General features: G+C 44.1%; 8 protein-coding genes and 1 pseudogene across 17 annotated transcripts in view; 5 read left to right on the top strand and 4 right to left on the bottom strand.

The window, feature by feature from the left end:
• The window catches only part of FAM13A (family with sequence similarity 13 member A), a 132,244-nt gene extending 106,996 nt beyond the window's left edge, over nt 1–25,248 (top strand). For 4 of the 5 annotated variants that reach the window (XM_053939927.1, XM_053939928.1, XM_053939929.1 and 1 more), the window contains 8 exons: nt 1,098–1,179; nt 1,301–1,521; nt 2,718–2,801; nt 7,310–7,405; nt 8,955–9,038; nt 13,009–13,205; nt 13,880–13,981; nt 14,844–25,248. In XM_053939927.1, the coding sequence (XP_053795902.1) occupies nt 1,098–1,179; nt 1,301–1,521; nt 2,718–2,801; nt 7,310–7,405; nt 8,955–9,038; nt 13,009–13,205; nt 13,880–13,981; nt 14,844–14,970 (993 nt within the window). In that variant the 3' untranslated portion in view covers nt 14,971–25,248. The remainder of the gene's footprint in view (nt 1–1,097; nt 1,180–1,300; nt 1,522–2,717; nt 2,802–7,309; nt 7,406–8,954; nt 9,039–13,008; nt 13,206–13,879; nt 13,982–14,843) is intronic. The other variant, XM_053939930.1, reaches the window with a different exon arrangement.
• On the bottom strand, nt 19,384–22,185 carry LOC128786882 (pre-mRNA-processing factor 6-like; annotated as a pseudogene).
• A 579-nt stretch (nt 25,249–25,827) lies between the features above and the next one.
• On the bottom strand, nt 25,828–69,951 carry HERC3 (HECT and RLD domain containing E3 ubiquitin protein ligase 3). 4 transcript variants are annotated; one of them, XM_053939934.1, is made up of 26 exons: nt 69,911–69,935; nt 66,725–66,769; nt 65,129–65,386; nt 50,431–50,590; nt 49,346–49,422; nt 48,516–48,737; nt 46,455–46,546; nt 45,447–45,577; nt 44,608–44,768; nt 44,029–44,105; nt 43,132–43,256; nt 42,530–42,589; nt 40,779–40,890; nt 40,050–40,239; nt 38,784–38,947; nt 38,220–38,333; nt 36,947–36,970; nt 36,770–36,859; nt 35,737–35,907; nt 34,960–35,103; nt 33,520–33,686; nt 32,354–32,420; nt 31,180–31,262; nt 28,914–29,097; nt 28,113–28,215; nt 25,828–27,642 (listed from the first exon to the last, which is right to left on the bottom strand). In XM_053939934.1, the coding sequence occupies exons 3-26, from the start codon at nt 65,352–65,354 to the stop codon at nt 27,434–27,436; spliced, it is 3,153 nt and encodes a 1,050-aa protein (XP_053795909.1). In that variant the 5' UTR covers nt 65,355–65,386; nt 66,725–66,769; nt 69,911–69,935; the 3' UTR covers nt 25,828–27,433. The 4 variants fall into 4 exon arrangements, with proteins under 4 accessions (XP_053795909.1, XP_053795908.1, XP_053795910.1 ...); XM_053939933.1 differs by lacking the exon at nt 69,911–69,935 and adding an exon at nt 69,545–69,585; XM_053939935.1 differs by lacking the exon at nt 66,725–66,769 and having other exon boundaries at nt 69,911–69,951.
• Nucleotides 69,952–73,042: 3,091 nt separating this feature from the next.
• On the bottom strand, nt 73,043–93,472 carry LOC128786608 (probable E3 ubiquitin-protein ligase HERC4). Its single transcript, XM_053939937.1, has 23 exons — nt 93,315–93,472; nt 92,246–92,378; nt 91,497–91,573; nt 90,736–90,957; nt 89,903–89,994; nt 89,167–89,297; nt 88,216–88,364; nt 87,824–87,903; nt 87,423–87,511; nt 86,256–86,315; nt 85,603–85,705; nt 85,265–85,448; nt 84,767–84,948; nt 83,602–83,697; nt 82,323–82,424; nt 82,114–82,248; nt 78,718–78,858; nt 78,452–78,624; nt 77,445–77,499; nt 77,184–77,263; nt 75,369–75,552; nt 74,899–74,998; nt 73,043–74,243 (listed from the first exon to the last, which is right to left on the bottom strand). Exons 1-23 carry the CDS (start codon nt 93,361–93,363, stop codon nt 74,029–74,031), a joined length of 2,832 nt encoding a protein of 943 aa, XP_053795912.1. The 5' UTR covers nt 93,364–93,472; the 3' UTR covers nt 73,043–74,028.
• PYURF (PIGY upstream open reading frame) lies at nt 79,501–80,013 on the top strand. Its single transcript, XM_053939940.1, has 2 exons — nt 79,501–79,759; nt 79,872–80,013. Exons 1-2 carry the CDS (start codon nt 79,536–79,538, stop codon nt 80,011–80,013), a joined length of 366 nt encoding a protein of 121 aa, XP_053795915.1. The 5' UTR covers nt 79,501–79,535.
• On the top strand, nt 80,046–80,602 carry PIGY (phosphatidylinositol glycan anchor biosynthesis class Y). The gene has a single exon (XM_053939942.1). The coding sequence runs from the start codon at nt 80,046–80,048 to the stop codon at nt 80,274–80,276; it is 231 nt and encodes a 76-aa protein (XP_053795917.1). The 3' UTR covers nt 80,277–80,602.
• Nucleotides 93,473–96,778: 3,306 nt separating the features above from the next.
• IGFBP7 (insulin like growth factor binding protein 7) lies at nt 96,779–112,209 on the top strand. Of its 2 annotated transcripts, none has more exons than XM_053939938.1 (5): nt 96,779–97,266; nt 108,587–108,696; nt 109,953–110,069; nt 110,429–110,555; nt 111,974–112,209. In XM_053939938.1, exons 1-5 carry the CDS (start codon nt 96,789–96,791, stop codon nt 111,991–111,993), a joined length of 852 nt encoding a protein of 283 aa, XP_053795913.1. In that variant the 5' UTR covers nt 96,779–96,788; the 3' UTR covers nt 111,994–112,209. The 2 variants fall into 2 exon arrangements, with proteins under 2 accessions (XP_053795913.1, XP_053795914.1); XM_053939939.1 differs by having other exon boundaries at nt 110,429–110,559.
• POLR2B (RNA polymerase II subunit B) lies at nt 112,155–128,834 on the bottom strand. 2 transcript variants are annotated; one of them, XM_053939925.1, is made up of 25 exons: nt 128,732–128,834; nt 128,454–128,526; nt 127,471–127,621; nt 126,248–126,360; nt 125,756–125,975; nt 124,678–124,836; nt 123,537–123,701; nt 122,838–123,034; nt 121,999–122,118; nt 121,460–121,646; nt 120,619–120,762; nt 120,234–120,373; nt 119,996–120,107; nt 119,367–119,521; nt 118,919–119,117; nt 118,640–118,808; nt 118,062–118,158; nt 116,555–116,649; nt 116,046–116,296; nt 115,870–115,959; nt 115,495–115,602; nt 114,924–115,037; nt 114,678–114,838; nt 113,289–113,484; nt 112,155–112,407 (listed from the first exon to the last, which is right to left on the bottom strand). In XM_053939925.1, the coding sequence occupies exons 1-25, from the start codon at nt 128,748–128,750 to the stop codon at nt 112,318–112,320; spliced, it is 3,525 nt and encodes a 1,174-aa protein (XP_053795900.1). In that variant the 5' UTR covers nt 128,751–128,834; the 3' UTR covers nt 112,155–112,317. The 2 variants fall into 2 exon arrangements, with proteins under 2 accessions (XP_053795900.1, XP_053795901.1); XM_053939926.1 differs by lacking the exons at nt 127,471–127,621; nt 128,732–128,834 and having other exon boundaries at nt 128,454–128,531.
• Nucleotides 128,835–128,956: 122 nt separating this feature from the next.
• On the top strand, nt 128,957–139,772 carry NOA1 (nitric oxide associated 1). Its single transcript, XM_053941032.1, has 7 exons — nt 128,957–129,893; nt 130,576–130,740; nt 131,452–131,648; nt 132,845–132,976; nt 134,483–134,599; nt 135,194–135,311; nt 135,865–139,772. Exons 1-7 carry the CDS (start codon nt 128,957–128,959, stop codon nt 136,068–136,070), a joined length of 1,872 nt encoding a protein of 623 aa, XP_053797007.1. The 3' UTR covers nt 136,071–139,772.
• Nucleotides 139,773–140,615: the final 843 nt, after the last annotated feature.

The following is a 140,615-nucleotide window of genomic DNA, read 5'->3' as shown; positions in this document are numbered from 1 at the left end:
TCTAGGAGTTAAGCATTTATGTGGAGATGGATGAATTAGCAACAAAGGGAAGGGACACCAGGGAAGTGGATCAAGCATACAGAGGGAAACCGCGGAAATATGCCAAACATACAGAGGGGCTTGAAAGCTTTTATAATGAGGAAAGGAAAAAAAAAAAAGGCAGAAGACCTGCTGCCCCCCGCAGAAATCTGTGTGCAAACCGAGCAAATTACCTTTCCAGGTATTATGCAATATCCATGCAGCACAAGAGAGGAAGGCTAATGACTCATAAGATTTCGACCACTGCTTAAGACAGCGTGTAGGAATAGCTGTGTTCAACTTCTGTTGTTTGTTTATTTATTTAACTTCAGCAAATGGGAAGCACAGTTGCTGATCTCATTTGCATGATGGTAATCCCAGGACACCTGTGCATTGCAGAGGAGAGAGAGCAGCTGCCTTCACTCCTGAGCAAGGAACCACAGTCAAGTGCTGCTGAGCAGCAACAGTGTACTGGACTCTTAATTGTTCTGATACGCCCTTCTGATGCACAGAAAGCTTTGTAAGGAACTGTAAAGCTGTGCTTTGGCTATCTAAATGGCAAAGAATTGTACTGGAAAGATCTGGCCTGCAGTAGGAAAAGCTGAAAAAATACTCAGAGCTTGTTGTAGCCTAGAATTTGGGTCATTTGATATCTTTGGATGTAAGGCAGCCTTTGGTGTGGATACATGTGTCATAACACTTTTCCAACTGTTCATGCTAGGTTTCCTCTATTTTAGGGGTGCCCTCTTGTTCGGAAACAATAGACACAAGGAATCCAATGTGCATCCAGCCCTCTGAGTCACTCCTACAACTTAATCACTGGCATCAAACATTCTGTATTTTCTAAAAAGAAAACCATTTCATGATGCACCTAAGACAGAGTGTTGTGACAAGCAGGAGCAATTAAAGCAAGGTCTGAAATGGGCTGGTCAGAGATGTGCAGCTGCCAGTCAGAAGCCAGTGCCTGTGCTCTGTGCTGGGTCCAAATTCCATTGTACCCTTTTGTGCCACACACTTGTTTCAGTGAATCACTCCTGGTGGTTTAACACAGATTCACCATGGCTTTTCTTTCCTCCCAGCCTTCCCACAGTGACAAGGCAGCCAACCCTGAAGTGCTCAAATGGACAAATGATTTGGCCAAATTCCGAAAGCAACTTAAAGGTGAGCAGCACCACTGGTGCACCTTTGGGGAGTAGCTTCACTCTGCCTCATTTAGATTTGATGTGAGGCAGTGATCCTGACACTGTCACATTTTAAAAATTGCTCATCTTTGCCTGCTCAGAGTCAAAACTGAAGATTTCAGAGGAAGACCTTGGCCCTGTTGTGCGTCAACGCAGCAACACGCTCCCCAAGAGCTTTGGTTCTCAGCTGGAGAAGGAGGATGACAAGAAGCAAGACCTGTCAGATAAATCTGCCAAGCCTGCCGTGGAAGTGACCCTTGACTCCATCCAGAAGAAGCTTCAAGAGAAACGAGCAGAGACAAATCGACCTGAAGACATTAAGGTACAATGTAGCCAGGTCAGATTCAGGCCTTTAAGTGCAAATAGGTTACTTGTGACTGCACAGTCACTTGTGAAAATGTTGTAGTCTTCTACATTTTGTTAAAAAGTCTGCAGCCTTTAGACTTGGGTCACTTACTTTAGTTCCTTTCCCTCTGTCTTTAGTATCTTGTTTTTTTCCCCAGAGCTCAGTTTCTGTAGTATGTTATCTTGTTGTCTTTGTCTGACCCTTGCACATTCCTAGTAATGTTTCTGAATTATTGCAATTTTTTTCCTGCCCTGTGTTTGGCTATTTCTGTTGTTCTATCCAAAAGTTTTTGTCAAATTCTGAGTCTTCCAGTGCTTCTGGAGATTGTGTCATCTGTTTGCTTCTTGTTCACTCCAAAACTGAATATAATTCTCTCAGGGTGTGTTATTGCTAACCTTCAGAGTTTCACATTGAACTCTGTTAGCTGCTGTAATCTCTGAGGGTTATCAGCAGAGAGGTCTTCATGTCTGATGTGAGCTCCTGAGGTTTGGGCAGCCTTGTAAATGAAGTCCTTGAGTCTGCTGACATGTAAATTGTACACTGCTGTATAAGAGTGAGGCAGACAGCATTATCTTCGTTCACTGGATCTGCGGAAGAAAAACATACAACAGGTGTTTTGACTATTTTCTGACTGTAGCAAGAATCTGCAGCCTGGCTGCTTTCAGAGGGACTGTGATAGTATTTGGTGCTGTGATAGGGAGAAAAGGTTTGGTGTCAGGCAAATTCAGTGGGGGAATTTTGGCCACCTTGGTCAAAAGAGAGAAGTCTTCTCTGTCTCTAACTGTCTTCCCTTTTTTTTTTTTTTTTTTTTTGGCTTTGTCCCCTCTTGTCTGCTACAGCCTTTCACTCCATAGCAGAATTTGCAAAAGGACATTGTTTTTTTCAAAGCACACTTGAATCTGTAAATCCACTTTAGGTACATAAAATACCTTCATATGCAAAGTTTGTGTGTTTAATCTGCCTGCATTGAGCATAATATTCTACTCCCATTAACAGTCTCTTTGGCAATTTAGCTGGGAAAAGACAACTGGAAGGTAGAGATGAATCTTTAAAACGTAATGATCATATGATATGACTTAGGTTATGGCACAGATCAGTATTTCTTGAGTCCAGGAATCTGACTTTTTTTCTTTTCTTCCTCCCTTTCCCTCTCTCTGTGCCATTTTTCACAGGACATGACACGAGATCAGATAGCAGCTGAAAAAGTGGCTCTTCAGAAAGCTTTGCTGTATTATGAAGGCATTCATGGCAGACCGGTATGTACTGCAGCATTTTTTTTTAATTTCTTTTTTTTTTTTTTCTCAAAGTACATCTTTCTAGGTCTTTGTCTGCGGTAAATGATGCCCCTAATGCCCCTTTGATGTCAGGTCACTAGAACTTTTTGCTCTCCGAACCACACGTGCACCCTCTAATCCACCTTCCTGATCCTTCACTTCCACAGCTGCTGAGGAGTCTGTTCCAGGCAGGGTGATGTCCTCGCACAGCACTGGGCTAGACAGACACCTGCAGGACAGAGCCTACAGGCTGAGTGGACATTATTTTGGAATTGTGCTCATCAGGTTCCACAGACATCCAATTTGAAGCCCAGTGGACAGTCTGCATGAGAATAGTTGTGTGTGGTGCCCATCTGCCAGGAAGTTTGCAGTTTTCCAGTATCAATGGTATAAAAGCAAACTTATTTATGAATACAGATAATTAAGTTTTGTCTCCTGTTGATCCCTGCTGTGGCAGAAACACAGTGGCTTCCAGGCCATGAAGTTGGCTTTTTATGAGTTCTTCCTTCTCTTTCACTGATGCCATTATAATCTTTGTGACCAGCTGTATAGGTAAAGTAACTTAATTTCAGAGTGCTGCTAATCCCCTGAGCAGTGGCTTGGGACCAGTAAATTACTGCTTCTAAGGAGTACTTGATGCAGCTCACAAATCTGTCATTCTGTTGCTGCCTGAGATTCCTGATATTTTCCTTCTGAATTATATCTTCCTTTATCCATTGTTTTAAAAAGTCTCACTAATTTTTTTAAATGCCTTCATGGAGTGCTAATATTATACAGTCACAACTGTATTAGCAACTGAAAATGGCATAGTTACATGAGAGGACAGGCAGATTTGTTCTCTGTGAGACCAAGTCTTTTTTTGCTGCTTTTACAATTATATAAATCAAAAGTTGGCATCTTACTGAAGTGAACTCACTTCAATCTGTTCAAAAAGATAACAAGCCCAGGGCCTATCTTGTCAGCATACTTTTATTTCCACCTACCTTTTCCAATCTTCATTTATACAACTACTTTTAAATTTGTTTTGTTTTAAAGTAAGCTGTCTATACCTAGTAACATTGAACTGTATGGCAAGGAAAACTGATCAGCTTTTGCTGTTCTCAGCTCCTGGCAGTGCAGCAGTGGAAAAGTACTGAGAGCTTGAGGAGAATGCGGATAGTTCAGCCAAGGTTTTTTTTTTTTTTTCTTAAAGATATTTAACTAAACAAGAAAAACAATGGAGCTCAGATTTATTGTGCAGCTGGGTCTTTCTGCACCAGTGATAGATGAACCTGCAAAGGTGGAACTGAACTGTTTTAGTTAAGCCAAAAGTCTGTCTCTGCAGAAATTCTTGAGCTGCTCTAACAATGCAAGCAATGGTCTGTTCTCAGCTGCTGCTATTTTGCCACGTCGAGTGTGCCCCAGAGTTGTGTCAAAGGCTCCATTATTCTAACAGTCTCTTTGCATTTTGATGTTCTCCCAAAATATACTTTACTGGTCTTACTTATGTTTGCCTAATGAGACAGTGTGCCCATGTACTAAATATTTACTTTCAGAATATGCTTTCTGTAAAGTTTGCTGGTGTAAATGAGCTGCAGGACAGGCTCAGACTCCATACACTTAACTTCCAACACCTATATTAATTATCTGTGTTGCTCCTCCACACTGATACTCAGACATTGAAGGATGTTGTTTAACTTCCATTCTTCAACATACCTAAGGACTTTGTACCCATTCCAAGGCTTATGTTTATTTTTCTGTGCAGAACAGTGCTGTTAATCAGCTTTAAAATGTTGTTAATTGAAGGTTTGATTCTCAGCCCCAACATAAGCCTCATCATAGTCTTGGGGTTTTTTTAAGTAACAGACTGTCTGAGCCAACAGTAGTGTTGTACCTCCTGTTCCACAAACTGCTAATCTTGTAAAGCTAGGAATAATATTATATATATATTTAGGTTACCCGGTTTCTCTAGTTGTGTTCCAGATGGGTTACATGAAATGTCCAAAGTTGGAGGCAACTTGCTAGCCAGTGCAATTGAGTGCAGGCACAACAGCACAAAACTCAACACAAAGAGGACTGAGTGAATTATTTCATGCTGTTCACATCCCTCTAATCCATGAGAGCTGCTTACTCAATGAACAGGCAGCTTGAGGCTGTCAGGAATTGGAGCCCTGCTGTTCTTTGGGGGTGTAGGACATTCAGCCCCCAGAGCTCAAGACTGCTCATCTATATCCCCCTTATCAGGCCAAGGGATATTTACACTGAACCAGGAAAAGAATAAAGATCTTTCTCCTTTTCCTCCCTGTTCATTTGCCCCCAGCATAGGGGGTTAGGGTTAGGGTTAGGGTTAGGGAAGAGAGATAGTCCGGGACCTGAGATATTAAAAGAAGAAATATTTAGGTAAGAAGAGATGATGAAGTAGCTTTTTAGCTAGACTTTTCTTGTTAGCCATAGACTAAACCAAAATCTCCTGCAATAAAGACTGCATTTTAAGAGAATGCAGTGGTGACCCAGGGAGACCTGTTTCAGCTTCGAACAGCACAAGAATAACAAAAAACAAAGAGAGCTGAAGAGAGAATAGTGATACCCTCTGTCTTCAAGAAAAAGATGAGTCCTGTTTTTAGACCCCTCGGCCCCAGGGGAAAATAGGGGGGACTGTAGTCCCAGAATAAGAAACTGAACTGTTATATCTTTAAGTCCGTGGCAAAGCATCCTTAAAAGAGCCCTATAAGCAATCTGTCCATGCACGGTAGTGAGAGCACTGTGACATAGAAAAAAGAGTGTCACACTAACAGATTTTTCTTCCGGGCGGTTGCCATGTGTGACAAAGAAACACAGGGGGGCAGCTGTGTTTCCTAGGGGGCCTGTGGTGCAAGAGAAACTTCTCTCTCCCTTGATAGTTTAAACATAGATTACCTAAAAAGTAGTAATTTAATCAAGAATCCCGAGTAATATTTCATGACTAAGTGTGTTTAGAATTAAAAAGAAAAGGAGTAGTTTTAAAAAGTCTTCATCCTAGATTTAGTTTATGTGTTTTCTATATTAATAGTAGTTTAATAAAGTTTTTTTCCTCTGTTATTAAGCTTGTACCTGCTCTACTCTGTCCCTGATAACATCTCACAGCATTTATTTAGAGAAAGTACATTTTCATGAAAGTGCTAACATTGCGCCAGTATCAAACCATAACAATAGGGAACGTAGGCTTGGTTATCAGGAGGAAGATGGATGCTACCTCCAGATTCTTAGAGTTCATTCCTGCCATCCCACTCCTGGCAATACTTACAGCCTTTCTGCCCCTCACAAGCTAAAATCGTCTCTTTCTCTGGAGGGAGATGTAAAAGCTTTAGAAAGATTATGCCAGGGAAAGTCAACTGCAGACAAAATAAAAGGCAGTTTAAAATTGCCTCACTGTCTCAAGCTGTATTCCCTTTTCTCCTGTTTCTGTTGCACAAAGAGACACTGCACAAAGCCCCCTAGGGGTTACTCTGTTGATGCTGATTTTTAAATCGCAGTTGTTCAGGTGCTCTAGTGATTAGCAGCAAGTAGAAAGGCATGAGTTAAAGCTTCCTCATAAGAGCTTTATAATCTAAAGTTAGACAAAAGATCTAGTGGAAGAACACTTATAGGATGTGGGTCAGACAGTGCTGAATGATGATCAGGTATTGCTGAGGATTTTGTTTGTTTTCTAATGTGCTGTAAGAAAACACTGAAGAAATAAAACCCACCTTGAACCTGAAAGAAAACCAGAAATTAACACACTCAGGTTGTAATGCTCTCAAAACTGGGGAGGGAGCACAACAAGCAGTAAGGAGGAGTGGAGTTAAGGACAGAGCCATATAAGGAACACCTGAGGTGGACATCACAGCACTATTCTCTCTTCTCTGTGCCACACAGCCGTTGCACCTTCATCACTTCCAAGCAGTGAATCCTTCCCAGCAAAGTGGCTGTGAGGAGGGATGGAGGGCAAGGTTAGGAGGCTAAAAAGAGGAAAAACTGCTGGCTGTACAGGAAATTAGGAGGAATAACAAAGCCAGAAAGTCAGCTGTTGTGAAATCTGTAGTTTACCGTACTCAAGGGAAGTCTCCTCACATTGCAACAGCCAGTCAGTGCAGCTGCTTTCTCTTTTCATGGGTCATGAACCCGGCTATTGTGGGCCGGCCACAAGAACAAGGATGGAAAGCTCATCTTGTGCTTACCGTGGCAGACGTGACTGCAAGCATAGAGTGCTGCCTCGGCAGGTCATTTTGTGCTGTGGACATCTGACCCCTAATTGGTCATTTAAACTAGCTGTCTCTTACAGCCCCTTTACAAGACAGCCCACACAGCTTCAGCTGGCACCAGGCACAAGCGATGCAGTGATGGACAGCAGTTTCAGGGTTAATGCTGCTCTCCTGTCATCCCCATATAAGTTTCTTCAAGCTCCGCAGACTGAGGGTGATCACAGCCACATGAATTCTAGAGTGGAGCATTTGTTGCAGGATTCATGGATGTCTCCTCTTTTTCCTTTTCAGGTTACCAAAAATGAGCGGCAGGTGATGAAGCCATTGTATGACAGGTATCGCTTGGTCAAACAGATCCTCTCCAGAGCCAACACCATCCCTATTATTGTGAGTAGAGCACTCTTTTGTGGGGTATTTCTTTGGTTTCAAACTGAGGAAGCAGGAATCACCACACTTCGTGTACAACACAATCACTAAGGCTAAGTCCCAACCTCCCTTATCACTCAAAGATCAAGAAAATGAGTGAATCAATGACACACTTGATACTGAAGTTGGGCAAAGCTGGTCAAGGGACTTTAGTGCCCATCTGTGAGCCATGGGGCACATCTCACCTTGTATTGTTTCTTCTCTTTCCATTGGGCTGCTGCTGTTATTTCATCCATCCTCTGTTTGGCTACAGCCTCACTTCTTTTTGCATACCAACCCACGCTGAGCTGTAGGTCTTCCATGCTGCTTGTTCCACAGGGTTGTGTACAGGGTTCCTGTACACAGAACACAGACTTGAGTAGATCCCACAGGAGATGCCAGTTGTGTCCTTGGCTGAAAGAAAGAACCCTCAGTCTTCTAACACTTCATGTGTATTAAAGAGATCCTCTTAAGTGGTGGATATTCCCTCTTTCAAGGTGGTGCTTTGCCACCAGCAAGGAACCCTCTAGGGAGAAAATCCACTGTCTTTAATTTTGGACAATATGTGTAGTCCAGTTTTTTAAAATTAATTAATCAAAAAAACCCACACAGAATACTTCAAGCCTGTCTATGGAAAGAGAGTTCTTTTATCAAAGTTTTGTTTACTCTGTCATGTATGAACATTTTTTGCTTTTCTTGAGCAGTGCTCATGTCCTGCCCACTTTCTGTAGACAGCCATTGAAGTGAATGGGCTGGCACAGCATTACCCAATGCAGTGTCACAGAGGAGTGGGGCTTCTTTCTGCAAATGCTGGGAGGTGTTCCTGGTCCTGCATTTAAAATGAAATAAAAGGCTGTTCCTCATGGAATATGCAAAATAGTCCCCAAAATGTGTGCTGTGAAGACAGTGCTGCCAGTCGAGGAGGAAGCTGAGTAGGTGTGCATGGGCAGTTTAATGCAAAGCTGTCAAAGAGAGCCCAGGTCCTGTTAAGACACAAAACTGAAAATCCACAGAGGCTAGCAGAGCAGAGATGAGACTGATTTTTTTCCCAGTCTTCTGAGTGAGAACAGTGACAGTGAGAACAGAGAGACAGGATACATTTGAAAATCCATCTCTACATCGGTGGGTACTTCACTGGGAAATCAGGCTCCTGGAAAGCAAATCTGGAGAGCCTGGCTGAGTTTACACTGTAGCTCTGGAGAGCCAGCCAAATGCTCTGTGTGTGTATGGGCCTCGGGCTGGAGATTATTTTCTTGCAGCCTTTGCCTTGTAGTCACTACCCAGCTAATAATCATCCAAGTTTCTTTTTAAAAACAGATTGACAGTGGTGTCCTTTGCTAAGCAGCATCCTGAGAGAAAACAGCCCAAGATTTAGGGGGTTTTCTAGGCCTATTTTTCTTTCTTGAGAAAGATATTTCTCCTGGTGGTCCAGTGATGAGCTGAGAGTAAGTGTGTGGGTGAGAATGAGGAGAGCAGGTGGTGGAGGAGAAAGGGGTTCACAATGTAACATACTTGTTAACACCTGTCACAGGGTTCCCCCTCCAGCAAGCGGAGAAGCCCTTTGCTGCAGCCAATTATCGAGGGCGAAACTGCTTCCTTCTTCAAGGAGATAAAGGTGAAGACCTCCAGCTGCTAACTAATTGCTCAGTTTGCATCAACTTTCCCCTTATACCAATGAAACAGAATGGTTGATTGATTTTTTTTTATCAGTGTTGATTTTTTTTTTTGCAGTGTCCTCCTGAAAAATCAGTAGCTGCTTTAAGCCTCGCCAATTCTGATCAAATTCTTCCCTTGTTGTAGATAAGACTACAGTGTTTCCTTGGCTCTGCATTCTTTCCTGTCCTTCTCCTTTCCCCGCCATCTGCGCATAATATATTTTATTTTGCTTTAAAAAAAAAAAATTAAAAATCACAGTTAGCCCTGTACCTTGCTTTTTAATCTTGCTTTCCTCCTTCTTTTAAAAGACACTAACTTGTTTTGTAGTAGTTTCTCTCACTCCCAGGCTCTGTGGCTTGCTCACAGCACCGTGGCAGGAATGAGCTCTCACAAAACTAACCCTTGCCAGGGCACTTATGAGATCCTTACCTGCTCCCCTCCACTTATTTTATCCAGGCTCTTTTTCAAGGCACACCTTGTGCAGGGTGTTCTTAAATTAATGAGGATGAAGTAAGAACAACTTGGTTCTGCTGGTTGATACTTGGTCAGATTTGGATGGCAGGATTTTTTGTGTTTCTTCTTGTGCTGCTGTGGAATAATAACTCGGGGTGGGGAAGATTGCTATGATACTGGGCCTTGCCCTGAGGAATAAAATCCAACAGCAGACCAGGACACGCAGCGTGGAGCTGGGCCCTGGCTTGCTTTCTGTGCCTTTGCAGTGTAACAAGGGAGAGAAGTGCTTCAGCACATCTGGGTCATATTCCTGTTACCCAGCCAGAGCTTGGTTAAATGTAAGTACTGCAGACTTAGAGATCTTAGGTGATTGAGTCCAGTGGATTGTATATTAATGGACTATTCAAGGCACATATTCTTTAATACCAGATTGCAGATTGAAGATGTTAAGCTGCTGTTTGGAAGCTGGTTAATGATCACTGAGCTTCTTAGTATTTTCCAGATAACTGCTGGATCACATCTGCAGTACTGGTCTGGTGGAGAGTGGTTTTGTTTGCTTCTGTTTTTTACTTTTAGTGTGTCATTTTTTCTCCACTTCTGCTTGCACCCAGTGTGAGAACTTAGAGCTGTCAATTATGGTGATCCTTGATGGCCACCACAGGCTGGTGCTGTGCCGGGGCAGCACCAAACCAGTTCAGCAGTGTCCTGCAGGGAATACAAACCTGGCGAGTTTCTGGCAGAAGATCAGGATGACAGCCTTAAGCCTGTTAACATGATGTGCCTATTTACACTTAAATGGGGCTCTATGAAGCTGCATCTGGCAGCTTTATACTGAACTACTCTCAGAATTAAAGACAGGAAGTTAGCAAAAGGCCCCAGAACTTAGCTCCTGCATAGGTCCACTATGGGCAGGGAAATATTTGACAGGCCACTGACAATGTCAGTATTTGTGTGTTTCTGGGTGAGTTTTTCTAGAAGCATTTGGGAGACTTGACTAAAAACTTGAAAGGTGTTTTGAGGTGACCTTACCAAACATTTTGGTACAATATCTTGAATTTTGTGTTGGAAAAATCATTAGGATTCTTGCTTTTTGGGAGTGCCCATGATAGGATACTCTGGGGATTTGACATTTGTAACTCTGGAATGCCTCATAATTGCATAACAATCCAAGCAGGTGCATGCCAAATGAATCTTGTGTATGATCATTCTGGTTCAAGGTGTAAATGTTGCTGCATGTTTTAAGTGAGGTTCCTATGTGAGACTTGAAAGGGAAGGCCTTAGACGGCCTTTCTGTTGGAGTTCTGGCTAAGAATCCTTCTAATTTGCTCCTTTGTATTTAAGAGCAAAATTATTTCAGAGGTCTTGTGACAGCCAGATGCAGTGTGTTGGCTCTGAGGTCCAAATGAAATTTCTACACTTTCTTTTCCTCCCATGGCAGGAGGCTGGCTCCTGAGCTGCTTGCTGGCTTGGGCAGCATGCTGGTGTCTACAGCAAGGCAAGACAGGCTCATGGGTATCAGCGAGGAAAACACCTTGCATCAGTCCTCAGGAGCAACTTTGTCACACTGCTTATGGAAATTGTCCCTTTGCTTTCTTTCCAGGGGCTCTCCCAGAAAAGGGCATGGGAGCTCCTCCTTTGTTGCCAGAGAGATTCCTCTAAAGCAAAGTGTGCTGCTTTTACTGCTTAGACTGACTTAGCAAATCCTCCTCCATGGCACAGCAGGATCTGTGTTCTCCTGCTGCAGCCCTTCCCAGTCTGGGCAGGGTGGCATGCCTAGGGACAGGGAAATGGCAGTGAAAGATCGCCTCCCCTCCCCAGTTCAGTCTGGAGTTGTTGGTAGGGTTTAAGAACAGTATATGACTGCTGGTTTGTGCTTTCTGTTTAAACTGTACAGCTGAATGTCTCGAGAAATGGGTCTTGTCTAATCATGTGCTAAATATTGCTTCAACTTCCATAAATTCCATGCAGATTTTCCTAAGATGCATTCAAACTTCTTTTGTTTACATCTTATATATATATCTTTTAATATAAATAATATATTAATATAATATTATATATAAATATATCTTAAATATATCTTCTGTTATATTGCTACTCAAAACTTCTTCCCAGATAATGTTTTCTTCACCCTCCATCCTCAATCTTGGTTGTAATTTTCAGCCTGTGGCTTTGTGATGTATCATTGTGGCCTAGAGCTTTAAATTAAAAAGAAAACTCTGGGCAAACTGTAATTTAATTTAAATGTGTGCATTTATAAATCACTGAGGGTTTAATGGGACTAAGCCAGGCCTTGGTGTTACCTTCTCCCTTTTTGCTTGAAATACAGGACCAGTCTCTTAGGAATAGTTGAACTATTCACAAGGAATTACATGAAAAAACAAATTTTAAAAATGTCTACTTCTGATCCTGGTGCTACAATATGTTTTTGTCTTGAAGACTTCAGTGATATTAGCCCCCAAAAGCTTTTAAAGATATTCATGTGCTTAGATCCTTCCTGGCTAGAGTTACATGGCTGTAAAATAAATACATTTACACACACATACATACATATTTACTGTCCATGCTGGCATTTGCTGCTTTCTCTAAGTAGCTTCATTCCTTATATTAAGGTTGAAAACTACCTTCTAGAAATGTCTCCATACATAAGAGACTGGGCCTTGTTCCCTGATAATTAAAATTATTTCTGGACAGTGTCTCAGGACAAGCCCTACTTTTGAGAACACAGTGAACTGGTGAATACCAAGTGCAGCAGGGACTTCCAAATCTCATGCCTATAAATTTTGTAAAAAAATTGGAACATAACTAGTTCATCAGTGTGCATTGAGGAAATGGGAAATTGCACTGTGCCAAGTTTCTAGTCCAATTTTTAGCTTATTCCAGCAAAATGGTCAGAGCTAATGTTTGAACATGTTAGCAGCAGCAGTCCTTTTACACTCAGTCATGTCCCACATTTGGGTAATTGTAAAATTCATCTGAGCTCACTGGTATTACTGTATGAGCATTTGAGGTCTTGAATTCAGCCATTAGAGAGAGCTGTTGAGCTGCTTCTTTTGAGAGAAAATTCCACATTTTAACCTGGCAGTCTCTATGCTGGGAAATGCTTGCAGGGAAATGCAGAGGATGGCTGGTGTGCTTTGGACAATATGTGTAACAACTGTAAATGAGTTCATTTACATCAGAATACATAAACTAAAAAAAGAAACAGGTTGCTCTGAACCCCAAGTATTTTTTTCTCTCAGTTGTGTCACTCTGGGTTTCCCTAACCAATATGAGTTTGTGGTGGCAATTTCTCTGTCATGCATTGGTTCTAGGGTGTCTTACTGATGGTCTTCTGGTGTCCTGTGTATTGCTTGGCAATTGAAGTGTTTGCTCTGCTTTTCCACTTGTTCCCGAGTGCGTGTGGTGAGAGGGCAGCCTGTTCCTGAGAAGGGAAGCAATAACTGTCTTGTTGTGGGGGTGCTCTGTCCCTGTGTTAGGAAGAAGAGGAGGGGTCTGAGGAGGACAGCAATGTGAAGCCGGATCTCACAATTACCATAAGAACAGATTTCAGTGTGCGCAGCTTCTTGGATCAACTAGAAGATGATGCTGATGGCTTTGTTTCCCCGGTGGATGATAAGATGCCATCCAGGAGCAGTCAGGATAAGGGGCTTTCAAATCTCCATGAAGCATCCATGTATGTTGAATTCACAGGCAACTGCAAAAAGTTATTTCTTGCTAAGATAGTGTTCTGTCAGAAAAGTGTCTAGGGTTTTTTTTCTATTTACGATCTGAGCCATAAGTTTTCATGTTTCATTTTTAAATGCAATAGACCCTCATAGAAAGGTTTTGGAAAGAAAAAACCTTGTCCTCATACTGATTCTTAGCTTACACACCTTTGGATTCCATCTCTAAATAGTAACTCCACCAGAGGCAAGCCTTTATCATGAAAACCCTGTACTCCAGAAGGTTTTTCATGTTTTGGAAAGGTCAAGTGGAACTAGCTTTTCTAGTTTCAAGTCAGGTGCAAACGTATGTGGGTGGTAGCCCTAAGTTGTGACCATTGAATTTGATTCTATAAAAGTCACCAAACCCAGGCCCATCTGCAGGAGATAAGTTTCACAGAAGTTAGTGGTAAATTGTGAAGTGCACACTTGACCTCCTTAGAAGCTGCAGCTTAAGACTATGATCATTTTGCTGAACTAAATTCAGAGAACTTTTTGTTTTAAGTAATGTGAGGCTGCCAGAACTGCTTGCAGGAGCAGCTCCGTTGTTTGGCATACGTACAACTAAACATCTGTAGGTCTACTGTATGTTTCCTGTTTTTACTGCGTACATATGGATAATCTCATTTATCTTTAAACCCAACAGCCCTGAACTGTTAGAGCAGCTCCAAGAAGTCAGGGAAGAGAAAAAGCGAATCAGAAAAAAATTGAGAGACTTTGAAGATAACTTTTTCCGACAAAATGGAAGGTAACAATTTTTCAGCTGCCTCTCTGTTTTTCAGCTACTTTTAATCTGTTTTGCATCTACAAAGATTTCCAAATTTGGAAAGTTACCTGAATTCAATATTACGTATTTCTTCGTCACAATCATTGTCATTGCTTTACCCACATTCAGAATGGTGGAAGAGTTATTCAATGTTAAAATAACTTGGTTTTCCCCCTAGTGATTTCTGTGCTATTCTTGCTTATCTGTGAGCTATTCAGACACTAGTTTTATCAAGTATTTCTGCTTTAGTGTAACTGGTTTTATTGTTTTAAGAAAATGTCCCTCATTATCAAGCTGATAGAATGTTTTCATATATCTATATTCTTAAATTACCTTGTCTGTTTCTTGCCCCCAGCCATCATCCGTAGGGGCTTTTGTAAAATCACTGGACACTTAAATTTTTTCTGTAAGCCAAGAGCAAGCTGATCAAATACCGTCTTTCATTTTGCGAGTGTGCCTGTTTGTATAAGTGCTGTGATGCCAAAACAGGGGAGGCTGTATTTTATTTTGCCAGGCTCACAGGCAAACACTCAGCTCCTGAAGTGTTTTCCAGCTGTTTTGTAGAGCTGGTGATTTCAGAGAAGCAGGGCATGTTTTGAGTAGGATTTTGCATCTGGAACTGTGGGGTTGTGCTCAGTCTCAGCACACAAGCATCCCACACTTCATTGGAGCAGCTTGTTTGCCCCTTTTTTTGTTTGTTTGTTTTTTCTCTCAGAGGATAAATGTTTTGGTCTTGTTCCCTGATGAGGAGTGGGGGAGAGGAGCTGTTTTGTAGGTCTTGTTGGTGGACAGAGGGAGGCTTCCTGTTACAGAAATCTTCATGGTCTGCTTTCACTCCCACTAGGAATGTGCAGAAAGAAGACCGCACTCCCATGGCTGAAGAGTACAATGAATACAAGCAGGTTAAGGCCAAGCTGAGGCTGCTGGAAGTTCTGATCAGTAAGAGAGATATTAGCTCCAAGATCCTGTAAAGGAGGAGATTGTTTTTGCCAATAAACAAAGAGGAGAGAGCACCAGACAAATGCATGAAATGGATGCAGCGGGAGCCTGACTGGGAGAGCTGAGGAGCTCCCTGGGAACTGAAGGGTCATTCCCAGAGGTAGGAGAGGGAGGAATGGTGGATTTCTGTAACTCTCTACATTTGCTGTTGCCCACTGTTTCTCCAGGCCTGATGCCCAAAATGGAGTTTGCCAGTGTAGGAGACACAACACTGCGCTCAGTGACTGCACTGAAGGGATCCTTCTGTATTGATTTGCTTACAGATCCTGTAATATTTAGAATATCAAAGCCAGCCATGCTGTTCTTTTTTCCCAGGATATAGCAAGAAGCAGAATAGGATTAATAACAATGAAATCATCAAATAGCTTCTACTTGAGTTGAACAGACAAGTGCCCTGACCAATCTCATGTTAAGGCACAAGTCAGGCAGCACCAAGACTGTTCTCTTGTAGCTACAGTAAAGATTTGCTCAGATTTTTGACATGTTTGAAGTCCAGCATCTTCTGTTGCTCTACAGAAATGCTGTAATAATCTGGTCATCACCCAGAGCTGGTGTGAGTTGCAGTTTTGCCCAGGCTTGTGTTAGGTTTTCTTCCCACGTTTTTGATGCCCAATTCAACCAAAGTAGAAAGAAGCACCTGAATGTTTGGGATATTAAAGAAAATGAGCCATGCAGCCAGGTTCTTACCAGCTTGTTCTGCTTGGAGGGTGATACTGAGACCTTCTGACCACATTTGGGCAACAGGGAAGAGAAGAGGTTTCAAAAGCTTGGAAGGCAGAGTCCCTTGGGATTTTGGTGGTTGGTTAAATATCTAGGATCAAATATGTTGTAGACATCTGGAAGACCCACCCCATTAGTAGGAATGTTCATTGTGATACGGACACCTGTGCCCAAGCTGAACAGTCCACACAGGTGTCTCACAAACTCACTCACCTAAATTTTCTTCTTTTGTGCACATCACGCCTGTGTGGACTGCAGCAGCAACACTGATGGTGACAGCAAAGGATGGGTTTTTCTTCCCAGTGTAGGAAGTATGGCAGTACAGAGGATACCATAGGGAACTGAGAGCATGGAGCTGTGCTCTACCTGTGGAATGTGCACCTGTCTCAAGTGCAAGCTTTGACAATTTACTGTTTCCAAATTTGTTTATGACTTTCAGAAAAGAAAGTCCTGGGACACCTGATTCAGGTGTGTCTTGGTTTGAAAGACAGGTATCTGCCAAGAAAGGCAGAAGCCTCCCTTAGAATGTAAAATGTAAACCCCCTCCCTCCAAATTACTATAATTTTTGAAATTAAGGGGCTCTCAGGCAAAGATATGAGAACAAGAATGACAGTTCTTTACTAGTGTGTATACTAAAGCAATCAAACACCAACAACACAGCATTAACACCACACAGAACCAGGAACACAGTCCCAGCCCCCTCGGCTGCAGCACCCTCCCCTCTGGTGCAGTTCTGGGCACGGCCAGCAGGGGTGCTGCTGGCTCCCGGCCAGGTGGGGCAGGTGTGGTGATTACCCTGCACCTGCAGGGGGCGCTGTGGCGCAGGCTTGGGGATCACGTGGTGATAGCAGCTCGGCTGATTCGGGAAGGTAGGGAAGACAGACTTTGCTCCACAATCCCCAGGGGCAGCTGATCCCAGTGCCCCAGCAGGACTCTCAGAAAACAATGAGTAAAACAATCCCAGGGTGGTAGAGGAGATGTATCAGAAGCTATTCCAGAGCCATGGCTGGAACCGTGGGATGTCTCGGCAAGGCAGGGGATGCGGGGCTACAGTGCAGTGAAAGCTCGGAGCAGTGCCAAAGAGGCAGTGAGGGTGGGCCAGAGGAGCCCGGCTTCCAGCAGGGCAGAGAGGGGTGAGCTCAGCATCCTGGGCGCCTGAGCAGATGGGGACAGGTCCCTCTTTTAGTGAGGTAAGCATTAACAAAGTCTCAGTTCAGTGGCTGCTCTCACAAGGAGAAGGCTCACCCCAGAAAGGAAGAAGCAGTACAGGACAGAATCCTCCCAGCAGTAAGAACAGCTTGACCGTCCTCTGATGCTGAGAGGAAGAAAGTGAGACTAGCCACTGCCCCCACCCCTTTACTTGCCCAATTCTCACGGTATCTCTGCCCCTTGGAGAGAAATCCCCCCCCCCCCCCGCCCCAGATGAGAGAAGTACTACCAGATACCTGAGCTTGGCCACTTTGTTTTTCTTAAGTACCCATAAGTACCCAGTAGTTAATGGGGAAAATTATGGGAAAAATTCTATAGGTAAGAAGGAACAAAAGAAAATGAACCTAACCCCCAACAAGGTGCTCATGTCAAACAGCTGCTGCCTGAAGGAGAGAAAGGCCCCAAGTTCAGGGCTTGAAGTTCTGCCATCCTGGGACACCTGGGCTCACTCTCCCACTCCAGAGGCTTATGTACACCCCTGGTCTTCCCTGAGCCACACTCCACCTTGAATCCCAAGGGAGGGCACTTCTGTAATGCTTTCTTCAGCTCCCCAGGGGATCATTGCCAATGTACAGAAGCCAAATAACCAAGATGAACTCCAGTACTGGTGTGTCATGCATGTCACACCAGAGGAGCCAAAAGGACTCCCAGAACAACTTCTTCCCCTTCCTTCTTTATTAAGGGCAAGTGGGTTCACAAATACTTGTATTTAGTTTGTGGTACTTATGTAAGGGTACTTTATCCCCTTTCACTTGCTATGTGTGCTGTGTGTGTTCTTGCCAAAATTGCTTCTATTTTGGTCTCTTCAGGATCCCTTGAACTCTTACAAAGGTGGTCATGGGCTGTATGTGCACTTTGCTAATCAGGGTGGGTGTCCTAATTTAGGGCAAATTGCCCCAGCTGGTTCAGGAAAAGATGTCCTTGGAGAAAAGTGGAAAAAAAAATGTTTATTTAACAAGCAAAGCACTGACAAACATAAAAAATGAACAATACCAAATAATAAAACCTCTTGTTGTTCTGAAGTGATGGCAAATTCAGAAAGTTCTTTTTGTGGGGTGTAGCTCAGCTCGCTGCGTGTGTCTCAGTCCCTCTGGCACTGGAATGCAGTGTCCCAGCCCCGGTGGGCCACAGGTGTGAACTCCCAGTGTTCTTCTGAGATTTTGGTCCAAAGCAGTTTTGAACAGTTCCAAGAAAAGGAAAAGCCACAATCCAAGGAACTTCTCTGCCTCAGCTAGCTAAAAACTGACTAAAAGCAAAAGAGAGCTCTGTCCCCCTGTCCATTCTGCAGACAACACAATCCAGGAGCAGGATGCAGGGAGCCAGTGCATTTCTGATAACAAACTGCACGCTGCTTCTGCCACCCCCTTCGCTCTTGGAACCAGCCTTAAAGGTGTAGAACTTAATACCCAGCATAAACAGAACAGATGATTGGGGATACAAACATCATATAGTCATCCCAGGACACTCGGTAAGGCAGAGATGTGTTAGTGAAAGCACTTGGAATGGGGACTCATGGCTTGGTTTGGTTTTTTATTGATTGCAGAATTGCCTGTTCCATATAAAACCAGCAAAGACTGAATTTTATATTTCCAAACAGTCCAGAGAACTTGTGTGCTGACCTAGGGCTTGGCTTTTCAGAGGTGTTGAGTTCCCATCTCCTGAGATGGGATCTCCTCTGATCCTTGGTGTGTCTTAACTGGGCTGACAGATTGGATCAAAAAATGCTTTGAAGGGAAGCCTTCAGAAACCCCCAGGGCAGCTGATCTCAGTGTCCCAGCAGGACTCTCAAAAGCAGCAAGCAGGAATGAGCAAAAATCCTGGGGTGGTAGAGGAGAAGTATCAGAAGCTATTCCAGAGCCATGGCTGGAACCGCGGGATGTCTCGGCAAGGCAGGGGATGCGGGGCTACAGTGCAGTGAAAGCTCGGAGCAGTGCCAAAGAGGCAGTGAGGGTGGGCCAGAGGAGCCCGGCTTCCAGCAGGGCAGAGAGGGGTGAGCTCAGCATCCTGGGCACCTGAGCAGATGGGGACAGGTCCCTCTTTTAGTGAGGTAAGTGTTAATAAGGTCCCAGTTCAGTGGCTGCTCTCACAAGGAGAGGCTTACCCCACAGCAGAAGCAGCAGCTCTGGGTTGGGCTCCAGCAGCAGCAGCGAATTCCTTTCCTCAGGGAGCAGCTCTGACCATCCTCCTCCAAAGCCAAAAGAGAGAGGAGAGCTGCCCCAGCTCTATCCTTTATCTGCCCAATTCTCCGCTTGGAGAGAAACTCCCAGATAAGAGAAATGCAATCTGATGCCCTCCTCCCCTGATCTTGGCTACTTCTTTTGTTTTTCTTAAGTACCCAGTCGTTAATCTTTCCTAGCAATTTATGGGAAAAAAATCTGTAAGTAAAAAGGAACAAAAGGAAAGAAACCTAACCCCCAACACTGTCCTTCAAAATCTGTGTCACTGAAAGGGCAGGTTAAGTCCTACAGAGACCTCTGAGGCAGCTGAGGCCAGCACACTCTAGAATGTATTTTTTCAGCTTGGCTGCCACAAGCACAAGAATCTCTCCGATCTTTTTCTGACAGTTCTCTATGTCCTTGGAGACAACACACCAGAGCTCTCCATGGTGAGGTTCAGCATTCTCACAGCGTTTCCTCACCTCTTCTTGTTGTTCCTTTGTGCCATATTGGAGCTCAAATTTGTAAAAGAAGGTCCAGGCATCCCCCAGGTCAGAGTCTATCTTCACTGTGCAGTGGAACCACTCTCTGGCCTTGGTTATTTTATGCTTGCTCCAGAACAGCTTGGCCACAGCCAGCAGGACATATGGGTCATGTTCACATTTCTTGAGAGCATCCACACCCTTGGTCTTTCGTTGCAGCTGCGCTTCAAGGAAAATTGCGTCTGACCACAGCATTCCTGAATTGGGGCACTCTTGCAGTGCCTTGGCCATCAGACTGTTAGCAACATTCTTCAGCCCAGCTCGGTACTCCAAGTTTACAGACTCCAACCAGAGGTCTGGATTCTTTGGATTCTTCAGGCGAGACTTTTCCAAGATGGCTCTTGCTCTAGTCAGCTGCACGACTTTCTCCTCCAGCCTGGACAGCAAAAGCTACAGGGGTATGGAATGGGGGCACTTCTTCAACCCTTGATTATAAGCCTCCTGTACTTTCTCTACCAGCTCTTTTTGTTCTTCAATTTGTTCTTTAATCATCCACAGTTTGGGGAATCCCTCATAGTGCTTCAGGGCTTCCTCACAGAGCTCCTGGGCTGCAGCAATGTTCCCAAGTACCCATTCCAACTTCACAGACTTTATGAAGACCCTTGCTGTGGGAGCACTGCTGCGAGCTTTTGCCAGCAGCCTCCTCACTCTTTCAAACTCATTGTTCTCTGACTCGAGCTTCACAGGAGCCAGCCAGATCTCCTCGCTGTTGGGGTTGGCCTGGAAAGCCAGGGCCAAGATGCTCCTGGCTGCTGGCACATCTCCTGCCAGCCACTTGGATTTGACTCCCATGAGCAACAGCACCTCTGCTTTGGGACAGTGAGCAACAGCTCTCTGTAAAATAGCCTCGAAAGATTCTCTAGTTTCATGGTTCTTTTCAAAGTAGGCTGCTTGCAGCCACACACTGTTCTTGCTCAGGAAGACTTGCAAGGCATAGGCATGAATAGCTCAGGCACACTCCAGGGCATTATGAGCAACACAACTGTTGTATCTTCCATCCAGGTGTGTTTCTGATCTTCTTCCTCGATCCCAATCCCAATTACAGCTCTCATGATTGCCTGGCACGTGGCCACACTTCCAGCTTTATCACATTCCTCAGCATCCTGTATGCACTGCTCTCTGTTGATTTCCACACCATTAGCCCTAAGAGATGTGATGGCTCTGTCAATGATTTTCTCTACCATCTGATTATTTCCATTGGCTTCCTCCAGTTTGGCAGCAGTAATCCAGATGTGACAATCCATGGGGATATTCTGGGCTTTGTTAAGGACTTTATGAGCGCTCTCATATGTCTCCAGCCTTGTCAGCACCAGCCACAGTTCAACACTGGTTGGACAGCACTCCACAGCCCAGCTCAGCATGATCCTGGCATCCTCAGGTTCCTCCAGCTCCATGGCTGCTTTCCACAAACATACCGAGTTTGGAACATGCTCAAGGGCTTTCCTAAGGACACGTTTCTTGGCACGATGTCTGTCTACAGCTCTGCTGCTCTGATACAGATCTGCACAGAATGTGGCAGGTGCCGCACAGCCTGGGCCCTGGCTGTATCTCCTGGCTGAAGTCGAGCAGCTTCCAACCAAACATCTTCACTCTTAGGGCACCTCTCTGTTCCTTTCATGATGAGGTTTCGAGCCACCTGGAGTTTGCCAGTGACCTCCTCCAGTCAAGCTGATGCTATCCAGGCTGGTGGATGATGAGGATTGGTCTCTCAGACAGATTTCAGGGCTTTTTTGATATCATCGATAGCTCTTCCGTGTGTGGGAATCATGAAATTCAGGTCTGTCAAATACCCTTTTGGGTCCACTACAGTCTGGCCAGTCACAGAGTCTGACACCTGGCTTAGCCTCATATCCATCAAGGTGTACCTGGTTTGGCCAGTCTTCCTCATATCCAATTCACCTGTCCCAGGTGTCATCAAGCCTGGTGTCATTCTTCCTGGGTATGGAGTATTCAAACCCCCTGGATACGAAGTATTCAGTCCACCAAATTGTGTCTGGCGTGGGTCCACGGAAGTGTGAGTCTCCTCTGACTGCAAATGCTTTGCAAAGAAGCTGCTGGGGACGGAAGTCAGCGTCTCATAACGAGGATTCCTCTGCCACTTGTTCCTGGCATCCCCAGCCTCAGGAATACTCAGCCACTCCTCCTCAGTAACCTCTGCTAATTTCCATTTCAAGACTGAGAACCACTGTTGAATTTTGGGTTGTTCCATACAGTACTTTTTTTCTTTCCTCTTTTTCTTGTTGTTCCCTCCTTTCTTTCCTGCATTCATCCATCTGCTTCTTCATCATCTTTCTCATAGGGGCCACTTGAGAACAGGCTCCCAGCATAGCCATTGAACTCATCATAGTTGGTGTCATTCAAATCCCCATCATCATCTGCTGTCTGGTTCTTCTTCATCTGGTTCCCCACAGTTCTCTTGCCCAGCAGGGTGTGCCGGTCATCCACAGGGTCGTTGGCATCGCGGGCAGGGCCGATATCAGAGCGGGTGGTGAAACCCATGGCTCGACGGCCCAGCCCCGGCAGGTAGCCCAGGGGCGTGGGCACACCCATCTTTTTCATGATGGTGGCGGCAAGGTGAGACCGAAGCCAGACCAGAGCAGAGCCGGGAGAAGCAGCTGGGAAAGCGGTGGCAGAAGTGGTAGCGGAGCTAATTCCCTTCCCCAAACAGCAGCTCTGACTGTCCTCCAAAGCCAACAGAGAGCCTGCAGCTGCCTCAGGCCCATCTTTTTCCTGCCCAATTCTCGTGGTATCTCTGCCCCTCGGAGGGAAATTCCCAGATAAAAGACGTACAACCAGATGCCCTCCTCCCCTAAGCCTGGCCAAGTATTTTATTTTTCTTAAGTACCCTGTTTTTCTGAAGAATCCAGTTGTTAAATGTTTCCTAGCAACTTATGGGAAAAAAAATCTCTAAGTAAAAAGGAACAAAAGGAAAGAAACTGAACCCCCTATGATAGTTTGAAAGCAAACCAGTGAGAGACCCCAAGTCAGAACTACAATTTACTAGGAAAATTAAAATAAAATGCAGTAGCACAAAAACACTGACAAGAGTCAGAATACAACCTGACAGCCTGTCGGTCAGAGTGTTGGTAGCAGTCCTATTAAATGGTGGCTGCAGTCCTCCTGGAGTGACAGATGTGGTTCTGTTGAACCAGTGATCCTGTAGAAGAGTGTAGCTTTCCTGTGAAGCTTCAGTATAGGTGTAGATGGGCCTGGTCTTCCTCTGGGAATCCAGCAGAAAAAGGCTGCTTGTAGTGCTCCAAGTCTCAGATTATATCCAGGTAGGAATGCTTGGCTCCTCCCACTGGGCAGAGCATCTCACAATGGGATGATGTAATTCTATCAGTCATGCTGTAAGACTCAATGGCCCATTAAGAGAAGATATCCCCCTGGAGTCATGAGGGATGGGTCTTATAAGAGATAAAGAACACTGTGGCACGCGGTTTTAACAGTTGGTAATAGAATAGATACTTTTGGTTACATCTTGCATTGCAACCTAAGACACCCCCAACAGCTGAGCTTTTCCCCTGACATATCTTGATAAATGCTATTATAGGCAACAGTCCAATTTAATTTTAAACTGATGAGATTGTAGCATTTTCTGATGCTTAGTTACTGCTGTTTACATGGTATATTGCTAGAATTTCAGATAGTTTCTATGAAATATAAGTACAGTTATGAACTTTAGAGAGTTTATATTTTTGAACTTTGAAAACTAAAAGTAACAAAACCTATTAATGGAGATTGTACATTAAAAGAAAAAAAAAAAGCACACCTAGCCATCTCTCTTTTTGAACTGTTCAAGTCCTTTCCTATGTCCAAAAACAAAGCAAAACTTTAGCTGCCTCCTTGTGAAGGGAACTGCTAGAAAATATTATCAGAAAGAAGTTAATTTTAGAATTCCAGTCCTGGAAAGACACATGCCACTGCTGAACTTTATCCTGGGTTTGCAGATGCTGTGACTCCCTTCTCCCAAACCTGCGCAGGAGGAGGACTCCTGAGCACTGAAACGTTGTCTTTATCTCACAAATATGATTTAACTTCCCACTGACCACAAATAGCTAGAAATTATGTTTGCCCCACCACACCAAGTCAATCTAAACAAGAGCTGTGCATTTTGTTTGATGATTTGTCTGTGCCAACATCAATGATTATTAACTGGAGAACATTAAATACAAGACTGTGCTTTTTAAAAGGTGTGAAGTACTGTACAAAATTGTACTTTATGTGATATATATAAGCTGTTTTGTGTAAGACAACCTCTTTCCACGTCACTAGAAAGAACAAAGCTGTCTGCTGTAGGATGGCAGTAGGGTCTGTCAGGCTTCCCATCCATGGGGGCTGCCTCAGATGTGTCTGTGTTACCACATTGTGGTATAATAAATCATTAAAATGTAAATGCTGGCCATGAATGGGTTGTGCAAAAAATAAGATTGCATAAGTGAAAGAGGGAAAACCTGCCATTCCAACAAGTTGCATTTGGTTTTATTCTGTTTACTCCTGAGTAAACAGTTGAACAATGGATGTTTCTGTTAATGGCAGTGAAATTAAAGCATTTTTCTTTTAATCATTCTGCTGATACATTGGATGTTACTTTTGGTGTGTGCAAGTTTCAGAGCGTAAGTGCTGCCAGCTATCCTCCCACCAGAGGAGCCGTCTTTGGAGCTGTTTGCAAGTCCGTGATTGACTGCTGCTGCAGAGGTGAGAGCAGGGGAACCCGACCAAAATTGTTACAGATTGAGTAAAAACAAATGTCTGCAGGGATTCCAATACCTGGAGAAGTACAAAGTAACCCACAGGTGGTAGAAGGGGACTAAATGGGCCAGAGTGGGCCTGGTACACCATAATTAAATGTGCTGATGGCTGAGCAGGATTTCCTGGGCTCCTCCTGTTTCTCCCTCAGGTGTTCAACTAAGGTTTTGGTGCCTTTGACTGCCACAACATGTGGTGTCAGAGGCCCTTTGCTTGGGGTGGAAGACACAGGAATTGGCTCAGAGAGTCCAAACTGGACAGCCCACCCCACACGCCCACTGCATGTCTTGGTGCCCTACATTTAGAAGATTCATGCAAAAAGCTCTTGCCCTAGGAGATTGGAGTGGATTGACATCTCAAGTTCTTGGAGAGGACAGTGAAGTTTCACCAACTTGCATAATCACTCTCAGCACGGAGAGTTGGAACGCTTACTGGACCTTGTATGGTTAGCAAGTGCATGATCCTTGTGCTTCCCTTTGGACACCTGCATGCAGGGAACCATCTCCTAGAATAATGGATATGTACATACATCAAAGAACACATAATTTTGTAAAAAACTTGGTGTATAGCAAATATTTGGGTTGGCTGAATGCAGAAACCAGTACCAGGGTGGGTGTGGGTGCCTGACTGAAAAAAAATTGTTAACAATCCCTTTTCTTCAGACTGCATTTGGTGTACAAAAGCAACTTGGGAATGCATTCCTCAGCTAATGACACCTCAGTGACTCTAGACTTGGGTCTCTGTTTACATGATTTATGTAAAAGAAACTTCAAACTAATCAATGGTGTCCTTTTCAACACAAATGGATTGAAAAACATTATGTGTACGGTTTGTGTTTTGTATAAAACAAGAAAATACAACTATTTGACTGCAGGTGTTTGGTGACAGCTTCTGTTCTGTGTGGGATCCTGCCAAAGATGGCTCAGCTCAATAAAGTGGCTCATAAAGTCCTCAACAGCCCTGCCCCTCCTGTCTCCTCCTCCTCAGCTGAACTTGGCTGACACTTCCTACTGGAAAAGAGATATGTGATGTATAAATATAAATATACACACATTTTGCATTTATATAATATATAAAACATATACACACCTCTGTAGTGTAATATGTGCTATCTACACTAATGCAATCCACTATATACACTTGATACAACAGTAGCTAGACCTTACACAATAATACAGGTCACACAGTAATGTGCACACATTACATTGTATATAAGAGGATATGTGCATATCCCTGTGTCTACATATGATCCATCCATCTAAACAAATAAGTATGTGCAATATGTGTGTCTAACCACATATGCATTTATGGAATGACTGAAGGCTGGTCTCAAGTCCAAGCTCTTCCTTGGAGGACTTCCCTTTGTCTGAGAGAGGACTGGGGGAGAGGCAACACTGGTGCCTGGAGCAGCCTCTCTCCTTTGCTTCCTGACATGGAAAGGCAGCCACTCCATCAGAATTAAACATCAAATTTATTGCATAATACTGTACTATGTACACACACATCGAAAATAAACATTTGATATAATTGTATATTTGTCTTCAATGCTGCATTAGAAAGAGGCTGGGGGCTCTCGATGTAGCCCACAGCTCATCTTAAAAAAAATAATAATCCAGAAGCCTAAAACCTTTTGTTACGAGGTGCAAAGTTCAATACTGTAAATTGAACATGGTGCATAAATACTATGCCCTAATAACAAGTCAATGTCAAAACCACCCTAGGCTTAAAATGAGATTTACATCAAAGTCTGAAAAATGGCAGGGGAGAAGGGAGAAAAATCATTCAAACTTCACTTAATGGGGCAGTGAGACTCAGGAAAAGAGGACAAAAGCTCTCCAATTATAAACAATAGATTTAGGTAGAGATTTTTCTACATTTTCAGTCTAATTCATACAGATTGTCCTTCAGGTCCCCTGGCAAAACAGCTGCCAAGTGAGAGGGCTGTTCTCAAACAGCAAAGTAAAGTAAGCCTAACTGCAAAGATCAAACCAGTCTCCAGACGGGGCTCTCACTCAAATGGGGATCTTCTTTCTTTGACGTGATGAGACTGGAGAGATTGTACACACCTCCCACACTCACACACCCCTGCACTCGCACATCCATGCATACAGCTCCTCTGGACAAAGGTGGCAGCAGTAAAAGCAGCCACCTCACCTTGTACTGGAGTAACAGGCCTGTTGGGATGGAAAAAGAGGGTGGCTCACCCACCCAGACTGCAGACTTACCAGGAGAGAAACACAACACGTGGAAGGCATTTAGAGAAACCTGCTATCATAGGCAGGGTTTGTCCTTCCACAAGCCTGAACACAGGCCTCACTCCAGAGGGATTCTGAGACTTCTTTGAGAAGCCTGAAAACAAAATTCAAGACAAGTGCGGAAAAACAAGCCAACCTCTGTCAACTACAATATTTTCCGTAAGACATCCTGGTGCAAAAAGACAGAACATCAGTAATGCACCACTCTGGGGTCACAAATGACATCCCAGCCCAGTACCATCCACCAAGGACTGAAGGGCAGAGGAGATACTTCCATTCAAAGCAAGCAAGAACCAGCTTGCATTTAAAAAGGGAGGGGAAAAGGGTGGGGGGACATCACAGCTTTTCAAAGAGTATTTTCAAACAGTATTTCATTCTGTTTCCACCATACCCTAAATGCAAAGGACATCAAAATATTTCCACTGAACTAAAAGAAGAGGTAAGAGTGTATGTGTATGGGGGCAACAAAAGCAAACTACAAGGAATTGCCAGGAGGGCAGTGATGTCATGTTGGAGGGGAAGCAACAGAAATGCCCACTGAACTGGTTTTGTTCAGTAGATGAAAAAATTCAAAGCAAGAGCCTCTCCCTGCTGAAGCCCCACAAAATGCTGGCAGCATCAGGCTGGGACTGCATCATCTCTATTATTATCATTATTTATATTTAGACCCCCCCCCAAAAAAGAAAAAAGAAAAAAAAAAAAGAAAGAAAAAAAAAAGTTCAGATCTATTCCCTTACAAAAATAAAGCCCAAGCCCATTGTTCTGTTGCTCAGCACCCAGGAGTCTGTGCCGGCCCTGCAGGGTCAGGCCAAGCTGAAGCCCTCGTAGTGGTCGATAGCCTGCATGAGGCGGGCACTGAGGATCTCCTTGCTGCTGTACTTGGGCAGGTCCAGCAGGTTGTAGCAGGTGTGAGCCACGGGCAGGTACTGCTCCCCACTGGGCGTCGACTGGATGATGATGCGCAGGCTGGACATGCCATAGATGGGAATGCGGTCACTGCCCGTCAGGAACACTGCGAGAGGCACAAGGGGAGACTGGGCAGGTGGAACAGGTGAGGGACCTCCCACCAGGGCTGCACCCACAGGCAAAGTTCAGCCCCACTTGCCTGGAGGGGCTGAAACCCTGACTGGACTCCATGCAGGGACTGGCTGGTGCCCAGGGGAGCTGCAGCACAGTGAGGCCAGTGCCAGGCACGAACACTGGCCTTTATCCTTCCAGCAGTCACAGAATTTGAGTGGGTGAGGTTGAAGGGACCTCTGGAGGTCCTCAAGGCCAACCCCCTGCTCAAGCAGGGCCACCTAGAGCCAGCTAGGTGGCTAGGACAGAAGGGAAAAAAAAACACAATAGAGGGAAGCCCCAGCTCTGACTAGCAGATATTGTCACTCATGCTGGATCACCCAACTCAATGCAATGAAGCTTTGCAGCCACTCCCACCCAAGTCTTTTAATTCCAGGAGATGCTACACCACTGCAAGATACTTACAGAGAAATTTCTTCTTCTTTTCCAAGGGAAATTCATGGAAGGTCTCCCAGAACATTCTCACAGTTGGGTGTGTGGCAGTGTAATCTCCCTTATAGACAGCGCTCTATTAAAAACCAAAATACCACATTTTCAGCTGGCACTAGAAAGCAAAGACTAAGCAGAACCCAGACCTGATCTTTTCTAGTATCTGACATTAGATCTGTGCCTGATAGCTTTGAAAGGGAACACAGGATGGGTGATAGGCAATGGCATAGCTCAAAGACATGGCAAGGGCTCTCCTGACAATGTGAGGAAGGCAGACATTAGCCTAATCAGCTAATTACAACTGTGGAGAGCAATTCTGGAGTGCCTTTTCACAGGCTGAACTCATGAACAGGATCACACACTCTGCACTGTGAGTGATTTGCTCTACAGTGTTTGAGAGGATACAACCCTTTTTGGGTGTCCAGACTCCCCTTTGAACCCTTTTGTAGTTTTTGCCCTTGTGCAGTGGAGTTTTACTGCAAAGGTAAAACCCTTTGTGTCCTTCCTTCAGTCATCGATTTCATCCCTAAAAAAAGCAGATGGAAGTCCTTCTCCCTGTCCTTCCTCATCCTGAATTTCCTCCCTGAGCTTTATCTGTAGCAGGCTAGCACAGTGAGAAACTTTTCATGTGAGTGACAGCAAGGCGTACAAGGAGCATGATAAAAAAAAGCATTGTGGCTTATCCCATCTCCTAACACAGACTAATGCCCATCTCATGCAACTGCACAATCCTGGCACCTGTGCAAAACAAAAAATGGTACAAGAGGGAAGCTTTACCTCCTCCAGTTCCTCCCAGTTGTAGTTACTGTTTCCAACTATCATGGCCCTGAGCTCTGTGGGCTGGAAGAGTTCCAGGACCTTCCCACCACACACTTTCAGGAAGCCAGTAGAAAAGGCTGTGTACCACTCTTGGATGGAGAGGTTGAAGATGTAATTTACGTAGGCTTCGACAAATTCTTCCCTAATGCATTGAGAGAAAGCAGGCAAAGGAAAGCACTTTTAATTATATGTCTAGGCACCAGCACTGCCAGGTTTTCCTGCTTCTGGTTGTAAAGTGTTTTGCAAACACGAGTCTCCAGCAGGCTCAACCCACTGCCCTCCTCTCACCAAGTCACTGCAACATAGACAGAGTGCTCAGCAGCAAGTGTGTGTGCTTACTCCCTGGCAGTGGTGGCATGGGAGGTCCCCCAGGTTCTTGACCAGAGGAGTAAAGCTGAGGAGGTTTCAACTGGAAGAAACATTTTGGCCATTTGATGGAGTTCTCACCACATACACTATGCAAAAGCAGCAAGGGACAGGTGAGGAAGTAAAAAGGAAGTAAGGAAGCAGACTAACAAAACCGAAAACCTGGACTAAGAAATCATATGCCAATTATTTTCCAGTGCATTTGTTTTATTGTCATTTTCCCCATAGTCACCTGAGCATTAGGGCAATCAAGCTGATTAAGCACTTTACTGTTGCTTAATTCCTCTCCGGCTGTTATGATCATGAACTCTGCATCAAGAGCATTTTTTAAATTCCAAAGGAAAAAGGGAAAATGCAGGCATTTCCTACTCTGCATTTGTCAGTTACAGCAGTCCTGTCCATTCCTGGTTCCAAATGAACTTTCCTCACACAGGAAGGGCAGTGCCCACAGACATGCACACAACAAACTACTCAGGCCAAAGGGCAGCGAATTGGTCCCTGGCCTCTAAATGTAGAGGTGGAGGAAGTCATTAAGCACTGTAAGGTAAATTGATAGTCATGTCTAGACTTGGATTTAGAGGTTAGCTTGAGTTCAGAACTCCAGTCAGGATAAAGCAACTGAATTTTGGAATGTTAAGCTGGTGGAACTACACACTAGCCTTTCTCCTTAAGGATTTTCTTCCTTTGTTTCCTATCCTGACTTAATAAACAGTTCCAGTAGTTAACCCTGGTTCTCTTCCCAAGTGTTCTCAGCTACTATCTATGTTCCTTTGTACTGGATGGCATACAATAAAAAAAAGGCAGGTTTTCTTTTGAATGTATATGCTCAACCTAAAAACCTAAAGGGTTCTAACACTGGCATTTTTTATCTTTCCTTCACTGTTGCACAGTGGGTAGATTAAACGCTCCTCTGGTTTACCTGAAATCCATCTTCTCTTTGCAGGGAGACAGAAACCCATGTGAGTTTTGCATGGACGCAGTTCTTTAGCTGTGTAATTTCACCATTTTGGGGAGTAGTAAAATAGGTAAGAAGTAACACAGACAAAGCTTTTCCTATAGCAATGGCTTCAGACACATTCAAAACCCTTTTAAATAATCAGATTAATAGGAAATTACTTCATCTCCAGCCTTGCCAGCAAGGTCTCCAGCAATCCTAGTACAAGTCTCTAACCATGCTGCTGACTAGTCACTGGATCACAATGTTTTGCCAGCAGAGAAAGAATGTGAACATTGCTTCAAGTAATAAAGGCACTTGTAGAAATCCAATTACAAGATTATGGGAAGAAAATAGTTCAGCAGCTGGACAAAAAAAAAGTGTGGGGGGGAGGAATGGTAGCTGTGCTAGTAATAACTCTGGGGTGTTCAGTCAAATGGAAAGGGATCCAAGTAGAGCAGGTCCTTCTGGCGCCCTTCTGGCTGTGATCAGGGATAGGAGTCAGGCTGTGCTCAAAGGAAAGTTTCCGGCTCCAAAATCCAGAGTACAAACAAGTCTGCCAGGCTCAGTTTTGTTGGTTACATACAGTTTCTCTGTAAGCCATCAGGTGTATTAACCAGGGCCAAAATCATGTCTCAAATATCTACTTAAAATTAGAAAAACTACCAAGGGTCTAAATAGAGGCCTTTTATAGGAAAGATGTCAATCCAAGTGCATGGTACATTTTACAAACATTGGCGGAAATATGATGAAAACCTGATTTTTGTTCAAGTGACACTAGTGTCCAGTAACTTTTGAGCAACTGGTCTTAAAATTCATTTGCAGTGACTGCTAATTAGCCCCCACATTTCCCTTCAGCCAGGGTTTCTGTGGCACATGACTTCACCACAAGCACGAGTCCATCCCCACAGATGCCCCACTTGCCTATTGTCCTTCTGCACTAGAATTTTATCTCCATCTTCAATCAGGTTCTTCTGCTCTGTCACACCATAGCTTTCCCTGCAGATCTGTACAAAAACAGGCAATTAATTTTACCAGAAGTATTTTCCAGGGTATGTGCCTATAACAAAGACAGAGTCCTCTTAGCTGAAGACTGGCATGTAAAGGGTTGGCCAGAGACAACGGTACATGCAGAAACTTCTGTTCTCTGCTCCAAGTACCCTGCGTGCTTCACCACCCTCCATCACCTACATTTGCTGTTGGACTGCTATTAAGTTGAAATGTGAAATTAGAAAGGAATAAAAATTATTTTAGGTAAATTTCCTGGGGGAAAAAACCCAAGAGATTGGTAACTAAAACCTAACTGTTTTTAACTAAGCACATGAGTTCTGGCACTCCCTTTTTTAACAGAAACTCAGTGGGCTAATTCATCTTCTCTAACTGGAAGAATAAATGACACAGACATTTTCCTACTTCTACCAGCCTAGGATAGCACCAGTACAACCCTACACTCTGTACACTAACTGGTTACCTGAAAAAAATACAAAAGGGCCGATTTTCAAGTTACCATAGACAAAAAAGGCCCTTATATGTGAAAAAGAATTTGAAGAAGAGTCTCTTCTGTTACTTTAAAGGTATCCTTTTTTTTATACAGCCTGCATTATCACCACTATGGCTTCACTGCCTCATGAAACAGTTGGATGCAGGTCTGACTCACTCCAGAGGTAAATTTGATCTAAGAGAGTCTATTAATGCAAAAAGGAAATGGGAACCACTCTCCTTGCTCAGCAAGGTTCTTCACAGTGTGGAGCAGTTTTATGGTACCTTGTTTTTACCCCAGGACAGGCCTTGGACAGAGAGTCAAAAAATGATCCAGATCAAGATGAAGCCATCACTCACAACCTGTTAGAGCATCAGGTCTTTGAACAGTGACAACAAGGTTATTTTGAAAACCACTCAGCTTAATCTACTTACTAGCTTAGTTTTTAGGACTACATACATACAAAAGAAGAAGGGAATTGACAGCAAAGAACATTTTAACATTAGTACGGGCTAAGTGTTATAGGCATTTGGAATCAGACAGAATACACATGAAAATATAGATAGGCTTCAACTGTACCACTGTAATCAGAAAGCTGATATGTCAAACTTGTCTTACTGTAAAATTCAAACAGAATGTCTCCTCCACATCTTCCCCAGGGTAATCTAAAATTTGCTGGAGACTCCTAAATAACAAGCAGGGAAAGAAATGGAAAAAAAAAAGAATTATCAGATATTTTAAAAGCCATACCTCTAACAGTGAAAACAAATTCAGCAGAAGTAAACAGTGTCATACATCTGAGTAGTAGGATTGCAAGAGAAAGAATCTGAGTCACTTGAAGCAGTAAGAAACACACCTCAAATAAAGAGATGCTTTGTTAGAAGCAGGATAAATGTCAGTCCACAGAAACTATCAATGAAGTCTATGACTACCTAGTTCATGGATCATCTTTAATGATCCTGGCTTTGGAACAGAATTACATTCCTAGTTCTAAAGTTCTAATTCTATGTCATCACCACACAAAGGTCTGAGGGAGTGGAGGAAGAGACAGAGGTAGACTGTATCTGTATGCCCATCATACAGAAAATACTCTGCTACCCCCCAAAATCCTGATGCTGTCTTCCTAGCATTTTACCTCCTTATTGATAAATATAGCTGTCATTTTGTGTAGATGAATCAGATGGATACTCAGAAACAGAAATAAAACAGCACTCAGACAGTGGTATCTTAATTTCCCAGTGTCAGGGGGAACCAGCATCCCTATGCAATTAGGTAGAAAAGACTCAATACACCACTTGGAAAAAGTAATTCTTTCACTCCACTCAACTTCTTCCTGCTACAGGAGCAGGTCAGAGTTGCTCTGGCTCATGGAAGGGATGATTCACAGCCCTACACACAGTTCCCTGCTTGCTTGTCTGAGCCTGACTCGAGGGGAAAGGCTGAGGCTGGGATCCAGGATCATGTACACAACCACACAGGGCAGGGACAGGCTTCCACTCCTTCTCTCAAAGGAGATGTGGGAGGTCTCTTTTGGCTGTGTTGGTACCCAGTTTCTGGGGGTCAGGAGGGTGGGAGCATAAGCAGATTGATCCAATAGCTTAGGGAGGGAAGTTGTACACAAAATTCACCACCAGCTCATATGTTTTCACAGTCATCCAAATTAATCAGTTACTCAAAAGGATCAGGAGGTGCTTTATTCATCAGCTTTTATCTAGTTTGGCACTTCCTGTTCCTAGCTGGATGGTCTACCTTCCCAGAAAAGCTGCAAATTTTGATTTTCATACCTTCCTTCCGTAGGGGACAGCTCCTTCAAATCCTCTAGGCAGGGCTTCACATTCAAGAGTTTTTTGTACAGAGCCAAGGGAAAGTGAAGGTCTACCACTGTGAAATTGTAGATTGCAAGACCACATATGATGCCAATCAAGTGAAACCAGTTGTGCTCTACAAAACACTGCAAAACCACACAGAGAAATCCTGATGAGACACATTGTCACTGGTGCAATGCACCCTTTCCTCCATGCACTAAGAAGCCAGACCCTGCTTTTCTAACTGGGACAGAGTCAGAGAGCTCCCATCAGGTGCCACTTTGGTTGTAAATTTCTTACTGGTATGCGTCACAGAAATGAAGCGCCAAAACCCATGCTCTATTACTTTTGTAAGCCATGATCGCTGTAGAAACAGCAGCTTTTCACCTTACCTGCCTTTTAATTCCTTTTTAAATACCTCTGCATTTACATACTAACAGTGCTTCAACGTTTACTGTCTATGTACTGAAGAAAATGTGTTAGCAATCCTCTCCCCATTACCCATCCTATTTTCTACTAAAAGCTTTTGCACCAGCACAGTTCTAGCCAGGCAGACACACCAGCAGAGGTGCTAGCACAGGCCTCCCTCTCCTCACATACTGACTCTCACACTGCTGTGTCAGTCACAGACTGGCTGCCCATATTCATTAAATGTTCCCAATACACGACTCATTTCCAGTGCTTACACCATCATCACTCCTGGTGCCAAAAGACTTGCTTTATAGCACTGACATTAGGAGTGAATGCTCTGTAATACTGTTTACAAGTTTACAGAAGGTACCAGGCCACTTCCTTCCCTGTAACCCCCCTAGCAGGATAGCCACACCTTAAGCAAAGACTGGCTATGTCATTTCCCACCTTGCTGCCTATGGAGGTGAGGAAAAGAACATAAATCACCATCTCCAGTCATCTGACAGGTACAGATCTTGCATTCCACACTCTTCCAAAACCAACAACCTTCCACTACAAGCCATGTTCCTTGCTGCTTAAGAGCTTCCTCACACAAAGCATTAACAACTTTAGATCCCAAAGGCAATAGTGATGCATGGCTAAGTGGATTGGCTGCAATTATGTGAACAGCAAGGGAGGCTCTATGCCATTACCACCTAAACCTAAAACAGCACATGACCATCACATTCATGATAATAAGAGTTCTATTACCTGTCACCTGACCCTTAATACAAGTTTTATTATGGGATAAGAATAAAGAGAGAGAGCCAACTCTTTAACAGGCACAACCATCACCATTCTACTAAGGTTAAAGGACCTATTTACACTAACTGAAAATAGAGTTCACATTGTATCATGAGTAGAAAATGAGAGGAAGAACATTTATTTCCCATAGTTTACCACTAAATTCCTTGTCATTTAAATGCAGCATATTATTCCAACCTGCACGTACAGAGGGCAAGGACTTACCGTGTCTGAAAACCACAGCAGGTTTGACTCTGGGTAGTAAGTGAACATGCCATAGATAGGGTTGAGTAGTTCTTTTAACAACAGGAGGAAAAATTCCTTTGTCACTCCTCCAGCATCAACAGCTTCCTCACCATCAAAGATGACCTGTAGAAAAAGCAGGTCAGTGACAGGAATGCAGAGCTGAGACTGAGTAAATCAGACCTCTCTCTAACTGAGAGCTAGGCAAAGCAATTTGTCCAACATGCCCAAACCCACAGCAACCCACGAGCTGGTTTCAGTGCTCTGCTTGCAGGGACAGAAAGGGAACAGGGGTGGCAAATCAGGTATTTTGAGAATGTTTAAATCCTCGTGCAAATCACAAATAACCACCTGTTGGTTGTCCCAACTATCAAAGCAGCAGCATTACAGCAGCTACTGAAGATTGTGGCAATCTCTCAGAGATAAAACACATCCTATTGTAAACAGCCTGCTCCTGCAGAAGGGTAAAACAGAGACTGCATAACATCACAAAATGCTTCCTTTCCTGGCCCTTGTACACTCAACACACCAGGAGAAGAGAGCAAACCCTGTGCTTGCCTTCTTGTAAACTATCCACTGCCAAAGCACTCCAGGGGTCAGAAAAAAGACTGAATCCTTGCACTGACTAGATCAAATGTTCCTGTGTGCAACACCTATGGAGAAGTTACTGCACACTGGTGAAGAGGTAATGTGAATGGCTGAAAGGCTGCAGAAATGTTTGCTAAATGAGAGGGTGCTAAAGATACGGGGGAAACTTACTTTGAGAGGTTTTTTCAAGTCAATGTCCGAATGGATGCTCAACTCCCTTAAAGCATCACCAACTAAGTTACTCCTGCGAACATGAAGTACCAGGAAAGGGCTTCTGGCCAGCAGAGGCTCCAAGGTGAGAAGCATGAAAACATTCTGCAAATTTGCACCATTTATTGCAACCTGTAAATAAAAGAATTGAAAAGCAGCCTATGGCGAAGGCTTTTTTTTTCTTCCTATGAATAGAAAACAGTTAACAACTACATGCCTTTCTGCCTTTTTGGTTTCTCCAGGGTTCAAGAATCCCATGCTCCCCCTGTACTGTGTGTGTGCCTGTATGCCCTGCTTACACAGGTCCCAGTGCCCAACGCTGTGCCCGTCTCAGGAAGGACCTGTGCAAAAAGTGCCTGGCGCTGGGACTTTTCCACTGGCACAGAGGCCAGCTGCCCTTGTCACAGCCGGGCTGTGAGCTGGCTTGGCTGTCACCTACAGGGTGCTGGAGCTGGACACCTGCTGTCAGCACACTCCTAGAGGGCCCCAGGGCTGTGCCCCTCACTGCACCTGGGTGGGTGGGCTGCTGGCAACAGCTGCTGCCTGCAACCACAAACAGCATCAGCAGCTGGTCTACAACACTCACCTCATTATTAGAAGGAACAACCACTCCTGCAGAAATTTCAAAACAAGTGTCCACTTACCTGAATGTTTGTCTACTTATCCAGTCTTACAGCTCCTCACTTTACTACTTATCCTTGGATTATCAAAAATACATTAACTACTCCTTCCCTGTACCGTTTAAATTTCCACCACATGCACATCTGGCAGTCCTGACGTTGCCAGAGAAAAATTTTGAAGGGAAAGGCACCAAGAACTACCTCTGCAGTATCCAAGGCAAAGAGGCCCTCCAGCTGCACTGCTCTCCTGTATCATGGAAACAATAAATTGTTGCACATACCAGCTCCTAGTTAACATCCTTTCCATGCAGGCACCATTGCAAAAGGCAGAGAAAAAGAAATACGTCAGGAAAATTGGGAGAGAGAATGATTACCTGCATCTGTAATTCTGCATCTGTCTGTAACATCTTGGTCTTAGCTTGAGCATCAAAGATGAAAGGGTAAGAGCAGAGAGTCACAGCATCCTGCAAGAAAGACAGGCAAGATTTGTTCCTATCCACAGCTTACAAAGCACTTCTTTAAGTAAGTGTCTTGAGAAACAATTTTCTTACCTGCATGATGGACGGCCTTACTTTCTGTGAAAGAAAAAGAAAAGTATGAAAATCTTTTACTCTTTCAATTTTGTGTCTTGTGGGTTTTTTGGACGGACTAGTCCAAAAGTGACCCAAAGTAAATTTTCCTCCTTTGGGACCAACAACCCATTTTTCTTCCTATTAAAGAAAAGCATGGGACCTTCCTTCTCAAGAAAATGCACAAGTCTAATTCAAACCATGAACATCAAACATTACTGAGAGGACTGACTGGCATAGAATCCTCTGTTGGTCTGCCATGGGTGAAACTTGCTCTTATGAAGAGTAACAAATGGAGAAACCATATGAGACAACAGAAGAGACTATAAGGCCACTACATGATGATACAAGAACACCCCTGCAATGCAAACTACTTGTCATTAGCCATACTGACACATTTTTAATTATCCCTTACATAAATTTAAGTCAGTACTTTATTGTTCTGCTCACTAAAGGTAAGCACAGTAGCACTATTTAAATGATGGGAAGTAGAGGATGAGGGCACAGCACACACAACACTTACAAAGCCCATGAAAACACACACAAAAGTTATCACTACAGTCAGGTTTTACTCTTGCAGCATCCCTTGGCAGATGTTTTTTGGTGGTTGCTTTACACTTGAAATTCCTTTCCTTGCTATGACTAATCTCACTGGGTTCCCACACATCATATTCCAGCCCTCAGTTTAGTCATCTCCTTTCTTACAGATGGGAAAGTGAGACATAAAAGTGGTGAAGGGTCTTACCCAAGATCACCCAGCAGGTTACTGGAAGAGCCAGGAATAGAACCCACATCTCTTGAGGCTTGGATCAGTCCCCTAGCCAGAACGCCACACTGCCTCCTCTTACAGAGCAACATTTTAACATCACTGGCTACATTATTCACAATACCTGCCTAAACAGCAGAAGTAAAGGGCAAAAATTATAATTTTAGAATACAGGATTTGGCTCCTGAGGTCCTGATTACATTAAAAGGATCCAGTGACTGAATTAATCACCTTGTGCAAAGATTGAATGGAATTAACATGAACAATCACAGAGACTGTTGCAAGCTTTGGTTAAATATTGCTAGCTCCAGCTCTTTCGACAGCCTTTTTAAGTCAATTTTGTAAAGCACTCAGATCTGAGATATTTAACATCTAGAAGCTCCTATAATGAATACATTAAGCTCTGATTAAGGATATTGGAAATACAGATCTACAGCCAGAGACACAAACATGGACAGCTATTTCATGACTATACGTAAAACCTCTTACCATTCCAGCCTGTTGTAAAAACCACATGAGATAATCCTCTTGAATATCCACCAAGCTGGAAATCTCGGGGATATAAAACTTATCATATTCCACGTGTTTAACCTTCTGATTCACCTAGTGAACAGAAGAGATGGATATATTCAACATATTTTAACATATTTCAGCGTTTTTCATATGTTTGCTTTCATAAATTCAGTTAAGCAGCTTGCAACAAAAGGACCCAGAATGTTCTGCAAACAATACACAATCTCCTATATTTTGGTACAAACCAAGAAGAATCAAATAGAACTTTATAACTTATTTTAGTTCCCTCTCCTCCTCACCCTGACCACCCAGCAACAACCCAGCGAGAGCAGAGACCATCAAGGGACAGGTATTTGTGATGCCATTCTTTAGGGTTAACTTTATTTCTAGTCTTTGAGTCAGGACTAAACCATCTTCAAGAACCTTGGACTTAGAAAAGCATCTTTCCCACGTTGTGACTTGATGGACAGCTTACAACTGGCCAAGGGCAGACAGGACTGAATCATCTTGAGCCAACACATGCCCAGGCTTTCCTCTCACCTTGTGGAGTTTCTCCAGAAGCCTGAGAGCAGCTGTAATGTAGCTGCTGAACAGGACTGGGATCAGCAGTGTCTTCCTTCCACTGAGGAGGTAAACCACTGCACCTTTATAGAGGTCCACAAGCCTGAGGAAGTATCTTGGGCACACCTGAGACCACCAGTTATCTGGAAAGCAGAGGACATCAATATAAACTTCAATCAAAGCCCAGAGTATCCCCTAAATAAGGGGTTACTGAAAAAAGGGGAATATACCTAAGACTCTTTCAAAAAACTTCCCTATTCCTGCCCTAGCTGTAGCAACAGGAAAGTGAGGCAGAGTCATCGAAATACCAGAAACAGAAAAGCTGCTCCCTTTTCCACTCCCATCCAGCCACAGCAGTCATTACCCAGTCCAAACCGTGATCAGGGTGAGAGCCTGAATTTGAAGTTTTTCAGTCTTTAATTTGAGACACTGTTTCATGTATCTGGCATTCAAGATACTGTGATCTTGTGGGCAAACATCTGTCTCTCAGGAGTGACAAGCAAAGAGCTGCCTGGGCAATACTCTGTAGCACCACATACTTTTCTAGCAGGGGTCAGAGTTTGTCTCCTGGCACATCTGCACTAAAGGATTAACTCCCCCTCTTTAGAGAGGCTGATTTCTTTCTTGCCAAGGACAGGTAACCCTTACTTTCCCCTGAAGGGAGCCTGACTATTAGCTTCTCTCCTAGAACCTGCAAAGTAAAACCTGGAGCCTAGAATTCTTTTGGAGGTCTGAATGCATCACATGGCATTTTACAAGCCAGCCTTAAGAAACAGAGTAAGATAACAAGAACAGTAGTAGCTTAATAAATGTGAATAACAATCATTAAGCAGCATATATTCTGTCCAGTTTAAAATAAGCTCAGAGAAAATATATTAGAAATTAAAAGACTCAGAAGTGGGCAAAAAGCTGAAGTCACAGACTTAAACTTAGTCACAGACCAAGGTTTGTCTGCATCTTGTAGAGGACAAAATAATTTAATATTATACTTAGTATTCTTTTTCTACCTTATACAGAAAGATATCCTAAAGTGATCAATAGCTGATCAAATTTAAGAGAATAGGATAATTTAATCTTCATGATATACAAAAATCTATGCTTCTGTAGAGGAATGCAAATTCATCTGGAACTGAGTTTCTGAATGTGAGTAAAGTAGATAAGGTAAATTACATTAACCTCTCTACTAAGTGCTCTTTGAAATGATATTTTACTTCTAAATTAAAACAATTTTTAAATGACAGTTACCAAGCACTTTGCTGGGGTTGGTATCCAGGCGCAAAATAGCCATTGCTAGAGGAAGTGTCAGAGAGATGTAATACTTGGAGTCTTGGAACAGTGGGAATTCTGGGAGAATCAGATAGATCCTCATTGCCTCAACATCTGGTGGAGAGCTGGACAGCTGAGGAATCAAAAAGCTTTCAAAGCTCTTCAGTATCTAGAGAGAAAGCAAAACAAAAGAGACGACTTATCCTGGGTGACAGAGAGCCTACAATGTGGACAATGTTTAAGAGCTGATGAAATGGCCAAAGCCTGTTTCAGAAGTCAAACCCGGGGTAAAAAAAACCCAAAGCTATAAATATTATAGCTAAAAGTAGCAAGGGGAACATGTATGCTTTTATCCCACAGCTCTGCACTTGTGAAAGAAATTCTCTGAGTTAGAATAAGTTATACAGCCATGAAGTACTCAACTCCTAACAGACACACAATAATTACAAATATAATATACACAGAGTTTATTCCAGTAGACATTCAAGTATTAAATGCCATGAGATTAAACTTGTTTTTAAATAAAAGCCTTGGAGACACATTCAAGGAGGTCAAAAACAGCCCAGGTCAAAGGAGAAGTATAATTAAGTGTCTGGATTTCAGATCTGCAATACAACCTTTGCCCAACAATGCTGCTGGTATGCATGTTAGAGAGGGACAAAGCCTTAATTTTCCCTTCTGAGTATCCAAATCTCAGAAATGCAATACCTGCTCTAGGAGAATGGAGTGCTGGGAGTTCATCAGCTTCTCAAACAGCATTCTTGTGGAGTTCAGATCAATCCCTGGGATCTTTGGACTGGTTTTAAAATGTTCATCGATTCTTTAAAAAAGAAATCAGACAGGCATAAGGTTAAGGAAGAAACCCCGTTACCTGTGTATTGACATGGCCTGAGAGCAAGTAATAGAGAAATGACCACTAGAGAATTCGTAAGTCTAGAAAGAAAGATTCTTCCTTCCAAATTCCTCCAGGCCTCAGTTAGGGCTGAAATTCTTGCAGAGAAACACTTCAAAGTCTTTGGTGTCCCCAGGACTCCTTCACTGACTTAAGAGCACTGTATTAGACACCCTAAAGAAGAAGGCAGCTATTAAAGACAAGATGCATTTGTCAGTTTGATGGTGTGACTGTAAGAACATGAGGAGCTAAACATGGCCTGCTGCACTAGAATGGCTATTCCCATAACAGCACAGGCTCCAGGCTGGAAACAGCTCCCCAGAGACACACTGTAGTACAGAGCACACTTGGGGCTTTGCTCTGCAAAGGTAGTGCTGGCTGTGCTCAGGCACACAGCCAGGAAAAGCTGCTTCCCCACTAATCCTGCAAGGCAAACAGGCCTACATGGCCTTAGAGCACAGGAAGGATGCATTGGGGTATTTCTGTCAAGTGCACCTTGACATAAGACTTCATGTATAAAGATACATAGTTAAATATAGCCTCATTTAAGCCTTCAGAATTTAACGTTCATTTGGTTGAAGATTTTCTGTAGAAGTCCTGCACTAGCCAAGACACCACTGAAGTGGAAGAACAACTGTATTTGGCTGATGAAGCCATAAACTCCACTCATTTCCACATTCAAAGGAGACATGAGACTATTTAAAGTGACTCAACAACTTGCATACCTCAGCAAGGGTTTTAAACCAACATGACACAACTCTCCTGATGCAATAACATGTCACAACACTGGAAAAGAAGCCACTGGACAAACAGAAATACACCAGAATAATTAGCAAACTACCTTCAAGCTGCTCTTGGAATGTATTACGTAAAGATGATTCAGAGTTCAGTAAGTTTTTCTTCACCTAGTTACAGGTCATTTACTCATCACATCACGAGAAAAATTTCTCCTCCTCCTCATCTTATGCTGTTACCTCCTCAACATTTACAGACACAGCCAACACAAGCCTTCCCAACCCACAGCCTTTGACTCAGCTATGTGTCTTACAACCTTGTCACCACCTATTGTGGGTTACACCTGTTTGAAATTCCTTCTTTTGCAAGCAGGAGCACAAAACTTTCCACATGTGATGTCACCTAAAAGGAAAGGACTTCCTTGCTGCCCTTGATTTATTTTCAAGAGCAGCCTGTGTGGAAGTATACTTTCACACACACCAGCTAGCTCAGCTGGGTAAGAAGAGACTATCCAGATACCTGGCATCCCTAATTTCCCTTAATGTCCTATTCCTATCCCTTTCTTCAAAGACATTTATATCTGTTTCATAAGGAAGAATAAGTTGTGGCAACTCCAAGCAATCTGTGCCACTTACAGTACACTCACCATGCACTCTCTTAGACCATTTGCCTTCCTTACCCAGTTCTGACCACCTCACCCCTTTAGGGAACATCCTCTGCCCTCATCTCCTGCCTGACAAAAAAAATCAAATCCCACTGCAGAAGTGCGTGAAGCAAAGGGATTCCAGTCTGCATGAAGAGAAAGCCATACATCTGGAAATGGGGCACTTACTTCTTCTCCAAAAAGCTTCCATTCCAGCAGGCAGCTGAGGACAGTATCTGAACAACATTACTGATCGCAGCAGGAAGAAAAACAAAAACAGAGATACAGGTTATGAATGGATGCCGCAGTAAATCTCTTCATCTCTCTTCCCTTCCTTTTATGGAAAACAGTGTCAGGATAACCTCTTCAGAGGCACAGAGGGCAAGACTTCATTCAGGATCATGTAAGGTCCCTCTTTGAAAGGAGGAATTAGTGCCTCCCTTCCACCTAATTCTGCCCTTCTCATGGCAGGCACACTGGGGAAAGAACTTTATCAGTCTGTTCACAAGTTCTTGTTGCTTCTCATTAATTTTAAGCACACAAGGCAGGACAACTTTAAAATCAAGTCCCCACCCACCATCTGCAATGCTGAGGCAGCCTCAAATTCCTCTGGTTTTGCTCAGAAGCTCTCACCTGGCAGCCTTGTGACTGGCAATTCCTCCCCTTGGAAACGACCAAGAACCACACTTGAAAAAGTTGCTAAATTTCAAGTGAAAGCATGGCACGGAAGCCAACAAAATTATTTAAATAGAACTTTCAACAAAAGGCTTGTCCAGTGCCACAATACCTACTTGACAGAATTAGAACTGTTCTTTTCTAAAAGCTTTTGCCTCCAGACATCTATAGTTTCATCATTTATTAAACAGGTGTAACGTGTTTCATTTATGGTCCGGAAATCATCAGCAGGCAAGGAATTCTGTGAGAAGATACAGATTTCAGCAAAGACAAGGCTTGTAAAACAATTCCTTCCTATCCATAATCTCTGTTTTAATAAATAACTGATAGCTTCCTTAGTGTGGTCTCTGAAAAGGTTTGGTTAGAAATTTTGTGGCATTATTAAGAAGTCCAAAAGGGAAGGTATGAAAAAGTTTGAGGGAAAAAAAAGATCCTCAAATACATTTTAAAAAGAGGAAAATAAAAGAATCAAAGTATCACTTCCTAGAAGTACCAAAGCCCTTGTAAATACTGTCATATGTAACTACAGGCTTAGTACAGTTATTTTAGACCTATTTCCATGGCTCAAAAGTTTATCCCAAACATTTCTTGAAAGAAAAAAGAAGACAGAAGTGGGAAAACCAATTTAGCATTCAGCCCTCCATCCAGCACTGATTGACAAAATCCCATTGCATTTGGCTGATGGCTCTACACACCAACCTTGCAGAAGAGTCAGTACCACAGATGGAAAGCAGCCCCCTGCTTCCAGCCTGCAAAGATTGGATTCCCCTCCCTGCTGATTAAACTGGAATCAGTGTCTTCCCAATAGCTTTGATTTGCCTCTAAAGAAAGGCAACTTTCAGCCGCTGAAGTTGGAAATCCCTGTAACAACTGTCAGAGTTGGTAAGGTTTGTAAGGGAGAATGGAGCCCAAAGCAATACTTCCATTACAGAAGATTTTAGCAAAAACAAGAGCTGTATTGAGAATGCTGGGACAGGGGAGAAGACTTGAAAAGATACTTCCATTTGGTTTACCTCGTATTTGGAGCAAAGCACAAAAGTTTGGTCTCCTCCAGAGAAGATATGTTTAACAATGTGGTATTTACAGGCATCTGTTTGAGAAAGACAGAGTTATGTTAGAGGCTGATGAATGTAAAACCTTACATATACTTTCTCCCCTCCCATTTGCACTGCCAGTACAACTACAAGGAGCACCTGGGTCCTTTGAAGGCCCTGCTGAAATCAGCTGGAACTCAAGCACTGTAGCACTTGCCTAAGTGGTACGCAGGAGGGGAAAGCTGTCATTTTTAAACTGCAATAGGGGCTTTAAAGAGAGAACAAAGTGTTTGGAACAGTATTAGTAAAGTATCAGTACAATTTCATGAAGTCTCAGGATTGCCAGATGCTGAGCTCTGCCATAAAAAGAGAGACAGCACACATTAACAGAGAGAGCAAAAGGTCACCCAGAAATTACCACAGTGCATTTGGGACAATAGGATGGGTTTCCTTTGGCATTTCCAGAAATTTCACAGAACACTGTTAAGATGTCTTTAGACAGCCATGGGTGAAATTATTTATGTCCATCTGCCATTTTAAATTGAGCACAGTACATACCAGGTTTCCCTGAGAGTTGCCCATTGTGAGCTGCCCAGTGACCCTTGACAGGAGAGGGACACTTCACATTGCAAGTGTGCCCTGTTCCCAGCTGGCCTCTTGTTCCACAGCCAAATGCATAGATCATTCCTGAAGAAGGCACAAAGGCTAAAGTGTGATGTCTGTAAGAGATGAGTACAGAGTTTGGGCCTTGTTTAACAATAAATTAAAACAAAAACAAAAACAAACAAACAACCCCCCCCCCAAAAAAACCAAGACCAAAACCAAACAAAAAAGCCCCCCCAAACCAAACCAAATGCAGCCTAGAACTTACTCTCATTTCTCCTAGGCCAGAAGCTGGTGCCAAGCAGCACCTTTACATGGGCACCAATGCTCAGTTTTTGCCACCTGATGGCACCAGTTTATGGGATGGAGCCCTTTAGGTGGAAGGGACAAAGAGCAGCTTGTGCAGACACACAGCTGGTATCAGGCTCACAGGATCAGCTTTGTCTTTTGTTAAGCCTGTACATACTGAAAGGCAACCACACAGTACCAGTGCTGCTAAATCACTTTTCATTAAAGAGGCTGGAAACTTGTGACCAAAGGGGCTTCTGCTCTAAAGTCTTGCTGAATTATTAAGTTGGGAAGGTATCTTTTACAGGTTAGAGTGCAGGGTACAACCCAAATTAAAAAACCATGTCATTTAGAGTGCCTTAAAATTCTCATGGAAAGTAAGATTTAAATTCATTTAGCTTTGATACATAGAATGCAGAAGCAGGACTATTTCCCCCTATTTACATGATTCAGTATCAGCGTTAACCTCCACCAAAGAAAAGCTTCTGACTGCACACAGGACTCACCTGCCACAAGCAATCTGGGATACTTCACTGCCCATGAGCTCAAGAACTCTTCGGGGGTTCACCTCATCATTCATGGAGTCGTGGCCCAGCTGCCCGCAGGAACCTGCACCGAAGGTGAACACCCCTCCACTCTGTTAGCAAACCAAACAGCAGAGTCTCCATTTAGGGACCCATAACCCAGCAGGATCTCTCTGACTACAGTTTCAGTATGAGCCCAAAGCTTAGGTAGAGACTGATGGGGATTTTCAAAAGATTCAGAAAAGAAACTTGGGTTCTGCTAACGCAGCTTTCAAATAAGATACCGTGCCACCCATCAGAAACTAACAGAATTACCTTCAGGTTATCTCTACACTAGACAAGCTCCTACAGAACAAGTTTTCTACAATGCTATTTTTCCCCACAGGAATCCCATATTCAGTTAATTCATTTTACAGTGGAAAACACTGAGGCTCCAAAACAGGAAGCAACAACTACAAAGTAGCAGAGCCAAGGCAAGAACTGAGCTGCTCTCTTTCAAACCCTAGCCCTGTCCTCTGGCCACTAAATTATACACTGCTAGAAAGCAGCAGGTTTGGAACTGAAAACCTCTTGTAAATGTTGTAACTGCTAATGTTAAATTTAAACACTCATTCATTTTAGCTTCCATCTTATTCTGATGCACAGTATTACTCTATTTTCCAACAAAATTCTATTTTCACCCCTTTGGATGTGTGTTTGTTCATTTTTTTTTTTTCCTCCCAAAGCTATTATTTTTAAGCAATTCACCTGAGTTTTGCTATTTGTTGCTGTGGATTATTAACATTTTCATCTGCAAAACCAGCAAAGGATTGTGTTGTCAGTGAAACTCAGAATAAATAGTGAGGCTACGCTTTCCATTTAGTTTCTTTTACTGGGGTCAGAAGGAACACAGTAAGTCGATCTGTGTTTTTCTACCATTACACAGAAAACTACTGTGAAACCATCAGGCAGGTGAGAGAGTGGCCAGGGTTCCCAGGTCAGCATCTTTACCTTTGTCAGGACTGCTGTGTGTTCCTCTCCACAGCTGATGTAAACAACCTTCTGAGAGCGCAACAGCTTCACGTGACATGGGGACTCTCGGTCTGCAATGAAGCCAAAGGAAATAAAGCAGCTGTTTCATAAATATAAACCTGCATGTCCAAGAAAAGCACTGCCAGTCTGATTGTCAGACGTGATCCATGAGCACAAGGGAAACATTAACAACTGTGGTGAAAAAGGCTCCACATGGCCTTGAGTACTTCACTGCCTATCTTCCCCTCAAATTCTTAAAAGGCTTGACTAACTCAAACAAAATCATCCAGAGTAAGAAAGCACACGTTGATTATCTTGTATTAATTCAACATGCACTTGCTGTTTGGGAGACATGGTGAGTGCAGCCTAGATACACCCACCTTCAGCTTCATGCTCCAATTCAGACTTCTCAGGGATGACTGCAAATATTTGTTTCCAAAACCTTACTTAGGCCTTTTCCATATAGAACAACCCTGACACGTGGGAGACACTTGTACAAGACACATGGTAAGCTGAATCCCAGTGTGTATTTAAATACTCAGCTTTCCTTCTCTTGTCATCCTTTAAGCAGAAGACCCTCCTACTTGCAAAGATTAATCACTACCAACCATTAAGTGATGCTTTTCTCCTTCACTCTGCCACCCCTAATCATTTAAAGTCTGTCTCCCAGGGATGAATACAGTAAAAATAGACGTTAAGCACTTAAAGGAGCAGTAGGCACCCCAAAACAATTACATATTAAGGGGAGCAACTGCTTATTCTATACCAACAGAAAGTCAGGTTTCTACCTATAGAAGTTGCCCATTTCATCAGATTCTCACCTAAGGATTTGTAAGGTGCTTTTTTTACTGGGTAGTGAGACAAAAACAGTCACACTTCCATGAGTTTAGAATTAGAGAGCGTATTTTTGATTTACTTTTTTCTGTATTTTAGCACTCTGATCTTTCTTTTCACAGGAGTGACACTTCTCTCTACAGCATAATTGTTAATAATAACCATGCTGCAGAATACTCGTATTTGCAGACCTTGCTGCTCATGTTTGACAAGTATAATTCACACTGTCTTATCATGATTCACTTACCATAAATACCACATATTTACTACAACGCCAGGCACTGAGGGGGAAGCAGAATATGATCCCTGGCCAGCACCATCCCACAAGCTGATGCCTATTCTGTTCATTTACGATTAGTCCCATGTCACTGTAAGCCTCTCATATGTAAACTGCACCTCTGTTTTAATTAGAAACATTTATCTGCCAATTTACATGGAAAGGACACTGCTGCTCTTCTATTAGATCAGCCCTGCTTTACAGACAGTAAAAGGTATCTAGGTGCATGCTAGGTATCACATCTACACTCAGAAACTTGCCTAGATACTTAAATCTGCTCAGGAATTATGCAGAAACCAATAAGGAGGTTGATTTGGAGCTCCAAAGAAAACCTTCCATTCACTTGTTTTATTCCAAAAAGTTAAGAGTGTCTGAAGAACAAGCAGAAGAGATCTGGGCTTTTCAGACTAGTACCTGAGAAAACTACCATTGGCCCTATGTGTCTGGTAAACTGTGCAGCAAATAAACTAGACAACATTTTACAGTACTGAGATATTCAGTGTTGCCATCACTTTATAGCATATAGATGCTTACCACTCAAATCATGCTGGGAAATGAGAAGATGGGTTCAGCCTGCTGCTCTGCAGAGAAAGCCTTTGCTCCAACCAACTTCAAACAAAATGGGCAAAACATTTTTGAGAAGAGGGAGGAAGAATATGATGACTTCTTTGATATTTGCATGTTGACACACACACTTGAAAGACCTCTCTTTTTAACCCTCCTCACTTAAATTAAAACCCACAAGGGGAAAAAACTTGTTTCTGTTTCTACTAAGTATGAAAAGAGAGACAGAAACTTTCTCTGCCATCTTGTCCTAGGAGGAGCTGTTGAGTGTTATAGACCCACTCAGTAAAAATACACTGCCAATGCAACAAGAGACACTAGGCAAGAGTCTGTCCTTCTTTCACCTAGGACCATAATTTTCATACCTCGTTCATCACTTAGGCCCAGCTGTCCTGAGCTGTTCTTTCCCCAGCCAAACACAGCTCCTGAGAGAGAAAGGGCAAAACTGTGGGCTCCACCTGCAGCAACCTGAGCCAAAGGGATTCCATCTAGAGACTTGACACGCTGTGGACTGGCTTGGGAGGGACATTCTTTGCCCAAGCCCAGCTGACCATAGCTGTTCTGCCCCCATGTGAAGAACTGGCCATCTGAAACAAGGAAAGAAAGAGAATGGTGGGTGAAAGGTAGCTAACAGAAAAGCAAGTTTGCCAAAAATAAAAAGAAGGAGGCTTTGCTCCCACCAAAGCCTCATGATGAAAAGAAAAAAAAAAAAAACCAAAATCAAGAGAGACATTCTTTGCTTAAAAAAAAACAAACCAGCATGGCCTGAAGCCACCAGGCAAATGAACACACAAGCAACTAAGTGCAAAATACAAAATACAACTGCTGTAACAAACAGTGCAACAAAAAAAAAGTCCACATTTCACATAAAAGACTAACAGCCAAGGAAAATTTCAAAACAAAAAAATTAATTACACACATCTTTCTAAATCAAGATGGAAGGCTTTCAAGCATTCCTGCCATCATTCACCAGTGAGACAGTGGGTGGTCTGTGTGTAATGTTTTCTTTCTCCACAGTTTTGGCAAAGCTCTTCCTCAATATTCATGGTACCTGATCCATTTTATAGCGTCCCATTTGGCCCAAAGGAGTCAGAACATGGGATGTCCTTGATTTATTATGCAGAAATATGCAGTCTTGGACACTATGCAAAATAACAGCACAAATTTTGGTAATTAATAACAGATGTTACAGTACCTGCTGCCAGAGCCAGGCAATGCCAATTTCCACAGGAAACCTGCAGTATCGTCTGTTGGTTCAATTTCTTTATCAACCTAAAGATGATGACTTGATTTTAGAGTTAGTGTCCACAAATACAGTATCACCTTAGATAAAAATTACCATTTCCACTAAGATATTTGTTGTATATAGACACAAAATCCATGGTTTTGAGACTGAGGAACAGTGTCTTGAAGGCAATACAGATCCATATGTAACAGATACAAATCTGTGGAGACCTCTAGACACTTGACTAGTAACTCAACTACATTTCCTGCTATAACACTGAATCCAACCATCTGGAAATGGTGAAAATCACTGGCTCTTGGTGTGTCTTTCACTATTCTTTTTCTGACACTGACATTTTTCATGCTGTTATGGGCCTAGCAGATCCAGTGAGTTACAGCACCAAACCCTCTTCAGTGCTTTGCACAGAAAACAGCATGTCAAAGGTTCAAGTTATTCCACAAAAATGTTATTTTTAAAATGGCACTATCACATTGCTATGCAAGCCTCTCTCTTTCTGTTTTCTGCAACCACATGCAAGTTAAGGACTGTGTTCCCACAGAGCCCTTCAGCTCAAACATTAATCTTTTGTCATTGAAACTCTTCCTTTAAATACCATTTTGACAATGACAGGCATCCTATAGACACATCCCAAACTTCTGCACTGGATCTGCAGTGGCAGACCAAATGAGAAACTGCATCTGCTATCAACACAGCATGATAAAACACCTTGAAGTACAAACAGCATTTCTGTTTTTAAATACTCTTTCATGCACCTCCTTTTTCTGTGCAAAACATTGTGGTATTTTTCATGGAGGAAGCTAAGCACGCTCTGATTTTCTTTTCCATCCCTCAGCCATCCATGGGCAGGTCTGTTCTGCCCAAACCTCTTGAGGACTTGCAGGGCTCAGGGAGCAGCAGTGAAAAGGAGAAAGAAACACCTTCATCCCAACATGAGAAGGGCCCTATTCCTGCCACACTGAGAGAAAGTGAGCAACCCTTGATGCACCACCTCCAAGGAGCTTCCCTGAGGAAAGCTGACCCTGGTAAATGATTACCTTGGTACTGTCACTGCATCTTCTATGGTGGTGAGCCCCAGTTGTCCGTCGCTGCCGGCGCCCCAGGAGAAGAGCTGGCCCTGGTCGCTGAGGGCCACGCTGTGCGACTCCCCACAGGCCACGTGCACGATGTGCTGCCCGGCCAGTGCCCCGATTTGCTCTGAGGGAAACAGAGGGACAACGTCTCTGGTCACAGCACTCATCTCACAGCGACACGTGGACGCTGGGGCTGTGCAAATCCAAACGTAAAGCCATTCAGGTGAGTGCCCTCGTCCCCACTTTAGTTTTAAAACACATCCCACAGGAGAAAAAGCAGCAGGTTTACTGAAAACATGTCACTGCTGAGCTCTTCTGAAAGCCTGGTTTGAAAAGTACAGAAGGCAGGCAGGTATGTGTGCCTCAAGAACAATGGCAGCCAGCCTCAGAGACCCAGGAAAATCTATCTATCTGTTCAGGAACAGATAAAATCTATCTATATATTCAGGAACAGATATCCCAGATTTGAGGTTTCCCCACTCAGTTTTGATTCAGAGATCATCCAACACTGAGAAGACAGCAGACCCTGTAAAACATATTCTATCTATTTTACATATCTATTATATAAATATATATATAAAATATATTAAATATGTATTATATTATATTATAAATATATATCCTATCTATTCAGAAACAGATATCCAAGATTTGAGGCTTCCCCACTCAGTTTTGATTCAGTGATCACCCAACACTGAGAAGATAGGAGACCCTGTAAAACATATCTGACCTTCCACAGCTCTCATGTCCAATGAAGATGAGTCATCCACAAAGCTGGATGTCATCCACAACCCATCCACCACACCTTGATTTGTTGCTTGATGTGTATGTGTTACAACACCCTCCATGCTAATCTTGGAAAAAGTTTGAACCGATCAACTTATTACTATCACTGTTAAACACTCAAAAAAAACCATATAAATGAAGCAAAATGAGATGAAGGAATAAAAATTTTAAATAAATCATCACTCAAGTTTTCTGGAAGACAACCCACAATTGACTCTTCATCCTTACATCATGTTAGGCAACTGAAGCCAGTTTGACAACTAGTCTAAAAACAGCTATAACAACATCTTACTCATTACACAATTTTTACAAATGGTCATAAAAAAAAGTCTTGTTTTTTAATAAAACACTGAAAATACCACACAACTCATGGCAAAGCTCCCTGCATGCCAGACAGAAGCAAAGTTACTTTTCTTTTTTTTTCCTCCCTGAACAAATACAAGATTTCATCCTGTAAGCTACAAGGCAGTGATCAGTATTACCAAAATCCCACTTGCCTGGGACATGAGAGGCAAGGGTCATTACATGTCATTCCATGAAAATGATACCCCATATCACAGGCATCCAGAAATCATTAATACACTTAGCACCAAAACCTGCTTACCAATTAATCTACATGTCTTAAATGAGTGTAGAAAAAGCTACCCCTAGGAAGGCTTGCCTTCTGTGTCTGGAAATGAGGAGAAAAATCCCTAATGGGTGTTTTTGAAGAAAAAGGTGACAACTATTTAAATATGTATTCTAGCTGAGGAAAATGTCACCTAAACATGTGCTTCATTTCACTCAAAATACCTAATGGCAACACACATGCAGTTTACAAGTAACATGCACACAAACATCTTAGGAGGGCTTGAGACCTGCCACCCAATAACACCCTGCAGCTCTTTCCAGCAACACTGACTTCACCCAGTCCCACTGCCAGTGCAGAGACAGTGCCAGGTTTGAGGGTGGTAACTCAGTTTAGACACACAGCTTCCCACTTGGGCCCAAGCATCCACAAGCATCCAACTATAGCACTGTTTTGGCAGTCTGGTTCACGTTCATTTACATAAATGAGGGAACCTATTTTTATCTGAGAGCTCTAAACAACCAGCAGCTGTAAGGGCTGATCAAGGTCAATGACAAACAGCAGACAAGGTGTCCCAGCAGCACATGTGACTCTGGTCTCTTCCTCTCAGACACCCAGCAAGACAAACATTACCTGCTGCACTGTGCCCAACACACCACCTAAGCTCAGACAAGTGTGTTTCTGTAACCTGAAGGTCCACAACTAAAGCTGCTGCTGGAGAGGATCACAACATCTAAAGGAGAGCAGGATGAAGCCATCCACCTCTCCAAGGAAAACCCTTTGATTTATGAACCCATCACTTCAGCACTTCACCCTTGCTGGAAGGGTGCACTGAGACTTGGCTGTTAGCCAGAGCACCTGAGCTCCTGAAAGTGGTCCCAAAGTCACCAGCCAGCCTTGCTTCCACAGCTGCTCCCTGCACACTGCCGAACACTCCAGGGGACATCATGAGTCTGACAAAACAGCAAACATGGACAATATGGGATGCTGGGGCACCCACAGCAGACACTGTTTTGCTGCCTGCATGCATGTAAAACACTTCCCTGGGAAAGCAGTATTTGCCACAGTAAGTCTTATTTCCTGCAGGAGCTGACCCTGAATCACTGAAGCACCTTGGGGAGGTGACAGAAGACTCCAGTGACAAAAGATTAGCATCAGGAGCTGGAGGAGGCAGGATTCTGACGACAGCAGTACAGCAAATAGAGAAAGAGTACCTTGAGGTATGTGGCTGTGGCAAGGACTTCACACACTGGGACACTGAGAGGACATCCAATACGTCTAGAAATCCAAGGTTGTTTCAGTCCCCTCTGGCTTCATCTGAAGTTTAATTTGGCAACACAAATGTGACCTTGCTCTGTGTGCAATCCCAAGAGACAAATAAATACTAATTTGTTTTGAAAGGCTGCCCTGTGCCACTGAAAGCCTTCAGTGACTGCACTTCTCACCAATAGAACAGAGAACAGTCTCACCTGGACTTGGTGGATAACCACAGTCAGAAAAAAACCCATGCCTGCCTTGGAGATGAAGCTCTTTGCCTTTAGAAAGGTGCATGTATGGCCCATCTTACCACAATACATTCCTAAGACCCTGTCAATTGCAATTTGCCTGAAAAGTCACAAAGAAATGTAAATGCCGAATAGTTTTAAGTTTTATACACTCAGACACGTTTCCTTCCAGAGATGGAAAAAAGTCAGCCTTCTCCTGGGATCACAGGCTGCCCAGGCACTCCAACAGGGGTCCCAGTTCACTGTCAGTTGCCAAGTCACTGAATGTACCATCTCTCAGATTACACGGGATATCAAAAACATCTGACAACTACTACTTTGTTGACCTCCCATCCCTTCCTCACATCAAAATATTAGATATTTTAGTGGTTGGTATACGTTTAACTTCCAAAGCATCACAACACCATTATTCACTCCTTAGAGAAGATGTATCACTGCATTGAGATGAAGAGTACAAAAGGTGAAGTTTATTCTTAGTATTGTGTCTTGTGTAATTGATGAATAAAACCAGTCAAGTGGGGCTTAAAAGGCAAAATTATCTACAAAGCTAATCAGAACAAAACCCTGAAAGCAACAGGGAAGGGCTGAAGCAGTTATGCAATACAGTGCTTCAACACCTCATAAAACTTTAAAAAAACAAACAAAAACTCCTAAGTTCCAAGAAGTAGGCACTGAAATAATCTTTTCTTCCTGAAACTGTCAGCTGTCTCAAAACAGCACAAATGTTAGAAGTCATTTATCAGTTCTTCATATCTGCTGGAGTTCCAGCTTTGATTTCTCTCTTCTGTCACTTTAACTTGTGGATCTCAACAGAAAGACGTATATCAAAGTTTGACTTTTTCTGGTTTTAACCCTGTTAGATCTCTTCATAAAATACACTGGAGTAAAGAATGAGGCAAAATGTCTTCAAGTCAGCCCATCTGTGAATGGTGACAGGCCTGCTTTCCAGGCCTGCTCTTGTGTTTTCTTGCTTTGCAACAGCACTCCAGCAAAAGTTGAAGGTAAGTGGAGCATGTTTCTACAACTCAACTTTCTGATAATCAGTGCATTTAGCTTGAAGGTTTGGGAATGGCAGTAAGGCCGGGACAAGAATGAAAACCCCTGACGAGCCCACCATCAGTCCATAGCTTCCCTATTTATAAAACAGGGCCTATGCTTTGTCCCTACATCTTTGGAAAGCTATACAGCATCTTCAGTGTCTGCAACTGCTAGAAGCACAAAGCACTCAAAGTGCTCTAATTAGAATGCACAGGCAATGAATTATTAATTAGCTTTCACACTCCTAGTAATTTTATCAGAGAGTTGGTACACCCTGTCTATGTATAGCTTCCAGCTGCTCACAGGACAGGCTTTTGCTAGAGGACAGGGCAAAATCCTTCAGCCATATGTGTACCAGGATGTACAGGAGCAGCACCAGATGGCTTCTACTGCCTGGAAACTACAGAGAAACCATCAGCCCGGAGGTTACACCTTCAGTGGCAAAATCTGCTTTTCTGGTCAGAAGAAGATGTGTCTTGGAAGCATTTCAAGTGATTTTAGTCTGCTTGGACATCTGGTCAAAACTCTTCATTGCCTCCCCAGCTTGACAATGAGCAAGTCAGAGCATTTGCTCTTCTTTGTTGGTGGTGTCTGCAAGGAAAGTGCTCACAGATTCTCAAAAATATGTCTTACTAGCTTGCCCAGATAAGAGATGGCGGTAGAAACACAGGGAACACAGAAACAGGTAAGCTAAGGTAAGAAATTCCTCTGGGTTAAATGCTAGCAGCTTGCAAGTCTGAGGACAGATGAGCCAATTTCTTTGCACTGCCATGCTTGTTAATATAGTCCACATCCACACTGAGGATGTGTAAGCATTGTGCAACCCAGATGTAAAAATCAGGAGTGTGAGATACAATGTTTCAATACACCAGGTAGCTGAATATTCAGACACCAAGAGCGACCTAAATTTCACCTGTATAAGCATTCTCTTCTCTGAGTATTGAAAAGCCTTCTTATAGGAAAGGAGCAGAGTTCTCTCCTTTTGGAGATGAATTGCATCAACACAATTAACCATCTAACAAGGTGACATTAACAGCATTAGCACTTAGGGAAGCCTGATTCAACAGCCAAAAGCTTCATAAAAATCTGCTACTGCCTTCAACACGCACAAGAAAATCAGAAAAACATCATGGCCCAAATTGATCAGTCACCACCATTTTATTAAGCCACTACACAAAAACCAAGTAAACAACAGTGGATCTACCAAATGCCCTGACAAGATTTTTATACACTAATTAGTAAATTTCAGCTGACTCCCCAGTCTCCAATGGCATATCCCATATTTCTGCATATGGATATCATGGCTCTACTTATAGGCTGTAATGAATTTCATTATTTCAGTCCTATTGAAGCAGCTGAACATTATAACGTGTCTAAGTGCTTTAAAGAAACTGAAAAAAGAGAAAACTAATGTGCAACAATCAAAATGAAATTGAAACAATCAACTGAAAGTGCACTAAGAGAGAAGATATCTCCCTCCCCTTACTAATGTTCCTCCTTTTTTTGTCAGCATAATTTCCATGTCCTAGCTATTCACTGTTTTTATCAGTATTAGCAGTAAAATACCAGCTATTTAACCAGTACAGCACAAATACACACACCAGCTTTTCTACTACTTGGAAACTGGTAATTGGGGAGGGGGAAATAATGGTCTTTGCTAAGGCCTTTTTGCCCCTTCCCCGCTCCCTTAAAGCTCCCAAGAAGGGCCCTCTGATTTCCCTCTGCCTGTGGGAATCCAGGGCATCCCTCTGGCTGCCCTGGAAGGTCTGGAACCCTGGCAGGGGCTCAGGTTGTACAGAGCCCTGAGAGACACTGTCACTGATCTCTGTCCATGGAAAAGAGTTTTCTATCTTACAGGATGAATTACAAGCTCTGAGTGTTTGGTGTAAGTAGTAATTAGTTTGGCACGGGTGCAAAAGTAGAATTTTAGGATTCTAGATAAGGGGTTCAAAGAGGGCAAGATGGAGGAAATTGGGTGTGCCTTGTCCTTTTTCTTCTTCTTCATGCCCTCCATGTTTCACTGTGGTGTTGGCATTTTTCTATTGGTTTAGACTGGGGACACACTGTTCAACATGGGTGATAGATATTGGCTTGTTATTGTAAATATAGCACACATAGTTTCTAGTATATAATGTTTGTAACATCCCACTGAGGGATAGAGCCCCGCACGTTGTCCTGCAAGACAGACCTGCTGCAAGTAAGAGAGAAAATATTTTAGATAAGAAAAAATAGACAACCTTGAAAACCAGCACAGACAAATTATGACTTCTTCTTTGGTAGCGGGGCTGAAAGACAGACTTTCTACAATCTCGGGATCATTTAAATATCACAGATTCCGACATCTGCCCATTTTCAACTCTGCCCACCTAGGCATCCCACACTCCCAGCTGTCACACGAAACATCTGGAGTCCTGGAGTGGGACGAAGAAATCAGACTCTGTAAACCACTTAAACTAAACACAGACTTTGCAAAGCTGTCATGTGCTTTCTGAAAACATAATCTAACCCAGCTAGCTAAAACTGCTCCTGTGGCTTCACTCACACCACTTCTGCAGGCTGTGGTTTGTCAGCAGTAAAATCAGAGGAAGGTGCACAGGGAGGAGTCCAGGGCTGTTGGACAGTTTCAAGAACACACCTTGGTGACTCTACAGTGTCTGGCATGGCCAGGCAGATGAGACACACAACACATAGACAGCTGGAACCACCCTGCCTGACACTAGCTCTGCAATTTCACCTTCCTGCTCTTTCCAGAGCGTCTCTGAGAAGGCATTATATGCTTGCTGCATCTTGTGCTCAGATTACGTGACACTATTGCACACAAGGGTGTGAGAAACACTGTGCTCTGCACCTGCACAGCACCAGACTACAAAAGCAAACCCTATGGGGAGACCACATCCCCACCCTATGACAGCTATCCTTGCTATCTGCCTGCTGCTCTCACCTACATATGGCTGCACACCTTAGGCTCAAACCTCTCTCAGCATGGGGCAAAAACTGTGAGGAATGAGCAAGCAATGAACATCAAAATATAATATCCTCTGATTTTCAACACCTTAAGTTTACTATATCTATAAAGAAGGCTGGGTTTTACAAGCTCAGTTTGCAAATCTTGAGGTCTTCCTTTCCTGAACTTCGTGAATGGTGCTATGCTTGCAGCAGAAAGCAAAGCAGTAGAAAGAAAAGCCTTATCAGAGAGACAGACAACAGCAGCGCTGAAGCTGATAAGACTGGTAATTTGGTTACAAGGGAGGAAATGTAAACAGAGAGTAGAGTCACTGAAGGAAAAGTAAGTGTGGGGGGAAGACAGCAAAGGACAGAGGACAAACCAAAGCAGGTGACACTCCCCCAGCACATGGCTGATCACAGGGGTGGCAACACAGTCCATAGGTCAAGCCTGAGAAGTTCCAAGTAACAAAAGATTCTGCAGTCTCCTTTCCTCCAGAGACATTAATGATTCTTATTGCAATGATGGTTTACCTGCATGGCACATGTGGTACTGCTCATTCATTCATTTAGCATGGCTACTTACAGTCTTAAAATCTGAGAGAAGCTGGCTCAGTTATTAACACTGCCTTCACTTTATAAGGCTGTTTCTGGTCATTGTATTTCAGGCAGGAATACAAAGGCAAGAAGTGAGAGGCCACTGTGACATTCCAGGGTGTTACATCACATACACTTTGCCAGCTACTGCCCCTCACAGCTGTGAGCAGACACCTACCCTGAGAAAGAAAAGCCCTTCCTCAGGCACAGACGGAAAGCCCTCCCCACTTTGCTGCCTTTTGTCTAGAGGACACAGCCTCTCTGAGGAGCTACAGATGCAGACTGGCATGGGCACAAGCAGGTGGAGCAGGCTCCTGGAAAGGGCTGCTCAGGCACAGAGGGCTTCAGTCTGGCAAGCATCAGCTGGCAGAGGGAAGACTCCACCTTCAGACCCTGGAGGTAAACTAGTAAGGATAGTTCTTTCAAAGAAATAAACCACCATGAGTCACTGCAGAAACGTACAGGGAAAACTTATGATCAGAAAACCCAGAGAGAGCCCGTTTTCCTCCTCAGGTTATGGCAGGGAGCTGTAAAGGTGGTCATTCAGCCAGGCTTGCTGGCCACTGGCAGGCAGCACAGAAGCTGTGGCTGGTCCATGACTACTGAGAAAGCCCCCAGGTCCACCATGTACACCCCAGCAAACCCCACAGCTCCAAGGCAGCAAGTGCAAGGTGGGCAGGATGCACTAAACCTTGGCATGACATGAGAATGGATACCAGAAGTGTAAGGGGGAATTAGGGAAATGAGTGCCTAGATGCCAGATTTGATGGGCTGGTACTACACACTGCAAAGCTGTGACATTTGAGAGTCTCACTTGTGGTAGGCCCAGGCTTTGATTAAGTAACATGATTTTCAAAAGCACTTGATTTGCTCCTCACTCTGTTCCCATTTATTTCAATCCTGCAGTGGTTTGCACGGGAGCAAGACAAAGCCATATTTCTGAAAAGCCACACCTGCACAGTGCACACTCAGTAGAGCACCTCTGCCCTTGCTTTCCCACCAAGGGCATTCCCACCAGTTTCACAAATATTGCTTGAAAATATGTTACTGCAAACAAGCACGGTAACTGGAAAGAGAGAGGCAAATAATTCAGTCCTATTAAACATTAAAAAAAATTTATTAATTTTATCTAGTGGGCATTCTGAGAAAATATATGAGCATCTGTAGATTCCTTTTTGGTGAGTTTTTATAGGCAGGCAGCTGTTTAAAAGGCAGGTCAGGGGTTGAAGAGAGTGAGCATGTCTTACCAGCTCTTTTCAGGTACCAAAAATACTTGATTTCTGAGAAGAAGTTTCACACCGATCTTGGACAAGACAAAAAGTCTTATTTCCAATACAGCTTAAGGAAGAATATGGGCTGTCTGAAGATAACTGAGTCAAAATCAACATCCACCAAACTACTCAAATCTCTCCTAGAAGGTGTGACTGTCAGCCATACTTAGCTTAACAGAGTCATTACTTTTTTCTAGCACAAACAACTATTCTGACTAAAAAAAGGTTGGGACATTCAGAAAACTTGACTCTTATCACCTCCAGCTTCTTCCCTGCCCTCTCCTTTAACTCACCACACACAGTTACCCAACCTATTTTATTCTGAACACATCTTCCAGCTTCAGCATGGTTGCAGGAAAGGGGCCAGTCATTAGTGCCACACACCATGCCAGGTTTCATGCTCCTTCCAAGCCAGGCAGCCTTTATTTCATTGGCAGGCTTTTATTTCAGCTGCACCTTCAGAAAGTCTCTGAAGAGTATGCATGATACAGGAGTGACAAGTAACAAATACCACAGAGGTAAGTACAGGTTTAGGTTGCCAAATTGCCCTACAAATCCCCAATCAGAAGGCAAAAAAAAAAGCTGGTCATTCTTACTGCAGCTCTGCCTTTAAGGTAAAGAAGCATTAAAACTGTCCCTCATGTCCTCTGTAACAACAGATCATACTGATTGTAAAAAAACTATTATCTTCCTTCCCTGGGCTCATCCTTGTTTTTATCTCTCAGCAAAATGAAATCAAGAGAGGAATCTATTGGTTCTAATAATACATGTGTGTTTAGAGACAAGACTTCAGAGCTGCATCTGAGAACATACTACAGACATTTCAGGTGCTGAGTAGATTTCTTTGCTGTCAAGAAATCAGATTTTTACTTGTTTAGGCCCTCCTAAAGAGCCTTCTCTCTCCTCAGTGTAGGTTCTCCTAGTCCTACAGTCTCAGAAAATACTGGCACAAGTCAGTTCACATGATCAAGACCACACAAATTTTAAAACAACTCCCACTATAAATATCTGGCATATTCAAATCCCTCAGCCAGCCAATTCAACACAATGCAGGCATATTTAAGGTATCTCAGGGAAAGTACTTCCTTTACTTCTCATTCAACCAAATACCAATTGTTTCTAAATTAAGTTAATTCTAAATTCTGACATCTAATTTTAAAATCATTCTGAAGCCCAAATGGCATCAATTCAGCTGAAATTGATTCTCCATAAAGCAAATCTAGTGCAGCCACTAGTGAAGGCACAGCAACCTGAAATAGGTTGGTCAGATCCTGTGATCGATCAAAAGAGCAAGAAGGATGAGTACAAATGAACATACCCAACTTCTGCAAGAGGAGACCAGTTTAATTACCTTTTTTTTACAAACAACATTCACAACGAGTGCTGAAACATAAACAGCTCTTTGTCTGCAACCTGCTAACGGCAAACACAAGACCTGCCACCTCTCCTCCAGAGCAACCAGGACCTCGTGGCTGACTTCTCACCCACCGGGAAGAGGCTAAAACAGGAAGATACACACACAGAGTCCTTCCAAGCAGGTGGCACATCTGAATTCTCAGCTGTTCTGGGGTTTATGATTAACAAGCATGTTGCCCTGACCTGAACACAGAGCTCTCTGCTGCTGTAATCCTGTGCTGAGGCTCAGGATGAGTGGACTAACATTTGAAAAGAAAGGCCACTCAATTCAGAGAAATCCAGAAGATCTGCATCACCTAGGTTGGTTTGTTTGTTTGTTTTGGTGGTATTTTTCTCCTGCTTTTTGAAAGAGAACGAACATTATGATGATATCTCTATCAGCAACTATGAGCAGATAGATTCCACAATGTACAGAAAGGCAGTGGTCCCCTGCAAATTTGCATCCAGACAAGGAATTTTGTAAAAAAAACATAGGTTTGTCTGCTGTATCTTACCAGATAAAAGGTTTGAGGCAAATTTGGCTTGAGACATTGTTCTGTAACTCTCTTGAGACACTAGTTACCAAAGCCCAAGTTTTCTCACTAGCAGAAGTCAAATGAAGTCCAAATGACTTGAACAGAACAAATCTCTAGAGCAGAAAACAAGTTTCACATCTCAGACTCCGAGCATGTTTTTAAAGCTTTACAAACTACTAACAACCAGCTAGTTATTTCACACTCCTCTATAATTCCACCTATATCCCAAAAGAGCCTTTACCATAGGTACCTCAGCTTGTCTTTTGTTCTCCAGCATGCACACTCAGATAAAACACTTATCTAAGAATCATCACAGGGAGCCAAGCCATCATGGCAGACCTGAAGAAAATCAATCCAAGTGAAATTACAGGACTGAAAAAGGTGAAATTTAGATATACTTATGAAGAACAACTTTTTTTTTCTAAAACTACTGCAGTACAAAATTATTGCTTCCCATTAGAGATATAATGTATGTTATCATCTGATAAATTTCAGGAAATCAATGCAAACTCAGACTAATTTTGCAAAACAGTGTGTTCAGTGCTTCACTACCAAAACTGCTAAGTTGATTCTCCTAGGATATGGTCAGAGACTCTGGAGACTTCAAGGGCATAACAACACAAGTGAAAATTAGGGCAGGTCAGACAGAAGCTTTATTAATCATGGACATGGTGAGAGAACACTGGAACAGCATTCCTCCCCCTCTGCATCCCTGCCAAGTGATTGCAGAAATACAAACTACAGAATGTTTCGAGGAGGAAAAGGAAAAAAAAGAGGTGGGGAAAAACAATCATATAAGTACTAACAAAGCCAGATATCCACCCCTAAGAGGGGTGGACTCTTCAAGTACCTCACTGATCACCACAATTAGAAACAAAAATGAATTAGTAAACAATGTGACAATGTGAGAAAATGGCTTGTGATAGAGCCATGGGAGTGCCACACCTGGTATCACCCTGGTATTATCAAAAGAAGAGAGTCTGAAACACTTAGAAGCAGTTAGCTTTTAGTCAAAAGGCATGTTATTTTAGTTAAGCTAAACTTCTTAGGCATCCTAAATATTAATTTTAGCACCTCAATGTAAAATCCAGAGGAAAGGGCAATTCCAGAAAATAAACCTCTACTGACTTATGCTCTTTCAGTGGCATGCATTCCCCCAGTAATTTCTGTTCCCTGTAGAGGAGAGGCGTAAGAATCACTTTGCCAGCTGCTATCCCCCCTCTCCACATTACATCCACAAGGTCAGCAGATGTGACCATAAATGCAGCTTTTAATTAACACGTTTTCTTTCATTTCAAAAGGTGCCCTCTAAAGGGCTCCTCCAAGAGGAATTGCTGAAACAATTCTGCGCCACTGTTTGACATTTTCATGAGCAGCATGAAGAGAAGCAAAATTGAATAGTGAGAAATAAAAGGGAGTTTCCTCTTAGGGAAGACCTAGGCAGCGGGAAGGGGATCGTTCCACCCCTAGAAGTTAATGCAACCTCCACAAGGTTCAAAACCCCCTGCACATTTTCGTGTCTCCATGTTACTCTCAAAAACCAAGGCACTTGTAAAGCCCTGGTAAGCATTTCTGAAGTCCAGAGGAGGGACTGCCTGGAAGGGACAATCAGTATTGTGTCACAGCCTCCTACATCAGGAGATGGAGCTCACTTCCAGAGCTGGGCAGAGGTCCCACTTCCAGTTGCCCTCACAGGCTTCACAGGACCAAGCTGCAGGGCAGGAAAACCAAGAGACCTCAGCCCACACTCCAGCAAAGGCTGGAGAGATGCAGCTCCAGGACTCCCAGTTCCTGGCATTTCTCCCATTCTCTACTGCAGACTCCTCCTGACAGTCTTCTCTATCATTTCCAACAGCTCAGGACCCTGTGTTCCACACATGCATCTTCAACACCTATCAGGCATGGCTTCATTCACAGGCCCACAACAATGGAAACATCTTCAACATGCCTTTCTACACAGAAGGTATAAGGTTTATACCATCTTTATCCCATGCAGAGCAAGGAGGGTGGAAGAGGAAGGCTTGATTCTTCTTGTTGCCATTTGCAAATGAAAACTAAGAAATTCAGTTCCCAGTGCTGCAAGACAAAGCACAGAAGAGTGTGTGATGGGGCTCTCCCCCAATTTACTTTTACCATAAAGGCTGCTGTGACTGTTCACTGTAAGTTAGAAAGAGCAGCTGTTCCTTGCTTTACAGCATGTCCCTCCCACCTGCCCCAGCCAGCAGAAATCCTACTGGAGCCACAGCCAGTAATGCTATATTGAAACACCATTGCTCTGGGATCGCCACAGGCTCCTCAGAGAGCAGGACTGCAGAACCTTTTTCAGAAAAAAAATAAACCTGTAGGATAACTGGGATGTGGTTTCACATCTTGGTGACAGACTCTAATTTAAGGGGTAGGAAAAGGGTGCTTGGGATCAAACACAAAGAACCTTTCATTTCTATTCCAGAAGCTCAGACTGGCCCTCTCTACCAGTCTAGCTAAAAGCAGGATACCTAGCTGAGAGAGGTCTACACTTCAGCATTCGGGATTCATGAAGTCCATTTCCAGCTCTGACCTACTTGCTGTGAATCTTCCCTTTTTATCAGTAGCTTACGCTTAAAAACCAATTTTAAAATTAAACAATTTTATGGGTAAAACAGCAGCGTAGCCTGAAGATGTTTCTAAGAGCATCTTTGCAGCACTCAAAACAGTACTGAATTTCTGGGGCCTCTGCACTAGTCTTGAGCTAGCTGGGTGATTTGCAGGATGAAGTATCCTCAGCAGTTTGAGTTGAATATTCACTAGGCTTGGCTTCCTTTCACCAAGCATCTCATTTATTCCAGGGCTTAAATTTACAAGTCCTTGGAAGACTTGCACAGAGAGGACTTAAGCACTCCTGCTATTCCCAATCTCTTTCAGTAATTATCTAGAAACTACTTGTAGGAAAAGTAAGACAGGGCGCATTCAAGGTGAACTGCTCTAATCCAGCACCCAGCACCTGTCCAACCCATTCTGAGAGAAAGAGACAAAAGACACTGACTGAAGAAAGGAACAATAGGGTCAGTCAGGTCAGATTTGCACATACTGCATGGGGAACTGAGGCTATTTTGCATACACCCTCTCTCTCTATCATGCAATAATAGTTGACACTAGAGAAGACCCAAGCCCTACAGAGTGTAGCCTGTAGTTTGAGGAATTTTTGCTCTAATTACCCACAGCATAGGACTTTTATATTATGGAAACAGAAAAACCTGTATCTTTACCACATGCCAAAACCAAGAAGTTAATGGAAGGGAAACTGGAAAGCCAAAATTCAAAAGAGTCCAGAAGAAAGGCTTCAGGGTTTCTTCCAAGAACAACTTACAATTAAACCACTCCTTCACCCTGGGAAGGAGAGGCAATAGCTGCTTGTGGTTCAGCACTCATGAGTTCTGTCCATCAGAACACAATTAAGAAGATGCAATGTGAGTCTAGGGAACACAACACTAAAGTGACCTTCTTTCAGATTAAGAAAGCATAAAGGAGTGAAGGCACAAATTGACAAGGGATTCTGAAAGGGGGAAACAAAATTTGGTTTTGGCCAAACATAATTTTGTTCTCCACAATTCTACTCAACACAGATCCACTTGTACTCGTTGGTGTAAGTGAGAAAATTCACAGTAGCAGCAGAATAAGAGTGGGCATAACAATGCAGTGCAATTGGAAAGACAAAGCAGAAGACACTCGTGACTCATGGGCCTCTTTATAAAGAGACAACATAATGCCAGATAACAAAATCTGCCCTGAGACCATCTGCGCTTGCCTCTGTTTTGATGCATTTCCGAGGCAAAGTGAGCAGACCGGTCTCCTCACCCGTGCTGCTCAGCTTTAGCTTTCCAGAGACAGCTAGTGTTATTCAGCATCACTACTGTGTTATGTGACACGATTATCAGCTCTGCTGGCTGCTCCAGCTCTACAGCAATCAGCACAAAGCAGCTTTCATAATGTTCTCAGCCCACCAGCCTCAAGACAGTTTGAAATGTGTATAAAAAGCAGACTTACCTGGCTTGCTTCCTTCACAGTCATGCCCCAGTTGACCTTTGGTGTTCAAGCCACAGGTATACACCTCCCCATCTTCCAACAGGAACACAGAGTGGTTTCCTCCACATGCCACTTCTTTGACATTTCTATCATGGATGAACCCATACACCTGTGGCTCAGGAATGATGACCTGGAGGTTGCTACCTATCCCAGGCTGTCCATAAGATGAGTAGCCCCAGCATAGCATTTTCTCTCTTTTCAGCAAGTCATGTATCCTTCCTGGGTAAAAGAGACAGGGGAATGAGTGTGAATGAAGCAAGTACACCACAAATGATCCTACAGAGATCCAGCTGTTCACAGCAGCAGGTGGAAACAACCGGAAAAGGCATTTCCTGCACGACTGTCAGGTTTGTGAATTGTCAGTAAACCATTACACAGACAAAGAGTAATCAAGACAGCTCAGCTGTGGTACTGAATCAGAACCTTCATGCCTTGGCCATCTCCATCTACGAGGCAGCAGAAATGTTCTGAAACCCAGGAGACCGAGCTTTTACACTGCAGAATTACTCTGCTTCAAAACCCAAATATCAAACAATGCCCCAAAACAACTGTAATGCTTTTCAGACTAACAGGTCCAAATCTGAACTTTTAGAGTGCCATATTTGAGACCACTTCTACATAAATCTTTAAAAATTACCTCCAATGTGGTTACACTAGCCCTGAACAGAATTACACAGACATTTGTGGTGTACTGGCCAATGCAGAAATGTGTTATTTCTGATAAACACAGATTAAGGGGTACTTTGCTCAACTGAACACAGTCTTGCAACCCAAATTTGTGCATGCACACACACACACTAAACTTGAGCCAAACACTGAGATACACACACCCCTAAACTGCAGCAAGAATTACACAAGAAGCAGCAGTTCATGTGAAGCAGCACATTGACAGCTTGGCCCTGGTCATGTTGCAGGTCATGTTGCTGCAATTTGCCAGCAGTCAGGAGTTATCTTCTGTGCTGTGCTCAGTGAAAGTCAGGGATTTCAGAGTGGGGTAACACAAGAAAGGAAAAAATATAGCAATATAAAAGGTCCAAGGAATTACTTGGCTTGAACTTGATAAAGGCAACAGGATGCTAATGGATGAAAGCTGTGGGAATAAAACAGTATTCCATATGAAGCATGTGAAAGATTTTAGTAATACTCCTTTGTCACTCCTAATCTCAATAGGTTTTGGTTATTTGTTAAGCATGCTAATCTAATAAGACATTGAGAACTCCTCTGAACTAGAAACTGGCTACAGCTTTTTTTTTTTTTTTTTTTTTTTTTTTTCCCAAAGGGAAGGAGAAACATAAGAAAATGAAAGATCTGAGACATCAAGTCTTAGGACACACCATGCCAAGTTTTTGCAGGAGCAGCAGCATTTAGTAGCACAGCACAAGATAGAAAAGCAAAGGGTAACCCCTGAAGTGCCAAAGATTCCTTCTCCCACTCCGAGCAGACAGGAAACACATGCATTTGGTTTGCTTCCAAAACCTGGTGCTAATTCAAGCTCTAGGTATTAGCAATGAAGCCTTTCCTAATCTAAGCCCTAAGACACGGCTGTTCATCACTTACCCTTTGCTTGTCAGCTGTAGTCACTTCCACTGAGGCACGACTGAGCTGGAAGGGGAAGGGAGAGGATTGGATCGTCCAGTCAGTACTTCATCAGTGGTGCAATTTCCTACCACAAACTGTTTACTAGGATCTCTTCTTAGGTCCTTTAAAGTAATGCAGGACCCCTTTTATCTCTAGAAGCCCTTCTTCCTTCACAGCATAATTCAACTCATTCATATCCATGTGTGCTTATCACTGGCCAGCTCCAAAGCACACAGAAGAAAAAGCAGGAGCCTTTAACAAGGCTCTCTGCCTGGTTAAAAAAGCAGGAGCATACAAGGTTCTGCCTGGTTAAATCAGTCATGGTGTGCATTCTGTATTTGGTTGCCCTAAGCACAAGAGCCTGATGGAAGATACCCTCTCTGCTGGCTACGCTAAGAATAGGAATGCCGTGGGACACAAGAAAATTGAAGTGTATGCATGTGCTTTAAATGTGCTTTAAACAGCTACATTTAGAGCGAACTTCATGTTCTATCACACCACCAAAAAAAACCCAAACTAAAAATGCATGAGCAACACCCCGAAGGCACAGGGAATCGTTTCAAAATTGACACTGGAACGGCAGAAATCTGAGGCAGCCATTTTTCTCAGCCTGGGGAACTGTGTGTTACAAAGACACAAGCAGCAATCCTGAAGAGCCACGAATCACCTTCCCTGCTAGGATAAACAGATACTGCCTCTGAGCTGAGAAGATTTCACCAGTATAGACTTGAACTACAATGACATGAGCTAAATATTAATTTGGGATACCTTCTAAAAGGGTACCTCAACAGTCTGCTCCCTATAGACTACAGTCATCTTCCCTAGTGCTGGTTTCTTTCAAAACTGCTAAAAATACATTAATTACTTTCCCTGTGCTCATATTCCACACAAGAATTTGCTGCTAAGGGAATATGACACGATTGATAGGAGATGGGGTTTTCCTCCAGTTAAGACACTACTTGAAACAGGAGACGTTCAACTCCCAGTAATCCATGTAAACACTAGGGTGATATGTCAGAGTTCAACCCTCCATTCATGCTCAAGGCCAGATTTTCTGAAGCTCCTCATATTTAACCAGACATAGAAAATCTGGTTTTCACTGTTTTGGTTTTTTTTTTTAATCATCTCTATGGACTATGCCATCTCTATCCACCCCCATCTTCCAACATTTTGCCAATAAATCTCTGTGCAGCTCAATTTCACAGAAAGAGACCAACACTTTCCAGTGGAGAGCAGAGCAAAAAAGACAACCACTCACAATTTGTGTGTACAAAATTGTGTGCACAGCTAAATTTTTCATATGGCCTAGTGAATTTACTTATGTTGAAGACATTTTTAAAACCACAACTTTAAGACTGTTTTTTTCTCCCCCTAAAAAAATGGCTGGAGGTCTTAATACATTATATGTTCAAGTAGGAGCTGTGTCCCGAAACACAACGAGACTTTAAATGACAATTTCACACTCAGTTTCCAATCCGGTTAAGGCAGTTACTCTTTTTTGCCAGTAGCAGAGGAAGTAAAAGTGCCTGTGCCACCGCAAACTACCTCTACAAACTGCATACCTTTGTCATACTAAAACAATGACATAAGAAGTTTCTAGTGTAGGCAAGCACTAACTAACAGACATGTGCCTGCACATACACATATACACATTAAATATATGATTTATATTTACTTACCTGAAATTTTATGTACGTGATTAATAGTCCTAGTGCTCAGCTCAATACACCTTAAAAAAGCTGAAATTTTATTGGCAGAGGGCAAATCCTTAGGGGAGAGATTTTTCTTAAATTCATCAGTTAGGGATTAAAGTTCAGAGTTCCTTTTAAAAATTGGATTGCAAAAAGCACAAGAACTGCAGTACCCAACCACATAACCTATTCCTGTTCTTCAGAAATCCCAACACAGCCAGCTTGGTATTCATGTTTCAGAGATATGAACAGATGCAATGCAGTAAAGCCAGGCATTTGCAGAGATTCCCCACACATAAAAAAGAGAGGGGAAGATATAACACCACATCCTCAGACCCTGACATTCCAGGAATAATTAATCATCAAAGCAGCGAAGGACGTACATAGCACAGCTAGAGCTAGGAAAACCTCACACTGTGAGGAATATTTTGAGGAAATCCATTGTGGGTGGAAGACTCACCCTCTGCTATAATAAGGTCTTGCTGACATACTAAGTGTATATCCTTTGGTGAAAAAACAGCCCCAGTGGTTTGGTAAAATAACAATGCTGCATGTATGATCATGACAGGAGGTATTTTGTCTTTTTTCTTTTCCTCTCTCTTTTTAAAAGCTCTCATGTCATGCAGAGTCTCTCCTCAAAATCACATTTCCACTCTGCCCCTTTCTGGGAAAGTCACCTAAGTAAATATCACGATTGCAACAAACAACACTCAGTGCTCTCTAAACAAAGAGATCTGTCAACTGGCAGGGCATGAATAAACAAGTTTTTCCTTCCCTCTTGTTTGTGAGATTTCAGATAACAAATGTGTTTCTTCTACCAGCATTGCTCAACAATTACGGGATTTACTGCCTCTTTCTGCACCAAGCCTCCAATCCCACTTTCTTCTTCTTTTTACCTCCGTTTCAGTCCAACTCAACGTCCAATGTAAACCAGGTTACAGAGCAAGACAATACAAAGTGTACCAGCAAATGAGTTAACACGAGCAGAGTATTTGCACTGCACAGTCGCATGCCCTCAGATGGAGATGCCCCCACAGAAAACATATAAAAATAAATACCTAAAATCAAATATGACACCACCACCCCCCCCCCCCCCCCCCGCCATCACCTCCATTTTGCAATCCCGGTAAAACCACCGCTCGCTCCCTTCCTTCACCCCGGACACCCCGGGCTTCTTGCGGCTGTTTCTGACGCCCAGACCGGCGCTTCCCGGAGGGCACACACCGACCCCGGAGCGGCAGCAGCCCCGTGCCCACCCCGCAGCCAGGTGATGTTGCAGCTGCAGCTGCAGCAGCAGCAGCAGCGCCGAGCCGCTCCTGCCGTAGCCCCGTGGCCGCTCCGGGCTCCCCGCCCCGGGCTGGGAACGCGCGTCCTGCGCCGGGGAGGGCGGCGGGGGCTCCGCCACCTATGGGCTCGGTACCGGGACCGGCAGCAGCCGCACCGCGGGGCTGAGCTACCCTTCCCCGGCACTCACCGTCGCCAGCCCCACCGCTGCCGCCGCGGCGACGAGGAAGTCCCGGCCCCGCCGCCGCCGCCGCGAGTGACGCGCGGCGCGGCCAATGCGCAGGGCGGGCCCGACCCCCGGCGGGTGCGGGGTGGGCCGGGAATCTCCTTCCCAGTGGCCAAGGCACGGCGTGTGCTCCGGGCTCCTGGCGGGGGCTCAGCGCTCCTGGCAGGGCCCTGGCCTTCCCAGCAGTGCTGGAATGCCGCAGCAGCCGGGGCGCGGGCGGAGCGCTATGCACAGGCGGCCGCCGCCCGCTGGGCTGCCGGGCTTTAGCCTTCCGATCAGTCGCCGCTCTAACAGCAGAATCCGACGGGCGAAGTTAAGCGCATTCCAAAATTTAAGCTGTTCTAAATGAAGGTCCCAATGGAAAGGCAGCTTTCCAGTGTTTGAAAGTGCGTTAAGCACGAAATGTCGCTTACTAATAACAATAGTCAGTTTCTTTCATTTAGCCTGTTTCTTTTTCCTTTTATGTGGCCTCTGGTCACCTGGCAAGCTCATTTGTTTAGGAACTCAAATTTTATAGAACGTTTCAACCTCAAAAAAGGTTGTTGTCAAAATCTCCGTTGAGAGGGGGGGAAAAAAGGCCAATGAGCAAGCAATTATGTAACTCCAAGTACTGATTCTGGTTTTAGTGCCATCTATTAGAAAAAGACTGGGCTCCAAAAGAGCAATGCACAAGCATGATACCATTCAGATCACCAAAATGACAGTCAATATTGGAGCAAACCACAGACAGATGTTTGCAAGGGCTCAGTATGGGGGGAAGAAGTCCCTAAGGTATGTCCAGTGCCCACAAGTATTCGTGGCCCTTACGCTGCATCTCTGGCAGTTTGCAGTGCTTGTGCATTTAGCAGAAAATGTGTGATGGATCAGGTGAAAAATCACCTGTATTTGCATGGATCATGGGTGTTTAGAATAAAGAGCTACTCCAATAAAAATTACACCTGTCACGTCAGAATTTACTGGCTTAACCAGTAAATAATACTGGCTTAACCAAATTTACTTTGGCTTAACCAGTGTTGCAAGCAGCTTCTAGAATAACTGAAAGCATACATAGAGGAAAACATACTTTTCTGTGTTTGTGTTTGTTTCTGTTTTGTTCATTTCATCAGCTGGAGACCTTTGCAAAATAGATCATTTCCCTTTACACTCTGTTTCTGCTTGCGTAGTCAAGGAAGGGAAGGTACACACACACAAACAAAAAAACCAAAAACAAAACAAAACAAAAAAATTATGGAGCATAGCCTGGAATTCGTGTGAGGGAGCCAGGAGTTTCTTGTTGAAACCAGTTTTTAACTGGTTACATTTTATCTTCCTGAAGAACTTTCAAGGCTGCTCTTGCACTTGTCTACAGGTGATGCTCAGCTCAGATGAGTGGCCTAAAAAAAAAATCCTGCTGCAGGTTCAATATACTTTTGCTGCCTGTGTGAAGCCCTTTGAGCTCACAGCTGAATGTGATGCTCACTCATTTTATATTCTCCTGCATATTTTATAACAGGCACTGCTTGAGAAAATGTAGACACAGTCCAGTGTCCAAATTAATTCCAGAAAATCAGAGAGTGCACTACTCTGAAAGTCCTTATGTAGTGTGTGTATATATACACATATATATAAAAGTGGGGATTACTTGAGGACAACTTAAAAATAGCCTTGAAAGTGACTCTGGGCTTTAATCTCCCATGTGATGTTGCATCATAAATGATGAGAAGGAAATACCTCCAGGCTCTAAATAAACCTATTATCATTTAATCTCTAATGGGTTATTCTGAATTCCAAATTCTGTGCACTTACACAGCACATAAGATTACTTTGGATTTCCAAGTCTGTGGCGAGCACTGGTCCAGGACGGTCAGGAGACGGAGACAAGAGATCTCTAGAGCCCAGTCTTAGGATATCTGGTTTATTGTGGGGGCTCTGCTCAGAGCTGCCAGGCGCAGCCCGAAGCAGGCCCCAAGGAGTGGGGGCAGGGCGAGATAGTGAGAGAGTTCTAAGAGAGGGTCCAAGAGAGCAGAGAGAAGGGGAGGCAAAAGAGAAAGAAGAAGAACAAGAAGATGGAGAAGAAGATGGCCCCGGCTTCTCAGGTACACCTTATCAAGGGGGCTTGAAGGTGGGTGCGGAAAAGGACTTTGGACCAATGGGATTACAGATACATCATACTTCAGGGCAGGGTTACAGGTGCGAGATAAACTCTACATTTTTGAGGAATGAGACAGAACACTTTATCTGACCCTTTGCTTTGTCTGTGGGTCAAAAAAGGGAGTTATCTTCCACCAGCTACACCACTGCCCACTAACTACTTAGCAACCAAGGTCTGTCATCTCAAAGCTCATTTTCATCTCAATCTGGCTCACATTCTCTGCACTTTCCAAATCCCCTGCTAGGCAATCGTACCTATAAGGCCTTCTTGTTTCATCTTCCTCAACATCAGTCCTACCAGAGGCTTAGAAAACCATAAAAAGGGAAACAACAGTCACGAGCAGGCCAATGAAGAACAGCAGGCTAAGCTGCCAAAACAGAAATCTGTGGCAGTGTGGCAGCATCAGTTGGACATGAGATATGGGCAACACCTTGGATTTCTGCCAGTTCCCTCTTTCCACAAAAATACACCAGAGTGCTGCCTTTCTCAGAGGATGTAAGCATCCCTGTGATGTCCTGTTTGTTCCAGGGGGGTGAGGGGGACAGGGGTTAGGTTTGAGCAGGCCATGTGCTCCCCTCTGCTGGGAGCTGCCATCCTCTGAAGTCCTGTTTCCCCTCCTCCTATCAACATTTCCATGACATCTGCTTTCCTGTACTGCCCTGGTGCTTGTGGTGAGTGCTTGAATTTTTTTTTTTTATTTTTACAAATTACTATACTGTAACTTAAAAGGAAACTTGCCTTTTTTTTTCTTTTTTTTTTTTAAGTAGGTAACAATGTAGTTCTGCATCATACAGGAAAGACTGACTTGTTCAGTATATACAATGCATCTCTTTGAAACATGCTTACATCAGCCTTTGACTCCACTTGTGAAAGGCCCCCCCATTCCAAGGAGGACTGAGAACACAGACACACTGCCTGCTATGCTTATCTATGTAGGCAGATGCATAAGAAAGGAAGAACACAGCTACAGAGGTGAAAATTTAATCCATCATCATTTAATTTAAGACAGTGTCTTCTTTACATATGGATGTCCCCCAACACATTTAACACACCAAAGAGAAGACTGCTGAAAAACATGGCTGTTGTTTCTCTCCCTCTCTCCACGTAGCAAAATACACAGTAAACACACATCCTGCCTGACATGGTTAATACCCTGCCAGTGTTCTGCACTGTTTTGACAATGAGATTCCTGAAGCTCTGCCAGCCTTATGTCCACAGGGCTCTGTAGACAGTGCTGTTCTGCAAGCCTAAGATTTTATGATTTAATTGTGAAACATCTCCTTAGAAGATATAAAGAAACATGACAAATATCACAATTATCACACTAAATAACAAAAAATTGTATTATTATAATTCATTAATACAGCTTTTGAAAAACTCTAGGCATGATCAAATCCTCCTACGAATTTCTCTCAGATAAATCATACACCATATCCAGGTGAGCACAGACTCCTCCTTCAATTCACAATCTCATTAAATGTGTTAGTTGCTCCCATGAGAACCCTTAAGTAACACAGATGAAAACCTTAACCCAGCTTTGCTTTGCAAGAGTGACTGTTTAGCACATCCCGGTTGTATGCTTGCTAATGCATAAATGTACAAATCACAGAATCCCTGCTGCTGGGAGTTCACTGTCCTAAGGTAACCAGAACAGTGCAGACCCTGCCTGCACATATATGTAAATATGTTTGGTTATCAGCTTGCTTCTCTGAAGTGTGCCAAACAGGATTCTTCTTTCCTAACTTTACAATCTAACTATGAAATATCTGGTTGAAGCTTAATTTTATAAGCAATGTAAAATCTCAGCAAATACATGCACTCAGGTGTTTATAAAGTGCAGTAAAAATAAAGCAGGGTAGAAACCAGTAAATTTGAGTTATTAAGAGAAAATATGGCAAGTGAATAAAGACTCATATTCTTATTTTTGCTTTTAAGTGCTTCTATCCCAGAGTTAGGCACGGCCAAAACCTTCATTATGCTCTATGGCATAAAGCAACTTCTTTTTGAGTATTTTTTTACTGCTATATCTAGGGAGGAACAAAATCAGGTGGCAAGTATTGGCACGGGGAAGGCTCTCATCTGGATTTTCTACTTGAGGATCTGCAATCCAAAATCTAAAACACTCCAGTCCATAGCCAGAGATTCGATCAGATCCTGACAAAAAAGCTGAAGGAACGAAAAAAACAAAAACAAGAACAAGTTAGCAAATGGAAAAACAAAATAAAATAATGTTAGCTGAAAATCATTAAAGTAATTAATGTTAATGAAAATCATGAAGGGAAATTAGTGTAAACATACAGATATTTTCCTAAGCTAAGTATTATGCTTTGTTGAATTTGCACCTGAATATAGATTAAAGTCTCTTAGTGATTCAGTAGTCACAAGCCCTCTTTTACTCTAGATTATAGACTTTGTGGATGAGAAAGGCCAGGCTAGGTCTGGCCTTCTACCTTTGAAAAGGGTGACCTAGCTTCTGCAATGCCTTGAGAAAGGTAAACTGCTTACAGCAACACAGTATACTCCCACAAACTGCAGGCTCTGACCAACAACACAATCACAAAAGTAAGGGATAAAGCAACTGCAAGCTTCAGCGTGGTCCAATGCACTCAGGCAAACCTCAGGGGATGTGAGAAGGGTCAGAGCTGTCCCTGTACAACTTGTTGCGTTATTTTTTGTGGTTTTCCCTAGAAAATATGGCAGCAGCAGGGGTGAACTGTGAAAAGCTACAGCTTGGAACTACAGTATAGTATAGTATATAGTATGTGTGTTGTGGGGGAAAGAAAAGGGCTATGCAAAGATTAAAATGCCCGATATATATTACCAAGAAACATTTTCTTTTTTTCTTCTGGTAGCTTGTAAAACACAGTCCAAAAATTCCTGATGGTTTGATCTAACTTTGTATATTGTCTGTATATCACATTCTGTCAAAGAGACAAAAATAAAACAGGCCAGGTTTATATTTCAATTTTTCCATTTATATTTAAAGCAACATTTTATATGATAAATTTTATAATCCTGTTCATAGATATTCAAATCCCCTTAACCTCTGGAATCTGCTTGTTCATTTGTTTATCAAAGATTCATATGCCAATCCCTGAGTTATGGCTTGATACCTATTCCCCTTTATTCTTGTGGCTGACATAGATTAGAAGCCGAACATAGACACAAATCAAAAAAAGACAAAGTTCTCTGAGCTTCTGTCCATCTGTTATGCACTCAATGAAAGAACGGGTCAGAAGTAGTTTATGCTTAGCAGACAGAGCAGAAGGACACTGTGCTTGTATACAATACCTTTTCCAGCAGATGCCAGTCAAATGTTGTGTGTCCCTGGAGAAGAATCTGCAGCTCTTCAGGGAAAAACATCTTCCAATTTCTAGCTGGGCAGCCTCTTAAGAACCCTTGCATAAAGTCCTCAAATGGCTTCTGTACTGATTTATTGAATTTATAATTCACATACAAATCAACATATTCTTTCCTGCAACAGATACCAAACAAGCATTGGTGGTGCTTTTCTGAAAGGAGAATTACAGAGAACTTTATACTTTATTCCTTTATTCCTTTATTCCATATGACCTGCTGTGGTGTACGGACTCAGTCTTCACTGAGACCAGTTGTCACTGGCAATTAGTTATTCACTGAATAAGCTGGGAGCATCTTCACAAGTAAAAGAGAATGCTGGCCAGAATGGATTAATTTTGGTAACACTCCTTGTACTTCATGTGAATGCTCCAATGAAATCCTGTCTGACACCTGATTATTATAAAAGATGGAACCTAGCAGACCTAACTCCCATTGAATGCCCAAGAATTTCCCTGAAATTGAAATAAATATTTGCACAGCTGTTAATCAATAGTTTCACTCTTATTGTTGGGGAAGATGAAACAAGAAGGCCTTATAGGTACGATTGCCTAGCAGGGGATTTGGAAAGTGCAGAGAATGTGAGCCAGATTGAGATGAAAATGAGCTTTGAGATGACAGACCTTGGTTGCTAAGTAGCTGGTGGGCAGTGGTGTAGCTGGTGGAAGATAACTCCCTTTTTTGACCCACAGACAAAGCAAAGGGTCAGATAAAGTGTTCTGTCTCATTCCTCAAAAATGTAGAGTTTATCTCGCACCTGTAACCCTGCCCTGAAGTATGATGTATCTGTAATCCCATTGGTCCAAAGTCCTTTTCCGCACCCACCTTCAAGCCCCCTTGATAAGGTGTACCTGAGAAGCTGGGGCCATCTTCTTCTCCTCCCTTCTCTCTGCTCTCTTGGACCCTCTCTTGGAACTCTCTCACTATCTCGCCCTGCCCCCACTCCTTGGGGCCTGCTTCGGGCTGCGCCTGGCAGCTCTGAGCAGGGCCCCCACAATAAAACAGATATCCTAAGACCAGGCTCTAGAGATTTCTCGTCTCCATCGTCCCAGCCATCCAGGACCAGCACTCGCCACACTTATCTCTACTTCAGATGGGTATTTTTGTAGTGACATTGTACTGTACGATCAACTCAATGTAAATGCTCTACTTCAAGCTTCTTAAACAGCCCTTTCATGGATCCCTATGGATCCTCAGGTCATCCGCATAATTCAGGACACAAAATTCCTCTCTGTCCTTTGTGCAGAGATTAATATTGATACATAATAAGACATACATAATAATATTGACATGAAGCCTTATTGATGTATTTCTCCTTCTCCTTTATGTACAAGATACATTCCATATACATAACTAAGCAGGAAACATTTTGCTCTTAAAAAACTCTTACAGAGGTGTACCTGTAGCTGGGTTTCACAAACAAATGATCTGGTTTTGCCTGAAAATACTGTTCAAGGTTATTTTTTACATTTGTTAGGAATTTTCCTGTTAATGCCAGGTCTCTGTATATGCAGATATCGGGATATCCAAGGATCCCCGTGTTATCCACTGCTTGCACAAACTGCCAGTGTTTGGCATGTGTGCAGCAAGTACAGCAGGAACTGAAAGTGTACAACCTACTGGACCAAGACCAATAGCACAATACAGAAGTCAATATTTTCTAACAATATATGGGGATGGGTACAGACATGTTATTTCATACATTTGTAACAAGATAACAGGATTAATAAATATAAAAATAAAACTGACCTGTTATCCTTAGTGACAGGAATGTTGGCACCGTTTTCTTTAAGTTCAACAACATCTGTGGAATCTCTTCCTTCCATTATCTATGCAAACAAATTAAAACATTGGCTGCTGTATCTATATGTGACAGATATGTATGTGCTACATCTCGCATTCCTCCTGAAGGGCCTGACATGGCATTCTCACTAATCTGAGTTTACAGACAAGTTGTGTCATTTGCACTGGGACACTGTCTTGCCCGAGTACCTATGTGGGATGTCTTACCGTGAAGTCCAAGTCCAAGCTATCACTTTCTTCATTCAAAATTTTCCGAAGATTCCTATCCAAACACAAAAGGGATTAAAGAGAGAAGAAACATGACCATTCAGCGCACTTCCAAATTTTGCTAAAAAACATCATCATGCTGCTGACATAAGCTGAGCACAAATGCCTCCGGTTAGAAAAGTTTCCAGGCAAGTCCATCCCCATGCCCTGTGTGGACAATTTTACACAAAGTTCAGTGACAACTGGGTTTGGGACCACAGGCTTGCTTCCAGACATTATCTAGTGAGGAATTAAGTGTGGAACGGAGGGATGATCTGGGAGAATTGTTTTGGGGTGCAGCACCTTTCCAAGTATCGCAGGCAACCTTGTGTTCCAATTCACTGAGGAACCCCAATGAATTTAGCACCTCAACAGAGTCACTGGCTCATGGGATGGGGTTCTCATCTTCTTGGTTGTTTATATCACTTGCCTGGAAGACTGGGCTTCAGGGGCCTAGAAGCATTATGTTGTTGGCAGCAGCACCTCTGCCTCTTATGTCTGCCTGGTATCTCCTCTTGCAGTGCATGGAAACTTTGTACAAGTGTTCTCAGAATTGGCAGCATTTTGTAATACTGTACTTGTGCAAGGCAATATTGTGGAAATTGATCATTAGTAAATCAGGAAAAAAACCCAACATTAATAATTGAGTCATTAGTTCTTTCAAGTCCAAACTACATCCCAAAGTGTTTTGAACACTTATATATTCACAGTGTGGACTTAAGCTCTGGTGGAGCAGAGATCTGACACCTTCTAAGTCATGAGGCTTGGCATTTTGTTTTGGCAATGCCAGCCTCTGAGAGCAACATCGATGCCCTGGACAAGGACCTCCTTGGAAATCTGTGGCTTCTAGCAGCTTCACAAAGGCAAATGTAGATGCTATGGGTACCACAAATTCAGCCTCTGGGATCTCCCAGTGTATGGTCAAGGCAAGGGACCCAGCCAAAGCTCACGCCATGACTGGCTCATACCGGCCCATGGTTGGCAGCAGATCCTCAAGGTCCTCTAGGGTGGGAGCCAGGTCCAGTAGCTTTTTGTAGAGAGCCCTGGGGAAGGGGAAGGGCACCGTGCATTGGTTAAACAGTGCCATTCCACACAGTGTCCCGATCAAGAGGAAGGTGTCCTCATCCTCACAGCTTGGGGCCTGGTTAGGAACAAACACACCTGGTTAGGAACAAGCCATGACTGCCTTTTCCCATGGGTGGGGTACCCATCCACTCCTGCAGGGCTGCCTTACCTGTCTGGGGAACCACACAAGGCCGGAGGCGAAGTGGCAGAAGGCGCTGGTGCTGGGCTGGCAGAGGGTCCTGGCTGCAATACCGAAGAGCTCCTGGGACACCGCACCTTCGTCCACCCCCATCTCACCCAAAAAAGACACCTGCAAGGCCCGAGACACCCGTAGATGGAAACATCCATGTTGGCCACAAAACCAGATTCCTTACCTGGTGTACAACAAGCCAGTAATTACACAACCGAGAGACGCTGATTATTTATCTCACAGTTGTGCCAACCTGGGTACTTGGTGGTAATCCACAAATCAAGCACACCCCACCAGACTTTTTGAGCCATTATTTGTACACAGAAATTCAGAGTTAGCAACTGTCCAAGTCTGTTATGCTTGGTTAGTAATTTCCAAACAAGTTGCATAACCCCAGCTAACTTCCACACACCCTCAGGGGAAGGGTCTTCACCTGGGCAGGGGTCCCTGTGGGCATGATTTTAACTATTATAATGAACACAGTTCTACAGGCTACGTGGACCTTGAGTATTTTGCCAAGTTAGCAATGTATATACAGACATACTTCAACATCTAAATTCACTGCATCCTTAAGGCTTTTCAGTTCCCGGATGTCCTTGGCTAGGAAATGCTGGCTGCTGCCTGTTCCACTGACTAGGTCTCCTTTCTTCCTGATTAAGCTTGAAAGTGTACAAAGATCATACACCGAAAGCCATGCTGACTTAAGATAAACTTGATCCTTTCGACGCTCCGAAACACGCACAGGGCCGCGCGCCCCCCCGGGGCGGGGCGGGCTGTGGGCGGCGGAAGCGGCGGCCATGCTGCGCGGCCCGGCTCTGCTGCTGGTGTTGCGGCGGGCGGCTCGGGGCGGCCCCGCGCACGGCCGGCACTGCCGCCGGCAGCAGAAGCGGGAGCAAAGCTCGGGCTCGGGCTCGGGCTCCGGCTCCGGCTCTGGCTCTGGCTCCGGCTCAGCGCGGCCACAGCCCCTGGAGCCATCATTGCTGCGCTTCCTGGTGTGCCCGCTCTCCAAGCGGCCGCTGAGGTGAGGTGGGGCGGGGGAGCTGCGCCCGAGCCCTGGGCAAACCCAGGTTAGTCCCTGCTCCTCATGTTTTCGCTTGGCTGTTTCTCCCCCCCTCCCCCACTTGGCTGACCAGGTACGAAGAAGCTACGAACGAGCTCATTAACGAGGAGCTGGGTATCGCGTACCCCATCATCGACGGCATCCCGAACATGGTTCCGGAGGCTGCCAGGAGGACGCACAAGAAGCCGCCGGCCGAGGGCTCGGAGCATTCGTGAGGAGCGGCCGGGCACGGCGGTAACGGGGCCTGATGGCCGGAGCAGGGCTGCTGCCCTCCCTGCCCACGCTGACTGTGCTCGTTCCCCTCCTGTCCCTGGCAGGCCTGTTCTACTCGGCCAGCGTAGAGGAAAACTTCCCCCAGGGCTGCACCAGCACAACCAGCCTGTGTTTCTATAGCCTCCTCCTTCCTGTTACAGTACCAGTTTATGTGTTCTTTCACCTGTGGACCTGGATGGGAATTAAGCTTTTTAGGCACAACTAGTGTGGTACCTTTGCTAACCCCTGGGCTTTTCTAAATCAACGTAATTTGTTTAATCTCATCGAGTATTGCAGTTTATTTGAGAGAGTTTCCTTCTGGTACTAGGGACTGGCATTTTCCTGGTAGGATCTGGAACTGTATGAAGCAGCAGCCCATTATTAACTACTGCTAATGCAGATGAAGAGTAGGAGTAATAAGAAATACTAATTCCCTCTGTTTTATCCTTTAAGAGTGCTGTGCATTTGTAGTGGCACTAATTGAAACGTTAGTTTTCCTTAGGAAGAGCTGTACCCTGACTGAATAAAATAAATTAAAATTAAAACATACAATGATATGAATCTCTCTGAGAACTTTGGGGCTTTTTAACCAGATATGTGTACTAAAATATTTTGTCTCACTGTCAGAAGAGCAAAAATTAAAATACATCAGGCTGGTGTTTAATAATAAGACTTGAGATGAGTCAAAAGAAGACATTTCTTTCCTGGGTGATACCCATGTCTCTATGTGCAGTACCTGCAGATCTTTTCTTTCTAGGGCCATGATGAGAGTGCCACATGCCAAGTTCTCAGTATTGTCTGAAAAATATTCTAACAGCACACAGATATGAAGGGGGCAGGCCAATGCTACAATGAAGGTTTCTTTTTTATGTTTTGCATTTGGGTAGTTTGTATCTGCAACACAAAACACATTCATGTCCTTCACCTGCTGAAAAATGCAGAAATGAAGCACCAAGTTGTAAATGCTGCACCAGGCTTTAAATGCTGTGGGATACTAACAGTGCAGTTATATTTTCCAGACTGCTGCTGGGTAAATAATATTGTGATGTACAATGTGAAAGGCAGTGCTCACAAGGTGTGCCCAAAGGCTGACTTGAACTAAGGGCAGCTGTTTGTCAGAGCTTGTACAATAGGTGGAGACTTGAAATCTAGAGGACAGTACAGAGCACACCCTCACTGTGTCTCTAAATAAATGCCTCTCTCAAATAGGTGCAGTGAGGAACCAGGAAGGAAAGGTAGCTCTGGGAGTCTTTGTGAATCTTCTCCTAAATAAATGGGAAAGAAAAGCCTTGACAGCTCTTGTTGGCAAGAAAGCTCACTTGGAAAGCACCAGGGCACCAAGGTCTGTGGTTCCTGTGGCACAAACATGGTGCCAGACTTTGTGTTAGTGACAGGTGGGGCATGTGGTTCCTGAACTGAACTCTGCTCTGGGCAGCTGGCTGACGTCCTGTTCCCACATCAGCCAGCTAATGGCTTTTGCAGGGCAGGGCCAGCATCACGATTCCTATGGGAAACACAACTGCCACAACCTTTGGATCAGTGTGGAAGCCACAGATTAAAGCACACGGAGACAGCAGCATTGTAATCAGATGCTCATCTCTGGCCAGCACTATCCTTCCTTTCCCTTCAGACAGCATCTCCATGAGAGAGATATAATTTTGTGGCTGTGTTACTTGCTGACCCCTCATGCTGGTTCCTCAGACGCTGGGGTTTTAATGTACTAGAAGAAAGTCTCAAAAGTCAGTCTAGCAGCAACAGTACTGGACTTTGACAACTGAGTGGTTTTATTCCATTACCCCAAAGCCACCTCACAGTAAACAGCACTGCCACTTGCATTTAACTTATGCCAACAAAGCTGCCTGGAATAAGGATGTAAAATACTGCCTCTAGATTTACTCTACACCATCTATGGAACATGTTTTATAATAATTTGAGAAGCAGTTCTTTCGCTGTATGCTCAGAGGATACTGAAGCCCTTCTACCAATATACAGTAACACTGAAAATCAAGGAACACTGCAGCAAGATACTTAGAGCTAACAAGTAATACAATTTAGTATCTTACCTTTAACATCTTCCTGAAGTCTTGGTTTGAGGCAGATTTTAAATTTTTCCATATGTCTTGGAGAAGGCATTGTCTTCGGACACAAAAATTCCATGCCTCAGGGATCCATGTAAAGGGCATCTGAATAAAGGGTATCTAAGGATTGAAGTAATAGTCTCTTAGCAGTGTGTTTATCTCTTCTGATTGGTAACAAAATTGGCTGCACTTACAATAGAGGTCTTGGACAGAGCCTTGCATTCTGTAATATGAACGCTGATCTTGTTTTCCCTGTCAAAGATACATGGGTACTTGCTCAGCTTCTCTAGGACTGTCTGAAAGCACAAGAAGAAAGGAAAAGACATGCTGATTTTCCCTTGTGAAACCAGAGTTCAGGGACATGTCTGCAGACTGAACTGCCAGTCTGTACCCTGGCAAACTTCCATGTCTCTGAAATGAGACCTTGAGTGCATGAGCACTGCAGTAACAGAGGTTCACATCCTAAAAACAGCTCCTACACACTCCAGTGAGTGAGAAGCAGAGAGAGGTATCTAATCTCTGTGCAGACACTTGTCTACAGTAGTACCTCTAGAATAAAAGAGAGAGAGTGATTTTAACAGTATCTTCCATAATTCAGCTAAACCAAAATGTCCTGGATACTCAGGTTATGGCATATTGTTTTTAGAAACTGATGGGTTTATTATGTGTAATACCAAAATTAGATACTGATCTAAAAAACAATCTAATTTAAAGTGTTACACCTACAGTGTGATAAGGTACCAACTTCAGGTAACATCCTAATTGGCTTTTGATTCTATGCTGTTGCTCAAACTTCCTCCTCCACTCTGGCTAATTGGTACAAAATTGGTACGTTAGCAAACAAAAGCTTATGAAGGAATTAGGCAGTTGCCCTACAAATTCCAGCCAAGTTGCATGAAAGCTTACTTTTTTTTGCCAAAGGAAACCCCTACTATGCACATTTCCATTTTATGCTGCTTCCTTTGACACTGACTGCATTTGGTAGCTAATTTTCACTCTGTGTCAAGAAATGCCGCAGATTATTTTTTATTACCACAGCTTTGTTTTAAGATGTAAGTACATTGACATGCTCAATAGGATTTCTAAATAAAAGTTTAAAGACACCTCAAAATATTTCTCTTAATTAAACATCATAAAATCCAGAGAAACACGAAGTATAGCAACAATCCCTCGTGCTGCTATTTCACAGTGATTATTAGTTCAAAGCAAACAGAGCTGCTTAAGATGCTGGAGGGCAGCTCCAACTCTCAGAACCAGGGATCATCTCAGGAAAGGCTCTATTGTAGCTGCTGGAACACTGGGATGGTAAAGGGCTTGCATAATTTAAAGCTTTGGAGGACTAGGGAAAATGAGATGCCTTTGAAATGTGCTGGGTTAGTCTCTCGAGTTGACTTCCATATATATATATATACATACATATTATTTAAATTTAAAAAAAAAGTGTTTTGCACTGCTGATAAGATTTATACTTACTACTATATTGAAGTGTGAACATATGTTGATAATCGCTCCCACTTCATGTACATGGAAGTTGCTTTCATGTATTCTGAAACCAGTTCTGGAGTTCACCTGCATTGAAACACACACTAGTGAACTGTGTCTGTCTGGCAGGACAGGACTGACAGGGCTTTCTTCAGAAAGGGTTCTGAGACCCTGCACAGAGGTTATGGAATAAAAGTGCTCAAGAAGCACAGTGCTCCACAGTGAGAAGTCTTAGAAAGCCATGTATAAACTAGCAGGAAAGCAATTTTCATCTACAATTAAGATCCCTTAACAGGACTCCATCAGAAAAAGTTATTTCCCTTGGAGTGCCTTTCATGTTTCCACAGTTCCCTATTCATGTTCCTAATTTTTGCCTGGAAAAGAGATTTACAGGGGGACAGTGAACATTTAAAGCTCCAAATCATGTAATCACTTACAGAGGAGTAGGCCTGCTGCATTTTTTAGTTTATTTATCTGCATAAATACAAATTTCAGAGTCTAAACTTTGTGGCCCAATTCTGCATTCTCAGCCAAAAGGATATTCAAGTCTGAACAAAATTTAACAAGTCTCTCTGATTTATACTCTGTGCTCGAGCTCTTAACTTTCATAAACTTTGAACATCTTCACAGGAGAAAGTATGGTTGTCCAGAAGAACATAGTTATTGCTTCCTTTGTTTCCCTTGGTCATGTACAGCTAAAGCAGTTCTAATGCTGTTGTCCCAGAGAATTTGTCAGGTTAACCAGCTCTTAAAGCATCACAGAGCATTACTGTGGCAGCCACAATGTGCTAAGCAGATAGGTTGTCTTTTAAATGCTCTGAGCAGTTACTGGGGTGAGGGATCTCACCAGCAGAAAGGGGAATGGGCATGTTACGTAAAGGACACTACATCCATAGCTGTGTAGGCATCAATGGATGCACTCCTGATACCTACCACTGAAAGCATTCTCCCCTCTGCCAGGGTCTATAACATGCTTTAGCTCTTCATTTCTACAGAGGGTCAGTTTGGCATAACTCAAGCAGGACTTCTTCAAAACTGTGCTGGTGTAGAGCCTGAAGCAGTGTCAAACCCAGAGAATTCAACAAGTGAGAAGTATTAAAATACTCTAGGCTACATTGAGACATCCTGTCTAATTTGGATCCAAGCACCTTCTCACCTGGTAAAGCATCTGCAGCATTTGCAGAGGCCCAGTTTTAACTGGGTCCAGGTTGAAGAGGTGGCTTGGACCCGTGGCCATGATCTTCTGGACAAATGAGAGCAGAATTTTCTGGGAAACCCTCTGGTACAGAATGACCAGCTTCTTGAAAATGGATGTTTCTAAATTTGACCATAGGCATTCTGTAAAGAAAACAGCTAGTGAGGTCACAGGTAACATACAGATCACTGCAATTTGTGGATGAAGCTGGTTTTTCTCTTTTTATCAAATGAATTGAAAAAAAAAAAAAGTTTAAACTTGCACTACAAAAACTATTAAACCTCAAACAGAATGTTTTAAATTCTTATGCCTTGCTGCATAGTCCCTATGTTTCTATGTCTATCAAAAGCAATTATTTCAAGCTCTGGAATACATTACATCAGTAATAATAACACTTGTTCTGCAGAAGAAAATGACCAAGCATTTAAATCATTCAGTTCTACCATCATAAAACCCTACCAAGAGTTTGCAGGCCCTCTGGCTGGAGCTTCATGATGGCTTCAGCCAGAAGGATCAGAGATAGGATAGAATCTTCATTCTTCCCCTGCAGAAGGAAAGGCAAGATCAAGTAGACTCTGAAATTTTCAGGTGAGATGGGAGAGGAAGACAACAACGGCAGTAAGTTCCTAATCTCCTTTTGCACCTTCAGAGGGAAAAAAAAATAAAAAGAGACAAGGGTTAAAATGCAATTATGTTTTACCAAAGTAATTACGTTGGCATGAAATTCCTAAGTTTCATGCACAAATCCAAATCTCCTCAGCATCTGTGCAGTGAGCAACCTTATAGCAAATCCTTACCTCTTGGTAGACTGTTTGGTTTTTACTGATCTTCCCATAAAAACGTTTCACTTCTGATATGTCTACACCTGAGACTTCTTTGGAAGTTTTGAAGTGTTTGTCTCTATCACAACATAAAAAAAAAGAACACTAAATAATTTTCTACTGAATAATGAAGCACTGTAATATCAGAAAATACTTGGAAAGTTCAGCCCCAGCTCCCGTGGGTATAATTTCATGTGTTCTAAGAAGATAGACAACACAAGCCACTGTTTTGTGACTTGATTAACATCCTGTCCTTTCTGTCTTGTGTGGCTGTGAACTATTAATGGTAGACTCCTGTATTTCACCCTAAAATGACTTTAACTTCAGTGCCAGAAGGCGCTGTTAAGGATCCTTTAAGATCTGTAATATTGCTTGGAGGTAATATTATCATCTGCCAAATATCACTAAAGAATAATCTTCTATAATGTGAGCTTCTCTAGTACATTTCAGTAGGTCCAGGGCTATAAAAATCTTAATATTAGCTTGAGCTTTGAAAAATACAGACTTGCTTCTTGCAAATTCAGATAAAACAAATCTTTTCTACATATGTGACCTAAAATAACACTTTCTTGACAGTTTACAAGCAGCCAATATATTCTGTTAGATGTGTCTAAGTCAGTGCATGCTACCTTTTGTCCAGGAAGCTTCCATTGATGCAAGCCTCAGATGAAAAGATCAGTCTGATATTCCTGATAGTAAAAAAACCAAAAAGTTAGTCCTTTCAACTTGAGGTTTTTAACTCTGAAGAACAAAAAACATGTACAAGGGTGTCTGCACCTGACCACACAAACTTTTACCAAAAATACGAAAACTTTTCTTAGCACCACTTCTCTGTCAGTGTTGCAGAAGACATTGTACTCAAGGAGTTACTGATCTTTGGTGAGCCACCTCTGCTCTCTGGGGCCTTGTAAGGGAACCTGCTCTAGGTTCTGCCCCATGCCAGCCAGTGCTCCATTCTGTTGAGTGTTATCATGGAGATTCTTCTCCTGACAGGTCAGAACATTAGCTGCTTTTGTTTGTTACGCAAAATAAAAGGCACTGCAACATGGGAGGGATGAGAATCCCCTCCATGGACACGATCTTTGTAGCACATGGAGGGAAAATCCATCAGGCTATCAATTTGCTGCTGCACAAAAGCTGGGTTCCCAGAACCTGAAGAGACATCAGACTTAGCAACTCCCAATATTCTGTTCTTATATATTCTGTTCTTATTGAAGCATGTATTTTATCAAGCAATTTGCTGTCAGGCCCTTCCTACTGAGATCTGGAAAGAACCCACTCTTCCACCCTTTCAAACACCACTTTTCACATGATCCAAACTGTTCTAAAAGTGGTCAGGGAAACATTTAGTTCCAAGTTAGCCAAGCTTTCGAAATGCTCAAAATCAGCAGCTGGAACCAGACTTTCCCAAAGAAAATAACATCCCATATAAAACCTGTGAAAGACTGTAAGTGTAAGGCATCCCACAGTGGTATGTACATATTGCTTTTGAAAATGGGTAATTAAAGAAGTGACCACTAATTTTTAAATGCTGGTGCAGCATTCCCAGTTTGGGTATGCTGCACCAACAGCATTAGGCTTTTTGCACAAAGCCTTGGTCTGCAGGCAGGGTCTTTCACTGATTTAACTTGTCAGCTCCTCATTAGCTTTTTGCCAAAGTACAAGAGTGTGCCTTGGCTAAATTCTTGAACAATAGTTCCTACAACAGCCTCCAAAGAATAATAATTTTTAGAGAAAATCATGCATCAGGGAAAAAAAAACCACAAACAAACCCAAACAGCAAGTTTCTGATTTACCTTTTTATACTCCTACAACATTTAGAATTAGAAATCCATGCATCCACTTCTTTATCCTCCAGAGTGGCAATTCCATTCAAATACGAATTCTGTGTGAAATACATGATAACCTTGACAAAATTTAAATTGTAGCAGATGGGATTATTTTTCTTCTATGCAGTCATTACAAGAAGATTTCAGCCTAATTATGAACAATTTAAGGGTCATCAGAATGATCCAGATGCATTAACCACAGAACATATATAACTGCAACACAAGTTAGTCTGTAGGTAAAGCACAGAAAAAACTGCAATAGACATATATAAAACTGATGTGCTACAAGCACGGTGGGAAATCCAAATGTTTCCAGCAGTAATGTGGAAAGTGGTAAAATCAGAAGCTATGATCAAATGTGCACATACCTTGTTCCCCTCCTTGCAACGGACAAAACTTTGGTGTAATCCTGCAGTAATTTTAATCCCTTTTTTTGATGCACCCTTTTCTGTGAAAGAACAAAAAGATTGTTGTAGGAACATTTGAAGAGACAGTCACTATCTTCAGAGAGTTAAATGCACAAAAGTGGAACAATAAAAAACCCTTCAGATAGTAGTTATCTGTTGAAAGTTTGATTCTATGAGGCCATTACCCATGATAATCAAGCAGCAAATGGACTAACTCCTGGTAGAATTTGTTGGGATGGCCAAGCAAGGATGAGACATAATGTTTGCCTTTCAGTGTAAACATGAAATCAAGAAAGCAAACATCTCCATGAAAGAAACAAATACAGATTGTATACATCTGCAGTGGTCATTACTCTGGCAGGATTTTCCAGTATTCACTGGTGAATTGATAGGAAGTGGTATCAACTGATTGGGCTTCCTCTCATCTTCCAGTTGTCCTTCATCACCAGAACCAAAGAAATAGAATTTGTCCAAGGAACAAACATAGACCAGGGTGTACTGTCTGCTCAGGGGAAAAAAAAAAAAAAAAAAAAAAAAAAAAAAAAGTCAAACCACAGGGCAAAATAGAATAAAATTTACAAATACATTTTCAGAATGTACACCTGAAGGTTGTATTTAAAAAAAGTCCTGACAGTCCAGATAAAGAATCCCTTTAACCACAGTGTTACAACTCTTCATTGCATAAACATTCAGCAATAAAGACACATATGGACTTGGATTTCCTATACTACCCTCTAATGTTTGTGATTTACCTCGATTCCACATACAAAAATAGTGTTATGCCATGCTTGCTTCACACCCTTCCGTTTTCAAACATGCAGCTTCTGTGCTGCTGAGCCTGATACCAAGCCCAGGTGAGTTGTCAGGAGACTTTTTCTGGCCCAGTTCCAGAGGGCAAAGTGGAACTGGGTAATTATCACTGCTCTTCAATTCTTATTAAGAACCTACCAGTATGTCAGTCTGGTTGGGAATTCAGTGACTGTCCTGATGCAGGCTTTTAACAGTCCTTTGTCCTTTGGAACACAGTACAAACCCAGTATATTGTTTATTGAAAGAGAAAAAGACCAAGGACTTTTGGTGGTTTTTGCAGCTTTCTCACAGTGCTCACCAGGGATTGAGGGTGCTGCTCTCACTGGGGTTCTGGGAGGAGGGTGGCTTATACTTGAACAGTGGATGGATACTCTCACAGCACTGACCTATTGTGATACAGGGATTTGAACATCTTGGTGACCCCCTTCCCTACTGTTCTTCAGTGATTCCCCAAAGGCATTGACCTTAGAAGACAAGTCATTGACACATCCCACCTGCCACAGGCAATGTGTGAAATCCTTGCTCCCCACAGCTCAGCCACCACACGAGGCAAGAGTTCATTCCGGGTAGAGTTGTGACCCAGCTGGCCAGACCCTCCTGCTCCAAAGGTGCACACCAGCCCCTCCTTGAAATGAAGAAACAAACAAGATTACTGCATTATTAACAACAATCAAATGGTCACAACTGAGAATGAGGGCCAGCAAAACACAACATATTATGCGGGACTTGATTCAAAACATCCCTGATTCAAACATGAGGAGGGTTCACTTTGCATCAAGTCAGATCACACACTGTAAAATCCACATAATTTAGCTCCTGAGAAAAGCAATTTAACTCTTGAGACTAACTCCCTGTTGCTTAAGAATTTTACTTGTATGAGTAAACCCTAGTGAATTAGATGTCATTCACAGCTTCTGAAGTCCCCAATGTACTATAAAAACAAAATTTCATAAAGTACTGGGAGTTGAACTGCACCTCTTTGCCTCAGGATTCCCATTCACCATATGCCTACCAAAAGTTGCATGCAGGTGACAGGAATATGAGAAAAGACCAGTTTTCCCAATAGCTTAGGTAATATCCCTTAGGGATCATCTTCAGGCTTAGGTGGAAGCAGGCATTACCATCCCAATTTCTCCATGCTTTCTCTTTTCTTCATCTCTCTCTCTTTTAGCAGTGTATCTATTCTCACAAGGTGAGGTCTCAGATGCTGACTTTCCATTTCAGACTCACCTTGGAGAGAACTGCAGTATGATCTGCCCCACATGAGACAAATATAGCCTTCCAGTGCCCTAAAGCTCCAACATATGTTGGGCAGTCCTTGTCTGGAAAAAAGATAATACTGCTAAATTGAAAGAGTATTGGAGGGTCTCATATACAGAAAAAATCAGAAGACAGGGGGATTAAGTGTTTTCCAGCCCTCTCTCACAGCAATTAATGTAATTACTGCTTGGGTTTGGGTCATTTTCCCTCCAGTATAACATATTCTTTCTCATAATGTTTTATGGTTTTCATATTACTTTATTTTCATTTACTTTGGTCTGAAACAAAATGCAGTACTTCCATATCTGCTTGCCAAATGGTACTTGGCTTCCAAGTATCTGATTCTCAAGAGTGTGTACACATTCAGATTAGATGTTCTGTCTGTCTAGGGCAACTCTTCTCTAACGTTCTAATTTTGAAGAGAAGAGGTGATTTAAATTCTTCTCTCACTTTGTGTTTACAGAGAATTAAAGAAGATTTAAAAATGTAAAATTAATTTCTTCATGCAAGACTTCCTGGAGAGGAGACAGTGGAAATAGATGTGTAAGACCTCAGAGGTTTTAAGAGCCCACACTATCCAATTAGCCACATAAAATGATTGCAAGTTCTCTCTAGAAAAACAACCACAAAATACACCATTCCTGCATGCCTTTCCTGGTCAGGAAACAAAGAACATATCCAGATATACTTTCTTCAAAAGACTTTACTCCTACCACTGCTCCACAGGAGCTTGACAATACTGAGGGGCAATTTGGTGAGATCACTGACCAGGAATACACCCTCCTGGTGCTCTCCCTCCTTACCTTTCGTGTCTCCAAGTCCCAACTGTCCAAAACTGTTCTTTCCCCAGGAGTACACAGCTCCAGACAGTGACACGGTGGTGCTGTGAGCTCCTCCAGCAGCAATTTGAGCAAGTGGGATGCCCTTTAGTCTTTCCACCAGCTGTGGTTCAGGAGTAAGAGTGGTTTGGCTCCCCACTCCAAGCTGTCCATGGGTGTTCTGGCCCCAGGTGAAGAGCTGACCCCCTTCACACACAGAACAAAAGAAAACGGCTCAGCCTCACTGCTTACCTTGAGTATTTGCACTTTGGGAGTAGGAGCAAAACTCAGTGTTGCTTTCAGGGACCTAGCTCCAAGGCAAGACTATCGTGTATGGCCAAATTTGTTTTCTTTTGACCTCTTTGGGACAGTCCCAAGTTGCCATGTGACTCAGCACAGCAAGAATAAAGGCCCCTAAAGTCATACTTGCAGAAGTTCCCTACCAGAAAGGTGTTGCAACTTAAGAATGAGCAGGTCTGGTGACTGCAGAGTCGGGCAGCCACATCTGCTCTCCACAACGCACCTTTGTGGAGGGGCAGTGCTCAGGAACTGGAGAGAGACAGAGGGAGATGCAGGTCCCTGGGTGCTGGGCAGAAGGAGCAGCACTGACAGCCAGTGCACTTTGTGTCCCCAACTGCTCGTTACTCTACAATGGTGTCACCAGCTACTCCAAGTAGCACAAACACTGCCTTCTCAGAGCAAGCGTGACTCCTGTTTGGAGGAAAAGTATTCTTGAAAGAGGCTACCTCTGGATAGTGCCATGGCATGCTGGTCCCCACATGCTATTTGAACAATATTTCGGTTTCCCAGTTCTTTCACCAGCCTACAAAAATAAGGAAACAAAAATCAAAATAAATAGATGCTGTGCTGTGAGATAAAGTAAAGGATAAAGATCATCTGCTCACCAAGCCCTATCACTTTTAGCAGGAAATATGTGGAAAAATATACGTCACTTGTAAGGTGATTCACCCTTCTCTTATGCTGACCTGCTGTAGCAGGGCTAACTGATTTCACTGTGGTTTGCCCCACGAGAAGCTGGAAAAGAACCATGCTCGGCCTGATTCTGTTATCCTGCCCTGGGCAAGAAATATCACACAGCAAACTGCTGGGCCATTTGTAGATGATGGTTACCTTGACAGTTTCATCAAAGGTGGTAAGGTTCAGACGTGCTTGTGTCTTTCAACCTGCAGTTTTCCCAAGCCAGGGGTGATTTGCAAGGCATCTGCATTGCTCTGGTATGTTCTACTGACCCTTACTAAGTTTGAGACAAACCTGTCTCATGTGCATCCCAAGCAGCTCAGATCTTGGTATCATCCTCAAAATCTGTGCACTTCTGGCTGAGTTAAAAAAGGAGATAATACTAGGAAGGTATGTGTTCCAGTTCTCTCTCTACAACAGGAACATGCCTCAAACTCTTGGATGTTACCTTGGGCAAAAGCAGGCTGCATTTTCTGACCATTGCCATCCATACCTTCACTCTGTGAGAGCTTCTTACCTTGTCTTGGGGCAGTTTGCTGAAGCTTTAGCCCAGTGTTCAGAAAGTTTCCCGTTAGGGGAGAGAATGAGCTTATGCGTTTCATCATGGTTTGAGCACCGCACCTCCTCATTCCTCTGCGACTGTGTGCGCTCTGCAGGACACACACAGACAGACATGACGGTCATGCTATGGGAGCTGGAACCGTAACCATTTCGGCCCCTTTCCCAAAGTCTCAGTGTGCTACTGCTTTCAGCAAGAGCTTCAGCTTCTCGGGAGACAGTGAGAAAAGTGTGTGCAACTTATTTTCTCAGGCCCCTTAGGGTTTCAGTGTCCTGCCTACCCACTGTTTGTTTCATGCTGGATGACTCTACACTAAAGGACCTTTCTCCATCTCTTAGGCTGCTGTGCCACCAGCTCACAAGACAATCAGTGAAACATCAGCAGAAGCACAGTCTGTTGCTCTTGTACACCTGTGGAGAGTGTCTGACAGAGACAAAGCACTTCCTGAGGCAACTGGCCACCCCAGACTCGTCACAGTCTTGGGGATAGGAACGCCTTCAAGTCAAGCACTTTACAAGGTGCTGGAGAAGCAATGATGGAAAATTCACTCATTGCCTCTTTACAGCAGAAAAAAGTACCTCCTTGTCTACAGCTGAGGGGCTGCAGATGCTCTCCCGACCTAGAGGCACCAGGGACTCAGTTACTCGCATGTACCTCTGCTCCAGCACAAGTGCCTGAGACCCAGGATGCCCAAGAGTGAAAGGCGGTCATCAGCAAAGCCTTCCCTAATTTACCTAACACCTCTAGAGACTAGCTGCCCACCCTTCTCACACATCAGACATGGAACTAGCGAGGAAAATCTCTGTCTATTCCCCAGGACGTTCTCCCTCCTTCCAGTCCCGCCGCTTCGAGTGCTGCGCACTGGGACACGTTTAAGCCTCTCACGCCCCGTCCCCGAGGGGCCGTACAGCAGATTGTTGCAGTTTCAGCGGTTCCACCTGCACGGACCCGTCCTCACCCACTCGCGGACCCATCCCCGGGGGGCTCCCAGCGTCCTCCCGACCGCGCCGCTCCTGCCAGTCCGTACCTCCCCTGCCGCACCTCCGGCCCCGCTGCCGCCGCCGTCCCTCCGCCATCCCTCTCCCGCCGACAGCTCGGGAGTGCCCGGGCAGCGCCGGGAACGCAGCGCCGGGGAAATGGAAACCGAAACTGATCAGGGCCTGCGGCAGCGGGAGGAGCAGCGGGAGGGATTCCCGATACCTGAGAGCCCGGAGCTGGGAAACTCTGACTCCTGCGGTGAAAAGGCGTGGGCTAGTAGGCTCCGGTGGGTTCCCGGCTATCCTCAGCCTGCGGAGCTGCTGCTGCCCGGGTGGGAGGAGAGGGCAAAGCAGAAGGCGGTGGAGGGATGTCGGGGTCTTCCATGTGCAGAATGCGCCTATTGACTTTATTATTCACTTCGGAGAGTGACCCGCTCGTGTCCATCCTGTGGAGAGTCGAGAGACATCCTCTGCTGCTCAGCTGTATCCCAGCTAAGAGCCCACATTAACCCGGAGGGGCTGCTTGGCTGGGGGAAGTCAAACCGCAAGTGAAACGCTCGGTTTGGAAATACATCAACATCTAAAAGCCATCTGCTTCCATTCTCACATAGTCTCTGCTAAATCTCCCTCACCTCCAAAGACCCTGTGACCGTCCTCCATCCCAGAAAGACCACCCTGCCTGCCTCACCTCCCACATTGTCTCACTGGAGTGATGCATGCAGGATAATCTTGGTGATGAAATAAGGGATACCTGTGTGAATGATGAAACAGATCAAAACACATAAGATCACTTTTGTTGTATTCATAATAGCTGCCACTGATGGATTAAATTCAGTCTGTTTATGAGAAGTTTATGCTGCTGAATACTAAGAAGAAATTTTGGTAGGGCGCTCTACAACAGTCCCAAGAAAGACAACATGAATCGACAGATTTACACTGATGTTCACTGAAATTCAGTGGAAAATTCATTACTGAGACAGCAGGAGCATCTAATGTAATGTATTTAAATGGAGCAGCCTGTGGTGCACAAAGAGGCACCCGGAGGTCCCTGAGGTGAAGAAAAAAGGATGTGGAGGAGCCATGGAAGGTGAGGCTGCGCCATACAGTAAGTGACTTCTGCCCAGGGAGGAGCACCCCAGCCTTATCTCTCCCAGCCATTTCCCTACACGCACTTTGAGGATCATATCTCCTTCCACAGTATGCAGGAAAGTCTCGAGATCAAGAAATACCGAGCTAGAGCAGGGATGCCAAAGCATCAGCTGGGAAGGGACACTAGAGGTCCTTCTGCACCGAAGCATGAACTCCTCCCTCTGAGGAAAAACTGCTCCAGGCACTGCCTCCTACCTGGCATGGAAAGAAAGAGATTCGAGAGGAAGAAAGGAAAGGAAATGTGTTGATGTCATCTTTTCAGAGCTACACTGTTCCTCCCTCCAAGTGGACTACTGACAGTGATTTCATGTCAGAAAGGCTCGCTCTGGTAAGCAGGTTCATTAAACTCTGGTTTTCTGCCCAAGAGTATCTGGGCTCGTGATACTCTGATGAACAGGAATCTAGGGGCATGTGAAGGAGATGTGTGGCAACTGGCAGAAGACAGCAAAAAGAGGTGAACTGTGCAAAATGATTTTTGCAGCTAGAACTGGTAGATGTGTCCATCTGTACATTTCACTCCTTTCCATCAGTCCTTTAGTGAATTGCCCATAAAATCCAAACCAAAGCAAAACACAGCACAGCAACAACCAAAATGTGTAAAACTCCTCAAGTCTGTGGTACTGCTTGCTTATGAGGGCAGCCCTTCTCCCAGGAGAACAGCACAGAGCACTTCCAGAGTGAGAGGAATGGCGAAACCCAAGGACATATATGCAGATACCAGGGTTCCCAGGAGAAATGGAGGAATGTCTCATGCTGAGCCCCAGAGAGCCAAGGAAGCATGTGGTGGGAGCCTGTTCCCACAGTGTCAGCAGCATGAGTGGGTCAATGCCTCCAGAGCAGATTTGGGAGCAAAGGGAACTTGCAGCCCCTCTCAGCTGGCCTGAGTCACAGCTCCAGCTGCTCTCTCCATGGGAAGGAACACAGTGACCTGGGGGCTACCCAGCAGGGCTCAGCCACTGGCAACCGAAACCAGACAGTGCCAAATCCCTCAGTACCACAGCGTGGGACACCAACTACCTCTGTCCTTCTCCTCCCCGGAGTGCCAAAGCAGCAACCACTGCGCAGGCCCTGGCAGAACCAAACTGAACATCATCTTGGCCTGGACTGCCCTGCAGGAGATGGCAGCTCCCACAGGCACAAGCAGGCATGAGGTCAGGGAATGTGCTGTGCTGCTGCCCCTCTGCCTGAGGGGTTTATCAGCACCATGGTGCTTTAGGTTTGGCACTTTCAGGACACTGTTTTGACAGCAACATTGCCCAGTGCTGCCTGAGGAATATTCCCAGTTTCTGCTGGTGGCAACAGCCCCCCTCCTGAACAGGAGACTGTTCAGGAGCCATTCCAGGACAGGAGCCACAAGCTCAGGTAAAAGAAGGCAGCAGAAAGCAATATTGTCCCAAGAATGGACAGGAGAAACCAGACAGCTCTATTTTTCTTCCTTGCCTCCACTCCTGAAGAAACCTGACAGGCTCACCAGCACCTCTGCAGCCCCCCACAGCCAGTGGCTGTGAGCTGAGCATGGGTGAGTGGCAAGAATCATAGAATCATCAAGGCTGGAAGAGACCTTTAAAATCATCAAATTCAACCATTCACCCAACACCACCACTGTAACCCCTAAAGCACTAAATCATCACCCAGCACCAGTTCCAGATGCCTTTTAAACACTTCCAGGGATGGTGACTCCACCAGCTCCCAGGGCAACCAATTCCAGTGCGTCACCACCCTAACAGTGAAAGATATTTCAATATCTAGTCTGAATTTCCTATGCCTCAGCTTAAAGCCTTTTCCTCTCATTGTCTCACTGCAGGCACGGCAGAAGAGATAGATCCCCCACCTCACTACAGCCTTCTTTCAGGGAGTTGTAGAGAGCGATGAGGTGCTCTCTGAACCTTCTAAACAAACCCACCTCATAAGACATGCTCTCGATAGACTTTTCACGAGCCTTGTTGCTCTTCTCTGGACATGCTCCAGCACCTCAATGTCCTTCTTGTAGTCAGGGGCCCAGAACTGAACACAGCAATCCAGGTGCCGAGTACAGGGGGACAATCTCTTCCCTGATCCTACTGGCCACACTTACTGACCCAGGCCAGGATGCCATCGTCCTTCTTGGGCCCTGAGTACAGGTGGCTCGTGTTCAGCCGGCTATCAGCCGGCTCCCACGGGTCTCTTCCTCCTGGAAGTAGAAGGGGGAACAGACGCGATGCCGGAGCTGAGTGCGGGACTCAGCCGGCGGCCCGGAGCGTCCGGCGGCCGCGGGATGGCGGCAGCGCCCCGCTGCCGTGGCCGTGACCGTGGCCGTGACCGGGGCGGCGCCGCCGGGGAGGGGTTTCCCCGCCGCGGCTTAAGCGGCTGCCGCGGGCGGACGGCGCCGTGCCGCCATGCCGCCCTCCGCGATACCGCTGCTGCTTCTGCCGCTGCTGCTGGCGGCGCTGGCAGTGCCCGCCCCGGGCACGGCGGCGGCTACGGCGGGGGGCTGCGGGCCCTGCGATCCGGCGCGGTGCCCGGCGCTGCCGGCGCGGGGCTGCCCGCTGGGCCGGGTGCGGGACGCCTGCGGCTGCTGCTGGCAGTGCGGGCGCGGCGAGGGCGAGGCGTGCGGCGGCGGCGGCGCTGCGGGGGGACGCTGCGGCCCCGGCCTCGAGTGCGTGAAGAGCCGCCAGCGCCGCAAGGCGAAGGGCGGCCCGGTTCCCCCCGCCGCTGGCCCGCCCGGCGTGTGCCTCTGCAAGAGCCGCTACCCGGTGTGCGGCAGCGACGGGCTCACGTACGGCAGCGGCTGCCAGCTCCGCGCCGCCAGCCTGCGCGCACAGAGCCGCGGCGAGCCCGCCATCAGCCAGCGCAGCAAGGGAGCATGCGAGCAAGGTGCGGGGCACGGAGCGGGGCGGGCGGGGTGTGGGACGGGGGATGTCCGCTCTGCTGCCCGGTTTCACGGGGGAAACTCCGCGCCTCCCGAGTGCTCCTCCTGCCGATTTATCCCATCGGGGCGCTTCTTTGTAAAAATTGACGTTATTTCAGACCCACCTTAAATGGACTGGAGAGTCCCAGTCGGATGGCGCTGCCTAAACTTGGAGTAACTCTTCGGACCAGAAACGCAGAGGAACTTGGGCACTCACTGTTGCGGCGCTGGAACTACACGCCCTCATTTTCATACTTTGCCTGAAGCTTGCAATTTGGGCTGCTGTGAGATGGAACAAAAAGGGTGAGCTAGTCAGGGGTGTTCTGTCCAGGATGGTTGCAAGCAGAGAGGAAAGGAAATGATTAAATGGATGCGAAAGCCACAGAAATTAAGAGCCAGCATTCACTGGCTTGCTCTGGTTTGAAATGAAAACAAACAGTGACTTTCCTGTGAGCTGCACGTAGTAGTTTGCACTTGCAGCATTTTCGACCAGGAGCTTGATTCATCCCAAGCTTTGTCTTAGGGATGGTGCTCAAGGAAGAAATTGTTCTGCTGTAGAGCCTCTACTAGAAGGTCTGGCCTCTGAGAGTAGTTTTTGCTGGGCAGAAGGGAGGAGTAAAACATAGCATGCAAACCATATACTAAACATCTCAAGGACAAGATTGCAGCGCCAGTGCTGTTTTGGAGGAGGAGTGTTCTCATAAACACAGTATCTGCAGGTCACAACCTCCACCTCCTCTTTCTCTTGCTTCTCATAACTGAGGCCAAATATTTTGCAAAAAAATGTTTCTGAAACTCCCAAGGCAGGCATGAAAGACTGGGTGAGGATTGAGTTATGTGCTTTGATGTTGCCCATTAAATGCCTTGTGTGGCTTTTCACAAACCTTGTCCAAAACATTAGGCTTACATATTAGCCAGAAACAGTGTGGTACAGTATTACCTCTTGGAGGGAAGGAATTTCAGCCTTTGGGGCAATGTGGAATGAGATGAGAATGGCCTCAGTCTGTGCCTGTGTCTAGTATTTGGAAAGAGCCTTTCCTGCCCAGGAGGAAAGAGCCAGGAGTCCTAAAATGCGTGCCGCTTCTTGGCTCTGCCAGCCCAGACAAGTGAGCAGTTGGGTTTGAAAAATGTCATGCTTCAAGTGTGCACTTGAGAAGAAGGCTGTGTTCTCACTTGTCTTGCCCAAAGTAATATGAGAGTTCATTGCAAAACAGGTATTGATACTTCTAAGATACTGTCCCAACCCTTGGCTGCACTTCCTGGTGTCTGTCCCAGACTGGATGCTGGTTTGACCTGGTGGGGCTTTGATCCAGATTATGGAGACAGAATTTGATGAGGTCAATGTAAACATGAGCCACTGGCAGGGGATATGGAAGGCCACTGACCTGCCAGCCTCCAACATGTCCCACAAGAATTTTCTGTCCTCTGATCCTCACAGCAACAGCTTAGCTGAGGAAAGGTCTCAGAGTGGGACAGCCATTCCATGCACAAACTGCATCCCTTCCTTGGAGAAGGTCTCTTCAGGTGTGCAGATCTGCAGCAAGACACCTTTGCAGGATGTTACCTGTTCAAGAATTTCACTGAAGCATGTGGTGCAAAGCAACTGGCAAAATGTTCTGTCCTCCATCATTCAGGGGACCCATTCTTCTTTTGGCTTCTGCTGCTGGGAGAGCTCTGACCCAGCATGTCAGGGAAGGGAGCAGGATGGATATGGGCTGCTCAGCAGTGGTGTCACAACTGACCCTTCAGAGATTTCCCTCAGCTGCATGAACCTTCCTTATGCCATGGGCCTTCTGGTGATATGCACTGCTCTGTGGCTTGCAGCAGAGGCAAGGACTCATCAGACAACTCTGCTAGACAGCTGGAAGTATTTCTCTATCCCTCAGAGACTCCAGGCAGTTAGGAGCATTGGGTGGGAAGGGTGGGCAGTTGTAATCTTCACATGGATTTTGAAACACTGACAAGAGAGAACATCCATCCCATCAGCCTGACAAGATAGAGCCTTTTCCAGTATCTTTACGGATAGGAGATGGCACTTTTCTAGGTTTCTAGAAGGACCTGAATACTGTGGTAGTCAAATAGTGGAAGTTCTGGTTTTTGCCATTTCCAATCACAAACAGATGCAATCTCCTTAAGGCACTATCTAGGGTGGGATCCAGCACAGGGAGACCACAAACAGGCAGGATCAGTCATTTTTGTGATAGTTCTTGGGTGACAGAGCACTTGGGCTTCCTGCTTGTGATAGATGGGCTCTGAGGTGTCTGCATGCCTTCACACGTCCTTTCCATCCAAGAGAGAGCAGCCTTTCAAGATAGTATCTAAGAAGAGATCCAGAAACATGTTTTCAGTAGTGGGTCCTAACTGTGTTTGTTTGCTCTTGGGATTTAAAAAAAATTTTTTGTTCAGATGGAGCTGGAGGGGGAAGACTTGTTTTGCACATCCTGTTGGATCTTTCTTTGATATTAAATAGCAAAAGGAATGAGCAAGTTCTCAGCCCTGCAGAATTTGCCTTGACCTTGTCCTTGATTGTTTCCCAGACCTCTCAGATGTGATGTCTGTGTTTTTTACAGAAATCATGAAGCCATGCATAAAAAGGTAATTCTGCAGCAGCCAAAACTTCCTGCTGGAGGGCAAAGGGAGACACAGTTGAGAAGAGTTTGAAAGGATGGAAATAACCCTTGCTCTACCTGCACTTGGCAAATGGAGACATCCAGCTGGTCCTCTCTGGAGTGGGTTTTATGTGGGCAGGACTGTTGGGGATATCTAGAGAAAGGCATCCTACTTGATTGCTGGCTCCTTGAAGCTGCCTGGCTGCTCTTGGTGCTGTACCAGCAGAAAAAGCTGCCTGTCTTTTTGCTCTGGGGGAGCAGGCAGTGATGCCATGGTGCTCCCTACTGGCTGGGCTCCTGCTTTGCCCTCACACTTGCACTCAGAGCTGGCCCTGGATTTGTCCTGCTCAGGGCACCATTATTCACATCCCATCTCTACCTGTGTGTCCCAGCAGCCTCTGTGTAGCTAATCACAGCACTGAGAATGCAGGAGGTGGATGCTGTGTGGTTTTCCATCTGCTTTCCAACATTGCCTTTAAACAGATTGTCTGCTCTCTGCCTATGAAAATGCAGCTCACGTCTGCCTCCAGGTCTTGCAGCAGGGCAGGTCCAGACACAAAGCAGAAGCCTGCTAGTGGGGTAGGTACAGGTGGTCTGAGGTGCCTCCTCTGGTGGCCCCCTTGGCAGGAGGGGAGGCTGCTCTAACAGCTGGGAAGCTGCCCTCTGTCACTGCTGTCACACAGCTGTGCACAGATCTTCAGAAGTGCCTCTTAAGGAGTTGGTGGCTTCAGGAATGTAGTCCGAAATTCAATTTGCAGTGCACACACTGAGGCTGTTTGCAGCCAGCTAGGACCTGGGGCAGGAGGACTGTGGTCCCGACTGCCATGCAAAGCCAGCTGGCATAAAGAATTAGGGTTGCATGGCTCAGCTCAAGCCAGGCAGAAAATTAACCTCAAAGCACCAACCCCCATAAAAAGAAGCTATCAGGATTCCTGATGATGATTTCTGAGCAGAAAAATACCAGGCACTGACTTGTTGCCTAACCAGTGCAGCAAGGGACAAATACCCCTGAGTCTTTCTTATTATTAGCTACCAGCAAATACCTGCTTTGACAGATGTGACTGCTGGAAATACTGCCAAAGTTGCTTCTTTATATGGTTTTAAGTTCCTAATGCTTGTTCCAACAGGGTTGGTGTGTCCAGGTTGTTTTGCTGTTGTCAGTCAAGACTTTCTCTTTGTGTTCTGCTCCCTTCTCTCTTGGTAAAAGCCAAACTCTTATACTTGCTCAAATGCAGTGTACCACAAAGCAGCTCTCAGCAGACTTCAGAGGACAATATTTCACTCTCAGGGCAACTGGTGCTGCTTTTTACCCACCTACAAAGACCTCCTGGGGGTAGAAACTAAGAGCCTTTTTGTGTGAAGGGTAAATTTGCTGGCTTGCCAAGCAGTCTGCTTTATTTCTCTTCATCTGATTGTGGTTTAAAACTCTGTGGCTCCATGAAAGTGTTTTTCCAGCACTGGGGACATGCAGGGCTTTTCCTTATGACTATGAGGTCTCACAGGATCCTTCCCACAGATGAACAGCAGAACCAGAAGAGATTCTTTTACAAGTGACTGTAACCAGCATTAAACTTGTCTAAATCTCACCAGCAAGGAGATCCCAATCATTGGAGCTATGCTGTCCTCTCAGAGAGGTATCTTTTTGCCTTCCCAGAAGCCCAGACAGCCTCCCTCATGGAAGGGGATTTTTGCTAAGGTGCCACACACCAGCTCTGGGGCACAGAAGAAGGTGGGTGTGAGGCTTCTTGGCTGTCCACAGAGTTTAAAAAAACAGGCTGATGGATGTGGGATTGTGACTGCCAGGCTCTTGTGGAGACTGGCAGTCCCAGGGACAGATATATCGCCCCTCCAAATTCCTGCCAATTTACCCCATCAGTGGTTTTGCTTTGCTGATGCTTCACTGTTCCATAAAGGTTCATCTGTGCTGCAAACAAAGAAGTGCCAAGTTCCCACAGGTCAACTTCAAAACAAGAAACATGAATCACATCTGTTGGCTCATTCCATCCAAATTCAGCTGTTGAGGCTTTGCCAGAAATATCATAGTTTTGTGGGTGGCTTGTTTTATTTTTTTTATCCACTACCAGAGTAGAGCAAAAACAGGAGTTTGGGAAAAAAAAGCTTGTGGGAAATGGCAGACTGCTGTTATCACTGAGATTAGCTCATCTTCTCCTGATACAGCTGCCTTAAGTACAAGGGCCCCCAACTCTAGACACCACAAAACATAGTTCATAGCCAGGCATATTTTGCAAGAAATTCTTCTAGATTTGTTAACAAGAGGCTCAGATTGCTTTAGTTCTTTCCTCCTATTCACCCTTTTCTGGATTTTAAGGGTCTTAGAAGAATATACACATTTCATGAGTGGTTTTGTCTTTGCTAGGGAAAGATTTAGAAAAGTTTTTTCTAAGTTATCTTGGTTGGAAATGAACCGAGTTCCCTGATTCTCCTGGAAATTTGGTTTGAGTTTCTTCATCAGGTGGTAGCAGGGGTCTTGCAGCAGTGGCCTGCTACCTGCTGGCTTCCACTGCAAAGGAAAATGTTGCATTTGTAGGTAGATCTTTCCAGCATTTTTGTGCTGCATCCTGAAAGTCTGTGGCAGAGCACTGTGGGATGGATCCTATCAGGGCCCACAGACTTGTGAGTGTCCAACTGGCACAGATCATTAATCATTTCCTCATGGATTATGGGGGCTTCGCTTATCTCCCAACTTCACCAACTTCAGCTCTGAGTGCTGGGTATCTTAAGGACAATTGATCTTGATATTTAAGACAAAGAAGGCATTAAGTGCCTCTGACTTTTTCTCATCCCCTGACACTACACTACCCTCTGCATTCAACCAATGATGGAGACACTCCTTGAGCCTCCTTTTGCTGGCAATGTATTTATAGAAACTTTTTTTGTTGTCTTTAACTGTAGCAGCCAAATCCAGTTCTAGTTGGGCTTTGCCCTTTCTAATTTTCTCCCTACGTGACATCACAACATCCTTATAGTCCTCCCACGTTACCTGACCCTTCATCCAGAGATGATAGATCTTCCTTTTTTTTCCCTTGAATTCCAGCCTAAGTTGTCTGTTTAATGAGGCTGGTCTTTTTCCCTGGTCTTTCTACACTTGGGGACAGTTGGCTCTTGAATATTTAACAATTCCTTTTTAAAAACACATCCAGCCTTCCTGGTCTCTGTTGTGTTTCATGACTGACTCCTCAATACTGCTGTTCATTGCTGTCAGTATTCAAAAATACTGGTGATTTAAAATTCATGTGTAACTTTGGGGGCTTCCACTGTTGTAGCACAGGTCATAAATTCCTACTTAAAAGGCATTCCACTATTTGAAAAGGTTTTGGTTCATTTGAGCTTCAGTTTTTATGGTTACTGTGCTAAAAGCTACTATGGAAGTTGTTTAATATATTACTTGTCAGAGTCCTAGAGAGCAACAGTGTGCCAGGGACTATGCAAAACCTTCACTGCTCAGGAGGATCCTGTATTTCACCTGTGTCTTCATTCTCAATCATCACAGCATACCCAAATTCACTAGGAAGGAATGACTACTGATCAGCAAATTCCACCCTGTGTTTGTTTTTTCTATTGCTGGAAAGGCATGCTGTGTTTTAAAGAATGTGTTCAATCCTTTGTTGGGCTGAGGTTGACTGAGGTTAGAACTAAATAGGAGATTACCACGTAACAAGTCTAATCAGGTTAGATTTTTGAGAGCCCTGCTTGATTTTTCATGCATAAATACTGCCATGCCTTTTTTCTGTCTTTGTTTTCACATTCTTTCCAGGCTTTAGCTCATGGAAGTAGATGACCTTTAAGGTCCCTTTCAACCCACACCATTCTATGATTCTACAGTACGAAGGTCATGCACAAGGTCTCTGAAGGCAGCGTTCCCAAACCACGGTAAAACAGCAGGGCAGGGATTTCCAGTGGCAGTGGTGTGCACCATGCTGGGCCCAGTGCTGTGGAAAGTAGGAGTTGCTCCATGGCACAGTGATGGTGGCCCAGGGCTCTTGTCACTGACCTGACTCAGGCTCAAGTGTGCAGGGCTTGGGGCAAAGTTGTGTTCATGTTCGCAGCCTTTCCAGGGCCTGCTGAAGTCTGAGGGGGAGTGTCCAAACAGACACAGCATCCAACACATGCTTCCTTCTGTGACTCCTTAGTCTCTTCAAAGACAGGCTACAGGAGGACAAGAAATGCCTTCAGAAGGCGGTAACAGAGGAGGCTTATACATCTGCCAGAAAGCTGTAAGCGACTTTGGGAGTGGGGAAGGCTGGGAGCTGCCTGCATTTCCCATCTGCTGCTGCCTCTCACAGGGCACTGACCTGGGAGGGAAGCAGCTGGGGCCATACCAGCTAACATGACTGGATGTTGCTTATAGAAGGTTTCCCTTTTTCCATATAAAGTAATTTTGAAGGGAAAGTACTTTACCAGCACTTTGGTGGAGTGGGTTTATTTTCAGACTTGCAATAGCTTGTGAGAATGAACAATGTTCAGCTTTTGCTTGGGCTTGTCCTCTCGGGGACTGTTCCCAGCCTGTGTGTGACCTGAGGCTGTGGCAGGGCAGTGCAGTGAGCAGGAGGGCTTCCTGGGAGCCAGGCTGACACCCATGTGAGCTTCAGCCTTTATGTGTCCATGGTCTGGGCATCCACGGACTCCCAAGCACCAGAACATAGCCCATGGTGCTTAATGTCCAGCTGAATTTTGCCTTTAGTCACATACCTGTAGGCCCCTTGTTTTTAGCAAAAAGTTACTGCTCTGCTTGCTGTGTGGTTTTTATTTGATTGTGTGTGTGAACAGCAAAGGAAGATTGGTGAGGAGCCACTAACCCTCAGCTGTGAGTGACCATCCAGGAATCAGTGAGGGACAAGTGGGTGGGCTGGGAGATGCCAGGTCTCAGCCAGCTGAGGCTGGGCACAGAAGGGGTGCCTGGTGTAGGAGGGGTGTCAGGAAGAGATGCCAAATAATATCCTCATCGAGGATGCCAGAGGCTCTGCTGTGCACATTGCTGTGGCAGAAAAGCAACTACATATAACAATGGGAACTCCTTTCCAGCTGCTATTTTTGACATAACACAGGCAGTCAGTTCCCTGCAAGCTGCAGAAAAAGTGTTTTCAGCCTCTGTCCCAGGGTAAATGAGCTCTGGGGCTCTGTAAGAAGCGCCTTCCTGGGCCAGGGAGAGCTATTTGTTTTACAAACAATGGGCAGAGCACAGAGGAAATGCTCGAAGTGCTTGTGGAGAGCAGCTGATCTCCATCAAAAGCCTGGGCTGTCATCTTGGTTAAGGGGCTCACGTGCAGTCAGGAAGCATCTGTACAATCCACAGTGTTCCTGGCAGGACAGTGGGGACCACTCAGCCACCTTGATGGCGGTGACCATATTTTTGGGCAGGTGCAGCTCTTAGGTCTTCAGCCTGAAGGAAGCTGAGGGAGAAACCATCCCCTCTGTGGGCAGTGCTGCCAGCAGAGCAGCAAGGCCTCTGAGGTGCATGCTGTAGGATGAAGGCAGGGGGACTCCTTGCTGGCAAGAATCAAGACATCTGCTCTGTACATGTGGGCTTGTTTCCGGTCCCAGCTTTGCTCCCTTCACAAGAACTCCTGAAGCAAGAGGGGCACTTGGAGGAGAGAATGTCCTCACATCTTCTGAAGTGCATGCAAGGCTCTGCCATCCTCTGCCTCTCCTGCTGTGTCAAGTTGCCATATCATCTGTCCATCTCTGTCCACTTTGAGGGCTGAGCATGAGTGGGACCAGCACAGGCAGCAAGCAGGGTGACTGCCATGCATCTGGGTGTCAGGTCACTGTGGTTAGAGTTTAGCTACTGCTGTGGCCAGTTGTGATTTGATTTTAAATGTGATGACTTCTTGGCCTGTCTCATTTATTTTTAGTGGTGGAAGAAGCCCAGCTCTAGAGTTTTGTCTGTATGGATTTAAGTCAAATGTCCAGAGAGAGCACAGTGACTTTTCCCATGACACTTGCTGCATCTCTCAGGATGCATATTCCCTCCTGGCCTCAGAGCTGTGTCAGATACAAGCAGAGGCCTGTGGATACTTCCAGCTCATTTTACAGCCAAATGTAAAACGTCATGTTCTGCCTGGTTGGATCAGGATGTACATCCCAAGCTCAGGACAAGCTTGTAACAGCCAAGCTCTCACTGTGCTGTGACTGCTGTGCCAAGCCAGACAGGGCTTTGCTGTGAAGCTGTGCAGGCAATTCCCCTGTCCAAGAAGGTAAACAATTTCTCCTCACCCAGGAGATGGGTAGAAATTCCTTGTCTCTTTTTCCTTGACAGCAATTGCTGCTGAAAAATCATGGTGTGACCTATTCATCCTGGCAGGGTGAATAAACACCTCTGGGCAAGTGGGTGCCTGAACCCTTGGCACAGGGGGAAACTTGGCAGTAACCAAGACTGAGACACCTCAGGCAGTGGATTTAGTGGTGTGCTGAATGCTGCCAGTTCCCAGCCAGGGGAGAATTTAGCCAGATCCTGGAAGAGCACAGCAATGCCTTAACATCCACCTGGCTCTTAATGTAAGAGTCATGATCTCTCCTTTTCTGTGGTGAGAGGTGGTGATCATGGCACTTGTGGTTTTCTTGCCTCATGGAAGAACCACAGTGATAGATGGTGTCCTACAGGGGCAGACATAACCCTGGCAGCTGGGGACAAGTCCCAAGCTCTGTTTTAGGAAAGCAAATTTGCATGTGGAGGGCTGGACAACAGAATAATAGTAGCAGCAGCAGGCTTTGCTGGGTGCATATCAGCTGGAGGTCCCACACAGAGCACGAGTCCAGCCAAGCTGCCTGGGGACATTGTGTCCCTTCACAGCTCCCAAGCACCTTATTGTCCCTATTGTTTAAGGGACACCAGAAAAAAAGAACAGCTAGGCTGTGCAGGAAATGCCGCACTGGGTAAGGGGAGCAGAGTGCATGACCTGAGGTGGCCCCATCCTGCAGATAGCAACGGGCTGGCCACTGTAGGGTACTCAGGGGAGAAAACCTTCAGCAGGGTTTTGAAATGCTGCTTAAATCCTCTTCTCAGGCATGAGACTCATCTCTGTGCTGATGAGGAACACCTGGGTTGTGGTGTCTGCCAAGAAATCAGCCTGTGCTGACTATTAGGTGTGGTTTCAACCATCGCCCGGGGCTACACAGAAAACTTTTCTGCTTCTCCACAGCTGCCTCCTGTTAAAAATCAGAACTGGGATACTTCTGTAACAGAGAATATTGAGTGCAGCCACCCCTAATCTCTAAGTAGCTTCCCACCAGCAGGCTGTGTACAGTCATTCCTGGAGAGAGAAGTCTCGAAAGAGAAGAGCAAACACTTCTCTGGGTTTGCACCAGCTGCTCCGGAGCAGAGAATCACCTCAGCATCTCTTGGGCTAAAATAGAAGCATGGCTGATACTCTTTGGCTGATGATACTAGTGTGGATCTGTCCACAGATCATGAGAAGGAAGAAGACAGCAGTTTTCTGCTGGAAGATGTTGGTGCAATGCTATGCACTTGAAACCTGCACCCCACTGTCTGCAACAGGGCTGCAGGGTAGAGTGCACATGCAGGGCTGAAATCAGTGCAAATTCAGGACCCCATAAGGAGCATCAGGACCCATATCTGCCCATCTTTTATGGGACTGGGAATGAGCTGTGTGTGGTCTGTGAGCCAGTATTCCCAGGAGCTTCTGTCAGGCTGGCTCTGGAGTACCTGTCTGCATAAGAAATGCCTTCTCCTGATGGAGTGTAATGGGAGCTTTAGTTTCCTGTTACTGCCTGCATCTTCAGAACAGAAGGGGGAAAGCTGTTTGTGGCGTTCTTAGAGCTATCAATAACTGGAAATAAACATTCATGCTCCTGTGGTCTGTACTTCCTATTGCAGGGAATTAATAGCTGTGTTTAGCAAAACAGCCTCGCTAAAGAGGAATTGAACAGAAAAGGCTTTCTTCCCTTCCTGGGATATGGATTACGTCTCCAGCATTTCCCAGCCTGAGGGATAAACATCTCCAGTCAGATCTGTAAAACAACCCTGCTCTGATCTGCTTTAGAAGCAACTCTCTATTTAACCAGGAATCTGGAGCTCTCTGGAGAAATACAGAGCTCTGCATTCACCTTCTCCCTTCCCAGATCTTGCCCATGCAGAGCTCTACCACCACCCAGCCAGCCTTTGGCTGAGCATTGCACACAGGTAAAACAGGAACAGCATAACATGGAATTTTGCTAGCCCACATTGAAATCATGCCAGGAGAAATGATGCTGCAAAGTTGGGCAAGCTCTTCATGGCATGATAGAGTGAGTGGGATGCACCCTGTCTCCTAGGCGTCCTTTCCTCCATGCCAGCTGACTTGGTGACTGCATGGTAAGCAGGGCCAGCAGTTGGTACAGTTCTGCTCAGCCCCTGAGATGACAGAATACAAATAGTATTTCACTTCTAACCTCAAACTTGTGAAGAGGAGGACTCATCAACTGAACTGCTCAACACTTGAGTTTTCATCTGGGGCAAGCGCCCATTGGTCTGGATAGCTCAAGGCTGGGTGTGTGTCTCACTTTGGAGAGAGAAGTGTTGTGATGTGGGATCAGTCCAGTGAACTTTGCTCCTAGCTTCACCTCATCCTCAAAACTGGCTGTCTCCCACTTAAAAGGCTTTACATGGAGGCAGGCTTGCAGTCACCTGGGACTTAAAAGCTTTTCTCCCTTTTTGCAGGACCCTCCATTGTGACTCCTCCTAAGGACATCTGGAATGTGACAGGAGCACAAATATACCTGAGCTGCGAAGTCATTGGCATCCCAACCCCTGTCCTCATCTGGAACAAGGTAAGGGCCCTGCTTGGAGCTCTTACAGCACAGCAAAACTGAGGTGGCTGAAAGTGCCTGGTAAGCACAAAGGCCATAGCAGATCTCTGTAGAAATACACCTCTTTGATGAGTTCTCTCATCTCTGCAGTTCAGTCCACCCCCACACATCTGGTTTTGCTTAGTTTTTAGACATTATTTAGAAATAATAACTTGCTGATCCCAAGCCAGGACAGGACATGTGTTTCTCTTGGTAGCGCCTGGTATTTGGAGCATGTAGGGAATGTCCCTTGACCTGCCTTCACCTTCACCCTACTGGCAGCAGTGACTCTGAGGTGGCTAGACATCGTCCACATCGGGAACAGGAACCACATCGGGCAGTCATTTAGCTCCAGTAGCCAGTAGCATGTTGATTTTGGCAGCACTGGTAACATCTGGCTTAGGACGGGGGCCAATGTTGAATGGAGAGGATCCTGGCTGTAGGGCTGAGAGGCACTGCATGGCTCCTGCAGCCTCCTCAAGTGCCACAGGTTTGTGCACACTTGTGAAGGGTCTTAAAATTAAGCTGAAACATTACTAAAGGATACTATGGAGAAAAAAACTAGATTAGCACAAAATTTGCTGTAAGACAGCAAGCTTTATTCATAGGGGTTCAAGAGCAGACTGTCAGGTGAGCATACAATGTGGGCTTGTTGACTCATGCAGCATGTTCTGTTTGTTTATGAATAGATGCTGAGTTTACACTGACTGTCAGTGCTGTTCTGCTTTTCATGCCTCTTTCTCATGGCTGAGAGACAGCTTGACCTGGTTGTAACAAGGGCTGAGCACCACTTATCTTGTGCTGTGCTCTGGGCTCAGATACTGGGGAAAGACTGCAGTGCTGCTTTCCCATTGATGCTGTGCCTACCAGGAGGGACTGCCTGGTTTGCTGCAGCAGAAACAGGCACGGCTGAGCACACCCTTCGGAACACACACAGGTTTTGTGAGGCTAGATCAACACAGGGCATGTTGGCACACGCTGCTGCCCAGCACCATCCGTCCCAGAAAACTGGGCCACTCTTGCTGCTGAGGGGAACCCAGCCTCAGGGCTGAGGCACTGGGGTGGTGTGGCTGCACTACACGGAGAATAAGGTGAAACTCTGACACTAGGAATACACTGCTGCTGCACAAAACACATTCATGTGTATCTAATGTTGATCTGTGTGCAGGTATGCTCAGCATGCAGTTCCAGCATAAGTTAGCCCCTAAGTTCTTACCCGTTCCTGTCCCTCTGTCTAGATAATTCGAGGACAGTATGGTGTCCAGAGGATGGAGCTTCTGCCTGGGGACCGGGAGAACTTGGCTATCCAGACCCGTGGGGGCCCTGAGAAACACGAAGTGACTGGCTGGGTGCTGGTAAGTACTCTGTGTGTGCACAGAGCTGCACAGGCAGCAGAGTGCAGTTTGCAAACTGCCCATGGACAAAGAACAGTAGACAAATGGCAACAGACAGGGCATTTAGAGGAAAACAGCCTGTGTGAGTTAGAGATGAAGGATAAGGGTGGCTGCTGGTTCCAGTCTTATCTGGCACATGCACCCTTCCTCTGTCTAGCATGCAGCGTTTTGCAGTGTGCATACCACTTGCAAAATCAGAGGGAGAATAGTGGGGAGGACAGGGTTTGACACAAGGAAGTTCTGTAAGATACCTGAAAACAGAATCACCTCTACTAGCATGAGATGCTCACTGGGGGAGCGGGATGTGTTTCTTCCCTTAGATATCTCCTCTGAGCAAAGAGGATGCTGGGGAATATGAGTGCCATGCATCAAATGCCAAAGGAGAGGCAACAGCTTCTGCAAAAATCCACATTGTGGAAACTCTGCATGAAATAGCCCTGACCAAAGGTTGGTAAGTGTAGCTGAACACTCAGAAGCTCTCTCCCTTAACAGTTTATTGTTATTTGATATAAAAGGACTACCTCTGTTTAATGCTTTCAAAAAAAAAAAAAAAACAACCCAAAAAAACCCCACAAAAAATCCCACAAAAAAAACAACAAAAAACAAACAGAAAAAAACCCCAAACAAAACACCAAAACAAACAACAAACCCTCCCCCCTGCACTAGAAATACCAGTTTAACATGCAGTTTTTTACATTTGACAGAACATTCCAGCAAATCTTAGCTACTGGAGTTCTCAAGGGATTGTTCAATAACCTCCCACATACTGTAAAGTACTGGAAATACCAAATTAACTGGAAACACCTTCTGGGGTTTTTTTATAGAGCAACTTCCAATGTGTTTCCAGTCCTACATTTGTATCATCCTTTCAGTGTTGTCTGGATGCTTTCAACCCTGCTCCTCTCTCCTGAGAGCAGTATTGGCACAGCAGATGTTTCAGTTCCTGCCACGTTTCTCTGCATGCTGGGATGTGAAACCTCAGGAGACTTGCCACAGCATGTCCTCTTTGCTAGGCTGTGTGCAAAGCTGGTGGCAAACCAGCCACCCTCATCCCATCTGCAGAGGATGGCTCAGTACCACAGCCACATGATATGCTTAGGAATAAATCTGGAGAGCCAAAACAGTAACTAACCCTGCTAGAGGCAGAGGGACAGGGAATAAAGCACCTGGCTAGAGAATACTGTGCTGCCCAAGTCCCCTATTGGACGTAATCCTTAATTTTAATCCCTGCTAGCTTTATCCAAACTATATAGTCTTGACTTTTTGTGTCCTTATATCTGTGAAGAGCTAAAATACTTCCCTTAGAAGAACATTAGCAGCACCTGGCACTGAAATGAGAGCTTACAATGAATCCAAATATCATGCTCAGGAACTTTGCTAATGATTTTAAGGTAGTCTCTAATCCCTTTTCAAACATCTTATTTATGGATGTGAATGAAATTGAGTTTTACTGAGTTGTGCCATGAACAGCAAGCTTATTATACCCCAGAACAGTTTGTTTCTTGCACACGCCCAGCACATGCTACAGCTGGTTCTTTTCAACTGTAGGAAAGCTCTGAGGCATCTGGAGCTAAATGATAAGTAAATGTAGACTGCCACTTTAAAAGAAATTGATAAAATTAATGGAACAAACTGTCAGACATCATAGCACCACCGTGAGAGTCTGTGTACCATGTCCAGGTGATCTCAGCACAGAAAAACATGTCTGTTATCACCCCCCTGCAGCAGGGAGGGAAGGAAAGAAGGCAGGAAGGAACGAGGGGTCAGATCTCATCCTCAGCCAAGAGATCCCAAAACTATTGCCGAAGTTGCAATATTCCCCTTTGGAACAGGACAGAGTGTAACATATTTTTATTTTTCCACAGATGATGGTGCAGAGCTGTGATGTGAGGACTTTCACTTATGCACAGTTTTAATTTAGTATTTTGGAAAGCTGCAAGCTCTGGCTTTTTCTAGCTGACTAATCAGTCCCTCTTAATTCCCTTTTTCTTTGAGTCCCGATTTGCTTGCACACTTCTTTCACAGATACACAAATAGATTCACAAACTCGATTACAAATTTTAATTCTATTTACAGGAAATAAACATACTTTTGAACAGCACACAGCAGATGAGTAAAACTGTAATTTTGAATGTAACGTGTACAAAATGAAACAAAACCTGAGCACTTGAGTCTCATAATTAAAAAAAAAAAAAAAGCCCTTTTAAGGCTAAACACTCATCATACGAGGTGCAATACTCATAGACATCAGTTCCTGGAAGAGGAGTTTGCAGGCGTAGGGCATTCGAACCAAAGATATCTGGAAAGAGATTTCAAAAGTCTTGTGATAAAAACTCATAAAGCATCAACTTCCACATCCTCTACACAAATAACGTTGAGTTTTTGGCTTAAAAGCAAATCTGAAGTTATGCATGAAAGCATTTAACGAGAATTACTCACAGACAGTACCAAAGCAAGAAGGAAGCTGAGACTGTAGGGGCTACACAGCAGCTTTCCAGAACACATTTTTAAAGTAAAAATGCAGCCAAGGGATCTGATCCTAAACAAGAACCATTTAACAGAACATGTGCATAGTAGAGTGTGCCTGAGGTGCATAAATGCAGGTAAGGTTTCCAGTACACATCACTCTGTAACCCCAGTGCCATTGTTCAGAGTTGCAGCAGTCAGTCCTTGGCACAAAAACAAGCCTGTTCAAGGCTATTTTTATCTCTGTTACTGCTGTCCCTTGACATACTTCTGTAACCAAGCATGCACTGCAGAGCTTTTATTAAATTAAAAAAAACCCACCAAAGTGCAGCACAAAAGACCTCCCGTGGGGACCCAGCTCTGCAAGCATAAATATCTTCACGGAACAGTCACAAGGGCGATGCCTCGAAATTCCTGTGATTCTGAGTTTTACTTCTAAAAATAAGTTCTTGAGCATTTAAAGTCTCTGAAAACTCTGCACTGTACAACACTTGAGCAGCATTTCCTGCTAAGTGACAAGCCAACACTGTAAAATTAATAAGGAAGCATCCAAATTGACTACAACACTATAAACACTTAAAACAGTTATGAAACTAGAATAGCAATTGTTCTGGTGCTTCTTTAAATATTTACTTCCCTATCCTCCTGCTTCACTCAAGTGGCATTTCCTCCTGCCCACAAGGAGAAACAATGGCTGATGAAAACTACACGCACCTGAGTTTTATTACGGCATCCACGGCATTCGTAGGTGTGAGTCCTCGTGTTTGCAATTGCCATGATTCCACAGAGGTTACACACATGGACCTGGTATGGGTCTGAAGCTTCAAACAATCTTTCTCTCAAGAACTGGGCTGCTCCATGAGCAATCTGGCAATCTCGTTCCATTTCTCCAAAGCGAAGGCCACCATCACTAAAAGGAAGAGAAAAACCCCTCAACTTTTGAGTTCACTGGTAAAATCATCAGTTCTTGTTGGTGGAACAAGTATTGCAAGGCAGGAGGAAAACGGTGCGTTAATTTTCCTCTAACACCACAGACTAAAACTGTGAAAACAGTAATTAATAACTGCTGATGAGGATTTCTACAGCTGGTGTCTGACAGCCACAGCACAACCACACAGCAAAATGAAGTGTACAATTAAGTCATCCTCTGCTTATCTGCGGTGGGTTTAACCTTGGCTGTCTGCTAGATACCCACCAAACAGCTCTCTGGTCCCCACCATGTAAACAGGACATGGGGAGAAAGTAAGATGGAAAAGCTCATGAGTGGAGATAAAACCAGGGAGATTGCTTATCAATTACTATGACAGACAAAACAGACTCAGCATGGGGAAAATGAGATTATCACCCATTAAAAATGGAGTAGGATGATGAGAAACAAAGACAAAACTAAAAAGGTCACCTCCCCAATCTTCTTCCCAGGTTTACTTCACTTGTTCATTACTAACTCTTCCTCTCCTCCCTGTGATGACTGGGAGAATGGGGATTGCAGTCAGTGCATCATAGCTGCTCTTGGCTGTTCCCTTCTCCTCACAATTTTTTCCTGCTCCAGCATATGGCCCCTTCCATGGGACAGTCCTTCACAAACTGTTCCAGCATGGGCCCTTCCCATGGGATAGAATCCTTCAGGAACAGACTGCAGCAGCAGGGGTCCCCCACAGATCATATCTCCTACCAGGAGCCTGCTCCAGTATGGGCTTTCCACAGGCTGCAGGGCAATTCCTGTTGCATTTCCTCACTCCTCTCTCACAGTTGCTGCACAGCATTTTTTACCCTTTCTTAAATATATTCTCACGGAGGTGCTACCAGCACCACTGCTGGGCTCAGCTCTGGCCAGCACTGGGGCTGCCAGGGCCAGCTGTAAGTGGCTGTGTCCAGCATGGGGCAAGCCCTGGTCCTTTCTCAGAGACGTCACCCCAGCAGTATCTCCTCTACCAAAACCTTGGCACCTGCACTCAATACAAGATCTTAAGCCAATAACATGAAAAAATGGGTGGCTATTTGGGGCGAGCTAATTAAGCTGCAAAGCTGAACTAACTACTTGTTCAGGGCTAAAAACTGGACAGGAAACCAAGAGACCATAAAAAAACTAGGAGGGATCCTTACCGAGATCTGCCTTCCATGGGCTGTCTGTTAAGGATCTGGATTGGCCCTCGTGCACGAGAATGGATTTTGTCATCCACCATGTGCTTCAAGCGCTGGTAATAGGTAGGGCCAATGAAGATCTGGGATGTGATTTTTCGACCAGTGAAGCCATTGTAGAGGACCTGAAGAAGTCAATGCAATCATAAGCCTTACTACCCATCACAGGTATATCAAAAAAATTACAGTGGATTGATACTTTGTTTATACCTCATTTCCTCTTAGATGATAGCCATAATCTGATAAAAGGTTGGAAATCTTTTGTACGTTGACAGCATCATTAAAAGGTGTAGCATCACCAATTTCTCCCTTGTTTGCAGACACCTACAGAGAAGAGATTTGGAAAAGTCTGTCAGGTTTCTGAAGGACTGGTTAGACCATATTTAGATTTTTCAAACAGTTGTAACTCTTAATACTGGAATTTGAGATTCCATGCCAATGGTAGTATCCTATCTCGCTGTGTTTATCTGCCACATATTTCAAAAAATACACACTATAAACAATTTTGCCTCTCCTTATTCTAGGTCAGGGGAAAATGTCTGGAACAAAAGCACACTGTAGGTAGGACCTGACCTTCTGGATAAAATTTACAGGACTGTACATCTTCCCTAAGAAACCTCCTTTTGCTATCAAATAACTGGAGAACAATCATTTTTAAGTGAATTAACACCTACTAGATAGTGTTTATCTTCAGGAAAAAAGAAAAGCTCAAAGCAAACAACAATCCCCACCAAATTTCAATTCATATTCTGAGACATGCAGTATAGAACACTGTTCTTACCTTGCCCTGAAGACACTCAATCAAGTGACCAATGGTCATGCGGGAAGGGATGGCATGGGGGTTAATAATGATATCAGGTGTGATGCCTTCACACGTGAAGGGCATATCCTAGAACAGGGAAACACACAATCAATTCCTCCTAGAAATCATGTATAGGAAAAGTATGTGCCTGGATCCAAATTAAGTCTTTTAAAAAATTTAAAAGGCATTGAAATATGTAAAAAGTAGCTGTGTCTCCTTCTAAAAATATTTTAGCTACATTTAAGTCAATATTGCACCTGAGTAGATATTCCACAGACAATTCACTTAAGAGAGTTCCAATGCTAAGATCATCACAGGTAAAATCTCCGAAAGAAGAAAAAAATAAATTACTACCTCTTGCCTGTACTGGATCCCACAGGTTCCTTTCTGACCATGTCTGCTAGCGAATTTATCTCCAATTTGTGGAATTCTTACAGAACGTACCTGTAAGCCACAGGAAAACATGCAATTGGTGACTTAAATACAGACCAAAGATCATTAAAGCAGAAAGCACAAACATCAGTGCTCACCCTAATCTTGCAGAATTTGTACCCTTCCTGGTTCAGGGTTACCATGACCTGATCTACAATCCCAGTCTCACTGGTCCGCAGGAAGGTGCTGCAGTCTCTCTTGGTGAAGCGTCTGTTGGTGCTTTCCAGCTCATCTTCATTTTCTGGCAGTGTGACTGTTTTGCCAATGATGACATCATCCCCAGACACACGTACCCCAGGGGCTATCAAACCATCATCATCAAGTTTGTCATAGATTGCATGTCTCATACCTTGTGGGGAAGAAGGAACCAAAAAAAATAGACTCCCAAATTTTTCAACATACTGACTCGATGTTCTGCAGTAATTCAACACATCTGCTTGCAGCTTCAGACAACTGCTATAACATCTAATCTAAATATCTCAACTGATACAGTAATTTCTGTGAAATATAGAAATGTCTGTATTAATGTATGCCAGAATGAAGACTGAATCAGTTCAATACTACCTTGTCCACAAAACCTTAATTTAAAAACACTCCTTTATCTTACCTTGGCAAGTTTCACGTGTAGGCTTTTCAAAAACTTCCTCTTGGTCATACCCTTTCTTAGACTCTTGCTCTTTGTATGAGCGATAGAACACAGACCTGAAACAAAGTTATGAAGTCTTCTCCAGTGAAGCCAGCATCATTTTCCCCCCTATCTCATTTTCACATATTATGGCTACTGTTACTAATGACAACCAAATCCAAATAACCTCTCCTCTGATTTCCTGTTAATCTGACCTTCACTGAGGAGGGGAAAACAAAAAAACAACCCACCACACAGAAAAGTTTCAGAGGGCATTATGATGGTCACTTTGCAGTGACCATCACTTTTGCCAAAGTACCTAAGATTATATGCTAATTTTTATGAACTGCAAAGACTTTTGTATATGCTTGACACCACAGAAGCAGTTATGTAGGGAGCTTGGCAGAAGAATGGTTAAACAGCAAGGGACATGAAACTGTAAAATTAGTCAAAGTATGAGGGAACGGTCAGCATGACCCTGGGTATAGAAATCAGGATAGGTAGAAATCAGAGTTTGCAAGAATCAGAATGCTAAAAACTGCTTGGTATGTAGAAATAGATAGAGAAGAACCAAAAAGTATCAATCACAAGAACAGCAAGAGCAACCGAACAAGACAGATGCCAAATCACACAGCAACCAATCATGAGCTTGGCTTTTGCAATATGCATGAACTAATTAACAAGTATATATAAACTTTGTAATTTGTTGCAATAAAGTGAGACTTGATGATCATGATATCATGAGTCTTGTCTCCCGCGGCACTTCTCCGACAGCAGTTATTACTCCTAATGATAATTCACATCTTCAGCACATCATTCTCTTATTACCTTCCTCCTGCACGCAATTTTGCCAACTTTTTTAGGCTTCCACTGCTACCTTGGAGTGCCACACTCAGTACAAATGAGCTGCAGTGAAAAGCTTCCAATTCATATACTTTTTTTCTGGTGCTTTAAGGGTTTTTGTTTGCTGCCTCAGTTGCCAGCACACCAAAGTGCTTTCAGATACTATAATGCATGAAGTCACATCAGCCACCAGCTGTGCAACAGCAGTTCCTTCTAAGGAGAGGAACATTCCAATCCGAACTGGTAGTAAATGTCTCACTAATAAAGACAAGACTATGCTAAAATGCTGCAACATTGTTCTAATAACTGGCAAGACTTATATGAAAATACACCAGGAAAGACTCCAAATGTTTTTTCATTAAACTGTGATACAAAGGACCCTAAACAGAATGAAGATCAAAATGGAAGATTAAGAAGACAAAGTGGGCGCTGAGGTTTCATGGTGTTTTTCTAAGATACACAATCACTGTTTTCATTGTGTTTCTCCCTCCATCCCCATTAAAAAAAAATTAAAATGCTTCTCAAGTTGGAAAGATTTGGAGAACAGCATCTTCCAGCATGAAAAGAATTTTTCTTGAGCCTCTAGACAACTCAATATAGTTTTTTTTTTTAATTCCAAGCAGTTAAAAAATTTACAGAGTCTTACCTGAAAAAGCCTCTGTCAACAGCAGAACGGTTCATAATGACAGAATCTTCCTGGTTATAGCCTGTGTATGATGCAATGGCTACAATCGAGTTGATACCTACAATATGCAGAGAAAATATTTTGAAAGAATGCACACATGCCCAGACAGACACTATTTTAACTCAAAGTAGGCTGTACTCTCCACAGTGAAGCTGTTCTGCCCTTCCTCAGATAAAATCTCTACATCCCACACACAAAAACATGCAGTATCAGCAAATGCAACTCTGGGTAGAAAAGAGTCAAGAGTGACCCCTTGTGAAAAACCTATCAAACATCAATATAGAAAATGCAGTTTTTTCAGAGAGATTTTAGCAGGGTAGTAGGCTTTTTTGGGTAAAGTAGTCCCAGTTGCAACACTACCAACAATTTTTTTGCAGTCTAGGTGTCCAGCTACAATCTAACACTTAACCTATACTTATTTCCTTAAATTGCACACATTTGCTAAGTGTTCAGGTACTCTACACACACCATTTGTGACATGTTCGAAACAAAACAGAAGAGTAGTGTTTTTGTTCCATGAACATGAACTGACAACATACCTGCTGGCAACTCTCTGAACCTCAAGTATTCCATGGAGCGTGTTGTTACCAGAGGCTTCTGGGGATAATACAGCACGTGGGCCAGCGTATCCATACGGACATGGAAGTTGGTGATGTAGACTCCCATAGCCTGTTTACCCATAGCAGACTGGTACGTGTTCCTGGGAGACTAGACAGACAAAGGGAAGACCAATAATTATGTACATAAAGCTCCTTACACACACACCTGTGGGTTTTCTATCAGCTTTAAAAGCAGTATGTCAGCAGAGGTGCACTGACCTGGTTGTGATCAGGGAAAGGGATAATAGATGCACACACTCCCAGGATCATGGATGGGTGAATCTCACAGTGTGTGTATGTTGAACAATATGCCACACCTTTCTCTTGCAAGTCATCTGGAGTCATTGCCAGCATCACAGTCTCTTCTTCCAGGGTGTCAATGTACTCTACTACACCACTGGCCACAAGATCCTGCCAACTGAACAATCAATAACTCAATTAACACCTAAAATGGGTCTCTTCAGCAGTGACAGGAACAAGGACTTCTCTGGCTTATAATTACTACCACTGCCTCAGTGTGATTAAAAAAACTGATTAAACTACCAGGCAGAGAAAGCATCTTTGTGCTGCACAAAGCAATAAACATTCCTCTCTCCAACCTAAGAAAACATGTACCTTCCAAGATGGAAAATAACACCTTCAGTTGAATTTCAGTAATGTATCTCACCTGTAATTGTTATACTCTCGTTCCTTCAGTTGGTCAATGTGCCTTTTCTTCAGCAGCAACTTCTGTTTCTCCACAATTAAAAGGGGCCGACAAATTCTGCCTGCATCAGTGTAGATACGGATTTCTCGCTCACGAATATCTCTGATCATTGAGACCTGGGCAAGACAGCACCACCTCATGAATACTAAGTCTCAGCTTGGAATCAAAACTACAGAACACAAAACAGGATAGCCAAATTCCCTAAAGCAAAGACTTTCCAGGCACTATCAGAAACACAGAACAAAGAGTAACACTCCTACAAACAGGAACGTTTCATAAGATTATTTTCAAGTGTTTTGTCTTTCAACTGGATCCTCTTTAAAAACAAACAACCCCCCCTAAAAAAAACAACCCCACAATCAAGCAACAAATCATACCCAATGAAGCATAAAATAATAATAATTAAAAAAAAAATCAAATGCACCAAATACAAAAGCCTCCCCAAAAAAAAACCATAAACCAAACCCAACAGGAAGTATATTCAGAAAGAGACTTGCAAATAATGCTACTTGAAACTTGCAAAGTATTATCAAGGCATTATCCTCTCTTGTCTAAAAGGACACCCAAACTCTAGATCTAAAGATTTATACCTCTGACACAATGATGTCCATCTGACGACGAAGCTTCCTTAGAGTATTCATCAGCTGCTCCGGATCTTTGTGTATTCCTACCCAGCAGCCATTAACAAATATCTTGGTAGCACTAGAAAGGGGAAATACAAACAAATAATAATTAAAAATAGCCCACCCCAGCAAATAACCCTCAAACCCTTGAAGTGTTGTGCAGGACAAAGTTTAAGTCTGTTTAAAGAGTTTTATTTGCACATACTCAGCTATTGCTGCTGGGGATATTTCTTCCAGGTTTTCCATACTCCACTCTTCCAAGAATTCCAGAATTGGGGATGGCTGAGACCCCACAGAAATGTAAGCCATCAGGGCTAAGTTCTTCACAAGTCCTACTGCATGACCCTAGCAGAAACACAAAGTTAACCTGCATTTTCAAATCAAGACATTCCCCCAAGAAGATTAAAGAATTTAAACTTAACTCCTCAAGGAAGTGGATGCAAAATATGCTTCCAACCACCCAGTTAGCTATAAAGCTAAATATTTGCGTCAGCAGTATTAAAAAAAGTGCAAGGGATCATCACAAGTGCCAAGGCTACAAAATGTCCGTGAGGGAAAGGCAGTTAGTACACAAATCCTGCTTTCATTACCTCAGGGGTCTCAGCAGGGCAAACCATTCCCCACAGGGTGTTGTGCAGCTGCCGGGGCTTGGCCAGTTTTCCATCTCTCCCAATTGGAGAATTCAGGCGTCTCAGGTGGGAAAGTGTGGATGCAAAAGTCAGGCGATTCAACACCTGCACATTGGAAGGAGTTCAGTCAGTCAAAGCTTCTTAAGTGTGTTACTGGTAGGCATCATGACACCGTAGCACAAAGGATCAACGCCCTCTAGAAATGATGTACTTAAAAAGAACTAAAACACCTTTGATTTTTGTTATCTGCACTTTTTAGTTCACCTCCACTAATCTCACATTACCCCTAGAATCTCAAGCTCCTAACTAGTGTTTTAGTGCAGAAGTTCCCAGAGCTTGCTTTTACCACATCAAGACCCTGGGCTAATAAAGTCAGTGCTCCTCATCATTTGCCATGGAATACATAACTTTTATATTATTAAGTGTCACTCAAGTTTTTTTAACTGCCTGTGAAGCACTGGAAGTAGCTAAAGAAAAGAAATCCATCCTCCTGGATGATTACCTGGGACTAGGAATTTACACAAGATCTAACAAAAAAATCTGTACAAGATTTACAACAACTGTTTAGCAGTGAATGCAATAGCCAAAGCAAACAAACCATGACCAAAAAAAAACATGACCTAAACCACAGACCCATGAAGATCCAACTGTTTGGATCTTCATCTGTGTGACCTAAGGAAATTTCCTTTTAAGAATATATCTGTTTAACATACAACACGCATGGCTGCTAAGCAATGTTAAACTCTTCCATGAGAACAGTTTTACCATAAAAACTGTAAACCTGACAAAGCTCTTATTGTACCTGAGATACTCCTGCTCTGGCCTGATGAGCTTTCTTCTGGTCACCCCAGTTTCCAGTTGCCAATGAATATTTCAAACCGTCTGAAATAATTCTTGTTTTAATTGCCAACTCCAAGTTGAAATCTTTCCCTCTGTCAATGAACTTTTGTGCATATATTCTCACTTCCTTCAGCAAATTCTTGAACATTCTGTAGAAGACACCAAGAAATCTGATTAAACAGTGCATGTGCAATTCAGCCTACTTGGGGCTATTTGAAAAAATGTCACTGGCCTCCTGAAAAGAAGCAATTTGTAACCAGGGTGAGGAGGCAGAGGGGGATAAAGTAAATGCAACTGTCTGTAAACATGCACAAAATATGCTTCAAAACAAGTCAATGCTGGCTATCTAGTGTTATAGGAAACTCAACCACTCCACAAAGAAGTCGATTAGATAGAAGCTGTGTTGCCCAAGACTGACTGACACAATAGAATTAGTCTGACTTAGAAGCACAGAGTTGGCAATGCCTCTACCATGAAAGAAAACGTGTATGTGATAGTTACCCTCTGAATAGGAAAGCCAAGAGTGGCCCAGCAAGATCCAGTCTTTTGTTGCCATAATGATCTCTGTCATCCAGCTCTCTTCTTCCCAGTGCTGCCAGCAACAGTCTATGAACCATATACCTAAGCAAATAAGACAGTTTATGTTTTAAACTGACAGCAGACATTCACAACAAAGAGTACATGTTTTCATAGATAAGTCAGTGAATTCTTTCCTAAAGGCTGTCCATTCTAGATCTTTAGGATACCACTGCCCTAAAAGAAACTTCTTCAGGACATCCTTAGAGGTGGATGACCCGCAGAAAGTTCTGGCTAAGGACAGAGAGAAGAAAATATTTACATCATGATGGTCATGCCTCTTTTGCTAAGTATCTGCCGTGTACTGTAATACAGGCTCTGTTTAAGACCATGCAATCAGGGACAAAATCACAGCTCTCTGATGCTAAGGTTCATCTGCATATCAGTAAGCAGTGATCAAGACAATGTGCTACTAGTTTTAAAGAGTGATTTACATTACAGTCAGCTTATCAATACTTATCTAAATCTTAGTTATTAATTTCTAGATGTTATCCACGCAACTGGTTATCAAAAAGTCATTTAGCACTATCATCATATTAACTTAAGATCCAAAATGTGTTTGAGGCTCATTTTGTTCCTTTATTTTTTTCCATGTTTATCAAAATTTGCATTTTCTCAGCCTGAAAAACATACCAGTGCCCCAAGGTTTATCACAGAGTATCCAGAAGACTGAGGTTAAAACAAACTTCCTTTCAAGGCATTCTTCCAATCATATATATGAGTAAAAAATATCCATTTGCAGCTGTGGGACAGTTCTGACATACCCTAGAAAATAGGCCTTTTTGGTTTCACAGAAGTCACTGACACCAACATGTGGGAGCATTTCTTTCTGTAAGACTTCTTTGGCATACTTGATTCTCTTTTCTTTAGTGACACCTGGCTTGGCACCTCTTGAGCCAATGAAGTTTAGGGCAACATTTTGCTCTTGAATGACAAATGCTTCATCCAGAGATGGTTTGACCTAACGCAAAAAAATACAGCAAAATCCTGTAGCAACCAGTGCCTGTTGGGGCTGAAGGAAACTACACAGTAGTTTGTTAATGATTCTTTTCAGGATCTGCTAATTATTGATCCAGGTCTTTCTGGCATTAGAAGACAGCAATGAAGCATGTAGAAGAACACAAAAAATAGTTTAAACTTCAGAAAATATTTCTCATTCAAGTTCATTCTAGGTCTGATGCTATTTCAGGTATAATCAAGATTTTACAGTTAAAGTCAACAACAGCAGGAGAAAACCCTAACTCTCCAAATACATAATAACTCTTAAAAATTTCCACTGTGCTCTGTTCCCTTAATGTACTCATTAGAATAGATTCAGGCAGAGAACTTTCAACATTTCTAATACAGAACCCATAAAAATAATAAATAAATTACAACTGGAAAATGAACAACGATTCAAGTGATGACTACCTGCACTGACACACCACAAACATGAGAACAGGAAATAATTTAATATATATTACCATTTCCATCATTTCTGGGTCTTCAAAATCATATATGATGTGCTCTAGAATGTCCCTGTCAGACACAAAGCCGAGTGCACGGAAGACAATGATGATGGGCACCTCTTGTTTGATATACGGCAGAGTTGCTACAATGCGCTGACCGATGGCACTCTTCTTTGCACCCTGCAAAGATGGGGGAGAGCAGGGTTAGGCTTAAATCATCCTGCCTTTAAGTAAAAGTCTCTCTCTGGATTTGGATGATACAACACAAACATATTTATTCAAGCACCACAGGAAAACACGGCTTCTCAGCAGGCCAACTAAGGAGCTACTCTGCAACCTTACTCCAGCAATGACTTTTTATTTTAAAAACATTTCAAGCTTTAGAAGCCGGTGAAAACTTGTAAGGTTTTGCTGATACAAAGGAATATAAATACTACTTGTTCACCCATATGCATAATTTCTCTCCTTCAGTGCAAAGAGGAATCCTATCCACCTTCAGTGTTCCTTCTGTCAGGCTTAACTCAGCTTTTCCAACCCAATGTGCAAGTGATTATTCAAGTAGCTGCTCTCCTTCTCCAGAAGGAAATGCTGTGGGATGCAGAGGAAATCAGGAGTGCCTCAGACATCAGGAGTGAGAATACTGTAAAGCCTCTATTTAAGTTGCTCTTGGAAAATTTCAAAACATCAGTGCAATACTAAATGAGTACAGACACCTTTTGCTTTAGAAGTAGCACTTACTGTCCCTCACAGATGGCACAATTAGATGATAAATATGAATTAATATGTGGTCTGCAAAACACATCTCAACACTAGCTTGGCCATCAGCAAAGAGCGGGTCCCTGCTCTTCTATTTATCCTTCACGTAAAAACAGGACACAGCTTATCTGAATTTCCTAAAAATTCATGTATAGTAATTTAAAAATTATTTTTAGCCTTGCCCTAAAATCTGCCACAAATTGAGTCTTCATTTCAATCCTCAAATTATTAATCATAGAGACAGGCATAATTTATAACCAACAAATTTTCATTTATCTTCTTTACAACTTAGCATCAGAAAAAAAATCTTCTCAAAATCCCAAAAGCAAATGACACAAAGAGACAGGACAGTAACAAAACTCCTAAATCAATCTCTGGGGTTACTGCTGCCTAGCCATACCTGTCCACCTCTGGCCAGCATGCTGACCCATATAGTACTTGTTGGTCGAGATGAATTTTCCAGACAAGATCTACACTCTCCTGTGTAGGCATATTTTGAATCTTTCTTTGCAAACACATACACTGTGTTTGTAGCCATTTTCTCCTGAGCAATCAGAACCTGTGTGAGAAACAGGAGCACCAATAAATAACTGACAAAAGAGAACACTGAAAGCAACACTCACAGTGTTTCTACTATTCCTTCAGGTGCCTCAACTTTAAGAGTACTGCACAGCATGAAGTCAATTGGCCAAAATCTCTATTTTAAAAATACAGATTTAAACAAAATATAAGCTAGTTAAGATGGAATAGCCCAAACAAGAGACTCAGGGAACACTGTTGTCTTTTATTACTTACCACACATACTGGCTGTGCCGAGACATTTCACACATTGATAAAGAAAGCATTTCACTCTCTGTTTTTCCAAGGCCAAAGCACTACACGGGCAAATTTAAATGCCAGCTCAACAATCAAAACCAGAATTTGTTTTCCCCCAAGAAGAAATAAAAATTTCTGATTATGTTGCTGTGTTTCCCCAGGTTATGAGTTAGTAAAAACTGTCAGTTTCACTGGTGAGGCACTAACAGGGTGTAGATATGATTTTCTGAAGCCGCTTCCACAGCAATGGAGGCAAGAACCTTTTCTTAAAACAAAATGCATCTATATAGCTGTGAACAAGCTGAAGGACACTCAGAGTAAGGAACTGCCTCATTTCAGAATGCATGCTGCTCTGCAATACTGAAAATGGAAATAAAAATATCTAAAGCACTTACTGGCAAACAGTTCACAAAATGCAAAGCAGTTGACAAAACTGAAGAAGGGAAGAACTGAAGATGGGAAATGTGCCTCAAAGAAGAAAAGGTGGCTTGAGAAAGCCTGAACAGATGACTAAAAAGCCCATCTTTCTGCAAGATCAGGAGCTCCCACAGTATCTCTGGTACACTGGAATAAGAGTGTTTATGCTCCTGGCAAAACATACGGGAACAAGTAACAGAACTTCCAGTGTCTGTAAAGATGGCTGTGCAAGGTATATCCCTTACCTTTTCTGATCCATTAATGATGAAGTAGCCACCAGGATCAAGTGGGCACTCATTCAGCTCACAAAGATCACGGTCAGTTAAGCCATTCAGCAAACAGTATGTGGAACGCAACATGATAGGAATTTTTCCTATAAAGGTTTTCTGGTGCTGGGTCTGCAATTGGTCCTCCCCTTCTTTAATAACTGTTTTAGTTATATCCACATACAAGGGGGCAGAATACCTACAGAATAAAAACACCACTGCGTCACCTGTCAGTTACTACCTTTCTGTACAACCCTGACTAATGAAGGCAGTTATTCAAGCTCTCACCGGTGTATTAAGCATTATTACCAAATCACCAATCACCATCTGCATTTAACAACTAGACATGGAAGTTTAAATAAAGCAGCAATAATTAAATTTTCAAGGCACTAGTATATTACAAAAGGTTATTAATTAATAAGGCAGAGGCAGTTCTTCCTTGTGTTTATCCACCACAAAGTTGGCTCTTACGTAAGATTTCTCAGTCTGGCTTCATTTGGCATCATAGGTGAGGGTGCTCCATCTCTTTCCCAATGTGTAGGTTTGGAGAGATAGATTTGTTCAAACTTCAACAGATACCGGGGCTGGAAAAACAAGAATATATTTACTTGTAATGGAAGAAACATCATGCCTTCAAAATTTGAGACTGAGAAGCAGAGGGAGACAAAAACAAAAAAATCAAGTTTTTCCCAATACACACAGTTTCCTTAAATTAGTCCAGCATCTTCAAATGTGGTGAAAGATTGCCTGCAAGTGACTCTGAGGGAAAAGCAAGTTTTCTTTTTCTCACCTCTAAACCTATTCCTAAAAACTTGCAAATAATAAATGAGAATAAGACACTAACTTCTGTGATTTGAGAAAGTAAAATAATAGCTTTTGGACAAAAAGAAGCCTGTGATTTGAACACGCAGCACAAACATCAGCTGCAAAACTGCACAAGTAGAGAATTCTGCCATAATATACAGAGAATAACAGAGGAAATATTAAGCATTAGTGAGCTAAATGTTTATGAACTGTTGCCTATCAAAGAAACCAAAAGGTATCTCAGTTATTCTCTACAGGATATTTGCTTGCCTGCAAAAAAAAAAAAAAAGCAAAGGAACAGGAAAACCATGTAACAAATTCAATGCTCTGGTGTCCTAGAGTTCCTTTAAATGCTTCCTAGAGGGAAACATCAGGGTAGTGACTGACATCAAGGCAATGGCTCATCACCATCTGCACTTATGGAACAGGGATCAGACTACACAAAGGACACAGGTGAAAGCACCAGAGCCACTGCAGAAGGTGCACACTCATTGTAGAGGAGCACACTCATCATGGGGTGCAGAATAGAGACAATCTGTCCTCTTCAGAACATGGTGCCAAGGGAAGAACATGAACAACAGCACCCTTTGAAAACCTGGACCTAACCTGAGTCAAAGCTAAGAGAGAAGTTTTCAGCCATAAGCCTTGCCATGGTAAAGCTGCTGAAAAACCAAAATCTCACCAAAACACAGCTTGCTCTTGGCTACCTGACCTGCTCTTACTAAATCTGTCCATGCAGTTTTGCAGAGGAACTGACAATATGACCTGCAGCAGCCACTTGTTCTAGGTCACTTCTCAACTCAAACAGCACGACAGGAGTTGAATAAAACTGATATAAAATGACTTTGAATTGTAAAAACACATAATCTCTGCCAAGGTTCTCCACTTACTGGCTCTTCTACTTCTCCTGAGGCATGCTGGGCTTCAGCTTGTAAATCAATTGGTGGAGCATCTTCAACAATTCTCTGCACAGACATCTGAATAAACTCATCAAAGGAATCCAACTGCTGCCTGACTAAACCCTTTTCATCAAAATAGGAGCTAAAAAAAAGCAGGTTAATAAGAAATCTTAATTTAATTAATGTACTTCACACACAAACAAACTTAAGATATATTTATTACCAAAACTCCACAAGCCATGAAATATAGTACAAAATCAAACACGTTTACTTAACGTAAGGCATTCAAACACAGATGCTCCTCACAAATGTTTAATACTTCCCTCCCTGCCTGAAGACACAGACATGTTGGAGTGACAGACTTGCTGCCACCTCTTGGCTAAGCCACAACTGCATGCACAGTGAGTGCCTCAAATTTCCCTTAAATTGGAAGAGAAATGTGATGACAAACCTCACTGAAAGTGGCTCCAGCTCAAGTTTTCAATAATACTTGTAAATTACTTTGCTTCAACTAATTTTCCTAGCTGCAGTAAACTAGGAGGACGCCCCCAAGTCTAAGTAATAGTACTCAGAACTTTTAGCTTGGATCCCCTCTGTTCCAGCCACACAGGTCCTGGACGCTCACATTTTGCTAGAAAAAAAACACCAAAATGGTGAAAATACCCAAGTACTGATTTCCTAATGCCAGCAACAGCAGTGAGATTAGTGGGTAAAACCACGTGTTTGATATGGAACCACAACCACCCCTTTCTTCACTGAAAAAAGCGTGCTAGAGGTCAGCAGAACTTCTTATCCCAGCCGACAGCCCTTTGTTTCTGCTAAAAGCCCTCCTGCTCTGAACGTGCTGCAACACACAGTTTAGTGTAATCAAACCCGCAGCTCCCAGACGTGTTCCCGGGAGCAAGCTGAATGTCACCTGCAAACCGAGAGCACAGGTTTTGAAGCGATAAAACCAACGAGTTTTAGCAGGTCACCTAATAACAATCCAGCAGGCTTCTTGCCACAAGTCGGGCGTGATTTCATCATCGTCTTCATCATATTGCATATCTGCGGGGAAGCACAACGTGTGAGTTAGGCTCCGACCACCGCCGTGTCCCCCCTCGCCTGGCTCAGGGGCCTTCCGGTACGCCGGGAGAGGCCACCGCATCCCCCCCATCTCCCGGCTCCCGCGGGCCCCGGCGCGCCAAGCACCATCCCTAGGAGGGACGTGCGGGAGGAAAAGGCGAGGAGAAAGAAAAGGAAAACCCATCACCTTCGTCCGCGTCGTACATGGTGGCGGCGGGAGGAGCCGCGGCGGCCGAGCGAGGGCCGAGAGGGGCGAGAGGGACCGCAGAGTAGCGCGGGCGAACGGCGGAGGGACGACGGCTGCGCGATCCGTGACGTCACGCCTGCGTCTCCTGCGAGCCGCCCGCGCGCCCCGTGATGTCAGGCGCGCGCCCCGCGGTGCGGCGGCAGTAGCAGTGTGTGCGGCCCCGCCATGCTCCGCCTGGGCCCCGCGCTCCTGGCCCGCCTGGCCCGCGCCCCGCTCCGCGCCCCGCTCCGGCCGTGCGGGGCGGCGGCGGCGGGCCGTGGCAAGGAGCAGGAGCGCTTCGTCTTCCTCGAGTACGAGCCGGATCCGGCTGAGAGGACGGCGGCGGCGCCGCGCCGGGAGCGGGAGCTGAAGCCGCGCCGGGAGCGGCGGGTGCGGGGCGCGGCGGCGGCAGTGCCGAGTCTGTCCGATCCGTCGTTGCCGCCGAGCGGCGTGAGCTGCTCGGGCTGCGGGGCCGAGCTGCAGTGCGGGGACGGCGGCGCGCCGGGCTTCGTGCCGACCGAGAGGTACCGCAGCCTCCTGTCCGAGGGCCCCGCGGGGCTGCGCGGCGCCGTGTGCCAGCGGTGCTGGGCGCTGGCGCACCACGGGAGCGCCCTGCGGCTGCGGCTGCCGCCCGACGAGCACCGCCGCGTGGTGAGCGCGGCCCTGCGCCGCCCGCCGCGCCACGGCCGCGGGCCGCTGCTGCTCTACGTGCTTGACGTGATGGAGCTGCCCGACCCGGTGCTGCCGCAGCTGCCGGCGCTGCTGGGCCCCGACGTGCCCGCCGCGGGCGTGCTGGTGGTGGGCAATAAGGTGGACCTGCTGCCCGCAGACTGCCGCGGGCACCTGGGCCGGCTGCGGCAGCGGGTGGCGGCGGCCTGCGCCCGGGCCGGGCTGCGGGGAGCTGGGCTGGTGGACATCCGCCTGGTGAGCGCCAAGACCGGCTACGGCATGGAGGGGCTGGTCAGCCGGCTGCAACGCTCCTGGAAGTGCGCCGGTGATGTCTACCTCCTGGGCGCCACCAACTCTGGCAAGTCCACGCTCTTCAACACCCTGCTGCGCTCCGACTACTGCAAGTCCCGCGCCCCCGACGTCATCGACAGGGCAACCGTGTCCCCGTGGCCAGGTCAGGGCACTGCTCGGCCCTTTGTAGCACCAGTAATGGGGGATATGGGGTGCGCAGAAAACATTGAAATGTGTGCCTCTGGGCTGCTCTTGGCCACCCCAGCAGCAGGAGAACCTGTCACCAAAGTGGTACGTGCCACCCTAAGCACCTCCATGGTAGGCAGCAAGCTCTAGAATTGTGCTGTGCTTCACATTATTACCTGTGGTTGAAGCGTTTAACCCAGAGAAAAGGAGGTTTGGGAGATGTTATCACTCCCTGCATCTACCCAAAGGAAGTTGTAGCCAGGTGGGGAGTCAGTCTCTTCTCCAAGGCAGCCACTGACAGAAAAGGACATAGCCTTAAGATGCACTAGGGCAGCTTTAGGTTGGATGTTAGCAGGAATTTCTTCACCAAAAAGGTTGAGAATTGTCTGGGATATACTAAGGCTCAGTACCACTCAGCTTTGAGACCCTATTATTCAAACTATAGGTGAGAACAGCTCTTAAGCAGGTGGTTGGCTTAGTTTTGCTTCCCCAAGTTGGGAGGCTGGTACTTTATGGGAGCAGCTGTAGTTCCCCCTCTGACTTTGTGTTACTGGGTTTCACCAAAAAGTTATAGAAGCAGTTTTAGTAATCTTGTTCCTCAGAGCTGAAATGTGTCAAGTAGTCAGAGATCCAAAAGTGCCTTCTGTTTATTTTTCCAGGAACAACACTGAACCTGTTGAAATTTCCAATTATTAACCCTACATGTGACAGAATATTCCGAAGGCAGGAGAGGCTAAAAGAAGAGGCAACAAAAACAGAAGATCAACTAAGCAGTGAAGAAAAAAAGTACATTAATCAACTTAGAAAGCAAGGTTACCTAGTGGGTGAGTAAAGGTGTTACCTTTCTGCCCCTAATAAAAACACTGCATTACACAAAGGTTAAGTTATTTTGACCAGTGTTTGCTCCCAGATTAATGGGGGCAAGACCTCTATGTCCTCTACAAGCAGCATCATTAGTACTTTTGAATACCTGTCAGCTGCTGTAGTAGCAGAGGGTTCCTCTGTGCAGTGCATCTCCTCTCTGAAGGAGGCTGACAAATTCTGATAGCTTAGTAGTTTGCAAGGATATCATATTGCAGGTATGGGCCTCTCTTATTCCTAAATAAAGAAAATAAGTTTAATTTTAATTAATCACATTTGGGCTGCAGGCTACAGGGGTTGTACATCATTTTAGTATGTATTCAAAAGAGGGGATTGCCAGAAGATAGCTCTGGTTTTCAGATAATTCTGTGTTTGGCAGTCTGAGGCACTGAAAATAGAAGGCAGCCTGCTTTACCATAAATTGGAAATAACTAAGTGTCTGTGATCTGGTCCCTGCTGAGATTTTGGGGCATGAGGAGTGCTAAACAAGAATTATAGAAAGGATTTCTTATAATTTTGGCTTTTGAACACACAAATTTCTAGCCGCATAGTGTCTTCATTACCTTTATACTACTGATGGGCATCTCTTTTAAGCCATGAAAGGGGCAGATGTTTGATTGAAGGAAAGCAAGTTAATAAGTAAATTACCAGGAAAACCTTTCATTTTAATCCAGGAAGAGTTGGAAGAACATTTCAACAGCAGAAGTCTAGTGCTGAGATTGACTTCGACCCTGACATGCTCTCTTACAGCATGGATGAAGATCCTCGAGATCCCCCTAAGAGGTTTGAGGAAAGAGAGGAGTTCACTTACAATGAAGTGAAGGATGCTCGGTGGTGTTTTGACACTCCAGGAATTGTAAAGGAAGATTGTGTAGGTACTCTGTGATGCTGTGTTTTGGGGTGACAGGGTTTAGGAGGACTGTTCTGCCTTAGCTGTGCCTGTGGGAGAGTGCATCTGCCATAGTCTTGGCATTAGGATTCTCTTAGCTTGGGAATTGTATTAAGATAAGGTTTGTATATACTTGAGAGGGGTTCATGTGGTAATGCTGTTGCATTTCTGAGTAGTGTAATACTGCCAGCTTTGCAAAGGAGCTGCAGGACTGCATCACCAAGCTTCCACAACCTCTGAATCAAGGGAAGTAAGCAAGAGTGCTCTTCGCAAGTTCACACCAGCATCACCCAATGGAGCTGGCACTTCATCAGCTCTCCCAGCCTACCGAAGAAGGTGGAGCTTAGGAGGATAACCAGAGTTGTATGACCAAACCACATCTTAGACAAAGCGTTCTCCTGAAGCTAAGGGATCTGCAGTGTTGCTGCTACTAGCTCCAGTCTGTCAGGTGTTTGTCAGTAGAGCAGTGCCCTACTGTCAGCCAGTGCTGACAAATTGCACGTCTAAAACAGGCATGTTTTGATTTTTAGTCTTTTAGTACCCATGCAGAGCTGCAGGTCATCTTTTTTGGGAAGATTAAATCGTACAGGCAGACAGGAAGGTTCTGAAGAGAATGAAGTGCAAAAACTGTGCTGAGACTTTACAGCTCGAGTGCCATTGCTGCTTTCGTGAACACTAGAAGACTCCTGGTTTCCTAGTGGTGTATTTGTCAGACCATAACCTGCTTTACTAACCTGTACTCTGGTAGCCAGTGTAAAGACTGGCATCAACTTAGAGACCTGGTTTGGTAACTTGAGATTGTATGTGTTCTTCCCTTCTTATGGATTTGAATATTTGTGGAAAATACTTCCTGCATCCAGAAATAGTTGCTTCTGTTTCTGATTGTGATTATCCTCACGCTCTCGTTTGGAGAGCTCCATACTAAATTTCAGATCAAATTTTGTTCCTGCAGTCAATGATCAATCTGAGTGGAGGACAAGCAGATTGTCTGTGGCAGATTTTGGCAGGGGAGATTCTTCCTGTTTCTCGCTTACTGTGTAGACCAGAATTGAACTGTTGTGTCAGATGTTCTTGACATTGCTTTGATTGGTCTTTTTCCTCTATCAGTATAATGCCAGTACTAACTTCATTGTTCCCATCGAAACATCTGGAATGAGTTAAAACAATTTATTTTGCAGGTTTTGAATCTCCTAACAGAGAAGGAAGTAAAACTGGTTTTGCCATCACATGCCATTGTTCCACGGACCTTTATTCTCAAGCCAGGAATGGTCTTGTTTTTAGCAGCCTTGGGACGTATAGACTACTTAGAGGTAAAGGAAAAAAGGATTTTGGGAGCAGCTGCTTCATCTCTTACTGTAGTACCAGCCATAAAAGATTTTCTGGGTAGCTTTCCCAGACCCTTTCATTGCTGCTTTGGAGATGATGAATCAGTTACTGAATCACTGCATGAAGTCAGAATGCCTTGGGATCGGTAGTTGAAAGGTTTGTTACTTGGTACCAGCATGCTGTATTACAGTGTATAATGGGAATTGCTTTTGAATGCTGACAAACATCTTCAGTTTCATGTGCTTCCTATGACATACAGAGAGGCATGAGGAAAGGAGGAGAATGTCAGAATTAACTGGGAAAATAGGTGGGTTTCCTAATTTCTGTGTTTTGTGAAAGCTGCCTGCTAAGAGAGAAGAGCATAGATATTTTTCTTTCCTGGCAGACCTCTGAAGAACTTGCCTGAGGAAGCAATTAATTGCGCGTGTATTTTAATTTCTGTAAAAAGTATTTTTCAAATGTGTTGTGTGTCCCCCCTGCCAATATTTTCTTCCATTTATTAAAAATCCCATGCCATACACCTTTACTGAACTGTGTGGAGTTGCCCTCCCATGATGCTTCCTCTGTAAGGGGCAGTTTCTTTCACAAGAACATTAGACATTATCATAAGTCTTAGATAATTTTCTCAGTAGCTTGCTGTGTTTTAGGGTTGTGTATGCCTATTCCTTTGTTTCAGTCTGCTTTCCAAGATCACCACAGAAATGTTGAATTGGTACTTTGCTAAGGACACTCCTGATCTGCTGGAAGAAAACCAGAAAGGTGGAGAGGGCAGGATTCTGTAAAGTAAAAAATGTACTGGTATGGCAGGAGCACACATCAATATATTCAGTTTTGTGTATCTATATCCTCCCGATATCTTGGAAGACAGTTGTGTTCAGATCATGACAGAAGCTCCTGCCTCAGCTTAGATCTTTGAACTTGAAGGAATTCTTGCCCTTATTTTTGGCTGCTAGCAGTGTTTGGAGAGATCTCTCCCCTCTCTGACCTTTTTCTCTCTTCCTGCAAATGTGATGAGAGTGCCTGCTGAAATTGTTTCACTGACTTTGCATAGCTTGGGAGCAGCCTAGTACTGTTGAATGAGCACTGTGTGTTAGAAGTGTAGAGTGATAGGAGAAGAAGCACCATTCCAGATGTCCATCACCTCTTGCACTTAATAAGCACACTGAGTTTGTTTTACTGAATTAAATGAGAGCAAAGATCTTTCTTTGATGATTTACCTGAGCTGAGCAGCTGTGCTGGCTGTAAATGTGGCATTGGGGGTGCTTTGAGGCAGGATGGTGAAGCTGTGGGTCTTCTCTTCTGGAAGCTCAAATCCCAATTTTATATAAACCATGGCTGCTGTCATTGGCAGAGGCAAGGACCTCTCAAACAGGAAGGGGGCATCAAGCAGGGCAGATTTTCAACATGCAGGAAAGAAATGGGGCAGGAGGGAGCAATTCAGGGCTGTTTTTCAGTTAGCATAATTAACATCCTTTTGGTATTTATTTCAGGGAGAAAAGCCCACCTGGTTTTCTGTCTTGGCTTCTAACCTGTTGCCAGTCCATGTTACTACACTGAGTAATGCAGACACCATCTATGAGAAGCATGCAGCCCAAGAATTCCTAAAGGTAAGGGGAGATGCTGAGGGGAGCTTGTGGCTGCAGGTAGGCTGGACCCCTGTCTGGGATACAACTGACAGGTATCATCCGCAGCTATCAGGAGTTTGGGACTTGTGCAGTAGGTGAGTGGAGATGTGCAATGTGGAGCAGTCTTGCACAGACTGCATGGGTGAGGTGTGTTAGGAGAGAGCACTCAAGATAATGCATTTTCAGCAGAGTTTCTGCTTCTAGCATTCAGGCTGATGAGATTTGTAGTGCTCTGCTTAGTCATACTTGGCTCTTCTTGAACAGCCTTAAAGTGCAGGCAGCAACGGGGATATTTTCCATGGCAAACCTGCAGACTGGGGTTTCAGAACAGATTGCAGCTGAAAATTGCAGTGGGCTCTACATCTTTGGTCACCTCCCACAGGGTTCCTCTGGATGTGATCCTGACTCTGTTCTGACAAACCTGAAATAACTCCTGGAGGTTATTCAGTCCAGCTCTTAACTGGCTAACAAATGTTTAATGTCTTTATTCTTCCTTGTGCCTTGCTTGCTAGTTTGAGGTAGGAATGCTGAAGAATCTCTTGACTGTTAAATAATTTCTCTGTGTTTTAATCTTAGGTTCCCATGGGTGGGGAAGAGAGAATGAAAGAGTTCCCTCCACTTGTCCCTCAGGACATTACACTGAAAGGAATTGGTACCACTGAGGCAGTTGCAGATATCAAGCTTTCCTCTGCAGGTAATTAAATATTTCTTCATTAGTTTGCTTTGCAGGGTCTGCATCTTAGAAACATTGATGGGAAGAGGTCTCTGAAGGGGTGAGGCTGTATTTCCTGCTCAGAGCAGGACTGTCAACAACACAAAATCATAGCAGCCATGACTTAGTCCAGCTGAAGCGTGGCAGCCTCCAAGAATGGAGATTGACAGTCATGCTTGTACAGGATGACAACATTGGAATTCTTTATGCTCTGGCTGCCATACAAGTTCTACAGCATCAGGAATGGCTGTGACACTGTCAGGTATCCAGATGAGAGGGAAAGGGCCATTGATTGGAAAGCTTTGTTCTTCTTTTTTTGGTGCACACCATCCCTCTTAAGGGGAGGTGCACACCATCCCTTACCAGGAAAGAGCTGTGTCTGAGAAGAGTAACATGGCTTTGGGTGCTTTGAGCTTGGTTTCTCAAGCAACCATGTGAGGGTAGCTCAGATTTTTAGCCACTCTGGGAGGCAGTAGTTTGTTTTGATCTTAGGAACTTGTCTTCCTCACTGTCCATATTCTCTCTGGCTGTGCAGGCTGGGTGGCAGTGACAGCTCACACAGAAGAGGAATTGCTGCTCCGAGCCTACACTCCCAAGGGCACTGCATTGGTGGTGCGGGAGCCTCCCCTTCTGCCTTACATCAGTACCATCAGAGGGGCCCGGATCCCAGGCACTCCTGCCTACAGGACCAAAAAGCCTCCTTCCTTTGTGGAAAACATAAGGACCACTGGAAGCAGATAGCGCTTCTCATCATCCGAGCAAGGCAGAAGACAGAATAGCCCCTGGAGAACCTTGTGACTTACTGGTATTCAGAAAACTTTGGACTCATTTTGAAAGGCCAGCAGGCACATTTTGGAAAGCGGGGCTGGGGGGAGCTCCACAAGTCCACATTTGATCTGGTTGCTGAACTGCAGCCATTATGAACTGAGGGGCTGGGACCTTGCTGTGGGAGGGTAAAGAGCTTCTCCCTGAGATCTGCATTGATGGGCAGATCCCTTTACCTGTCCCTTTTGAAATACAGGGTGGAACTCACCTGCCTGACCTGGTCTGACTTTGCTGCTCATAGAGTAGGTGGTTTCTTGCAGGCATGCTCCCTCATGTCAGAAATAGTTGCCTTGTTCTTAAGGTGTTTCCATAGTTAGGAGGGTTGGAGGGAATGCTCCAGTGTGGGTATGACCCTCCTAGTGGCTGATACTGATTCAACAACATCAACCAGAAGTCGTGTTCTTTCTCTCTCCTTCAGCATCTGAAGCAGATTAGGGTGTGCAGGATTCTGCTTTTGGACACAGGAGAAGTGATTTAATGAAAAGCAGGTCTGCTTATATGCCTGAAGAGGAAAGTTTTGCAATTCACTGATTTGGTTTCTGTAGCTTGGGTATAGGTTTTTGAAACCAAGAGTATAGAATAAAACTTCTCAAAGATGATCTTTTGTTGACCTAATTGACAAAGAACTCTTTGTGTGGGCATGAGCATCTTGCTAAATGCATGAAAATTCTAGTGCAATAATAAAAGTGCTCAATCTGCCAAAGACAGGCAGACTGTGAGAGACACATAATCAGTCTGCTGAAAGAGGCAAAAAAAAAAAGTCTTCTGATCGCCTTACCATTTCACTGATGTTTTCCTCAGTCAGTCCATTGGTCCCCAGAGGTGGCTCTGCTGTCCTTGAGTCCTTGGTTGTTGTACTGAAGAAGCCTGGATGATCAGCAGAAATCATTGGCTCATTCAGCATCCTCTTCTCACCATTGTTGCCTGTGGGATGTATTGGCATTCCTTTAGTGAAACCTGTCCCTTTGCCCTGCTCTTTGTTTCCCCCCATTTTCAGCCCAGACCCACCATGTGGGTCTGTCTGCAGCCCCTGCTCAGGGCTGCTCTCTTCCCCTGTGTGAGGCTGCCAGGGCCTCCTGTGGAATCACTTGCTGTGCTCTAGCACTCCCTTCACCTCTTCCTTGCCCTGCATTGCTGCCTTCTTCGCTGCTCCCCCCACCAGGGGCTGGTGAGATGGGGTGGGCCAGGCAGCGTCACGATGGCTTTGAGAAGTGCTGGGTGCCATGGGGTTTGAAATTCAGCACTGTCTTGGGGGAGTTCCCTGTCCTTGCTGGCAGCTGCCCAGTTCTCCCTGTGTAGAAAATCAGTTGTTCTTTATGAAGGTCAATCTGCTGCCAGTGAATCCAGGGAATGTGGTTCACATGTGTTCAGTTTGTGTCTAGAGTTCTTCCTGTACATTAGACAAAATTATGTGCACTCTCACCTTGATTTCTCAGAAAGTCTTTTCTAGTTCTTTCTAGAAGAAAAAAAAAAACCTATGGCAGCATGTTCCTCACTGCTCAGGCTATGGCTCACACAGTCTTCCTGTTTTCCTCTGTTTCTCTGTTGTGAAAGCCAGCACATGTGTGGCCACTCCTAGGGTGTGCTTGGCAAGCATCAGAGCACAGGCAGCAAGATCCAGAATGTGTTTTTCCAGCATGGGTATATAGGACTGTAGCTGTCTTCCTGGCTGGATTTCTTTGTGCTGTTGGCAGGCCTTACTTTTGGCTGCAAAAATTACTGAAGGAGTTGCCAGCAAGACTGGTGTGAGGATTATCTGTTTTAGCTGTACTAATCTTCACAGTCCTGTGATTTTCAATTTCCCTTTCACAAAGGGAAAAAACACCATCTTTTTAATGTTTAAGAGCAAGATTCTGGAAGCTTTTTTTTTTTTTTTTGAGATTCTTTTTAAAATTACTTTTGTGATGATGGAAGAGAAAGTGCCATATTTTTCTCAACTGTTATAACAAACACAGCAAAGCAACCCCTGTACAAATTCTGCCCATTCTTTTTGAGCAGGCCATGGATTTATCAAGTACCTTCCTTGACTTGCTCATAGCTAAATGGGAGAACCATGTTGCTTTGTGTATTTCTTCAAGACTGGGTATCCTGAACACTTTTAAGCTGGCAAGAGGCTAAACAACTTCTTTATGTGTGTAGAAACAGCATGAACAACTCGTGTTGTTCAGTTTATGTCTTAAGCAAGAATACTGAGAAGAATGCAAAAGAATACTTGTCGGAACCCAAGGTGTCCCTCAGACACTCTTGGATGTTCCGGGTCCAGGGCAGAAGCCTCTGAGACCCTGGCAGGCAGCCAGAAACTTCTATGGTCTTGAGTTTGACCCATGGAACAATTTACTAACTTTGTAGGAAGAACAAGAAATCACAAAAGTTTAGATATTATAATAGAAGTAATCACAAAGTAGAAGGTAGGATTTTTGAGTGCTGTACAGGGGGGTTTTAGGCCTTGTACAGAGGGGTCTGAGTTTTGTACATGGGGGTCAGAGGTTCTAAGAGGAGGGATTTGGGCGTGCCCTGTCCTCCTTCTTTCTTCTTATTTCCCATGTTCTTGGTGGTGTTAGCACTCACAGATTGGTTTAGAGTAGAAAGCCACTGTTTAACATAGGTAATAGGCATTGGGGAAAAACTATAAACATTTAATACGTAACGTGTGATATAAAAGATGGCACCAGCCCCTCGGACGGAGATAGAGACAGGGACAGGGACAGAGACAGGGACAGAGACAGAGACGGAGACAAAGAAGAAGACGAAAAGAAGACGAAGGGAGACAGAGACGGAGAGAGACGCAGAGAGAAAAAGAGTCAGGGACAATGTCAGGGAGTCTGTGTGCCTTGAGATAACATGCAATAAACTACCTTGAGACCAGACGACTGAAGACTACTGAGTCTTTCTTTGAAGGCACGGGTTGGAGGAGAGACTTTACCACCACCCGGAGTCACCCCAATCTGGGGAAAGGCTCCGGCAAATACTGAGACAGGGACCTTTGCATCTTGAACAAATGCCCCAATCCAAACTCCTTCCAGGATGATTTGCATCAAATGGTGGTGAGAGAGAAAGAGTTTCAAGATCTGCCAGAGCTGCCAACTTAATATCACAACCCAAAAGCAGGTGAAGGTATTGAAAGATAACAAAGTGACACCTATTCCTTTTCATCCTTGGCTGGTGTGACAGGTGTGTGGATGATGTACATCATGAGAAGGGGCTGGTAGACAGCACTTCCCCTCTGCACATCAGGTGTGAAAGGCACTGTAGCTTTTGGAGGCAAAAGCCACTATAATGTTCTTGTGGGGGTGATGCAATTCTGCAGTTGCCTGAATTCAGAGCTGTGCTTACAGGCCACAAAAAAATTCATCACTCCTGTCTGTCCAGCTTCCAGCTTAAAAGTAGCTTTGGTACTGATTTCCATTGCTTAGCATAATAGTCATGGGCTGCAGAGGTGAATTCCCCTGGCTCTACCTTTTTGCTTTGTAAAGTTTTCACACATTTGGTGGCTTTACTTCTTTAGGAGCACTGCCTGGGGTGGTGTCACTCCATTCCCAATGTGAAACACACTGTAATTTGCACATACTGTTCCTTAAACTTTTACAGAAGAATAAAAGTTTGGATTTGTTTCCATCAGTGATGTGTCTGGAAAAAGAAAGGTAAAAAGATGAAAAACTTCATACACTCAAAAAGTGAAGAAGAGGGAAAAAGCTGGAGCAAATGGGAGAAAAACATAAGTAAACTGCCTAAAAGAGGACTGCATTTAGAGACAAGGTTTAAACTTTGTTGGTCTTATGTGCAAATGTCACCACAGGAACATTTCTAAACTAGGGTCTGTACTTTGGGCCCCACATAGCTTAAAACAGTTCTAGAATGGGGTACAATTGACAAATGTTATGGAAACAGAGGGAAACATAAATAGCTACAGTTTGTCTTCACAAAACTGTCAGAAATCTGTTCACAGAGATCAAATATGTCTCTGTGATCTAATGTATGCTCCACAACTAAAACCACAAAAGAAAATGTGCTACATTTGTTTTAAGGGTACACCTGAACTCAGCAAGCAGTTATTGAGGTCTGAAACAATACCTTTACACACTTACACATTTTGAAAATAAAAATGTAACTACAAAATTAGTCCTGATCATTCCCTGTGCATAGTAGATTGTACTGCATTTAGTCTGAAATTAATAAACAGGTATATAGTCACATTAATTTTGGAATTTTAAATTAAGCTATCTACAGTTATAAACAAGTGAAATTTTATTCTACACCTCTAGAACATTTGATGTGGCTTTGGTTTGTTTGTCTATAAGATGAGAAAATCACTTCTACAGTACATTCTGTATTTGCAAAACAAGCACATTTAATTTTAGAAAAACATGGTGAAGTGAGGGAAGCCTGACATTTTTTCTAAAAGTCAAGGCAAGCAAAGTTAGAGGTTAGAAGCAGGTCCTTGAGCTTCTAAATGTCAGACCT

The sequence above is a fragment of the Vidua chalybeata genome, chromosome 4, assembly GCF_026979565.1.
Source record: "Vidua chalybeata isolate OUT-0048 chromosome 4, bVidCha1 merged haplotype, whole genome shotgun sequence".
NCBI lineage: Eukaryota > Metazoa > Chordata > Aves > Passeriformes > Viduidae > Vidua > Vidua chalybeata.
This window is presented reverse-complemented; position numbering and strand designations above follow the sequence as displayed.

Coding starts and splice junctions, on each gene's coding strand:
- PIGY (XM_053939942.1), top strand. CDS start 80,046: ATGGCCGGAGCAGGGCTGCTGCCCTCCCTGCCCACGCTGACTGTGCTC.
- HERC3 (XM_053939935.1), bottom strand. CDS start 65,354: ATGCTATGCTGGGGCTACTCATCTTATGGACAGCCTGGGATAGGTAGC. Junction 38,334..38,783: donor TTCTGGAGAAACTCCACAAG/GTGAGAGGAAAG, acceptor TCTGTTCACTAG/GTGAATCAGAAGGTTAAACA. Junction 27,643..28,112: donor AAAGAAGAAGAAATTTCTCT/GTAAGTATCTTG, acceptor TGCCTCTCGCAG/TGTTCCTGACGGGCAGTGAC.
- PYURF (XM_053939940.1), top strand. CDS start 79,536: ATGCTGCGCGGCCCGGCTCTGCTGCTGGTGTTGCGGCGGGCGGCTCGG. Junction 79,760..79,871: donor CTCTCCAAGCGGCCGCTGAG/GTGAGGTGGGGC, acceptor TTGGCTGACCAG/GTACGAAGAAGCTACGAACG.
- NOA1 (XM_053941032.1), top strand. CDS start 128,957: ATGCTCCGCCTGGGCCCCGCGCTCCTGGCCCGCCTGGCCCGCGCCCCG. Junction 130,741..131,451: donor AAAGCAAGGTTACCTAGTGG/GTGAGTAAAGGT, acceptor ATTTTAATCCAG/GAAGAGTTGGAAGAACATTT. Junction 132,977..134,482: donor GACGTATAGACTACTTAGAG/GTAAAGGAAAAA, acceptor TATTTATTTCAG/GGAGAAAAGCCCACCTGGTT.
- POLR2B (XM_053939925.1), bottom strand. Junction 124,837..125,755: donor TCATTAATGGATCAGAAAAG/GTAAGGGATATA, acceptor TTTCTCACACAG/GTTCTGATTGCTCAGGAGAA. Junction 112,408..113,288: donor GATGCCGTAATAAAACTCAG/GTGCGTGTAGTT, acceptor ATCTCTTTCCAG/ATATCTTTGGTTCGAATGCC.
- LOC128786608 (XM_053939937.1), bottom strand. CDS start 93,363: ATGGCGGAGGGACGGCGGCGGCAGCGGGGCCGGAGGTGCGGCAGGGGA. Junction 92,379..93,314: donor CCGGAGGTGCGGCAGGGGAG/GTACGGACTGGC, acceptor TGTGTCCTGCAG/AGCGCACACAGTCGCAGAGG. Junction 85,449..85,602: donor ACCAAACAGTCTACCAAGAG/GTAAGGATTTGC, acceptor TTCCCTCTGAAG/GTGCAAAAGGAGATTAGGAA.
- IGFBP7 (XM_053939938.1), top strand. CDS start 96,789: ATGCCGCCCTCCGCGATACCGCTGCTGCTTCTGCCGCTGCTGCTGGCG. Junction 97,267..108,586: donor CAAGGGAGCATGCGAGCAAG/GTGCGGGGCACG, acceptor CCCTTTTTGCAG/GACCCTCCATTGTGACTCCT. Junction 108,697..109,952: donor CTGTCCTCATCTGGAACAAG/GTAAGGGCCCTG, acceptor CCCTCTGTCTAG/ATAATTCGAGGACAGTATGG.